This window comes from Phaethon aethereus (assembly GCF_964289735.1).
Source record: "Phaethon aethereus genome assembly, chromosome: 8".
NCBI lineage: Eukaryota > Metazoa > Chordata > Aves > Phaethontiformes > Phaethontidae > Phaethon > Phaethon aethereus.
The window spans coordinates 8258526-8363582 of record NC_138584.1 but is presented as its reverse complement, the minus strand read 5'-3'; the positions used below and the strand labels follow the sequence as shown (position 1 = coordinate 8363582).

The 105057-nt window shown below is 45.0% G+C and overlaps 2 protein-coding genes across 3 annotated transcripts in view; both read right to left on the bottom strand.

Moving 5' to 3' along the window:
• CRIP2 (cysteine rich protein 2) overlaps positions 1-1297 on the bottom strand; it is a gene marked incomplete at both ends in the record, with an annotated part of 12705 nt that extends 11408 nt beyond the window's left edge. For both annotated transcript variants that reach the window (XM_082003196.1, XM_082003197.1), the window contains one exon: positions 1255-1297. In XM_082003196.1, coding sequence (XP_081859322.1) covers positions 1255-1297 — 43 coding nt within the window. The remainder of the gene's footprint in view (positions 1-1254) is intronic.
• A 10007-nt stretch (positions 1298-11304) lies between these two features.
• MTA1 (metastasis associated 1) lies at positions 11305-97343 on the bottom strand. The gene is made up of 20 exons (XM_082003174.1): positions 97193-97343; positions 78033-78100; positions 75470-75563; positions 67612-67738; positions 67374-67437; positions 61461-61578; positions 59755-59857; positions 56239-56338; positions 54606-54794; positions 53435-53509; positions 45289-45347; positions 38243-38358; positions 37251-37402; positions 34765-34954; positions 34283-34372; positions 32246-32398; positions 31144-31179; positions 19739-19770; positions 16741-16892; positions 11305-12399 (listed from the first exon to the last, which is right to left on the bottom strand). Exons 1-20 carry the CDS (start codon positions 97218-97220, stop codon positions 12261-12263), a joined length of 2085 nt encoding a protein of 694 aa, XP_081859300.1. The 5' UTR covers positions 97221-97343; the 3' UTR covers positions 11305-12260.
• Between the last annotated feature and the right edge of the window lie 7714 nt (positions 97344-105057).

Below are 105057 nucleotides of genomic sequence, written 5' to 3'. Positions count from 1 at the left end.
GTTTACTTGGAGATGGCCGGAAAGGAATGAAAGCACCAATGCCTCTAACGCTCAGGCACCATCAGGGCCCTTTGGTATTTATCCACCAAACAAACATGCTGAGGCAGCAGGGGCTGGAGTGCTCGGTCCGTCCCCAGAGCCACCCTGAGCCTGCAGTGCAGCCCCGAGGATGCCCACCGCGAGGATGCCCACCGCGGGGCCAGGGGGTCAGGTTGCCCCCCGGGAGGCTGCCGGCTGGGCACCGCCACGCGTGGGTGAAGCGGGCTGAGGCAGGCTCCTCGGGGAGCAGCCCTCGCTCCCACCTCCGCCCCCGGCATTTTCTGCAACCTGGGTGGCGGTGCTCACCCCGGGATGCCCGATGGGAGACACCCCAGCCCCGGTTCCCAGGGATCCTGACCAGCCACAACCCCAAGCAGGGCCCTTGGAGACCTGCAGGGACTCGCTGCTGCCCAAAGCCAGCCCGGGCACGCCGAGATGGACCTTCGAGCCCAGGCGCTGCCTTTGAAAAAGTCCCGTCAAAACCCCAAACCCTTCATTAGCTCACCCACCCGGGAGCGGCCCGCAGAGGGCTGGGTGAGAGGCGGGATGGGGAGGGCTGCAGGGCACCCCTGGAGCACCCCTGGTGCAGGGCATGGGAGCAAACTGGCTGGGAGGAGGTTTTGTTTGCACCTGCCACCGCCTGCTCCCCCGCACCAAGGGACCCCCCGGCTGCTGGGAGCCCCCTGCCCGGCACCCCGTGGCAGACGGGCTGGGTTCCCCTGTGACCCAAACCAGTGGGTGCACGGGGACATGAGCCCCCCCAGCACCAAAGCAGGCTGCGGGCACACACCCCGACCAAGGGCTCCTCACCTCCCCAGCCCAGGGGGCAGAGGAGGGTGCCCGGGACCCCCCTGCCCACGCCCCAGGGCCGGCCGGCAGCATCCCCCGGCACAGCCCGAGGATGGGGTCCCGGGGGGGTGGGCAGAGCAGGGGGGCCGCGGCCGCTGCCGGGGGCCCGGGGAGAAGCAGCTGGTGCCGGGCGGGTCTCCGGGCGCCCCCCCCCCCCGGTCCGGGGGCCCGGGGATGCGCCGAGCTTGAGGAGGGAGGAGCGGGGGACACACCCCGGCGCCGGGGGGGAGAAGAGGACCCGGGGATGCACCGGGGTTTGGGGAAGGGAGAGGCAGGGATAGGGGACCGGGGACAGAGCGGGGGGACCGGGGATGCGCCCCGGCGCGGGGAGGGGGATGCGGGGCCGGGCCCTGGGGATGCGCTCACCGAAGTACACGGTCTTGTCGCACTTGGGGCACTTGGATGCCATGGCGGGAGAGAGGAGAGGACCGGAGCCGTGCCGAGCCGTGCCGTGCCGAGCCGTGCGCCCCGCTCCGCCCGGCCCCCGCCCACCGGCTCCGCCGCCGCCCGGGGGGGGCCGGGGCGGGGCTGCCCGCGGAGCGTCTGCCCGGCTCGGCACGGCACGGCTCGGCACGGCCCCTCGCGCGGCAGGTGCACGGTCCCTTCCGCGGGAGCCCCCGCCCGGGGCAAACCCGCCCAGCCCCGTTCCCCACCCCCGAAAGCCCAAGGGGTGCGAGTGCTCGCGGGTCCCCTTTCCTGGGCAAAAAATTTAAAAAGCTGCCACGAAGCAAGGCCAGTGGTGGGTTTTTACCACCTCGCCTGCCCCTGGGTGAGCCCGGCACCCTGCCTCCCGGCCGGCTGGCACCCACCCACCGCGCCCAGCCCCACAGCCCGTGCGAGAAATGGAGCAAGCACAGGAGCCATCTTGCCCCCTCCTTTAGGGCCAGCTGAGTGTAGCCCTCTCTTTTAGGGACAGGGTGCGTTCAAACTCTCGGAGCACACGCGCGGCCCTGCACAGTTGGGCTGGGGGAAGAGATGGCCTGTCTGGCCGCAGAGTGGTGAACAGCCGGTTGCTGTGGCCCTTCGGGGTGGCAGGTCGGCGTCTGAGGAAGCCCAGCGCCAAATGCACTGGCCAAGAGACCACTGGCTGCCTCCTGGCATCAGCCGCCCTCAGAGAGCCCGGCCCCAGCGCCGGAGCGTCACAGCCGCGGCTGTGCCGGGGCTGGCTTGGTGGGACGGTGCCCGGGTGGGGCGGAGGGTGCAGGGGCCGGCAGCATGCGCAGAGGGGGCAGGCGGCAGCCCCCCGCCCCGGGAAGCGCCATCCCTGTGCTGGGTATTCTTAGCCACATTTTTTCCGGATGGGGTAACTGAGAAACCCAGATTAAGTAGCTGGGACGACAGGCCTGATACGGGAGACCTTGGCGGGGGGACGAGGGCGAGAGGCCCTGGGGGAGCAGAGATAGCGGTGGTGGCAGGCGGGCGAGGGGAGGGAGGAAGGCACGTCTCCTGGCGGCCTTGCTAGCACGCCATGGCATGGCGTGGCACGGCACAGCATGGCATCACGGGGCAGCGCTGCCCATCACAGGCACGCCGCGGCCTCGGGGCACGAGCTGAGGGTGCTGGTGCAGGGGCCACCCCCCGCAGAGGGGTGCAGGTGTCTCCCATCCCATCTGCGGGGTGAGCAGACATGCTCGCTGCCCCGGCACCATCGGCCCTTCCCCGCCATAACCCTGCTCCGGCAGCGCAGGCTGCCTTGCCACGGCGCCCAGCAGCCCCTGGATCCTGGCGCCATTTTGCTCCGTTGCTATGGAAACGCCCATGTCAAAAATCCCTCCAGCTGCTGCCGCTGAAAAGGGATGCTCAGGGAGCCATGAAGCAACGCCGAGGCGGGAGTGCCAGCTTCGCCCACTCTGAAACATGCCCCACGGTGGGGCGCAGACCCCCTGCACCAGGGGAAGCCCCTCCGTGCCCGGATGGCCGGATCCTGCACCACGGGGCTGCCGTGGGCAGCGGCTGCACGGGAGGGGGTATTCAGGGGAGGTGAGCGGGGCGGCAGGACCCTTGGCTGGGGTGCTCCGGGGGCTGCACCCCTGCACCACCACCCCACAGGCTCGGGCCGGGTGTTGGTAAACAGGAAATCTGCCGCTCCCGAAGGCGAAGCCGTTGCATTATTCATCAGCCAGCAGCCTGGTTCTCCTCCGCCGCCATTGTCACATAATTCCTCCTTTCTCTGCCAGCAGCTGGTGCGGCTGCCAAGCGCCCGCCGGCCCCAGGCGCGGAGACAGCCCTGGGAAGGGAACCCAGGGCTCCGGGATGGGACGGGGTGACCCCGGCCCGCGAGTGCCCGGGGCCGGACGGGACGGGGATGCTTGACAGCAGGTTTCTCACCGCACACCCCGCCGAGTCGGGAGGACCCAGGCGTCCCCGTCACTCCGCGCCCAGCTGCTGTCACAACAATGTGGGGCTTTGTGGCCCACGGGGTCCCCACGCAGGGGCAGGTGGTGGTGGTGGCCCTGGGTCGCCCCAGCCCCACGCGGCCCCAGGGAGGCTGAGCCCCAGCCCCAGGATGGAGCCGGCGCACCCAGGCCCCAGCCGGCAGCCACCCCCGGTGCCGGCAGCCACCCCCCGTGCCGGCAGCCACCAGGACAAGGCAGGAGCCGGGGATTTGTGGAGCTGTTGATTTCTGGGAGGCCAGCTGCCTCCACCCGCACGGCCCCACGGGCACTTGTGTGGGTCCCTCTGCAGTGCCCTAAAGCACCCCACGGCAGCAGCAGCATCCCCACGCCTGCAGCGGCTCCTCTCCCACGCTGCGAGGGACAACCCAAAAAGAGCCTTCTGTCTAAAGCCTCTGGATCTGTAGGAAATCTCAGCTGGTGTCCCAGCCCTGGGGGCTGGGGAGGCAGGAGAAGGAGGAAGACGAGGGGGAGGGAGGCTGCACCCACCTGACAGCATGTGTGGGGCAGCCACAGGTGAAACCCCAGGCTCAGCCGCGCTGCAGAACCAGCACCCAGCCAGGCTCTCACCCACCAAGGGCTTTTCACACATAGAGGCTGGAGGGAATTAAGACAAATCACCTAAAGGTGTGAATCCCCCCCTGCAAATGCGCTAAATCCCAAGCAGATACGCTCCTTCAGGAGCAAAGTGGCTTTAGCTGGTCGTGTCTTAATCTGCCCTGGCTTAGGCTTGGCATGCTCCCACACCGACGGCAGGGCTGTCCCGGGGCCACGGGGACAGCGGGACAGGTGACTCGAGCAGCACTGGCTGAGCAAGCAGGGACAGCACAGCCTCTCTGGGGCCAGCACGCCCGGTGCCAGGCATGGGAGCGCACCTGTGGGACAACCAGGTCCGGGGGGGGACGCAGGGCGCGTGCAGGGGCATGGTGGCAGGCAGGGGACGTCCCTGACCCCGCTGTGCCATGCTCCCGGACAGCTGCCTTAATGCCCAGGCTGGGGACACATCTGCCATCACCCCAAGAGCAGGAGGAGCAGGCTGGGGACCAGCCTGGGGTGCTGTCAGCCTGGTGTCACCTTCGGCAAGTGATCCATTTCACACCAGAAATCTGGGTGCTCCATCCCTGCCCGAGGGCTGAGCTGGGGTTTCCCTGGCAGCGGGTGACAAACCTGCTTTTTCAGCAGCCAGGGGAGGTTTCCGGGGCGGTCACACACCCTGCAGCAATGCCGAGGGGACCGTCCCCCCGGCCGGCCCTCGCCCCGCAGCGGTGAGTGACCCGTTTTCCTCCAGCGGCACCCGGCCCCACACAGCCTTGGGCTTTCCTGAGCCGCTGCGGCCAGCTGGCTCCGCCGGCCCAGCCCCTCGCATCGGGGCGCTGACGTTTGGTCATCGCTGACCTGGCCGTGCCTGCGCTCACCCGCTCAGCGGGCATGGCTGGGCTTTCCTCCACGGAGCGCCCGGCAGCCCAGCATCCCCCTCCGTGGTACAGCGGGGGTTTTTAACCCAGCCCCGTCCTGCAAGGACACTGCGTGGAGCGGAGCAGGAGCCGCATCCCTGCAGCATCCCCCTTCCCGTGTGGGACTGAGATCGAAGCAAGCCCAGATCCTAAAGCTGGTGCCAGAACATGTGGCCACCCCCGGGCATCAGCAACCGCCCCCGGGCCCACGGGGAGCTGTGGAACATGGGGGGCTTTTTGCTGACCTGGCAGGGAAGCAGATCTCGCCTCCACCGAGAGCCTTCAAAAGGCACGAGGCTGTTCGGGACTTCACCCTAGGGCAGGTCAACCAGAGCGCTTTGCAGGGAGATTAAGGGAAAGAAAGAAATAAATAAGGAATAACTCTCCCCGGGCTGCCTCTCCTTTGGCTCACCTCTCCCCCTCCCCGTGCTGACTCCCCTCGGCTCTTTCTTCTTCCTTCAGACGCAAATACCGCAAAAAAACTCATGCACCGAGACAAAGCCGCTTGTACAGGGAGCCAGGGCTGGAAAGCCTTTCTCTGCTCGTGCGCCTCACGTTTTCTGGCACCCAGGATCAGTTGGATTTGTTACAGGGCAAGAAGAAACTGGGGGGAAACTATCCAATAAAAAAAGGTTAAGAAAAAAACCCCACTGCTGGCTGGGTTCGCCCAGAGGACAGTCACCCGTGCGCGGCCCGCAGACCCTCGGCTGGCGCATCATGTGCACCCACGCACCCGGCTTCCTCCATCTCCCGTGTCAGGGTCCCCCCAGGGTGACGCGCTGGGTCTTTCTGTCGCCCCTAAAGCTCCTGCATCCCCCGGCACAGCCTGCGCCCCGGTGCTCACGGTGGCAAATGGCTGAGCAGCCAGCTGCTGCTGCGGCGAGCAACGGCCACTGACCACCAGCCGCCCCAGCTCTGCCCGCGTTTTGCCACGGTTCTCGCCGCTTGGCAGCAGCTTCATGGCAAAACTGGTCGGGCTCCCATCTGTGGCCTGGAAGCAGTTCCCAGCAGATGCTCAGCGATGCGACAGAGGAACCTTTCACAAAGCCAGGCAAAACATTTCTTTTTTATTTTTTCTGCATGGCCCTCCTGGACGCGCAGTCCCTGCCAGCCGGGATCCGGCCATCCCTTGTCCCTGTGGCCACCCAAGGTTGGGCTGCGAGGGAGGGTGAGCAGGGCAGCACCCTGCCTGCAGTGGGGCAAACCTGCTCCCCAGCACCAGGACCGCCGGCCTGGCTGGGATGGGGACGCAGCCGCACGCACGGGGAACGCAGCCCACACATGCCAAGTACCCAGCCGCGCTGCTGACAGGCAGCCGGGGGATAAGCACAGGGCTCAGGAAGAGGCTTAAGAAGGATTAGCAAGAGATGGGAAGATGGAGGATCAGAGCAAGAGCATGCGGAGGGGCTGGCAGGAGCTGGGTCTCGTCAGGCAGCACATGCCACCGGCCGGGGCTCGGCACGTCACCACGTGGCCCCGGCACCAGCTATCTGGAGCTCTGACTATCCACTTGTCACTTCTCTCCTTTAAAAGGCATCCGAGCCCCCACCGTTATCAGGCAGGGCAGATAGTGCTGTCACGCCTGCGATAAACAGGTTTACAGACATGCCACTTGTCCTTGCCAGCAGGAATGGATGTCGCCATCGGCCCTGCGTCCCCTTCCCACGGGGCTGTAGCTGCCAGCCCACCCAGGGCCAGTGAGCATCCCAGCAGGCGGCACGCGGATGCCGGGGATGCAGACACTGGTGTGGAGCACGCGAAGCCCCAGCAAGCAGGCGTGACACCTCCGTGAGGCGGGATGCAGGCGCCTGAAAAGCAGTGCTCTAACCAAAAATGGCAGCGGAGCGGCTGGAGAGGTGCGAGCATGGCTCTCAAACCCCCGGCGGAGCTGGGTGCCGTGGCGGGGCTGCAGCGGGGGGGGCCGCGCGGAGGGCGGCCAGGCACCGGCAGCTCTCCCCCGGCTTTTCCGGGGGAAGGAAAGGGTGTTCTCGGGGACAGGCCGTGCTCACAGCCGGGCTTCAGTGGCAAAGTTCAGCTCCTGCCGGGAGCGGTTTGTCCTCAAGCTCTGCCAGGCCGGCTGCGGTGCAGCGTGGTGCTGGGGTCTGGCGTGGCGGCCGGGCAAGCGTGCAGAGCGGCTGCCCAGTTTTCACTGTGCCCCACCTGCCACTGCCCCCGGGACACAGCTGTTGGTGAGCCGCTGGGGCAGGGACAGAGCTGGTCACACCTAACCCGGGGCCACGCAGGCGCTGCGATGTCCCTACGTTCCTGTCCAGCACCATCATCTCCTTCGGCAGCGCGAGGGGGAAGCCATCAGGATGCATTTGCCCCCGGCCCCGTTAGAGATTACAAGCATCTTCCCAGGACGTGGGACAAACAAAGGTGCAAACACACGCAGCCCGGCTCCATGTCCGCACGCTCCCCTCCCGCAGGTCCTGCACAGGGGCAGCCGAGGCGCAGGCTGCGGGGAACAAGCCCACCCGCGCGGGAACTACTCGGGTGGAAAATGCCCAAACAAGCACAACCTGGCTGAAACCCTCGGGCCAGGACCTGTAAAGCTGCTCGCTGTGACGCTGCCAGCGTCCCGCAGAGCACTGCGTCCAGGTGGAGAGTCAGTCCCCTTGCAGGCGGGAGGGGAGGAAGCTGGCTGCAGAAAGATGCTCAATTTATGTTACTGGCACTCGCTCCGGGAACGCGGTCGATGATCTCGCACAGCCCAGGGCAGGAATCAAGCGTGCTTCAGCCCTGACCTTGCCTGACTTTCTTGCAGGCTGCAGAGGGGATGGGGACATGCCCCCGGCCCCACAGCCCATCTGAATTTACTGTGGGCCTTGTCTTGCGATGGCTTCTCGTTCCCGTGAGCCTGCATGGACGAAATGTGATCATCAGAGGCCGAGCCCGTCACCGGGTTTCAGAGGCAGCCGTGCAGGGCAAAACCCTCCTGTTCAGCCCCCGGGAAGGAAGGGGAGGGCCGCGGGGACGCGGGCGACACGCCAGCCGCCTCCCTCGGGGAAGGCAGTGAAGACCCCACGTGCTCAAGACGTGTTCCTATCCTGAAGATGAGGATCACAGCAGATCCCATCACTGTTGGCTCTTGCAGGCTCTCCTAGAAAAGTATTGGACAAAAAGCGCATTTACAGGAAACAAACCAACGAAACGCGCACCCGCCAGCTAGAGAGGGCTGTCATGCCGCGGCTTGCCTTTCTGCAGCCATCTCTCCTTTCTCCCTCTAATGCTGTTGCCGATGTTTATTTTAAGCTAAAGGTGTTTTGAAGCCTGTGCCCTCATGCTGGATTAAGCAAAACAGAAGGGATGCAGGGTCCAAGTTCTGTAACTGTATCAAAACTCTTCCTCCTCCTCCCAGTCAAAATCTGCTAGTTTTTATTCTCGGTCTTCCCAGAAATCCCCCAGGCTTGCACACCTTCCATTCCACTACGCTGCCCACCCGCACAGCAGTGCCCATGTCGTCATTTGGGCAGCTTAAATGCCCTCCCCCATCCTCGCCGGCCCCACCTCGGTGGTGGGAAGCGGCTCCACCATGACGCAAACTGACCTTCCGAAAGAGACTCGCGGGTTTCCCAAGGTCTGGCTTGTGTAACACTCGCACCGAGAGCCAGAACCCGCAGCAGAGCTGGCACGGGCTCCAAATTACCATTTCAAAGGAAATTTCAGCGTGTGTTTTGCTTTACAATTCTCCAGGAGCGTCCCGGTTACAGCCCACCTCCCACAGCAGGAATGCCAAGTTCGGAATTGTTAGTTTTGGTCACGCTTTTGCTTTTTTTCCACACTATTTCACAGTGCTGTTACAGACAGCACGCTGCCTTCATGTTACAGCATGAAGAGCAGAGATCACAGGGAGCTGCTACTGGTAAGCTGGTAAAATGCAAAATGCAAAGTAAAACACCCCAAAATTCCAAAGTTGAAGTACAAAAAAATAAAAGTCCGTAACAAAAACATTTTGTTATAAAGTATTGTAAGAACATTTAGATTTTTGTTTTGTTTTTAAAAGACTTCCTCGACCAGCTCCCTGCTACTTTTAAACCTGTAAAATCCTAAGCGTCGTGGCGAGTCTGGAGGCCAGCACACTCCATCCGCCCGAGCATGAAGCACAGCCTTCCCCAAGGGATCAGAGCTGAGCATCTTCTTCCCAAGCAGAAGAGCGAGGGAAGGATGGGGATGCCAGGGACCCACAGCTAAGGGAAAACACCCAAATGCACATGGCATAACTTACCATGGCCTGCAGACGTGTGGTAGAAATGACCCGCTGCGGGCGGGCGCTTCCAAACGCCCGGCTCTGCACGGCGGAGCTAATGTGCCCAAACGCCAGCCCCACGCCTCCCACTGAAAATGGGACACTGCCACAGCTGCATCAACCTTTTCTTACTTTTATTTACCCTCCTGCTCCAGAGCCTTGTAATCAAAGGCAATTCCTGCAGCAACAGCACATCAGCCTCTGAATGTGAATAGGGAAGAAAGGTTGGTACGGGACAGGCTTAGTGACAGCAGCTGGTTCAAGAGAGCAACAGCTCGGGTTGGGATAGGCGAAGTGGTGGGATAGGTGTGGTGGGACCTGCCGTTCCCTCTGCACTTCCCAAGAGCCGACATTTTTCTTTGGTTGCGAGAGGCATCTTCCAGCCCCTCCTCCAAAGCTGGTATAAGGATAAGCCAGTGAAACACAAGGGAGTGACATCTGCTACCGCACACCAAAAAACGGCGTACATACTGAAGGACATGCAAGGGATCCTTCAAAGTCAGGGCAGCACAGGATTTTGTCTCTCCTTGCCTGGACTCATTCCCAGAGTAATCTCTGGAGCTGCTCCAAGAAAACTCTGAAGTTGCTGGAAACTGCAGGGCTGGCACCCCCAGGCGGTTACCCGAGCTCCTCCTGCAGCCCGAACGGCTCCTCCCAGGTCTCCTCCGTAGCTCACCCCCCGATAACCGAAGAGCATTGTCCCCTGCACACAGGGATTTCAGAGCTCCTCCAACACCGTGGCGGAGTACGGCCTGCTGCTACAGCTGAGGCATCGGCTCCGAATCCCACCGCAGAGGGGCTGAAGCCAGTATGAGGACAGGTTTTTCCACAAAGTGATATCTTCAGATTTCATTTTGCAACAGGAAGGAATCCCTAGGAGACCTTTCCCTCACAGAGAAAAATCAAGCATGACAAAACCTTCCTGCAGTCAGCAATATTTCTTATGTATGCAGGGTTAATCCTACGGATTGATGGAGGCAAAGTGAAGCTGCTAGTGGTCTTTGGTGCAGTCCTGCACCATTGCAGGCAGCCTGGAGACTTTCCTTCTAGTAAGCTTGGTGCCCTTCATACGTTGTATATCCTTCAGGAATGGCTGTCCCCTCCTGCTTTTAAGTTACAGCTAGGAAAAGTTATGACTAGATACAGCTTTACCCTATATCTCGTTCAGGATAAACTCACATCATCTGCTATGTTGCACAGCTACCCACAGCCACAGAGCATCTTACTACTGCCAAGCAGCAAACGAAACCAAACGCTGAGCCCGCTTTGCTCACCCCAGAAATGAGCAAACGCAGAAGTGAAGTAGTACTTAAACATCAGCGGGTTCGGTTGCTGACCCCCAGGGATTTCACTCTGCCACATGCCAGAGTCACGCCACAGATCAGCAAGACGCATGAGCCACCACGGACAAAAGGCTCATTCAGAGCTCCAGCGCTGCATCTGCTGCTGCATTTAAAAGGAGGAGGGAGGGAGTCACAGTCCGAAGCGTTAGAAATATTGAAACTGCGTATGAGGGGAATCGAACCGTGAATGACTCTTGCCCCGCACAACGTAACGGCACGGGCAGCACGGGGACGCGCTGCAGTTACGTGAACACTCGAGAGCAGAACGCAACTCGGGGCGGCGAAGGAAGGAGCGCAGCGGCGCGCGCGCCAGCCAGATGGCACCCTGAGCAAGGGTCTTGGCAGCTATTTCAGAAGAGGCAAAAAGCAGATGTTTCACAAAAGCTCACTTTCCAGGTTTATTAAGTAAAGTTAATTGAATTGTTTTCATTTTGTGGGGATTCCTTTCCGTCTAACCTGATGGGTTAGCAGAGTTGCACAGAATCACGGTTGGACTGTGATAACCCAAATACAACTTTGGCTCATCTCACCGCTGACACATATGGAATGACTTGGGGGCTATTACATGCTGTGTCTGCTTGAGGCAGGTACATGTACAGATCAGCACAAGTTGCAAATGATAGTTTACATCCTTTCAAAACAGAGCAGGGCATTCAGCAAATGCACTGCAATGAGAAGACATATGAAAAAGAAACTATACAGACTTGCAAATACATAAGAAGTTCAAGAGATGCAAGAAACCTCAAACACAAGAAATGTCAAGGGAGGAAAAAACCACTTAATTTCAGACACAATGTGTTCATCAAATGAAAACCCAGCTGTAATTTAAATTCCCTTCAAAATGGGAAACATACAGTAACGCAATTAATGAGAAACCAGGTCTCATCCTGGGAGAGATGCGTCCAAAAACACTGATGCACAAACAGGTTCAGAGTTCTAAGCAAAATGTCCCTGGGCATTGGTGTACTTGACTCTTGGAGCCAGAGCAAAGCAATTCATTACACTTGCTGGACTGCTGGGCCTACTGCTGGGTCGTGGTGGTGTAACAGCACGTAGGATTCCAGGTGTCAGAGAGAAGGCAGCACGCAAACTGCTGGTTACTGGGAGAAATGCCACGGGCCAGATCTCCCAGGGATTGACTAGAGTAAGGACACCTAATTCTGGTAGCCTGGCCTCCACTGCACACAACATTAGTGTAATGTTCTGCAACGTTCTTCAGTTCTTAGCTCACTCCTTTCTCAGCCTGAGTTGTTTCTGTCTTGTGCATGAGCACAACTGGCCGTGCAAAATGATCCAAAAAACATAAGGGACAGGACCAAAGAAAACTGGCTGAACCTGGGGCTGGCTTTCAGCTCCTATTTCCAAATATCAGTTAAAGGTTGGAAATTTATCTACAAAAGAAATATTATAAGTGAAATAAAAAATGGCACCGTCCACAAAATTAAAAAAAAAAAAAAGGAAAAAAAGAGAAAAATCTTACAACACAGCCTTGTAAAAACAGCTTTGCAACGAGAGCTCAGTCACAAAATGAAGGGTTCTAGCTCTTCGTACATCAGAAGAGGAAACAAAGCTAAAAAGTACTAGTCCACATTCTCTTAATAAGTTAAACTTACTTTCCCTCCCCCCGTCTACAAAAGGGGTAGAAGCAAAGGGGAAAAGAGGCTACTGAAAATAAAAAAAAAAAAAAAAGGAAAAAAAAAAAGAAAGGAGAGAGAAGGAGAGCGCGCGCGAGAGAGAGAGAGCAGTCTGTGGTCAGAGGCTCAGAGCAGGGCCAAGTTCCTTTTAAGGGTTTAAAAGATGCAAAACAGTTCCTCAAAAGTTCCCTCTCTTCAACAGTTAGTTCAATGCTGTAGCCATAGAAACTCAAGTATATATTGGAGGAGAGATTCTTTCAGGCAGATCCACCGCCATCTGGAGAGCTGCTCAGCGTGTGTTAATCCTCAATGATTATGGGTTCATCATTCATGGGCTGGCGTAGCTGCACTGCCTGGATGGGCCGGAGGATAATAGGCTTGTAAGGGCGTCTGGCGGCTCGCTTGGCTTCAGAGGAGGAAAGCAGCTTGCGGATTTTCCTGCAGACAGTAAGGAAGAAAGGAACCGATTACAGAGACCAGAGGCTAAGGCGTTGGATGTTTCTCGATTTCTTCAAGTGAAACCAGGCCTGCACAGGCAGAGGCTGCTCTCTGATGGGATGGGCTGACGCTGTTTATTTCAGCAATATCTTCCCTGGGGAACTTTTGTTTTCTGATTTATAAACCCACCAATGAAGAGGAAATTGCATTCTCTGTTCCAGAATCCTTCCTGCTGAGCAGAGGGCATTCTGGCCCAGCCTCATATAGGAGCAGGGTCTACTGCTGTAAATATAACATGTGAAATAGTTATCACAGCCAGTTTCCATACCACTAATATATTTTGATGCATGCAGACACATCGGTTGAACGTGCTGCAGGCAGCTTTGTGGGAATTGACAAAGCCAAGTTACAATCAAACCTCTTCTGACAAGGTTGGTCCCTTTCCCGCCCGCTAATCCACCTCTCTCGGAGCTCTCCGACATTCCCCAGCCCCAAGCAGGTGCACACAGCTGCCTCTTCAAAAGAAACTCGTCACCGCACAAGCCAGCACCACTTGGTCTCCCATGGAGCTACGCCTCAAGGCTGAGCTGCTGCAGGGGAGCTCCGCGACAGCCGCCGACCAGCGAACCGATACTGGAGCCTTCCCCTCTCCACTGGGAACGCTAACGGGATGTCTCCCCCTCTTATTTCTCCTACACTGCATGTACACAACCTAGAAACAGGTAATATTCACATCTATTCACATTTGTTAAGAGCTTCCCTATGTGTTACAAGACTAGCAACCAGTCTTATCAGACGCAGGAAGCTGTTTTCCATACGGGGAGAAAGTAAGAGAGAGAATGGAGACAGGACACACTGAAATTTTAAAATTAGCAAAACAAGGCAGAAAGAGACAATACAGTGTCAATACCAGGCCTAGAGCTAAAGGAAGTATCCTGGGGGGGGAAGCAACAATGCAAAATGTGCTATGTAATTAAAACACGGAATTCATTTTCAGAGGATGTTGTGGTGGTCAAAGGCATGTAGAGATTAGAAAGGCAAGTGATAAATATTCACATGAGTAGTCTACCAGTACCCATTACACACAGCCTTCAGATCAGGAAGTGGGGCGACAAGGAGGAATAAGGAAGCGCTGCCTACCCTTATAGGCTCCTACCTTAACGATTTTTTGACTTACCCCGAGACACAATCCTGCGCTAGAGGAAGGGCAGCCATGTGGCTTTTACAGTCCGCAACTCAACCGTCTATTTCCCAAAGATAATTTTTACATTGTTGGGGCCAAATTTTCCATTTAAAAAAAGAAGGGGGGGAAAAAAAAAAGAAAAAAGGTAAAAGACACAACACATTCATACAAGAAACTTGTCAAAATACTGCCCCCCAAATTTACTGTCCCCACCACCAGTACTTTCAGCTTACAACTTCAGCTGAAGGTTTTGAATCAGCTCTGGTGAGATTTGGTCACCTTTTCACTTGATTTTTTTTTTCCCCACTGAGCAGAGCAAGTCTGTGACATAGAGCTCATGCACACGGACACATTTTTTGTTTGCTCAGTGCCTGCATTTCTCCAGTGCCTTCTAAAGTTGGAAGGCCGTAGGGTGGGGAGAGGAGAGAACAGGGTGGAAAAGTGATAGTGGGGAGAGAAAAAAAATCAAAATCTTGATGTGTTGTTTTTCCCAAGACTTGCTGAGCTGAAGTTGATCTACTTTTTAGCCAGTAAAGCTGCTCCTGGTTTCCACATGTGCTGAGACACGCTGCCATCAGAAACACATCTCGTAGCAGTTCTAGATTCTGATCAGGTCACCGCTACCTCCACTTGCATAAATTATAAATGGTGAATTCCTTACTGTGAGGCTTGAATTCAGAAACTTATTCCTTTCAATCGACCAACTTTTCAAACGGCTCCCTCAAAGCTATCCAGTTTTCTAGCACTATTCTCAACAGTGCCACACAAAAGGGGGAGGAGAGGGGGTGTAAAACTTTAGGAAAACCTACTTTCTGTGACTGAAAACACAGCATGACTCTCAGCTGGAGGATGATATGCAGATATTGCTGCTAGATTGATTGCCATGGAGCCAACACAAAGCTCAAATTGTTTCAGAGCTCACAAACAAGTCTTACATTCTTGACACTGGAATGCAGCAGATGGTTCAGGGAACGGTTGGAGGTGAAATGCCCGACAGAAAACCCGTGCCACTTACAATGCTGCATCGCTCAGGCTTCCCTGCTTTTCAGCAGGCTGCCAAACATCTCTTTTCAGCACTCATCAGTCAGCTAAGCAGCAAGGCTGTCAGACAAAGCAGCCCATTATTTATTTATTTATTTATTTTTAAAGTGGAAGAGATAAGGTCTTACTGAGCTGATGTCTATCACTGCGCTACGATTTGCTATCACTGCGCTACGATCCACACAAGAGATGTGCTGGTTGCTGTGGGACTGATCTTTCCTGCCTCAGTCAGCGGTTCTGCATGAGCAGATGATTCTGTGTGCCTACCGTAAAGCTGTTCTCATGACCAACACTGCACTTGATGAATATTCTCAGTGTTCTCTACAGATCAAAGGGCAGGACCTTATAGTAGTACTGAGACATTACTACCACAGACCTGCAGTATTTCTTGTGGCTTGGACAATAAAGATGTCAAGTGTTTTGTAGATGCAGGATTACAAAATAAGCCTTCAGCATCTAAGGACAGAAACAGTGGCTGTATACCTGCATTTGCAGCGGCACATGAATTTGCCAGAGCCGAAGGTCTGTAATAGGATCCCAGTACCTCTTTACTGCTTCCCTTGAAAATTAGATACTTCTCTCACTTTAGTTTCAATTATATAAGGTATCCCATGGCTTACTTTCACAGCATCTTGCAGGAACCGAAAAGGAGAAGGGAAAGACAAGGTAAAGATGTAACCTGGTGTGAAATGCACAGTTGCCTCAAAGGTGTCCATAGGAAAATGTCTGGCAAGAAAATTAATTGCATGTTTCTTTTGAGGGTGGAGGTGGGGGCACAGTTCCTGCACTGAAATCTGATGATTCAATAGATCAGTGATTAATAACTTGAACATTGCCAGTCCCGGCTTGCCTATGAAGCCCACCTTTGATACTAGGCCCATTTGAAATGCTTTGCAGGCTAAGGAGGAGGTTGTGAATGTCAGGACTCTGACTATGCTGAACAAATGAATACTCAGAGTAGCACCAAATTTAGTAGTAGCAGAAGGGATGAAGTACTCAAAACTCCTGGCCTCCTTGGTCACTTGTAAGGGCTCAAGACATCCAGTAATTTCCATGTCCACCTCTACTAGGTACTGGAGGGAAAGACGAGTGCTTCTCTGCCTGTTGGGGCACTGATATGGAAAGTCTTGGTAACTCCAGGCTTCAGACACAGACAAAAGCCAGAGAGCACCTCTGCTTGCAGAGAGGGCTGGCAAGCAGGGTTGCTGCTTTGCTCCGACCTTCTTTGAGGTTACCCAGGAGAGAGGCATAACTTCTTGGGAGGAAACCACACCAGCATATGCCTCTATCTTTCTGAGCACAACCAGGAGCAGCCCTCCCTTCCTAGGATTAGCACAGTACTGGCAACATGAACGCAAAAGCTTTGCTTTAGTGATCAGGCCACATAGCTTCTATCTTTCTGTCAGCAGCCTGTAAACAGAGTTTAAAGTGAAATTCATGCAAGGAAAGTTTCTTCTACTATTTTTATCCTGTGGGCAGACTAACAAGAAGGACTAGCAGCAGCAGTGCCACCAATGGAGGAAGATGGACACTGCAGGGCTAAATCTCACCACTACTGGTGGCAAATACAAACCACCAAAGAAACTAGGCAACGCAGCCCCCAGAAACCCTCTGTGTCACTTGCAAATTTCAGTGCTCAGACATACAAGGAGACATTCTGACAGTTAATACAAGAGACTTCAGCAGGCAAGAGGGAATGCAGAACTCTATGCATAGGAGGCTCTGTTCCTCAGCATCACCCGTGCGCCAGAAGGCCCTTATCCTGTTACTGAGATGGCTAGGGTGGGACCTCCAAAGGCAATTATGGGTCTGAACCAGGTAAACTTGCCACTTCAGTAGTAGTCTTCCCCTTATTGCCCATCCCTTACAGGAACTGCTCTGGAAGAAGAAGAATCTGCTTTTTCTGGAATGCAAGTGCATGATTAGGCACATCAGACACGATTAGGTATATCGCAGCCTTCATCCAACCTCAACACTCCCAGTGGTGTCTGCATGCAGTTTGTAGCAACAGATCTGCTGAAGAGATCCCGGTCTAATCACAAATCTGTTGCAGGACCCACAAGGAACACAAACGGAAAGACCTCCCCTTAAATCCTCTGAAAAACCAAGTTTCCTACCTGGTTTCTTCAGTGGCCATGTAAAAAACATCATCTGGTGCATCAATCCAGTTCATCCTCCTCCTTTTCACTGGAGGCATGGATCCACCACGAATTAATCGGACTTTTGTTGGGTATGATTTCCCATTGAGCAGCAAGTTTCGGCTTGGTCCCTAACGTGATACATAAAAAAGTACAATTATGGACTGCAACAAACCTGCAGTAGCACGTGATAAGCACTCAAAGGAAAAGAGAATTAAAGTTTTCACATCAGTTATTGAGAGTTTATGGTAAATATTTCCCCTCTTGCCCATGACTGAACACAGAATTCACATAAAAGCAGTTGTCCACAAGCAGTAGAAGTTAAGCACCTTCAATATACAACAGGACAGCAATACTCCAGCGACAGGACAAATAATAAATAGAAGGCATTACCAATAATCTGTTGCTTGTGTCTGAAAGATGACATCAAGTTCACAAGATTGAGCATAAGACCTAGATTTCAGTTACTATCATAAATCTAGAACAACTCTATTGACTTCAGGGAAGAAATTCTAGCTACCCGGCAAATCAAATATAAAAATCAGAATTTACAGTTGTTCTGATGTACCAAACTTACCCATATCCTTTTTGTTCTAGGAAGGTTAATATTTATTGATATATTAAATATGTTGTTGAAAACAAACCTAGAACTACAAAGCTTAGCAGCTTTCATCATAAAAGCCTTTTAGCGTTTAACACCACAGATTTCCCATATATCATACATTTGCTTTGCAAATCAACACAGATATTTTCCAGACCCACAGTAGTCCCCTTCCACTAAACAGGAAAAATATGAGCTGTTAAGAGAGGTGCAGATGCAAGGGAGCAAAGGGTTAAACTTCTGAAATGCAGCTGTCCTTGATCATTTGAAGTCCAGTTCTGCTGCCCCTCTTCTTGCTGATTAGCACACTGAGAATGCCACTGAAATCAGTAACACCGGACAGTCAGGAAAGATGCAAAGTAAGGGCGCAGAAAATTCAATATGCATCAATTAAAGCTGGTCAGAAAATACCCCAGTAGAAATTTTATTCTGGTATTTCACAGGACATCTTCTGAGGTCAGACCATCTCCTCAGATGCACCCAGGCTTCCCCTTCTGCCCACAAAATGGGAAACTGAGCGTGCACATGAGGGATGTGTGGCCTGGGAGATCCACCTCAAAAGGAAAGGTGGGGACATGAGGTACTCAAGTCCTTAAGTGTCAGGTTACGACAAAAGCTCAATGAAATTTTAATGCTTTGACTTAGAAAGGGAAGACTTCAGTCTGTCAACCAAGGAAAAAACACAACAAAACCCTGCGTCTATCTCATTTTTTTCTGAGGAGAAAACAAAAAATGATCGATGACTTTTTTTTTGACCAGCCTTAATCAACTGTGCCACCAAGATCTGCTTCTTGTAGAAAATTAGGGCTTTAGAGCTAAACAAACAAAATGCCACCTTTTAAAATCCCCAGCTCTTTAAAGTTGTTATATACAATTGCAGTAACGGTTTAATTTCTTAGTTGCCTAGCTCCATGTTATAAAAGACAACTTCGGCACCACAGCAGACCACTGAAATACTGCAAGAATTGCTTTTATATTTGAGGTTTATTAAGGAAAAGGTTTCAAATAAAACGCTTTTCTGTTGGTTTTTTGACCCCCTCCAGATTTCTCCAAGAAAATCTTTTCATTAATTTTGCGAAGATATTTTCTCCGCACATGCTACATATACAGAACAACTCCGGAGGAAGTTGTTGGAAATACCTAGAAGGGGCAACCTGTGCTTCCAGGTTGCTTCTTCTCTACCTGCACAGAGTAATCGTTTCAAATGCTACATCCTGAAAGGTGAATCTTTAATTTTCAGTTCAGTAGCATGCTTTATCAAACAACCAGAAATCAAGGCAGTTCAAGGGGTTTCACCCTGAAACACCTAAAAAGTGTTAGGTCATCACAGATTTCTCCCACTGCACTGAGTTGGTTTATTCAGCAGACACAAACAAGTAGCCAGTCTCCTCAGTGACAAGAAATGAAGCTGGATTCAAGGAGGAATACAATTTATCACTTCATATCAGATGCTCAAGTAACAAACCAAATGAATGCTTCGTTATTACAAGCAGACTAACATGCTCAAGTTATAGCCTACCCTCATGATACTGCACACTATCCGAGAGCATTATTAGATTTAATAATGCTTCTGATCACCATTCAGTGACCATCAGTCATACCTGCTGCTGACTGACCCATGTCAGAGTGACTCTACTGACACCAATATGTCATGGCAGTTCACCTAATGAGGAAAGCTCCACTTTATTAACACCGGAAGATCATTTTCGGGGGAAAAAAAAAAAATTACTTATGCATGAAGTTCTCTCCCATAAGCCATGTGTAAGGGGGGGAAAGTGATGTGATGCACAGCCTTTGCGCTGGCCCCTTCACACCAAGGTGAATTTCATGAGAAAGCATTTTGCCAGAGACGCATCAATCAGACTGGCTATTTGCTTCTGTCCTTTGATAAAACTCAGCATAATGGATGAAAGGCTAGGAATCATTTTTACTTTAAAAAAAAAAAAAAAAAAAGCATTCTCAGCAGACAACTTGCACACCAACTTCCTAAAAGAAGAGACACTGTTTTCCAAAAAAACCCTTCCATCAGTTAAGCCTTCCTCCTTCAGTCAAACACATTCCACCTAGAAACACATCCCAGAACTTTGCTATAAACAGCCACTCAGTTTCTGTATGAGCAGAAACAAAATGTTCCATTCAAAACAATCTCATTTATATATGTAGATAGATTTGAGGTTTAAATTGTATTTAACCACTTCAACATTTTATATGCCCCAAATACTTTTTTTTTTTTAAACTTTTCGATTAATTGGGAAGTATGACCAGCTGCAAACAGCAAAGACGGAAGTGAAACACTAGGGTTTAATGGGGTGTTCTATCTAGCGCGGGTTAATAATTCTTCTTTTCCCTGTTTTGGTTAAATGAACATTCTCTTACCATTTGTCTGGTTTGTCCGTGGTTAGGCAGACCTAACAAACAGGAAAGAGAATAGAGCTGGTAAGACCATTGCTTTTCCAAGACAGAAAAAAAGTACAAAATCAAAACACACGCAGCTATGATTGCAACTGTGTTGTTTTGCTAAAACAAGAGTTGTCTACCAAACTAACTTCTCCCCTCCATGAAAGGTAACTGAGAAAAGAGCTTCCTTAACAATATGGTTTGAAGAGCAGAGCCCCCAAGTTAAAAACATGTTCCATTCGCTCAGTCTTTTCTCCATTTACTCACACCTTTCTTCAAACTACCACTAAAAGCACACCTGCTCTTTCAGATCTGAGGTTTTCCTCAAGCCATGGGAGTTTTAGTTTCGGAAGAATTTGCTGACATCAAGAAGAAAAGTGGAAGGTATTATACACTGTCAAGACAGCAACAAATATCTTTCCTATGATCCCTGGATCGCCAGGGAACTCTTCAGCTCAGATGTTAGCTACAAGCTGTTAGCAAACAGATTGTACCTTCTGAACCTCCCACAAGTAAATACTTCCATAGGCGTAGCTCCATCAGTCACAGCGACTCTAGCTATCACACAAAGCCCTTCCCCAGCAACACAAACAGCACTGTAAAGCACAGAGCACAGTAGCTTCATTTTACTAGCTTATTTGCTATACTGTCCAATACCCTATGGATGCTGCCATAGTGAACTGTACATATATCAGATCCTGCAGAACACACAAAGGTCTTGGTATACAAAGAGAATGATGTGTTGCTATACGGCAGCAGGGTATGGCACAGAATAGACTGGGAGTCCTAATAAACCTTTATGTTAGCACCATTTAGTTTTCTAAGATGCTCCCAGAAAACACCATTTCATCAACATCAGTGCACCAGAACATCTTTCTCAGCCCCTTCTGGCTGAGAACCAAAAAGTCAGTACATCAAATCCAACACGTACTACAGGACAGGCATCAGCAAATGCTGTTGCTGGCTGCAGAAGTTATCAGTACAAGTTCTGCTTTCATATTTACAGCCAAGCTGCCCAGGCTCCCAGCTTGACTTTTGAAACTTCCCAGCGCTAATGAGTTAAGCTGTGACAAAACAGCAAAGCTTTTTAAAGAATCCAGCAAAATGAACTTTTACAGCTCATGGTCTCTACTCCCAACAGATTCCTTGAGATTCTCCTTGGTAAAACCAAACACAATGTATTCATAGCAAGTATGCCAGGAAACACAGGGCACAGCAACGTATTGGGAGGGAGGAAGGCGGAACAGGGGACATTTGCTGAGCATTGAGTATCACGATGCTACATTAAAATCAACAGTTTATATCAAGTGTATTTTCCATTCTGTGTAGACGTATGCTGTCAGCTACTTCAAACAAGACTACACACAGTTTCAATTTTTGCCGCATTTTTGTGCCTAAGTATCCACAGAGATTAAGAAATAGCTGCCAGAAGGATTTCCATCAAATCTATAGAACAGATATACCAGGCACCAAGCAAGAAGACCAGTAACAACCTTTGGATGTTGACAAAGGCAATGTAGGCGCCAGATAATCACTCCTTTTTACATGGGAGCTGCAATTGCATCCAAAACACAGCTGTGAGCAGCCATTTGAGATGGATTGACAAAGAGCTCCGCGGATGCTGGGAAACAGCACAGCCAGCAGGATGTAACCTGAATTTGTTGGCTTCAGAGCCAAGCTCTAGCACTTGTTTTTTCTTCCCCCTTCCGTAACAGAACAATAACATTTTCTCCATTCACAGGAGCTCTGAGAGACATAAATCAACTCATGCTAGTCCCTGGATTGAAGCCACACATCTTATTTTGACCACACTCCTGTTCAGCTCTTTTCTTGTACTAAGAACGTGCTTGATGCCAGAAAAGACCGGCCTACAGGAGCAGCTGATTTGCGGCTGCTGCGATGACTATTGCTGGATGTACAACAGACAGCAAACAGTGCTATTCCCAAGCACCAGAATATACCCAGAATATTCCACGGTGAGAAGAGATGTTGAGACTGACACAAACTGAGCCAAGGCTGAGCAGAACTGCTACTTACTCTGAGCCTCAAACCTTCAGAGCCCTCAACAGCAAAGCAGCAGTGGTTACACCAGGGACACACCTCACCCCTAAGCTGCAATTTCTAGGACAAAGCTGCCCATGACAACTTTTTGCTCCAGTAATATAGGACACAAAACAAAGTTACAGTTTCAATGCAATTTATACTCTTGCTATCACATTAATAAAGATCAATTAGCATATTAATCTTATCTGTGAGTTTTCCCTTTAGTCACACTTTAACTGGTATTTGAAAGACTAACTATAAAAACAGAGACTAAAAAGACTAGCTTCAGTTTGCAATTAAAAAAAAAAAAAAATCACACTAAAAGCATATGCAGCTGAAGCACTGCTATTAAATGAGCAACTTTTACCCGCAGTGGTCACCAGAGAGATGCAGAGAGACAGCATAACATTTGTAATCCATTGCAGAACAGCTGTCAAGTCAATAGGATGCATCTGTCCTGGAAACAATGGATTCTCACCCAAAAGTTTTTGGTGGCTTCTGTGTGAGGGATGAGGTCTGCAAGACAGGCACCTCTAACAACTAAACCAATCCTCGGTCCCTGGGTGAGGAGTGGTACAGACAGGTAACTCACCACACGAAACAGTCCTCCCTGAGGTGCTGCTTCCATTTTCAAAGATCAAGGTTTGACAGAGACTTCTCACATACATGCATCCACAAGCAGATTAAAAAAGTAGGACAACATATAAACCAGGAGCAAAATCCAAGAGGGTTCTGGCAGCTCCTCTACAGGAAAAAAACCTTGTCTTTATTTTATGGAGGGATGTCTAGAGAAGCCACAGGGTAGATAGAAAGTGTGAATATTCCTTTCAATGATATCTAAGGTCCAACTGCTTGAATTTACATAGCTCCACATGAGAAACACTGAGCTCCTTCAAATAAGGAAAAAAAAAAAACCCTCAACAAACAAAAAGGTGACTAAACATTTAAAACCACAAAGTGTAAAGGTTTACAATGATGAAGCTAAGAAGATCTTCCACTCTTCTGCAGCCAAAGAAATTGAAACATATTCTGAAAACTCAAGGTTAAATGTTTTTTTTTCCATAGCACTGAAAAAAACAAAAGCCCTACAATACCTTCTCCCATTCAATTCCTCCTGCCAAGGTCTCCTCTATAGATTGAAAAAAATAGGAAGTCCCAGAGGATAAAATGTAGACAAGGTAAACTGAAGGTATGTCCGCAGATAAGCATAGATCTCCTTTGCCACAGACGATTCCAACATTGTTTTATCGCCATTTCAGTAACAGTTAATCATACTACAGAGATTAACTGACACCCTCAAAGCATGCCTCCACTGCCCACAACTTAGTGACAAAGACCTCCAAACTGTTCCTCCAGCCTAAGCACAATTACTGAGATTTTGGCTCAAAACCAGGCACAGCAGGTTACTATGCCCTAATGATTCTTTCATTCTTCAAGTATCAAAGCATATACTTTCATGCAAAAAAAGGCAGGTGGGGAAGGACTATCACAAACAGCAAAGCAAGTCTGTTACTACTGTTACTTTACAGCTTTATCTGTTGGGGATGGGGGAACGACCTCTTAGTCAACCAACTTGTTCCTTTCCCAACAATCTCATATCGTTTGAATCTAATGCTTTCAGATTTGTTACATTTAAAATGAGAGAAGACCCAAACTTCCTGCAGCAGCTAGAGACCACCCCAAGAGCATGCTGCAGGAGTAGGGAATAGCTGGCGCCTGATAACACAGAGTGGAGTGGGGGAATCGGATTTCCCCATGGGGAGCAAGCCAGCACGTCCGGTCCCACCGGAAGCCTGAGCGTAGATGTGCACTCTCTTTGCTGACCCAGTCCTGTTCCCTGTGAGTCCGGCGAGAGGACCTCAGCATCTGAACAGCAGCATTCAAAAATTACTCCCACTGCACAAATTCAGCCTGCTTTTTTGCCAACTCCACACAACACACAACTGCCATTTCAAGAAGGGGGAGAGCCTAAACCCTCAGCAGCGTGCCCAGCTTGGACTGGACTGCAGGGATATTTTCATGAAGTAACCACAGCAAGCATGAAGAAGCTGCAGAGTAAGCACAAATCGTGGCCACTTTTCTACTTGGGTAGAAATCTTCCAGTGCTTTTCTACACCTGAACATACACACCATTGCCTGTCTATTTACAGACCATTTCACAGTTTGGCACAAGAAGTCTGTACAGAGCTGACCCTAGTACCTAGGAAGAAGCCCAGCTTTCCAGTCACTGGGTTAAACTTATATTCCCTCGAGCTTACGAACTCCAATCTTCAGCATATCCACCACACACAAAAATACGGGTCCTTCATCTCATGTTAACATAATTGATCTTATTTTTTTAAAGCCAATCAGGACACCAACCAATTAGTCACAGATGGTACTTTGTTTTTAACTTCTGTTTACCAAGGAGAGGTATCATAAAGAACATGCAATATGCAGTAACATTCATAAGCACGTGTTCAGTCACAATGAATGTAGAGGATTTAACACACACTTTCATATCCAGTAAGTTTACTATACTTTCAAAAATCCATACACTCTTCATACGCATTTTCCTTTTCCAAAAGTAATCCTCCTCCTGGGATTCCATCCTTCCCAGCAGTAACAAAAACATCAACAGTACCACATTTGTGAGCAAGCTAGAAAAAAAATATAAAAATTCATGCATGAATGAGGCTGGATGAACAAGTATTTCACTTTAAAGTTACTGGTTCACTTGAAGTAGTCTCTGTGTGTTGACATATACACGCATACAACTTTTGCAAGTGTATACGAAGGCTTTAGTACCCCTCTCTCAAACTGCCAAGAGTATGTTACCACTGCGAGTGGATTGAGCGTCCACCTTCGAACAATCAAAGGCTATAACTTTCAGGAATGCAAGTGCAACAAGCAGAACAGAGCATAAACTGTACCAAACACCACCTAGACTAACATTTTCTGAAAATTCTGTTGTACATAAAAACAATGTTAAAATTGCAATTTACTTACCTAAGTAAGTTCCTACCAAGATTGGCAAAGGAAAGGGAAAAAAAGAGATTTAAGGTTAAAAAAAGGAAAGATTCACATAGTTCAGAACACAGTAGCCCAGCCCCATGCAACAAATACAGAAACACAGGCTGTTTTGGTTACAGTGAAACACAGAAGTGATCACAGTTCTCTGTTGGACAGATAAACCCAGGACAACATTAAACAAACAGTAACTCCAAATGCGAGATTCCACAATGAAAAGTTATTTAAGTTATAAAAGTTCAATTTTGTATGAGTAAGTAGCGGTTTGTTACCAACCTCCTTCCACTAGCCCCTGCACATTAACCTCATTGGATTTGGACAGTACTTCCTAAAATGCTTGGTCTAATAGTTCACATTAATTTGCTTCACAGTACCTCACAGATGATGTGTTTGTTCGTGCAAAGCTGTACCTTCTGCTAAAAGTACTTTCAAGGACCCTACTAGTACTTTCTGGGCCATGACATCCAACTACAATGAATCAGTAGCTAGCTACCCTTGGACAACTGTTGGAATGCAGAGCTGCTATCCATCTTGGTGTTGAGTCAACGAACACTATCCACTTGCATTCCTAAAAGAGCATCACGGTATATTCTGGTCTGGCTGTAACACATGAAGTGGTTAAAAAGAAGAGGCAACAAAACTATGCACCGGACTACTTTAGAATTTGCTGATCCAAGCTATGTAAACTAGAAACCACTGAATTATTCACTGTTCCACTCACAATTGGGAGTATTACACATAATATACATGTGTATGTGCACATATATATATGCATCACATGTAGATTCTACTTAATTACAAGTTCAGGTTTTGTACTGTCAGGGGCATTTGCAATTCTGCCCTTGCATTGCTATGCATTCATTTCCTCTCATTAATTACACCTGTTCCCTACCACTGCCTTGGGATATGCACTCTCCACTCACTGAATCAACATTCACATCCTAATCCATGCCATGCCCCATATACGAAATGGTTTTCACCAGTTGATCCACAGAGCATAATGCCCATCTCCTGATTTCACTTCCAGATATTTCTGCGTAACACTAAAAGAAACTAATCACTGAATCACAGCTAAGCTGAAGGCAAGTGGAAGAAAGTTTCACTTAACATCTGAATACAAAATCCTAAGTACGATTCTCAAAAATAATCTGTACTTTTGGCACATAATCTAAATTTGGGGTCTCCAGAAAGCATTTCAAGCAACTTGTCATTCTTTCCAGCTGTGCTGCTGCTGGCAAGAAACAGTCATTCCTTTAAGCAGCACTGAACATTTTCTTTCTTGACTCTAGTCAGAATTACACTGGTCCAGATATCAAGAGCTAAAGCCAGGATTTTTCCCCAGTACCCCATGTATCATATTATTCATTAAAGGACCAATACTCCCTGCTGTTTACAGTCATTCCTGGATGGGCAGATTTCGTTTGGCTGGTTATCCTCAACTTTGGAAGTGCAGTCAGGGCCACCGCTGATAAAAGCAGAATTTTAATGCAACTTGTACGTACAGGAAACTCCAAATTTTCTGCAAGGTCCAAGTCAGCCAGAACAAAAAACTCTGAGGTAAATCTGGTCACCTACATAGTTGATGCTAGAGAATGCTCTTATTCCCACCTCGGTAGCTGGTTTTGATCAAGAACAGTATTTACACTTTCATGCTCATCTCTTGATAATTAAACTAATACCATGCTAGGCTGATGAATGCTTCCAGTTCTAGGAGTTCATTCATGTTTCCCCAAAAGGAAGTGAGAAACAATGAACCAAAACATGTTAAATTAGATTGACATTCCATTTTGGTTTAGAAATCCCCAGTAGCAGAAGCAAGGTATTCCAACAGTTAATTAACCTCATTCAAAAATCTGCAGCTTTTTTCCAGCCAAAGTTTTTCTACTGTACCTTCTGGCTACTGCAGCTCATTATTCCTTTCCTGGCTAGACTAAAAAGCCCTCTATTATTACACTTCTGCTGCTCCTGTCAGCTGAGACAAACATCTACAACTTCCACTTTGATAAAAGCATTTTCCATTATACAGTGTGTTTTCCAGTCCCTTCACCGTTTTCATGGCTCTTCTATAAACCCTCTCCAATTTTCAGCATTCGATCCGCTACCATTTTATCAATGCAAGTTTGTTGCTGGGAAAAGCCTTCCCTTTATTTCAGCTACTCATTCATGTTCTCTCTTTCTGCCAATTTTAGAGTGCATGTGATGACCCTGAAAAACAAATTTGATTAGATGAAAGCTAACATGGTATAAAAGAGAGGGGAAAAAAATAAAAATCTAACAATGCTCCCTCCCTCAGTAGGAATTTGCACAGACAAGTATCCCATAGACCCCATGCTGGATAGCTGTGATGAAAAAAGTAAACAGGGTCCAGAACATAAAACATCCTCTCTCTCTCTCAGAAGTTTCATGGCAAATATTGTCAGTTAAGCTCCAGAACACTAATGAAAAAGCAATAAACTAGTATTTTTTTAACATCTCACTGTACCCGACAGCTTATGAGACTCCATGTACTTTTCATACTCCAAAAATAGGATTCTGCAGCAATTTGTCCATGCTAATCTAGTATTGAAGGAGAGCTGGGAAGGGCACTGTATGCTTAATGATGCTTCCAATGCGACTTAAAGAAGATGAAAACGAAGCAGCTGGAAGAACTACACCCTTCTTATAAAAAAGAGTGGAGAGAGTGAGAAGAGATGAAACTAAGACTATCTTCCTGTTCTTGGAATTCAAGCACCAGTCAAAATGCTAGATGCCTGGCCAGACAAATCACATGCAAAGCATGTCGAGTTCAGCTCTCTAGGGTTAAGCAGGGATGAGTCAGAAAATGAAAAGTTAAAAGGTACTTAGCTGGAGTTACAGTAGCAAGAGAAAAAACAAACAAAATTCCAGAGGAAAGTACTCTTCTAAGTTCAGCAATTTCCAACATTACCATAATTAGTTTTAACTAGTTCTGGCTGCAGCCCACTAACAACAGTCTCCTTTCCTTTTCCTCCTTGATCTCTCACTGCCAAGGTTTCCCCTTTCCCAGCCTTTCCTTATTTCCCATTACAACCTCTCTCCACACAGAGTTCAACCTGACCAACTGGCATCTGCCCTTAGACTAGGTGGCTTTCCATCTCCAACCCCTCCACCCTCAGTCATCATTCAGACACATTTGGGAACGGCGTTTCCATTTACACAGGAACGTTCATCAAGACACTTCACTGCTTAATTTTTCTGAGGGATGAACTCTGACCACTGACCACCCATCGTCCTAAATACCAAGGGGTGGTAGAGCCTCAGATGAAAATCTTCCAGCAGTGCTGCCTGAGGGAACACCCAAAGCCCTACATGAACAGTTCAATATTCAGCAGTGTTAAACAGCCTAATTCTAAACGAAGGCAGCAGGTGCCAGGGGAATTTAAATGCCTTAGAAACCTGGCCACCAATATATACATATAAACATGGATCTTAATGCTTTACACTAGGCAAAAATACAAGCTGTTACATGGCTCATTCCCTGCAAAGCCATCTGTTGATTTTATATTGCTCTATGATCTGTCCATGAGGAAAACCCTACTAACTCATCACATGCAATCAACTCAGCAACCAGCCATAATTTACAGTATACATACTTCAACCATGAGTTTGGAATTAATAGCCCAGAACCAAAAGGCTTGTATCACCAGCAAAGAGACTTCAGCTAAAGCCCACCCTGTTATAGTTGTTCACTGTCACATGTCAGAGACTTTGACAGTGACCTGTCCAAACCATATCTTCCAGGTGCCACCAACACAGCACATCAGCAGGAAGCAGAAAAAACCCTGGATAATTCATATAACACTGCAGTAGGTTAACATCTCCTTGAAAACTATTTCAACATAAGTGGACAAAGTGTCCTCCTGCACCTAAATTTGTGCACAAAGAATATTTTCAGCCTCTCCATGCAGTCATCTTAACACCAGCTTTTCTTTGCAGTACACTCTTACAATGACCCAAAGCAGACAGTATGCTACCACGTGTCACTAAGGGAAGAGGGAAAACCATAAAAGCAACACCCCCCCCCCCAATTTCCTGTAGTATTTATAGGAGCTATGTACATGAAGAATCTGACCGCTTATAATAATTAATTTTTACTCTCATTATTCTTTTTCTTCTATTTTAGGTCACTTATAATCCAAAAATCAGCCATTCTGGATAGATAGATTTATTTCAGTCCTTTTACACTAACTCACTGGCTCCTAAATTCTGGTCACGAGGCTTCCTCACTCTCGCTGCCATTCACCCCTTCTTCACAACAGTTCCAACTTGTGCTTTTCTTCTCCTCTGACCTCCTCCTCTCCCTTCCCACCAGCAGCCTCCCAGACTAGAAAGCCTGTATGACTCCATCCAGAGCCAAGGAGAAGTCTCAGCACCATGTTCCCAGTTCCAGCGCAGCAAAGGAAACCGGCATTAGCCATGCCCAGAGCCAGAAAAGCTTACCAGCTCACATGCAAGGCAACTGGGAACCAGTGCTAAGCGGCACCGGCACACAAACTGGCTCCAGGCCAGAAATAGCTCCACCAAACTTCCACCATCTGTTTTCCGATGCCCAGCAGATCCTCAATCCAAGTTCTTTAAATCTGGTTTCCTTGCAGGTGGTTCCCTTCCCTCTGTTTCAGCAAAGCTTCCAGCAACGCTGGGTCAAAAAATATTCCAGATGTTGAAATTCCAGCATGACAAACATTTTCCATTCACAAATAAATCTCAGCCAACAAGTTTTAAGCTGAACTGCTCACAAGAATATCCAGTTAACACTCACTACCCCAGCAGGTAAACAGATTCTGGGACTGAACTGTACTCCACTACCTAACGGTTGTAGGAACAAATACTACAAGTATTTCAGTGGCTGGCTGAGAACAAACGGAGCAGATAAAGGATCAGGCTCTTGGTGAGAGCCTGCCCCTGCACAACTACACACGTGTGCTTCAGAGAAACATGTATTCTGAGCAGCCTGAACAGGTACTTCACCAAAATCTTTTTGCAAACTGCTCCAGCAGCAGTTATGACTGAAATGTATCTGACCAAACATGTATAACAGCAGACAGATGTTTTAAAACGCTAAAACAAGAATCCTCCATTTCCAGCAAGTAAATGGTCAGATTATCAAATCCAGTGCTTTACACAGAGAGAGCCTGAGGGAAGGATCAGGTCTTCTTCCACCTCCCTCCTTTGGCCCACATCATCTCAGAGCTTCAGAACTGTGTCATCTGCTGAGTGACTCAGCAGTCCCCTTGCTGATGAGGACATTTAGCAGGGAGCAGCAGTCATGCCCATAAGCAGGTAGTCGCTAGGAGCTGTGGAAATTCAGTGAGCTGCTCCTCACCTACATCCCTCATTATTGGACAAAGCTTCCGAGGAAGCCAAACTGACCAAGGCAGGACGGTTTTGTTATTCTTCCCAAAATACAGAAGTTAAAAAGTGCATTAAGAACTCAGCAATACAATATAAATTCCCAAAGAGAGCAAGACAGTAGAATGATCACTGTCCTCATTCTTATAGTATTCTCTGCATGCACTTATATATGCATGCATGTAAATACTGGTAACAGCCATCCACTGTCTCAGCCATTAAACACAAAGCTTAACATGCAGTGTGGACCATTTCATGGTAACATGTAAGCTTTAGTTTTTGCGTTTGCCTGTCTCACAATGACATTTGTATATCTTAACCGTTCAAAATCGTCTGTTCTACTGAATTTGATTAAGTGCCATCATATGTACAATTTCCTGCATTATCACAAACTAAAGCTTCTGAGGTCTATTCAGTAGTCAGAACAGATTAATTTTTAACCTGTGGAAATTCTGAAAACCATTATCTACATCAGGTAGAGAACACAGTCTCTCACCAGCGAGACTGTCCACTCACAGTGGAAAATAGAGGCTTGAACTTGGGACTCAATGTGAATACTGTCTTCTACTTCTTTTGGTCAATGTGAATTTGAAGTAGTTCAGGACGCATGAAACTCTGGTTTCTTAAAAGTCAAACAGTGAAACACCACCTCGTTTCAAACCATCACTGCTTTCAGCAGTTTCACAAAACTGCTAGAAAACTGTTCTGTCAACTTGAGGAATTAGTAATCAATTCTGAACATAGCACTTCATGTCTTCAGTACAGTTGTGTGACTTGTCATCTGCATGTGAAAAGCCTGGAAGGTGAACAGCATAACCATGGGTGGAAATAGTTACCCAAGGAACACTTAGACATCAACACAGAAGGTGCACACAGACTCATTAGCCACAAAGCACAGACAAGCCAGCAGATGAAACTAAAAATCACTCTCCTAGCATAAGCTGAGCGCAGCTTCAAGGTCTTACCCCTGCTAGGCATCAACAGGCGCTTCTTCATGTTGCCTGATAGAGCACAAGTGAACAGAAAAGAGAAAAACATCACATCAGCAACCTGAACAGCAGCAGTTTAAAAAGTTCTTAATGTTAAAAGACAAACAATAAGATATCAAATGTTTGTAATTATATTTTAGATAAGCCACATACAAAGTTAAAATTAAAGGTAAAAAATGATAAAGATTCTCTGTACCTCCCTCCCTGCTCAGAGTCACCATTAAACCAACTGTTCCTTTCCCTTGTTACGGAGAGCTACCTTCCATGTTCTCACTCCAGCTAAGAACATTTGAACAGACCTTTTTGTACTCATCTGAGAAAAAGACTGCACCTTCTCTTCCCTGACACTCTCAGGCAAGAGCAACTCTTCAGAACAGAGCCCTGGAGTCTGTGCCAGGAACATCCTGTGCCTATCTCCCACTTCAAACACCTTCCCCATGCCTTTTATTCTTGAGGAGATGAAGCCCAAACTCCACTGCACAGAGTGCTCACTGACAGGGCCAACAAAAGCAAATGCTCTGGTTCTGTGCAAGGCAGGAGCAAGTTTATTCCATACCAGATCTGGCATGTCTGCCTCCCTCAGCTAAGCAGCAGCCTGCCTTTCTCAATGGCATGCAGCCTCTGGTAGCTTTGCTGAAAGCCAGGTGATCCACATGTTACAAAGCCACCTGGGAACTGCACAGGTACTACCTACAGGTTAAAAAGCTGTAAACCTCGAAAGACAAAGGAAACATCACTGGAAAAAGCTATTAAGGTTTTCTTCGTACTATTAATTTAAAAACTGAAAGGAAGTTTCTCCTTCACTATCCGATTTGTAAGGTTGGTAAAGCTAGGCAGAGTTCCACTAGCACAGTAGCTTTATGTGCATGCACCACCCAGGCAGCACACATCATGTGTCCCACCCAGAAGGAGAAATGGGACAAGTGACTTTTACAAAAGGAAAATATTAAGCTCTCTCAAGAATAAGAAACTCGGAATTTATATAAAGGACTACAGTTTTAAATAATCTCCTTCTACACCGAAAGGACAAAAGAAAAGGTCTATGTAGACAATATACATTTTGCAGAAAAATATTTACCATCCATTCCATTGTGTTGTTCGTAACTTCTTTTTCCCAGGATAGTTGGGGACCCATTATTAATGACAGGCGTAAACTTAGCAGGAGTCAGATTGTTGAGAGAACTGGACAAGCTCTTTGCAGGATCTGGTTTCGGAGGACATGGATGAGACTCTGTTGTAAAACACCAAGGTGGGTTTTTTTTTATTAGTGAAGATACTGGAATTATAAATCTGAAAACAGATTTATATAGAACCTGCAAACTTCCAAGAAACCGAGTATACCTCCCCTTACACACAAACTAATCTCAGGCAATAATTTTGACTGGATTGCTTTTTATATAAGGCATTTTAAGTATATTTAGGAATTCACCTCTACTGAAGATGTTAAAGCCAATGTCATAGTATTATCCTGTAATAAGAGTTAGATACAAAGTGCTTTTGTTATTATTTCCAACACGGTATTCTTCTACAATTTGGGATCATTTTGGGGGTGCTCTATATTAAAAGCCATCTTTGGGCAGTCATACAACACCCCTAAACTCTGGTGAAAATTACAACTTTGACAGTTTTGCAAGGTTTGTAAAAAATACAATTTCTAAACTGACCAAACAAGCGAGGATTCACAGCACTACCATAAAACACACACAGAATCTGAGTTCAAACTTTTGGCCAAGGCAGAGATCAAGCACACGCTGCTCAACTGAAAAGATTTTGAGAAAGTTACACGCAACAGCAAATGGAAGCTTCAACCAAGTTTTTCTCTCACAGCCCCAACGGCTGAGTAACATATAACTTAAAGCACACTGAGCACACCCCCTCCAAAAATACGTTCTTGCCGGTCCACCAGCCTCCCTCCGTTTCTTTCACTCCCTTCTCTCAGCTCAACAGTCAAATGGACATCCTGACACAGCGTTAATGAAATCTCAAAATCTACTGCTACAATCTGTACAACTATTAAAAGCAGGATTTTACCCAACAGCAAAACTTCTTCATTTATTGGCTTTATTTGGTAATTAGCATTACCAAATATCTTATTTGGTTGTACCACACATGTCCAAAGGTTTCTCAATCTGTGTATCTCATTACTATACTGTAGAAGTACAACACTCAGAGAAGCAGTAAATATTTAATGAACCCTGAGCCTTACAACATTTCATGAATAAAAATGTTCAAAGAAACATAAAGTCAACTCCAGTGTTTCAAATCAAGAGTAAAAAGGCCATCAATTTCCTTGTTAATCTGGAAGTCTTCGAAGTACCACTATCCAAGCTAGCTCTCTGGGGTTAGACTTAACGTTAAGACTGCTGTAACAACCTGACACATGTCTTCAGGGTGCCTCTAGCAATTGACAACACTAGGGAAAATGATTTTGCATTCATTTGGGGTCAGAGCTGGCATGTCACATAGCTGGCCTCTTCCAGCTCCTAAAACTTACATAAAGGTCCTGGACAGAGCCACTCAGTACTCCCCGACAGATCAGCTGATGAGGCCCAAGTTCTCATGAAAACCATAAAAACAAACCCCCCAAACCCCAAGAATTAATGAATGTAAATATAGTCCCCTTGTCTAGCTGCAGCACAGAACAGCCAGCAACCGATTCACAAGCTGTGAGACATGGTTCTGTCCTAAACCCAACAGGCTTATTGGAGGACTCAACTGCAGGAACTACCTCCAGACAGCTCAAAAATTGGAGCAATAGGACTGATCAATTGTTCCCAAAACAGTATATTCATGACTCCATTAGCAGATGGTAACTCGTCCCCCACATATATTGGGGGCCACAGAAAACACATCCCTCCCTTCATTTGAGAAAGTTTCTGATACAGCTCCAGAGTGAGCCCAGAGAGGAATACTGAGCCACTAGTCTGTCAAATTCAGTAGGAAAAGGAAAAAGGACAAGCTCGTGGGAAGGTTGTCATGTGTTTTTTTTTTAATCCAGAACCAGCATCTAAATCCAGAACCAAATGTAAAAAGAAATAGTTAGCAGAATTAGCTAGTAGGGGTTTTTGTTTGGTTGGGAGTTTTTGCATTTGGTGGTGTTTGGGTTTTTTAATACCTAAATACCGGAGTACTGCTTCTAAAGGCTTTCGAACCACTTGTTTTAATAGCAATGGGTTTTCTGACGCCTCAGGTAAACGTGCTGTGCCTGTAAAATAAAGAAAAATAATTAGAGGGTAGGTAAAGACATTTAGATATTATCGCAAAACTAAATGAACAACTCAAATGTCCTGAAAGAGCTTTCAAATCAAAAGGAATTTTACAGGTTGCAAGCATATCTTGGCAACAGGGCACAAATGCAGAATGCTAAATGTAATAGCAAACATCATTATTTTAAAACAAACAACTCATGAATTTTCAAAGTTATTTGTCTAGCCTACAATCAGTTAGAACGCTCTGCAAGTACATCTAGATTTTGTGAAACCACAGCAAGCTGCATGCAAGAGAGCATCTCAAGAAGTTGCAACTTAAATTTTATAGGAAATGAATCTCAGAGGGCTCCTTTGCAAGTAGGTCCCAGCTGCATCCATCACCACTCACATTCTGCTTTGATTGCTGCACTGTTAATAGGCAGATAGGGATGTCTTGCAGCATGCCAAGGGCGCAAGATATCTCGACATAAGCGTCTGGCAATTCTTGTCAGTTTTGTTGTATGGAGATAGAAAGCTTGTCGTGTCTTCATAGCAAACTTGGGACTTCCACTGTTTCGTACAGGCACACCATGAGGACTCTAAAAAGAAAGAAAAAGAAATAGTTTCTAAAAAATAATGTTTAGAAAGTATGGTTTTAAAGAAGAGAAAGAATATCATATAAAATCACTTTCAACTACTGATTCACAGACTTAACAGATACATTATTAAAGATGAAAATATTTTCAGCCCAGCTATTCCCCATTTCCCAAATCTTACTATCAACATTTGGAATTTTCTTCCAAAATATCTCAAAGGATAAAAGGAAGGTAAACGTTTTCTCTTCACAGGGAAGTGTTTATTTCTGTGCTGTCCCAAGTTTTAAAGTGAGGATCCAAAAGCCAGACCCAAAGAAGTTATCTGATGCTATCACATGAGTCAATGTTTACAAAGCCAACAGAAAAACTCTCAAACTTTGGGTGCTTAGAGCTGTTCCAATGTGCTGGTTTTGCCTGGGAGAGAATTAGTTTTCTCCATAGCAGCTAGTAAGAAGCTGTGTTTGGATTTGTGCTGGAAACAATGTTGATAACACAGGGATGTTTTAGCTATTGCTGAGCAGTGCTTACTTAGAGCCAAGGTCTTTTCAGCTTCTCACCCCACCCCACCAGCAAGAAGGCTGGGGGGGCACCAGAAGTTGGGATGGGACACAGCCAGGACAGTCGACCCCAGCTGACCAGAGGGACATTCCAGACCATACGGCATCATGCTCAGCATATAAAGCTGGGGGAAGCAGGAGGAAGGGAGGGATGTTCTGAGTTTTGTCTTCCCAATTCACCGTTACTTGTGATGGAGCCCGCTTTCCCAGAGATGGCTGAACACCTGCCAGCTGGTGGGAAGTGGTGAGTGAACTCCTTGTCTCGCTTTGCTTGTGTGTGTGCCTTTTGCTTTACCTATTAAACTGTCTTTATCTCAACCCATGAGTTTTCTCACTTTTTACTCTTCTGATTCGCTCCCGCATCTCACCGGTGGGGGGAGTGAGCAAGCATCTGGGTGGGGCTTAGTTCCCAGCTGGGGTTAAACCACGACATCTGAATATACAATGCAAGCTCCTTATAAAAAAGCATTTGTAAGAGGGAAAGGAAAATCAGAAAGCTGTGTGGCTAAAATATACACCACAAACTCACTTCCCAAAGCAAACTTACAGCATGCAGGAATGTTTTTGTCTCAAAGTTGCCAGAATTTCTGTTTTAATTCTTAACCTGAACTCAATGAATGCATTTAAAGAGTTGTCAAATATTCACTGCATGTCATAGAGAATAATACTGAAAGACATTTATCTACTACAGAGAGCAAAAGCAGTATCTTCTTCATGAAAAGCAACTAAGTCAACCAACAAAATAATGAAAGTAGTATCTTGTTATCTCAAACCTGCCCATGGTTGGAAAACAGGAGGAAATTTCAGTTTGGGGAGAACAAGGCTTTCCCTTATCTGACTATTTACATACTTTTTAATTAACAAACAAGAAGTGTAAGTTTGATAAAACCTGGCAGTTATCTCAGCAGTTAGGTAGCTTCAGAGGGCAAACAGAAGCTTGGAAAGGACAGAGGTTAAATGAAAAAAATAGAACAGGAAGGGAATGATAGCAAAGACTAGGAGAGAGGACAGAAATTAATCTAAGATCAGAGTTCAGTGTGCACTATCCTTCTGTCCATGTGATGCAGCTACTTTTTCCAATCAGCTCAATGTATGATGCTTCCAGACAGAACTTCCACCAAAATCAGAAAAATTTTGAGAATTTATATTTTTAACTAAAAGGGGGAAAAATTAAACAGAAGACACTCATACAATGCTTACTCAAACCTATCCAAAAGGAAGGAGGATTAATTAAAAAAATGGGATGAAGTAGAAAAACAAGATAAGGAATCTCTAAAAAGCCACTACCTATTTCTATTTTGGGTACCTAATGTTGAATGTGCCTTGGGAAAGGGAACAGGTTTCAGGAAATAATGAATTTCTTTAGGGGGGAAAAAAAAAAAAAGGAAGACTTCTTCCCCCTACAGCAAAAATCATGGAAATCTAATACCAGAAACACTGGCTGGCATTTCAGTTTTTCCTATCTTCATTAAGTTCTCCCATGCATTTGATGGCTAGTTTGCTAAACAAATGATTTTAATTCCCCCCTCCCGCAGGGCAGTACTTGGCAACAGATTACTTATAGCTGAAGTTAACATGCCAGCTTTTGCAAGACATGAAATACCAAACCCAAGGACAACAATGGAGGCTGAAGGCATTCTTTTTGTTGTTAAATATTTAAGAACAGTGAACAATTAGTTAGATATCATGGCACCTAGCTTTCAAGGCAAGAGCACCGAGCAGACTGCTTTGCAGATACCTACCAAATTATTGCGGTTTGGTCCTGGTCTCTCCCCATCTAACCGTGTTGGCATTTTCAAGCCACCGTATTTCTTCCAGTACGTCCAACAGGATGCACAGAGGCGACACTGCATGTTAGGGGGACCCCAAGAATACCACTGGTAAGACTGTGTGGCTAGAGATAACAAAGGTGGAAATTATATATATCCTTAAACAGGATCAGTTTTCAGAGCTTATTCTCTTTAGAACCATCACAAAAGAAAACCCACAAAAAGACAGCGCAAAGCTCAAATAGACCTTAAAAACCTGATGATCACTTCACTGTCATCACCACTGTTAAATGTACTTGTGATTTCAGCAGAATTAATTACACATATAAACCCCTTTTAAAAACATGAACAGAAAAAAAAAAAACCCAAACAACTAGTAGGATGGGAAAATCTCCTGCCGATGAAACTGAAAGCTCTCATTTTGCAAGACTGGTAGACAACAATTTCTGCAGAGCATGGGAGAGAGAGGCTTCAGGAACTCCCCCTACATTAATTTTATGCCTAAAGAACATAAGAAATCTGTGACTTGACTTCTCATATAGTCCCTACATTCCAGCATCTCTAAAGGCTCCCCATGAAGGAGCACAATCATTAGAACTCAGTATATTCGTATCAGGCGGCAGACCAAATACGACGATATCACATATTTTGAAATCTACTAAAGAATTATGAAAAAATTGTCAAGTTCACACCTTACTGGTTTAAGTTGTTGCTCAACAGCTACCTGCAATTATGTAGGACATTTACCAACTCGCCCTTTAGTACTTCACAATTTTATTTACAAATGTAACAACAGTAACACCCCCTCCCAACTTTGCTTAAATGCTGCTATGTCAAATTCTGTCCCCGCTGCCCTTCCAAAGCCTTCTCTCCCACCCCGCTGCACCACACCGCTTTTATTTTACCGTTTGTAACACAGCATTCACGCTCTCTACGCACAACTGCTGTACTGGCGGGTCACTTACTATAACAGCTCTCACAGGCCCGTCCTGCTCCCGTGTTCTGTGCCTGTACTCCAGTACCATTTACCACTCCTGGTTTGACATTATTTACATTGATCTGGTTGGGGTTTGGCTTGTTACTTAAAACACAAAGCAAAAAGGAGGACAAATATTAATTAAGGCATGCAATTTCCTACTTGGCTTTCAAAAGTATGGCCCAAAACGTTTGAAGATTTAAATTTCGTTCACTGCGTGGCTTCCAGGAACAAGCTGTACTTACCAGCAACCTGACTTCCATGAACACACCATCTCCGATAGTATTTAAGTAACACCAATGATAAAAATAACCACAATAATAGTTAGATGCCATTTTCAAGAGTCCAAAACTATTTAAAAACAATAAACCAGTGAGGTCAGGTAGGTATCTTAATCACTATCCCAGACACTTTAATCTACGTGACAAAAAGATCTCACCTACAGATCTCTCTGTCCTCAGCATCAGGGACATTTTACTTATATCTCCAAAAAGAAGACTGGGGGACAGAGCAGGAGAGGTAGACAGAGAAAGGGCAACCCCTGCCTTATTCAGGTAAATATAATCCTAAAGTGCAGTCACAAACATTTCCACATTGTCTTACTGGTTTGCATCATGCAGCCACTACTCACACAAGCACATCCAACACACTGAACACCATCTTTGGACACAGCATATACACAGAGATTTTCATGAATATGAACCTTCTGACACATCTTAAACTATGGTCTGTGCTTCTAACAGAAAGCATTTAGGGTCCTACTAAATGGAAGAAGTCTGAAAGCCTAACATCTGTAGAGCAAGAAATGCACTGATGGCAGCCACTAATACATTCTACTATAACATCTGAATGACCTCAGCTCATACTTATACTCTCTTAAAAATGTTGACTCAGGGGGGAAAAAAAAAAAAAAAAAAAAAAAGAAAAAAGCTACTGGCAGGAGCTGAGAATGAAAGGGCAAACAAACTCCTGGCATAGAGAGCAGCATGGAATAGTACAAAATCTCTGCAGAGGAAGAGGTGTCTGAGGGGGGAAAATGAAGCATTAAAAATCCTTGGCATGGGACGGAACAAGGAGGACAGAGAATCAAGACTGCAGGGACAGGACTTCTGGGGAATGGAGGAAGATGGGAGAAGTCACAGAAGAAGTTTCAGACAAAAATACACAAGGAGCTTATAAAACACACATGGACTTCCAGGAGCTCATCTTATAAAATCAACAAAAAGCAGGCAGCCTTTGGTGCCAACTCCGAATGTAAGCCCAAATTGTAGTACCGATTACATTTCCCTCATATTCTCTTACCTGAAGACTGAAGGGAGGGGGCATATTCTTTTTATTTCCAACTAATAAACCCATTATTCGGAATCCACTTATTCAAGCAGAAGTATCTTAAAAAGGCTTTCTGAACACACATTTTCTTACATATCAGTTGCACACTGACACAGGAGTCACAAGTGATTTCAGTGACCCAGAACACTTACTACTTCTCACCCTGGCTAGTGCTGCAAAGACAGCATTGTCGGAATATGGCCAAATTCTAATGGGGCATCAGTATTAGGTTTCACATTCTCAGCAATTACCCCTGAAAGCAAAGGAGTTCCAAGTGACTGAATTCTGAAGACAACTGTCCCTCCCAGCTCCAGAACAAACCCAAACGCCACTGGAAAGCTTACACTGCCCCTGAAGCCAGAAGGTCATTCCTCTCCTCATCTGAGAATGTCCGATCAGGCACTGAGATAGAGAGCTCAATAAAGCTCCATTTCTATCGAGACAAAATAGATTTGGCTGTGAATGACCTACAAGGACCACACACACATCGCATAAGGAGGTAAGAGAGTATTTGCCCAGTCTCAGAAAAACTTCAGACAGCATTCCAATGGTGCTCCTTGCTGTAAAGTTCAGGGCCTTTCTGCAGAAGAGAAAGTTTAGGTGGCACAGAAACTCTAAAGTAGTTTGTTCCTTCAGTACACTGAGCAGCCCATATACAGCCCAAAAGCAAAAGCAGCAGCAGAGAAGAGAAAAAACAAAAGGCAATTAGATTAACAAGCCTGATTAGGTTTTCTTTCCTTTTGGTTATTAATTGCCCGGCTCTTACAAGGATTAAACTGTTTCGGGGTGCTTATCAGAATGGCATGAAGTTCTGACACCACAGATGGCAGGAGATCTGCAGACACATTTAACAAAGGGAAAGTTGAAAGAAGGTACATTCATGCTACCCAGCATTTTACTCTGGGATGTCACTATAGTAACGTGCTGCAAAAGAACTTTTGCCAATGATTCACTAGCAAACTCCATGTGCAAACATTACCAAGATGCTGTAAAACAAACAGTCCACACAGATGCACGCTGTTACAAGCAGTGCGGCTCAACAGACAGAGCAAAAGACTGAGGTAAAGAAAACTAAGCCTCCACTCCAATTCTTACAACTCAACATGAGGCATGTTGCTTCCCTTCTACACATTGGTTTATCCTCTGAAAAACGCGGTAGAGGAGTCTAAAATCCACGAGTAAAGCACACAAAAAGGTTTTGGTTCTTTTGAGCAGCATGCCGGGAAGCCCCGACGCGTCTGGTTGTAAACAGTTAGTCGAGAACAAGACTGCACACGTTGGGACACGCATCCAAAGTACCAAGGCTCTGACTGTTGTCCTCTCTACAACCCTTATCGAACTTGTATTTCAAACAGAAGTGAAAGGGATGCACAGGGTGAGAGCTGATCAGCAAATCACGCTGATCACAAAATTGTCACACTGTAGTCGTGGCAATAACTTCACTTTAGGATTTTGGAACAGTACAATTAATGTAGCTGCAACAAGCACCAGAAAGTGTGCTGCTCCAAAGCGAAGGTCAAGTTTCACAGGAACAGTAACAATAAAATTTAGGCAGCTAATGTCTTCATCACATGAGAAGCAAAAAGCTCTTAATTGTTGATGATATGTTAATTAAACTTGTTTCATATCACCAAAGCCTGCTACAGCTATGAACAAGAGAATTAGATGAATAACTGGATGAATCATTAGGCAATTAATGAAGTGGAAGTGAAAGATGCAAATAAGGTAGGGAGAATACTGATGTTGTGGTAAACTATCATTTCCAGTTCTTACATCAAGAATGGAAGTCTTAAATGGGTTTCAATTGTGTTGGAGCAGTCAGACTAGAACAGGGATCATGAAGTACAGATTTCTGGGCTGTATTCTGCACATCAGTCTCAACTAAAGGGATTGAGGTGATAAAGCACATACAGAAAGGCGGCACTGGAAGCCAGCCATCGTGGACTGAAGCCCCTGCCCAAAAAAAACCCAACTTGAAGATAACCCTGAGCCACATAGAACACTGAAGTCCCTTTACTACACGACTGACTAGCATTTGACTCACAGCACTGTGATATAATTTTAGTTGTTAAAAATAACTATAAACTTAACAGTAAATGTTTCCTGTTGTTTAAGAAACCATAGTGGTGCTAGATATAAGAACAATTTTTAATCCTTTTTAAAGGAACATTTATGTCATCTGACTCTAGGCATCTAATTCAGGTGTCTGGATTTCTTATCCAGACAACAGAGGTGAGCAACTCTCAGGCTACTGTAAACACCCACTTCTAAGAACAGGTCTAATGACTGCTAAACAATGCTTTCTGAAAAGGAGAGACTTACTCCAAGGAAATGTTGGAGATCACCCATTTTAACTACCACACCCACAAAAAACCAAACAGCACTACACCTTTAAGTTTTCCATGCTGCAATGGACCTCTGCACAACTCAACAGGGAAGGAAAAAAAGTCTTGCTCCTCAGGCAGAGGACAATCAAGAAACAGATACAGGAATGATCTTCAGCTTGTTAAGGAGTCACCCCTGGTAGTCAACCAATGCTTTGACCTATTCCTCTGGTTTCCCTATTAGCTTAAAAAAAAAAAAAAAAGAGGTAGGGTAGGGAGAATAATATTTCCCTACTTTACAAGTGTTTGCAAGGCAACGTTTGCAGCTTGTCAGAGTGCTTTGAGATTGTCAGATAAAATATTGTAAGTAGAATGTATTAATTTACATTTACAGATGTAAATTTAAAATTTACATTTTACATCAATACATTTTGGAGACTGGGGATTGTATGGAGCACTTCGTTCTTCCTTTTCTGTTCTTACTCTTTTTGATATCACTTAGATCAAAGCAAAAGAGAGAAAAATCACACAAAATTGTATGTCTCAGCCGTCATGATTTGCATATGTCCTGATCCCAAAAAGCATGAGCTACACAACCAGAGTGTCATCAAAAAGAAGCAAGCAACTAGTACGTAATGATGCCCGTAAGATTAGTAAAGCCAGAATATGACTTCCATGAAAGCCTGAAGAGTATGTTTGGGTACACAACAGAAGGAGAAAGAGACTGAGACTACATCTGCAACAAGGGTTTCTGAACCCTGTGCTCACACTGGCGGATGGCAGGATGAACCGTGTAAGAACATGGAATCTCTTTGTGCACTCAGGATTCTGCTACTGCTGTATTTAATACCACTCCCACCGATAAGAGAAATTGCTACAGAAAACGAAAATATTTTTTTCAGTATTCCCTGAATGCAGAATTCAACTGATTTCACACTTCTTCCTTTCACCAGGAAAGCGCATTAGTGCTTTTCAACCTAAGGGATGTATTACAAACCCATGCATGCAAACATTGGGTTCAGTCACATCAACTACACGTGCTTGTCCCAAAACCAGCGTTGTTCTTCGAAGCAGCACAAAAATGTTTCCCCAATACCTAGGATGTTGGTTTAGGACTTGATAACCTCACATCAGTTACTTGCATCACCCTGTGCAGGGTACCTAGTCTCTCCATGCTTCAGTTCCCCACGTTATAAATTTGGGGCACACTCTCAGGTTGAAAAAATATCAACTATAAAGCTTCACGTAGAGCTGTTATTTTTTACTCTGTAGTATGTATGTGACATGATAACTAACCTTTGAAGACTGCTTCTATTCTTTTTCTTATTATTTTCCTCCCCTCTCCCTAGATTTTCCTATTAACATCACTGGAACAAACAAGAGTCCTATCAGTGGAAGACAGCCAGAGACAAAGAAAAATAAAATTGTTTGAGTCTGCTTTCCTCCTGGGTCTCTCTTTGCAAACAATTTTACACCAGTTATTGTTAGAATAGGTTTCACTCAATCAGCTGATATGCTTCTGCATAGGTCTTGTGACAGCCTACATCATGTAATTTATTTTCGAGGTGACAAGCAGATCATTATGGTTCAAGCCTCGAAACAGGAATGGGCTCAGTAACATAATAAGGACAAATCAATAACATTGATATTTAGATCCCTACACCATGTATTGCTTTTATAAGACAAGAATGTAATCTTCTTCCAGGTCACAAGATAACGTAGATGCAATACGCTCCCTATGTGCCAGACCTTGTACTGAAACGAGTAGAAATAATAAAAAAAAATCTTAGAAATACTTAATTGTTGCTGCATTTGGAGATATTAAGAGCAAAAAAGCAGCAGCAGCATTCATGTTGGATTAAATACGTCATGTATGCACCTGCTACTTTTCCTGATAAACATGAAAAGATATTGAAGGAAGAGGAAAATTTAACACCCATTTTACCAATTAAACAATATGTACATTAAGGTAGAACACTTACAAATTCAATCATGACTGGAAATCAAAGCCAGAGACAAAAATAGCAACCACATAGGTAGAGACAGAAGTCTTCCTGAATTAGAGAGGTAAGCTGCTGATTTGATTATATTCTCTAGATAGCAACAAGAATTATCTTGCTGAGATACAGCGTTGAGGGGTAAGATACGACTCCAGACAGCCATTATCAAATGAGCACTATAACCTTTCAAATACAAAGCCCTACCTACATACATTGTAATCCAAGAGCAACAGCAAGACTACCAGGCTCTCATCTGCAATATACTTCTGCATCTGAAGTCTAAATTACATTGGCTTTTGCTTTACAAGCTTATCACATTGTGAATTCATGTTTAATTTGATGTACAGTGTCCCCCTGCAGAGTAACACCATCCACAAAAAGCAATACCATTGAAAAATTGCATGATAAGAAATCTGGCTTCACTCTGAACATTACACCTAATTTTTAATAAGTTCACCTGAGAGATAGCGACATATTTCAAAGCAGAAAAAACCAGGGATCCTCTATTTTCACAAGAAATAAAGGACTGTCTTGCAAACTAAATATGTAAAACTCATAGAAGTTCATAAATATTTGAAAGGAGATAGCATAACAATTGTTGACTGGGTTATGCAGAGGAAATGTAATAGAAGGAACGCTTTTTACTAAGAATTCATATATAGTCCTATACCAATCTATATTATTTTAATATATTTCTATATAAAATTTTATATATAAATGACAGGAAATAACCATGCACTGGTGATCAAAAAAAAAAAAGAAAAACAGATATATTATTGAGCAGTTAATTAGCTACCCTTTTGTTCATGACCATGCTGACCTGCTAGCAAGTCCCCAACTCCTGGTCCACACAAAAGTAAAAATCAGAAGATAAGTAATGGTCACTTCAGGATGGGAACATTATATAGGATGAAGGAAATGAGCAACATGACAGCACAGCATCCTACCCAGGAAAGCCCCAAAGGAAAAGCCCTTGGCTGCCCATGGAGGAAATACCCTGTGTTCCAGAAGTGGAAGGTCAGCGTGTGGGAACAGTTTTGTCTTTTACGCACTCATAAGCGGCAGCGTAAGCATACTGGGAGGAGCGCTGTTTTGTTCTAGCCAGCTTTGAACTACTAAAGCTATCGTGTTTTCTTCCACAGGTCCCCTATTAGCATCAGGGTGGTTAGCATTAACTCAGCTAAATTACAAAGGAATTCCAGCCTATTCAAGCATCAACAGAAGGTTCGTTATATTGGCAACCTAATTTAATAGTTCTCTGACATGTTTGTTCAATTATGTCTCTCATTATGTAATTAAAGCAAATACATAACACTACCAGGCCATGGAAACTGCTACACCAGACCCTCTACGAAAACAAAATAATACAAAAAGATACTTACTAGTTGGGTATATACACTTGTTTTAGCTTGCTTTCTGCTTCTGCTGCTTTCAAACGTTTCTTTAAAAAGAAAAGAAAAAAGAAAAAAGTTAGAATAAAAAGAAAATAAGGACTATTTCACCTGGGAGTCAAGTAATATACCTGTAAAAACTTTAGTGCTTATTAACAAACAATGAAGTTTTCCTTTCACTGAGCAGCTACCACAAAATCCTTTTCCAACAGGAAAATATCCACTGAAAACAATTGCGGGCATCAAATGACTATGTACACAGCTTTTCAAAAAAGTCAGAGATGACAATCAGCTGCTTGTAAGGACAAACTTTTCATTCCCATTCACTTCAATACCAACTCATGCATTGTTCCTCCCACAATCTCTTCTTCCCCCCTGCCCCGGCCTTCCCCTGCTGCAGAGTAAGGTCTGACATACCAGTCTGTGTTTGCTCTCCACGATAATATTCCCCAACTGGACAATAACAGGTACAGTAATGCACCCTCTCCATCGTATTTCCTCAACAGCTCAACCAATTCAAAGAGTTTGAACGAAGACTTTTTTGTTATAGTCCTCACTTTTGAAGACTGCGTGACACAGAAGATCTTTAAAAGTTAAGGCTGCCAAGAGCTCAAGTCAAAACCGATGCAGAATTACCCAAGACATTTTTTAATTATGGTATGTCATCAATTCTGACTAAACATCAGCCATGGGCAATATGTACATTTGCACTTTCTAAAGGTGACCAGCTCTAGGTACATAAGCACTACGCATTTACCCCGCTTTGAGAAAAAAAGGAAATAAACTCCAGGCACATATGCCAATCTCAGGGGAAAGGTAGCAAAGATCATCAAGGGGGGTAAAAAGGGGAGAACCTAGCTATAGCAAACAACCAGTCCCTAATGAAAAACACCACTGCCAGGAGATATTAAGGAACATAACAGAGATATGTTTAAATGAAAACACATACAAGCAGCAGATTGTCAGAGCATGGGGATGCATGTTCAGAAGTAGACAACATTTTGTCTCTTTACGTGGCCCTACTCCAGTAAAACCATCCATTAACTTCTGTCCACATTTCTGGATTAAGTGGACTACCGAATTCTTTCAATGGGATGAATGGAGTAAATTCCCCCAGAACAGCACTGCTTTTTTTCTTCAGCTACAGCTGTGAACTTGCTGATAGCCCACAAGAACATGGCAGAGGTAGGCAACTAGCACGAGCTTTACTAACTAGCCAAGAATTCCTTTTATAACGCAAACCTTCACACCATTTAAAAAGTAAGAGACATTCTGAAGTTCAGGTTTTCTCTTTATTACATAACCAACCTCTGGAGGCCCCTAGTCCAACTTCCTGCTCAAAGCTGGGCCCATGCCAACATCCATGTTGGTAACAGTGGTCTGCAGAAAGCCACAACGATTTCTTTTTTTTCCAGACAAACCAGCAGCATGGTGATATTGTAGACAAACATACTAGCTTAACATTTTCTGTGCAGCAGCCTCAAGGCATAGCCCAGGAAAATAATTGTAAATCTAAAGTCAGTATCTTCATAGACACAGGAAGCACTAGGAAATGTAATAAAATTAAGGAGTGTGTCACTGAGGAACTGGACAAGCATAAGAATCTTTTCTACAGGGACATGATGGACACACATACATGTCCACATGATAGAAACAATTAAGTAAGTTTCCTCTAAGCATAAAGCTTGCTTTGATCAGAGAGACAGTTTTCAGCAACAGTTTTCCATTTCACAGCCTGATAGTTCCTTGCCAATGCTCTCTAGACTCCTAAAGAATTCCCCTCTTACCTTTTCCTGCAAATAAAAGTCAACCTATCTTAGAAATCAAAGAATGAAGTCAGACAAGAGAACAAGGGTTGAGAAAACAGAGCTTCTGAAAGACATCCAGAGACTACAGGTACATCTTCAGAGAGCTGCATCCAAAAGCTGACTTCTTTCTGCTGGTGTAGGCAAGTTTCCCAGATTGCTTCCATTAAATCTCGCCTAGTACAAGGACAGCGACCTGAAAACTGTCCTCAAGAAAACCTAAATGAAGACATCATGGAGACAATCCTTATCAATCCCACAGACTTGGAGGAATCAATAATATACATTGTACAGGCAGTCGGTAATGGAACTAGAGAGGTTCTTTCCTCTGAATACAAACCACAAATTCAAAGCTGAATTATTCTAAAACCACCCTGCCAAGTCATTTTATGTAAGAAACCAAAGCATCCAACGATTGGCCTCAAAAAGTGCTGTGACAACAGTTCTCCAACAGCATCAGACACCCTCCTCTACCTTCCAGAGAGACACTACCCACCCCCCCCCCCAAAAAATATCCTTCAACAAAATGCATGCTCTCAGGTGCATTTCTGCTCACGAACTGAAGGCTGTTCCATCCACAGCTGGGACTGAAAAATAGGTCTTCTTTCCCCAGGCACAGACTACCATAGGCAGCTATGTCAGCGGATGAACATTCACAGAGCTCGTACTCTCCCCAGGAATTATAAGGAAGTCCAACATCAGATACTAATAAACAGCTTAAAATACTGCTTGATGAACTTTGTACAAGAATCATATTTCCTTGAGACCTAAGCAGGAAATTCAGGGAACTTCCACTGATGGAGAACTAGTTCGTCTTGCTGTTTTTGTTTTTTGTTTAATTTCCACTAGATTCCTAGTGGGGGGAAAAAGCTGCAGTTTTCTTGACAAAAGCTCCCAAGGGGCCTATCTAGAGTCATTATGTTATGACAGTTTTGGAAATCTATGAATGGAAGGAAAAAGCTTCATGCAAGCATAACGCATTACCAGCAGCTGAAATATTCTACTACCCACAATGTAAAGTCATTTGCCTTGGAGACATGGTTAATTTAGGGTATTAAGCAACATTTTAGTAAACTGGTGATGAATGTTAACCTCGTACCACAGATTTGCTTTGTGACTGATGACCATGGCACGAGCTCTGAGCTGACAACTGCCCTAAGTCACCTGGATCTAGCAACACGCCCCTCTCCTACAGCCAGCTGCCTGGGGATCAGCACAGAGCACGACATGCAGCACACGTCTTTATTACAAACTGGCATACCAGGAAAACTGAAGCTTTTCAGAAGGTACCACAATGTACTGGATAAGAAGAGGTTGGTTTTGCACTAAGTACTTGCGGCTGTGGACAACCAATAGACCAGATATGATGAGTTTCCTTTTTTCTGACAGTGCTCGATACCAAAAGGTGCAAAAGAAAGGTGCCTGAAATGTAGTCATGCACAATTTCAGAGTAATTCCTTCACAGAGAGAAGTGTTTTGCTAGGTCCTTTGCCAGTTATTAACTGATTTGTACCTGAAGTGTATTTACACTATAAATCCTTAACGTTGTCTGATGTAGTTATGAAAGTCCTCATCCACAAAAAAAACCCTGAACATTTGTAACTTTTTCTGGTAGTTTGGCCTAAATAAACTCTTTTGTCTTTGAGTTATTTATATATGCACATCTTATGTATATCCTCTTATTTACCTCACCATATTCTCCCCAGCTATAAAAGGGAGGTATTACCAACTTGTCTATCCCACAGGGACCAAGGGATTAAAATACTACACACTGTACATTAGAGTTGGTGCAAACATCTGTCCTTTATATATCCTCTCCCTAGATTTGACATCTTTCATTCTACCCATGGAGCCTGAAAGAGTGATCTAACAGAGCAAACGTTTATGGTCATTTTCTAAATAGTGAACATTTATAAAGAGGAAGTAACAGAAGAAATCCAGGAATGCAGGGGATATTTCAAGGTCCACAATGCAAGAGCTGGGTTGGTAGACAGCACGGGGACACCTCAAACACCCCCAAATATTAAGCCTTTATTAGTTGATAAGGAAGATAAATAGTATTTTCTGGATTTAGAGAAGAACTTCAATGCTGTCTGTTCTTTTTCAAAACTCTGAACATACAAGTGCTGCTGGAAGATGGGGGAGGTGCGACACAAAAGGTAATTAGTCCATGATGCATTTGGAAATGTTTCCAGCTGCTTGTGCTCCAGCAACATGTCTCAGCACCAATGTGTGGTACCTACGGTCTCTGTCACTTGCTTGCCAAAACTGCCATAGTTCCATGTTACTGTAGGCTAAACAGGAGGTGTTTGGGGATAAAACGTCCTATGCATGCAGAAAAACATTTCTTTGATGTTATTTCTACTTTGCTAGTACACAGCACTTTATGAAGGCTAGTACATTAAGATGTCACTCACAGCTCTTGGCTAGGTACAAAGAAAGTTTGCTTCCCTTAATAAAGATGTTTACCCAGAGGTCGCTACTTTAAGCTGCCCACCTCATGTAGTCAAATATAATGGCACTTCCACTTTCTCCAACATCTTCTCAACACTATGCATACCATAGAACCGATTCTCTGTGTATTCCTCCTACACTTTTCTAATGGCACTTCCACATAAGAAATAGAACAGTAGAAATTCATAATATTTGATCTTCCTCTTGAAGTTACATGCTCCTCAAGTAAAGTAAAAATGCAAAAAGTAAATTAAAGCCTTCAACTCTCAGAAAGTACATGACTAATTCAAACAGTCATCTGCCACTGTCATGTCCCGAGCTCTTCTCAACTGCATCTCAACAGTTGGAAAGCACTGTGTTTGAAGTTTTTAGAACCTCCCCTCAAGATATGTAAAACCGTAGAAGCATTTAAAGAACTTTTTAGAAAAAAAAATCACCTTGGAATTCACAATTACCTAAGACCTCAGCCTTTACTTTGAATGAAAGTGTAGGCATACCCAAACATGACATCAACTCTTAAAGAGTTTTCAAATCACTGGGGGAAGCGACTGAACAGCAATTACTCAGTGGATGCCATTGCAAACCTTTCTGAATCAGAAATATATGGTCTTGCAGGTTGACACCGGAAATCTGTCTCAGGAAAAGGATGCATTCAAACGAGTCATGGGATAATGAATTGGGAATGCATCTCCCTCATTTGCTTCAGGGTAACTCTGAAAGGGTGTTTTTGACAGGACAACTCTTGGGATCACTTTGACAGACGTTCAGGAGCCTACATCAGACCACAAATTCTGAGTTGACATTGCAGTAGAATTACTCCTTATAGCAGTTCTGTTCTGGAAGGGTTAAGTCCTTCTCTTGAGATGACTGAACTCCTAATTACACTGGTAACCTCCAAAAGCATAGTACAGCTGAAGCCAAATAAAAATTACTGGATAAGAGATCCAAGTGCATGCTCCAAAACAAGTCAATTTGCATGTATTTCAATCAGTGTCCTACTCACAAGACAAGGAAGTGCTGTATTAAGTCTTTTGATCTTAGGTATACCAAGCATAAGTAAACCTTATTGTTCAGTTCTGAGAAAGGATCTTCTGTTGAAGTCAACTCAAAATTTAGCTTCCTCAATGGCAAGAAGCAGATGGGTTCTGCTTCAGGATTATGACAGTGTTTTGTCGCTTCAAGAAAATCTCAAAGGAAATACAGAAGGATGTAAACAGTTCCCAACTAACTGTTTTTCATCAAAGCAGGCAACTGGCTGATGGCAGAAAACTTCATTACTACGTTGTGTAACTCACAAAAATGGACAGTTTAAATAGTCGTTTTTACGTTCATTCAGCCGAAGACTCTACAAGAATGAGCAAGTTATTAATATTTTTAAAGACAATAGCATACAGCCTTGGAATATAATTTAATTGTCCTCTTAAAAGGAGGGCAAGTGAAAGTGAAACAACTCCGGATACACACTTTCATATCCTTACTTAGCACATTTTCAATATCTTATGTACAAAAATGCTATTAGCCCCAGAACCATTTTGCTGTATTAGACTAAGGAAAGAATCTACACAGACAAAACACTATGAGGAAAGAGATGGAAAAAGTGGTGAGGGATGTGCTTTGCCACAGACTTTGCACACATCAAGTAAAATATAAATGTAATACACCATTATTTCAACTACAACGTCCTATGCTTTCTTTGTGGTTCTATACAGATAGCTCTTCCAGGCGTTTTATAAATGTTTAATAGTATTAATTGCTTGGTACAAGCTTGGAATTTGAGATGAGGTCTTCAGCTCGGTTCAGATTTAATTGATGTGATATCTCTGTCCTGCAATTTCTACCTGTTCGGCTTATACTCATACTGTTTCCTAAGTGCAGAGCCCCTAACTGGAAGTTTTCCCCAAATCGCACTCCGTGGTACACTGCTGGGCAGCACATGTACGGTTCAGTATAACCGTGATAGAAAACCCACTGCATAGGAATACAGCAAAACAGTATGAGAAACTGTAGGTTTGCTGAGTTTTTTAATTGCTGCAAGAACAAATAATCGAAGTCTTTCACGCAACTATCCCCTATGCAACTTTGTCTATGAAGTAAGAAAGATCTAAGAAGTGGAAAAGGCAAAAGAATTTAACCATTTCCTAATCAGGGCACAGTTTCTCCCCTTGCTTTGCCTTCCCAGCACATAGGCCTGGAAGCCAACAGCTGGGACAGTATTCCACAATCTGTCTCCTGGGGTATGCAAGAGTGACCACCAAAGAAACCTATTCTTTATTCCCACCACCACCGTTGTTACTACCTCAAGATGGGCAGAAACAGAACTTCACCATTGCCAATGTATCGTGGCCTTTGAGCAGTATAGAGATGCTTTTTGGTTTAATCTTTCCCAAGAATTCTTACTATTGTTTGCTGTTCTGACTGCACAGAGATGACATTTTCATGCAACAGTCTAAGAATCTAGTTTTCACTGACTGATAAAATAACTTTCCTCACTTTTTCTGATACCTACAATATTGCTAGATGGACTTTTATCACTAAAAGAACTGAGGTGAGATAAAAGATGCAGGGAAGAAGATAAATGGATTCCTCTCAGTGCAAATACTGAGCGTAGTACAATTTCCTCTCAGTGCAAATATAGGCTGAGTACACTCGACTATCATCTCCTAAACAGCTGTAGTCAGACAGTATATAGCAGCATTCACTGTATCAACAATACACACAGCTCAACGGAGAAGGAAAGATCATGACCTCATTTCTCCAGCACCTTTTCTCCCCACCATGCCAGCTTCCATCACCATCCCACTTCCCTAATACCCATTTCCTTACCGGACAGAAAAGTTTAAATCAAAGAATGAATTTGGGGAAATACTGGAATGAGGGTGAAGTTAATATTTTTTTTAAAAAAGTAATGCAGAATTGATGCAAAAAAGAGTTCTTACTTGTCCTAAGGATCCCTCTAATTTAAACAGTGTTCCAATCAGAAAGAAAATGGTAAAAATCACATTACAGACCAAGGTGCCCAAATATAGCACATTCCAAGTATTGGTCAATGCCTCAGGCATCTAGTCTTTATTCCAGGCTGAATTTCCAATGAAGCAAGTTAAGGCAGGACATTTTTATAACTCCACTTTTTCTAATACTTCAAATAGATGCCTAAAGATAGTACCGATAATTATAATAAAAATCTATTATATATTTCTCCCTTCTTTTAATTAATTTTCCCATTAAGTATTATAAGTAGTTTTCAGCAATTGATACTCTGCAACATTTTGCATGCTGCTTGCGTTGTGCTTGCTTTATTTAAGGGACCAAGCAGCCTTCATATTTAAACAAATAGAGATAAAAATTATTGTAATAGTCGAAGTTGATTCAAGTCTAATGAGTCTGGGAATTCAAGCCATCAACACTTCCCAGACAAACCCTTTACTCGCAGTGCTTACATGGGGGAGCCTCTGTGCATCTGCAAAGTCATGGGCAGGCAGGGGCGGAGAATTAGCATGGGTGCCTGTTGTACAGCAACTGCCCAACCCCCATAAAAAGGTAATACTGAAGTTAAAGTTGACCTTGAACTCTACAAGCAGAAGTTAACTGTACTCCCTTCCTCAAACTACTGAACTCCAAAACAGACATTTGAAAGCTCCAAACAAATCAAGTAGCAGCAAACATGAAAAGAAAGCACAAATGCCAACGCTACGTGTTTGTACCTACAGAATGGCTGATGAGTTTAGTGAGAAGAGATTGTTCGGTGGTTCAGATCATTATAGAATCCACCTCTTGGAAAAGCTGAACCCCAACAGGGAGAATAAAGCAACAACGCTTGGTTTCAAAGGCAAGAAAAACATCTTCTGTTAGAATGAAAGAGGTGATTCTGACTCTCTTACCTGCTGAACGTATCTGTCTGTAGTTTTCCACATATAGTAATATTCTATTATGCTCGTTAAGGACTTCCATGGGAGCTAAGGACATAAAGGAAAAGCAGCAGTCATTGCAGGGCACTGGCACACAGTTTCACAGGATTCCTTAGACAGTTTATAGCAGAGTCTTGCAACTAGTAACCCAACAAAAAGGCAGCGTCTGAATCTCCTAAGGGCATTAGATGCACATGGGACCCAGGTTAAATTAAATGCCCTTTCAAAAAATAGTGCTCTCAGTGTAGAAGTAGCACAGGTTACAGGTAAATCTTCATGCTGCGTTGGCTCCACAGTAAACCATTCAAGAGAGGCACAATGTGGAAGGGAGCCCACTAGCTCAGACTGTCTCTGCTTGAGCAGCACTGACTCAAGCAAAAGCCACAACTGCAGTATCACGGTTCTGATTTGCCCGGCTTCTATGGAGCTGGCCCATTTAAAAGAAAACATAATAACTACTAACAGAATTGTGCCCTGCCAGCTCTGTTCTCTGTGTGAGAAGCACGAGGATTTCAGCAGGACCACAGAGAGTGTTGTGCTGTTTCCAAATCCCTCTGTCTAGCAGATTAGAGCACGGGACAAGCAACACTGAAACTACTTGTTTTGTTCCAGAGGACTCGAACAGCAATACAATGAAACTTCGCTCTCTTTACACTGCTCCATTCAATCTGCAGGCTGAGCACCTAGGGTGGAGCTTTGGCCAAACTACAGGACACCTCCCTTGGATGCCCAAGATTCCTTTCTAAAACTTTCAAAAGGCCCTTTCTGAAATCGCATTATAAAAGTGACTAAATTTTCATGTTTCAGAAGGCCCAGTACTTATTCTCCTTCAAACACAAATTAATCTACAGCAGCTAGGCTGTCACAACACTCTCCTGAATCCTCCCTCAGCTGTAGTGGAGCGGATGATTTTAAATTAACGTCTCTAAAGGAAAAGCTATCATCTGTAATTTAAAATTCTGACTGTACAACAGGCTGTCATCAGTATGAGGTCTGACTTTCCCCAATTTACAGCAAGACACATGCTCCAGTTCAAAGCCCTCTTCTCTAACAAAGGAAAACAACACAGTTTAGACAAGCTGTAAACCAGCTCTGTCACTGATCAGAACTGATAACCATGTGGGCCCTCATTTTATATACTTACAAAATCTTGCTGAATGTCAGTGAAATCTTTTCCATATTTTTCTAGTGCTTCCTCAAAAAGGTTTGCCTCTGAAGCAGACCACTCCTCCATCTCATCCCTGCACAGGACTGGCCCACCTTGTGGCACAAGCGCAGAGATTGCCTTGGAAATGTCATAGACATTTTTGTGCAAAGTGTCCATAGCATGGAACTACATGGTTGTAAAAGAGAAAGATAAATGTAAGGATAAGCACCTAAAGGGAAAAAATGCTTAACAGTAAAACAGCAATAACAAAAATTCTGCACCAAGATTTGAGGGCGCAGTATTCTATACCTAACACAGAGTCAGTAAAAACTTGTTCCAACCTCAGACTCACTGTAATTGCCAGCGTACTAGTCTAACATTCACTAACAATAGTGGAATTTCTGGAACACAAGCCCCTGCATATCAATAATTTCCACTTAGTTACTCACCAGCACCACCACCGTAGCACTACTGTTAAGAAAACGCACAGGATGGAGACCCACTCACCCCAGGACTGAGCAGCCCTGTTAGGCACCATCCACAGACAGGGCATGAAGATAGAGATCCACGGTCAAATTTTCTAATAAACTTAGCCATGTACTTTCTTTGTCAAATAATCCACAAAAACTGCATATAAGAAATTTAAGAGTAGCCATACACACATACAGTCCCCTCTAAGGCCAGAAATTCCAAAAGATTCAAGTCAAGTCACACATCATAGCTGAGTAGGAAAAAAGAATTACTCCCTGGAGCAATTACTCCTCAAAAAGCTGAGCTACAACTGTCTGCAATTTGTGATTTACAAGGGCTGAGAACATGTTGCGAGGGAGGGATTGGTATTAGTAAATGAAAGTTTGGCTTTATTTCCTGATTTCTGTAGTTTTAATCATGATGTTATTTGCCTTTCATCATACCAGTTTTGTGCACGTGCATAATTAATCTACAGTTTTATAGCCTAGAATTTGTTTTATATATGATTTCACATTATTCCAGTTATGAGGTGAGGCTTTGCTAACAGTTCTCTGGAGACTTCATAAATTTTATTAAAATTTTCATTAAACTTTCTCTAGCCTAGAAGTTCAAGTATTCCCTTTCCTCTGTCTATTCAGAATCATTTATGGTTATAAAATATTAACAATGTCACCACTCTTCAGGTACTCTAAAATGGAGCTTGTCAAAAGGAAGAACTGGATCAACTGAAACTTCTTATCTGACCACAAGCTTTTCCCCCTAGACAATCTTGCCCAAGGATGCCAGTGACATTCTGGTGTTGGGGAAGTGATGAGGAGTGGCATTCTGGTATTCCAACGTTGCAGACAGGCAGATAATCATTTGCATTCTTCTCAAGACAGTTACTAAGCCCATGCAAGAGATGGGCTGTAAAGCAAAACAAAACAAAAAATTCTCTCACAGAATTATCCATGATGGATCATAGGAGGCACAAGGCCAGAAAAAGTTACTTCATATGTAAATAAAGGGATCCTTTACAAAGACAGGATCTGCTTCACAGCAGGCCACAATTACAATCCATCTGCCCTTCTCTCTTTGTCAACTGTTATTGCCGAGGTGAGTATTTTGCATCTCTCAAAAACTTAAAGTCCTCTTAAAAAAAAAAAAAAAAAAATCTTACCAGCGTGATGTCCCTAGAGGCTGCTGCAGCACTCATGTGCAAACTTGGCTGTCTGACAGAACTACTGCAATCTAGTGCTCGGGCAAACGTACCAACAGACCTGAGAGAGATTAAACAGAGCATTAACTTCACCTGCAAAACAAGCATAAATATAAACACCCAACCAACACTTTTTGAGATCAGTAGACTCCATTTCTCAGTAACAAGATTACATGGTTTGGCGCTAGTTCTGAGCCAGAGACTGTTCTCTTCAGATGTGGTTTGTTATTATGAACACTTTACTCTACTTAGTTCATATCACCAAAGAGGCTTAGGCGTAGGAGGGGAAAACAGTGAAAGACTCACGGATCACAAACGGGGAGTTTTGAACTACTCTGTTATCCCTTATCTCTCACAGACTTAAGCTTTAACAGAAACTGAGCACAGGCAAGCTTTATGAATGGCAAAAGTCTCTCCCACACTGGCATGAGCTGTGCTGCATTGTCCAAAGGTAGAGACAGATGCCAAGACCAGAGAGAAAAAAAAGCAGTAACACAAGTATTTTCCTAAAAGTTTCAGTAAAATTAAAACCAATCTTCATTTTACAACTCAATATTGTGTAATACATATATATTATATTGCCTGCATAAGAATACAGCAATTCTCAAATACTTCCCAATGACAGCCATTCCTCCATCCGAGGCCACAGTGCCCATGCTCTTCATTTTATTCCTAAAGAAATTAGTCGGATAAACCTTTAACAGAAACATCGGTTGCAGCAATTCCCACTCCTCTCACTGCTTGCTACACCGCATGGGTGAAACACTTGCACTTCTGCACAGTGAACTGGAGCCGAACTCCTCTGAGCAACTACTACAACAAAAAAACGGTGGGTGGGGTTTTTTTCCCCTCCACTCAGATCACTTCCCCAACCTAGCTGAACGCACAGAGGAACAAACTAGTGCCAAGCAGTGCAGGAGTAGGAAAGGTAAATGCTTAAGCAGTTGTCATCAAATTTCTAATTTTGGCCAAAATCCAAAACAGCCTCCTCCACCCAAGTTCCTGTAGCAATTCACACTTCCGTCCTCTCCATCCCCATCCCTTCACAACTCCCCCATCCACAGCTTTAGATGAACTGCTTCTTTGTGTGTGTGTGTTATCTAATTATAAACTGGATCACTTTGCTGATTCCGGACAGAAGCAATTTTTATACTGATCTTTTCAGTGATTCTCGTTACAGCATGCACCTTCAAGCCGCTGTCATCAGCAAAGCCAGTGGGCAGCAGTGAAGAGCCAGAAAGAGCTACTAAAAACAGCTTCGCCACCTAAAAACAGCTTCGCCACCAAAAGCCTACACAAGGTGGAAACCCCCATCACAAAACAGCTCTACGGTCACTCTAAACCACCAACCCATGTGAAAACCCCCGTCTGCCGGGGCACTTCTACCCCCTGGCTTCCTGCTGGGTCTTACTGACACCAACACCGGAAAACTGTGTGGCTGAGTGACAATTTGAATCAATCCTGATGAAGGTTAACCCGGAAAAAGTTCCTAGCTTTTCGGTTGTGTCCTGTACTTCACTTCATTAGAAGCAACTATGAAATCACAGCCTTGTCAAGAAGGGTCCCTGAAGAAGCAGGAATACCCTTTGCTGGAGATATCCCAGCTCTCCCCATCACTACTTCATCTGTGTGTTCCGCATCGCTGGTGGAGATTATCCTCTCCCCACTTTCATCCACTTCCCTATGTCCATCTGATGAAGTAGAATTAATCTTGCACATAAATCACTTAGTTAAGCCAGTTTGACTTTACTGTTGGCACAGGTCAAGAGAAACAGCAATATATCGTGCAAGTAGCACAGTGAAACTTCCAAGAGCCTGAATTTTATGGTGATTCTTTAGTGTAGCCAGAACACTATGAGCTTTATGAACCTTAAAAAAGTATGTACAGCAAAAAGCACATGTTTAACCAAAGGCAAAAATGGATTCTGAACTATGATATTTTCTTCACTCTAGACTGTGGTTAACATTTTTAACCAACCTAGTTTCACTCTTGGCTTCCTGTTACTGGACTCGCACACAAGGCCTAAGAAGCCATACAAAGATTTTTAAGTGCTGCAATTCAGATTAGCCATCTTTAAAGATTTTTGCCAAAGTTCATAATAGCAAGTTTATTCTTCAAAGTACATAGAAAAACAGATTTGGGTGTACTTCTGAGTATACACACTTCTTACCTTGGGTACCTGAAACATCACGCTTCACCATCTCCCTCATTTTCCTCAACTTTTTCACCAGTTATTTCCCTGGACTTGAATCATTCAGCATGTTGAATGATGTTTGACAAATGCACTCTCATTGCATCATCCAAGAGCTTCAATTCAGAACTGGAGGGCCCTGTCCAGGCAGATTCTTACACACAAGCTCTAGCGTTGCCTCTCTGGGGAGCATCCCATGAATTTACCCCACAACGGGCACAGCAATGCCACACTCAGTAACGTGCAGGAGGAAATACAAAGCATGATAACTCAAGAGGGAAAAACCCAAGAACAAAAAGGCTGACAGAACCAGGGCCCATTTCAACAGAGTATCTGAAACATCGGCGTAACTCAGTTTTCCAGGGCTAAAGCCCATGGCTGAAGGAGGCAGTCCATGTCTATCAGATACCATGACCAATAAGCAGAACTTTCAAGACTAGCAAACCAGATATTACTATCAGCTTGTAACTTTACACACCCAATTCCTAACCATATCCAATGATATTTTGCTCCACTGACTAAAAACATCAAGAGGTCCAACTATCCATCCACTCATACCACTTTCCTCCCACAGTCCTACAAACTTACCCGAGACACAGAATTTGGAGAGTATTACCTTTTTTTTTTTTTTTTAATTATTCAGTCACCAGTTGCCATCACAGCCTAAAATTTAGTATAGGCTTCTGTTCATATAAATGGGTATCAATGACAAAGTTCAAGAGCATTTTAAAAAGCAAAAGTTGATCAACAAATATTGCTTTGGGCTTAAATAAAAGCACACATTTCACCACCTGTACAGATTTGCAGAGTTTTACTTTACTGTGCCTACCTATTGTAATCTAGGCATTAGAAAGCATCCACACTCCATCAAAAACACCTTACCAAACTTCTTAGAAAAGTATTAATGGATGTTAAAATGTCACTGTATTTGAAAAAGGGAGAAAATGGACAGAATAATGAACTGTCAAGAACTTAGTTCATTCACTAAGCCTTCTGCATGCTGGCCAAAGTATTTGAAAAACCTCACCAATTACAGGAGAGTTTTTAACACGCCATTTACTTTTCTTTCATGAAAGTGATTAACTAAGTTGTAAATCCGAGTAGCTGTTCCTAAAGTCATGCATTTCCCAGGAAGGCATGTAAAATGTCCATCATTTCAAAATGGAGCAAGTGAATCAAGCAACCAAAACCAGCATTAACACTAGCAAAGAAAAAAAGAGCATAAAAAGTGCTTGGAAGAGTTACTAACATTTACTTATTAAAAGGAGAGGTAAAATGCTCTTACCGTGCTACCACAAGGAACTGGTCTATCTGCTTGTCTACTAGCGGGTTAAAGGCTTCCCAAACTTTTGTTTCAAGTTTTGACTGGTCTCTTCCATCATCCTCACCTGATTGAAAAAAACAAATTAGAAATGCTTGGTATGGCTGCTTTAAAATAAAAGTACTTCCCAGATTTTTCTGATCGCACAATAATGTAACTGCTAACCCATCTCAGTTATGCTAACAGGACACTGTGAAAATTCCATTCACCCATTTGGCTGTGACAGTTTCAGCTTGACAGACACAGCAACACAGCTCATCTGAATCAGGCAATCAGATTTTGAAGTGCCTTTAAAGGACACATGTAATGAGAAACAGAGCACATCCTTCTCCCAGCTAGATAATCTCTCTTCAGTCCCTCTCCCCAGCTTCTCTTTCTCTCTTATCTTCCAGCAGTTCCAGAAAAACAGACACAATCCCAGCTGCTCCGAGCAGGCAAAAAGTAGCTGGTTCAACTTCTGTCAGCTGCTTTCTAAGGGGGAAATCATGGCATCGGACTTTCTTGCTTCCATTTTCCTGACTCTACACAAACCAAAACACCTTGGAAAAATATAGGAGCTACTAAGCCTTTTTTTCTTTTCTGCTCCCTTTAAAACATCTGGAGATTATCCTTCTCTGAAGCCCCGTGTTGGCCCACTGAGGGAAGAGAATGCTTTTCAAATTAGTTCATCCTCGCTTAGGAGGCTTGCCCAGCTGCTGAATACATACCAGTTTCATAGACAAACCAAACAAGAGTCCTGAACAACTCGTTTGTCTGTTCTAACATGAGGCTAACAATATCAGCAAAGCTCCTAAGCAAAGAGCAGAGTGCCTCATTGCTTTCACAACTCTGCCCGTACAGTCTGGAGAAGGTCCTCCCAACATGCGTCACAACCCCTGCTCTCTTAGGAGGAGCATACAGACAGACCTTTCCCCATGCCACTACGAGGGTCTCAGAAAGGAGCAATTAGATGCCAATATTCCCCATCTCTCTCAGTTTTTCCATTCACTTCTGTATCTATACAGTAGTGCAAAGATAAATCTGAAGTTAGTTATTATTTGGTAACCAGCAACAGTTACTACTACCACCCCTTTTTCCTTGGGCCAGGGTCCTCCTGGTCCTACCGCTCCGTGATACAGTGGAGGCAGGCTGAGGTCTCACATCACGTTCAGGCCAGCAAATCCTTCCTCCTGCCTGTTCTGCAGGTGAGAGGTCTAGGCTGGCGGCCAACGCTGCAGATGGGGAGAGGGCTCCGAGGAAAAGGCACCCAGCAATAATGGGCAAATTGATGAGGGGAGACAGCGTTTAATTGGCAGTAATCTGGGAGGGGCTCTTATAGGGAAGTGAGGCTTGATTAAAAACACAAAAGGCTTTACAGACACGATGGAAATTTGTGCTTCCCATGGAAATTCTGAAATCTCTTAATAAAAAGAGTGCAAGCTCTGAGAGAGCCAATTAATTCAATTTGTTTCAACAACTTTTACGATTTGGACAAATGCCCACTTGAAGACTGGTTTGAGACATAACTAATCATGTTCAGTGGGCAACAGCTTTAGCCACTCACAAACCAGGCCATCGTTGTATGCATGGCCTGACAGTGGAAACCTCCATCTCCCACACCTATGCAGGCCACACACAAAAGCAGCCACATTCGACATGGCCTATTAATTTCAATAAATCATGGAAATTACCCTCTTTTAATAAGTCTGTTATATCTGCCTGGTATCTGTTTCCAACTCGAATCTCTCCTTTATCAGCAAGTAGAGTCTTTTGTTGAGGATCATATACTAGCGAATAAAAGAAGAAATCCTAAAAATAAAACAAAAGCAAAAAAGTAAACAGTATTATTAGCCTTCACTTTCAGCTTTGCACACATACCAGCAAGCTTTTACATTTTAAGTTTGGTTTTACTACCTACATAGAGATTTTAAAATTGGGTGAACAAACAATACATGAGACCACCAGTTTTAAAACCCTATATTAAACACTGCCACTTTCTTCTATATCATAAGGGTAAGAGGCCTCCTCAAGAACATCCATTACCTGAATATACAGCCTTTGCAGTTGATATGAACACAGCTCCTCTTGCAGAGACAGGGCTCAGAAGAGCCAGAAGATAATTCTTAGTAACATCAACCATTTCAGAACACAAAATTGCACTTTCCCATATATCAAAATACCAGTAACTAGATGCCAGTGATTTATCTGCACAAAAATATTGTTACAAACTAAAGCATAACTTCAGAGCATTACAGCTATACCAACGAATCACCCCACTGAGACATAAAGCCCCAGACCGCCTCTGTGGCTTCTGCTGGACTTGCTCCAGTATATCAATGTGTCTCTTGTGCTGGGAGGCCCAAAGTTGGGCACAGCACTCCAAGAAATGGTCTTGCAATTGATGGACAGAGGGCATGAATCCCTTCCTCCACCTGCTCGCTACACTCCTGCTAATATAGACCAGGATGTGGGTGGCTTTCCTTCTCACAGGGATGCGCTGCTGACCAACTTCTTGTCTGCTACTGTCTAAGCTTAAACAGCCATGTTTCCTTCTGCTCGTTATTGGGAGAGGGGTAGCAGATTTGGCAGCAGCAATAATTAGCTGCAGGTGGCAATACACCAATTTGTTGCTTTTGTTCAAGCAGATGAGAAAAAAGCTAAAAAACCTGCTTGGCTTCTGTCACCTAAGTGTGTAAAATTAAAGCAAGAAGTCATACGAGAATGAGAATGTCCTGCCCAGGTGGAGAAAAGAAAAGAACCAAAATTTTAGCTACTTAAAACTGCACAGTCTAAGTAGTTAAACTTTTCTGCATGGGTAAGTACTTAGCTATAGCTATTGAGTGACACATCGGAGACCAGGTAAGCTCCATCAAGGTGTAATATGGGATATGGGGCAGGAAGAAGGCTCTGGGAGGATATATGAAATAACAGACCTCTCGTAACCTCCACCCACAGCAACACTGTCACCAGGAAAGAGAAGTGCTTCTGAACAGAAACACAGGATGTGCCATTTTTCACATCTCAGTTTTCTGGCTCATTTTCCCTTTCCACATATTTCTGTGTCAATAGCAGGCCCTGTTGTTTAAATACATCTCATTTCATGCTCACCTCACTTTCCCTTTCCCTATATTTGTATGTGTCAACAGCATGCAACAAAAAATAGGACAAAACCAGCACCAGTTTCAAGCCCTGTTCATCTTCATGAAGAGGTGACGGGGGAAGAGTCCCCCAATCTGTCACACAAAGCCTGAAAAAGGAGTTTTCTGCGAGTTTCTCCAGTCACATGGCAAAAGGTCTGTGGGCGAAGGCTTCAAAGATACATACTAGTTCTGTTCCCCAGCCCTACACATATTAATCTAAGACTGATGCGATAGAGGTAAGGTCTCCCATGTTTTCTTTACATGTATACGGCATCCAGCATCCACTTACAGAATTTAAGAGTGTTAAACATGGTAGCTCTTTATTTTCTGCTCCAATTTTAACAAAAATCAGCAATTTTCTGGGAAGACATCAACATTTATGGAAGGGAAGAAAAAAGATAGAATAGCGGCAAGCAAGCCAGCCAAACTTCCTTCGCTATCTGAGAAAGCTACTGCACAAAAAGGTCTCACCTATGCAGCACAGTGCAAGAGGCAAGACAGGAATTCACACCAATCTCCTCCAGCAGAAAACATGCCATTTCCCCACCGTGAAAGCATTAACTCCAAGGGCAGGAATAATCTCATGCTATGTCACAATAACAGGATAAAAGTCATAGCTAACACTTGGCAAAATGCTGTTCTAACATCCAGTCAAGTCAACTGGAAGAGTTGTCTGTGGTTGGGTTTGGGGTGGGGGGGATTTGGTTGCATCCTAAATGAATGACATTCCTGACAGAATTGATTCCTACTCCCACAGGCACCAGGGCCAATTTAGAACAACCCACTGACAGAAGGGAGCTTCACAGTAGATGAAAACTCATTTATATTAGAGCTGCGTAAAGAAATCTGGGTCTCTTGCTCCCTGACATACACAAGTTGAAGATACTACAATATTTCGAGGATGTATTGTTGCATAATTAAAACACAGGAAAAGTTTTTGTCTTGCAAACTTCCATGTTACAAATATAGCAAGTGTTTCATTTGTTCCAGCTCCAAAACACTTAACTGTAGGACACAATATATGCAGTGCACCATTAATGCTTTTCAGGCACATTGCCCAGTAAATACACATAGCAAACACTGTAGTATAATACCACAGTGGGCCCCCAAGGAAGGCCATTCTACAGGTGATTTCTTAACACAGCCTTTCTTGGCCAGGGAAGGTCATTCATTGTGGAGGAGTTTTCTCCCATGGTATTTGACAGCAAGATGCCTTATTGCTTCCCTTTTACTAATTATCCCTATGAATTTTTCCTACATAATAAACCCTATCCTTCTTTACCCGTCTCAGGTCATCTTCTTATATCTTGTCCAGTTTTGTCTCAAATCAAACAGATTCAATGAAAAAATGAAAAGCCTCTGGGCTCTCCTCCCCAACTGAGCCTCCTCAACAGGGAAGAGATAGAAGTTCAGGGGCTCAAGTGTGAGTATAGGACAGACTGTAATCCCCAGAGGTAATCAATACCACTACCATCTTCCCCCATAGAAATATGAAATTGAGCTCATGCAAACTGAGTGGGACTTCTGAAAATACTAATAAATGTCAGTTTAGTGCCAATGCAAATTACAGTCTAAGGAACAAAGTAGATCCTTGTATACTCTAAAGCACATGTGAACTCTTCATCACCACTATGCGATAAGAACAATTTTTCAGAAGGGTTTCCACAAGAAGAGTGATGTTCACAATAAATAACACTCAAAATCCTCCATGCTCACTTTAGCTTTCAAAACTGTGTATGCTGAGTTTGCAGCAGAGAAGAAAAAGAAGGGTTTTCTCTTTTAATTTCAGATCATAGAAAACATCCAACATGTTTGGAAAAATTAAAATGACCTGCCAAGAGTTAAAATTAAACCATGACTTTCTACTTCTCCAAAGTGTTACAGACACATACGCTCAGAGCTTCCCTACCCAAGCCCCTAAACTACCCGTAGTTATATCCAAGAACCAAAGCCACTGAGATACTGCAGAAGAACTGGTAAAATAAAACAGGCTTCAAGTGAAAGTACATTCAGTAGTTCATTACAGCTTGCAAACTTACTTTCATGAAGTCAGTTCGGGTGAAGGAAGGGAAATATATTTTTAACTATATAGCATTTTATTTTTAACAAAAGATACCAAAATGCCAGACATCTATGCAGCAGGCAAAATTCACACAAGCCTCTGGATATATCCTAGCAGAGCAGTAAAACAGATAGCACATATAAAATAGTTTCCTGCAGAATAGGGAAATCTCACGCTTTTGCCATAACTGGCTATGTCCTTCTCTTGATCTCCCTGGCAATTCAGTAGTCACAGGAAATTCAGGTTTTCCAGTTGCTTTTCTTCTTTTTCTAATAATTCCTCACTCCTGATACAAACCCAATTTTGCCAGGCATAGTGAAAAAGTCCATGCCAGTCCTCCTTCAGGCCTGCTCTTCGAATGTAACAGAGCAATCTTCCTGAGGAAGATGACAGAGAGAGGGTGGAAGGCGGAAAACAGAGATAACACAAATGTATTTTTGCTATGCTTACTATCTCCCTAAAAATTTCTGTCTGCACGTTTAACCTCCTTCAAGGTAGACAGCCTTGGGCTGAAAACCTACTTTTAGTGGTCATAATGGACAAGAAACCAAATGACAGAATCCCTAAAATTGCTTAGGTTTTATTGACAGATGCCATGTTAAAAAAATATCCAAAACATTTTGAAAGCAAAGAATGGATTGAGAACGGTGGAGAAGAAACAGTTCAAAACAATACCATCCAGTGCTAGGAATACACCAGGCAACATCTATCTGTCTCCTTTTCTTAATCTCTTTACCCTCACCCAAGCACATTTCTGTTCCTAGGCTTTTAATTTCTTTACCATCTGTCCAAGTTAGTTTGCACCACAGCAAAATACCGTGTTAAGTGACAGGACACATTCAGGGAACTCTCTCACTCTGTGAAATCTCAACGTGCCTGCTCAGTTTCAAAAATAACCTGCATCGTTCATCTTGCATCTTGAGAGTTCAAAAGGATGAAAAAAAGAACCTCTTTCTTCCTACATCTGCAACTGAGCAGTTGCATGACTAGAGGAAGGCAGCTCCCTTCTCTGTCTCAAAGTACCTACCTGTAACGTTAGTGATAATAAAAATGTGTTGGGAGCAATTGAGAACAAACACTACTTAAAAGCTGGGTACTAGTAAATCTAAAATAACTTCAGTTTTATTAACTTTTGCTTTCAAATTGGCATATCCTAGGCTACTAGCTGGTTACAAGCATTTCTGAATACAACAGCCCTTGTTTGATGCGCTGCCATTTGGCAGCCCTGAGCAGGCTCGACATGTTTTTGGTTTCACATTCCAAAGAGAAACCCGACCATTCAATCCCTGTGCTTTGTTTAAAATTCTCTTAAACCAGAGTATCAGATTAAAATTAATCTTATGCTTAAATAAATACTAATGAAAGCTAAAAAAGCATTTAAAAAGAAAGGCCAACTATGAGGCAGACTACAGCATGCTCCTTGCAAAAAGAAGACCTCTTTTCTCCTTGTTTCTTAAAGGCTGGTAATGACCATTACCCTACTGTTTTTAACCACAAGATTTCCTCCCCTGTATAACATTTTAATGTTTTCGAACGCAAATGTAATGCTTGCAGATGTATTCAAATAATAATATACTGAAATTCTTTGCTAATCTCCCAAAGTAAAGCTCCCAGATTGTCAAATTCCAAGACCATCTAACCCAGCTGGCAGCCAGAGGCCCAGCCACAATTAAAGGCATATAAATACATTTAAAAGACTTACAATAGCAATTTTTAAAATCCCAAAATACCTGAATAAGTAAAACCCAAGATTTATATTCTGAAGAGTGATTAACAGTGCAAGACAATTCAGTTTCAAGTCTTTGGTTTGAGGTACCTTTACAGAGCCAGGTTGGGCAAATTTCTGCAGGACTCAGAAGTCAGCTGACAAGTAGTTTTTCAAGGATCTAAGTGTCTGTGGTGGCATATGAATGACTACAGGCATTTTGAACAGTCAACTCAAAACCCAGGGAACTAAGCTCCTCAGAAATCTGAGACAAGATCAAGCTTAAACCATATTAACATAAATCTGTAAGATTTCAGGATAAAACAAATACATAGAAATACAGCTTGCTGGTTTGCTCCCTCTTCTAGTTACTGCATCTCCCGCTCTGTCTTGTCTGGGGCATGAGCCTACAGGTTTGAATATTCAGACTGCCAGGCTAATGAGCAAGTAGGGTGCTCTTTACAGAAGGAGAGACAGCTTACTGTCCCAAGGACGTAAACAACATGTCTGGCCTCTAGATCCACAAAGTTTTATATCAAAACGAAAACTGTACGGAGCCTGAAGCTTCCCACTGTCGATGCCCAGGACATGTAGAAATGAAAGAACCACCTTCTTCGAAATCTTGCAGAAAGCCACCAATCCTAAATTGTGCCAGAATAAACTGTTCAAGCTTGACAATTCACAAAATGGTTCATACCTCCCGTTCCAGATATGATTTAAGGGATTCTGTCTCATTTAACAGAGTAACGCTGCATTTGCCTCTAAAAAAAGAGAGAAACACATTTTATGAACAAATATCTTAAATGCGCATGTGATTCACAAGATGGTTTTACTGAAGTTGTACACAGAATTTAATCTTACATTGAAGAATACTTGACTAATAATAACGCCATTTGGTTTTTGAATAAAAAGCACTGGAAGAAAATAGTCATTACCTAATATGTGTAGCTGGCAGAGATTCCAGCTGCCGTGAGAGAAACAACTCACGATGTCGTAGCTGATGCTTCTGTTTTTCTGGTAAGTCAACCATTTCTGGATTTTCCATCTCTTCTTCCATTTCTCCTAGTTATAAAGAGAAAAAATTGATCATCAAGAACAGTGCAAGTATTGATTCTGAGCCAATCAGGATGAGCTGCTCCAAAACCTTTGCTAAATAATACACATTATTTAGATTAAATCTAATTTTATCTGAATCCTCACATTTCAGCCAACTGAACAATTAGATAATTAGTATAGCTCCTTTAAATGATGCCTGTGAAGAACTATATTTATTCACCACTGGGATCAAAGCATTCCAGGTACAGACAGGTCACACTGGCTCACCAAGCTCAAAGTCACACAAATCTGCTACTACCAGACAAGCTCTGAAGAGAACTGCTCTGCGAGACCATCACTGCACCGTCACATTCATAAGGAAGCAGCTGACACACAACAAATGAGGCAGTAAAAGCAAAGTCTTTCCTCTTTGCCAGGCATCAGCTATCTTAGACCCTACTCCTCTTTCCGGATATTACAGACTGTCCCATCCCAACTTTAACAGCTTTTGCAGGAAATGCCCACTGAAAAGGTTAGTTTATTTATTTAGTGTACTTGAGTCACAAGATTAACTGGAAAGTAACCAAGTGCCTAAGGCCAGTCTTGCAACCCACCCTACCCTACCACACTACATTTGACTGCAATGCTCCCACATTTCAAAAACGTGCTTTATTCTGCAGTCGGGATCCACCATCTCTGGCTTTGAGCTATCCAATCTCCATCCAACCAGTTTTTAAATGAATGCCAACATAAATATATGGAATCACATCCACACCAATACACAACTGAGCCAAAACATCTCTAGGCACCTTTCTTGTAAGAAATAAATTATTAGTATGTTTTGAGTTCATTAGCAAGTATCCTGTCAATTATGCGAGATGCTATAAAAGGCAAAATACTCTGAAAAAAGCTGCCAAGTTTCTTCATGATGAAGGACTGCGAAAGAATACATCAGACTTCTTCCTTCCCTAAGAAATTGAGGCAGTTACTGTATTTTCCAAAACCAAAAGTTTCCCAGGCTGTAGTAGAATGAGCTGTAAAGTCTCATACATGAATCGTAAAACTCCTAATTTTACAGCAGCAGTACTCTCACAGAGCAGACTTATGTCTGTGGCTTAATTCAACAGTTGTTGCCAAGAAACACTTCTAGTCAGAAACGCATACAGGCATAGTTATGATTTATATACCCTTAAGATTAGTTAACCATAATCCTCACAGTTATCCCAAAATAAAGCAAACAGAAAGGAGATCTCCATTTTATAAAACACTAAAATGGCATTGTTTTAAACAGGCAACCATTATGCCAAAGGAGTTGACCTCAAAAATTATGTACCCTTCAGGTTCCCCACGATTTATCACTCTTTTACTGTCCTGGAAAAAGACCCGTGGTTTATACGCCCCTCAGGTAAGCTGCTCCAGCAAAGAAGGGAAAAAATAGTAGCATAATTAAACCAGACTGCAACATACAATAGCTCTTATACCACATGAGCTGTTAAGCAAACAGCAGCATGCACTTACATTTTAATATTTTCCTAGGAACTAGAACACCAAATTTACATTTGTGCCACAGTTTCATGGTTCTGCAATTTATTTACTGAAGTGGATTCTGGTTTAGTTGAAAATTAATATTGTGGCTGCTGAGCTACACTATAAATATACCAGCAGCAATCCACAAAGAAGTCAGCAAGTTCCAAGCTAGCTTGCCTAAAAACTGAAGGATGTACAAACGAAAAGGCATTCATGCCTGTGCTTACAACAGCTTTTGGAGAATGAGAGTAGTGCACGGTGTAATGCAGGAAAAATACTATAAGGTGCAACCTAAAATACTTAATATCTTCAGTATGTTTAATAGCCTAAAGTTTTTTAAAGTTACATTTTAAAAAATTATTTATCAACCACTATCTGCCAATCCAATCTACAAATAAAATGAAACCACCCAGCACAACCAAGCTAATCTCAGGAACTGCTTCACTTAGGTAGGCTCACCTTCCAACTACTGTTTTATTTATGTTTAGCTTTGTAATAAAATAAGGAAGGTGGGAAGCACACATTTTCTTCTTATGAAAAGCAGAATACTTTTTTTTCCTTAAAAAAAGGCAGACATTTCGACAGGTCACAAACAACTCCACACACACAGAGGTAAAATTGACATAGTTCCCAAAGACAGAGGTAGAAGTATTCCAAGAAATAACAAACCAACCAACCTACACAAGCATCTTCCCTCCTTTTTCACAGCCATGATTTAGTACTGAAGAGAATGAACCTGGCAAATGCATTCGGAACCAAGAGAAGAAGGGGAGAACAGGAACCAGCACAGGAACCTCTCTGCCTCACTGAAGTCACACAAAAGTGGCTTTGACAAAAACTGTAACTAACACCACCTCACCGCCCCTGCGCAGACAGCAAAGGCTTAAGTCAGACTATAAACCACAACAGGGGCTGGCCCAGCCTCAGGTTCCAGGACAAGCCTGTCTGACACATCTGCACTGCACCCTCCCATAGCTCAAGCACTCAAGCTCTAAGTGAAGTAGACTTCATCCTTGAGAATGGTGGCCCCTGAGAAATAAGGACCGTAGTCTTAAAAAAATATAATGGTATGTATAAAATATATAAGAAGTCTTTTCAGAAAGACTTGCCTGCATTTTTTTAAAGTACTGCAGAATAAGTGGTATGGGAATACAGTAGGTGCAGTATATTGGGACTTCAATGTTCTCATAAAGCCTTGCTTCAAAATTAATCTCTCTGCTTAATAGATTTGCTCATGCAGATTTAAAACTAAACATTTAGTCTCAATACAAACAGCAATATATCAGCTATGCAGAAGTAGCCAGTGGAATGCTGCGAGGAGCATATTAGATTAAGTATTATTTGATATTTGATGACAGAATCATTAATAGTACATTAACAAAGCTTGAAGACAACTTATATTGGGAACAAGAGACAAGCAGATTGGACACAAACAGCAAGACTCATGTGAAAGCTAACATATACGGGGAAAAATAATTAGAAAGAGTAAACTTTGGGTTGGCAGGAGAAACCCAAGAGGCTGCAACTGTAATTTAAAATGCCTGGGTGTGTGAGATGAGAAATTAAACATCAATGTTTGCTAGACACTAGAAGGAACAGCAATTTGCTACAGATCAGATTGAGCTCTCTACAACATCAGAGGTAGGGAGCACCATCCCTTTCTCTGCATTCTGGGTGTCATACAAGTAGCTACATGGCAGAATTCAGAAATGCACAAAGGCAAGCAAGATACAGAAATTAGGTTTAGGGAGCAGACTAGGTTGTCCAGCTTGAGAGACAGTCTGTAACAACAGAATTAGTTAGCATGGTTATCACTAACAAAAAAAATGTGAAGAAAAAAGAAAAAAGTATTAAAAACACTGGGAAACACAGTAAAGCCAGAGCTAGTGACCTGCACAACAGCTCCTTCAGTAGTGAAGGAAGCTTAAACTCTTGGTGCTTTAACAGCTCAACTAAGCAGATTGGAAGGACATTACAGAAGTGTTGCATTTAAAGAAATGAACAATACAACACCACATTCCTTCTCCCAGGTCCAGTTTCAAACGGCCTATATTAAGCCTCAGTCTTATTGGTTTTCTCTCTACCAAAAACCAGATATTGATTCATGGCTATAGAAAATATGGTGAGAGTTTTAACAAACAGAAATCCTTGTAACTTGATACTTCAGAAGGAGTTTGCCACATTATCAAGACATCCCACTACATACCATCCAAAAACATCTTGTGATCATCTTTTGCAGCCCTGGCCACTATTACAGGTAGCATACAAAGCAAACAGACACTATTTTGGACATTTAGCACATCTTTCTTCACTTCATGACCTCCCAAAGAGAAAAACCACGGTTTCCTCCTCTCAGTAACAACAGAGCCAAAGTGTCATTAGTGGATTAATAAATTTGACTCCTCTTGAATCTGTATGTGTAGTGTTGGGCCAAAATGGAGGAGAAGGGGAATAAAATGAAAGAAATAAATAAAACCAAAAAGAACTCATTTGTAAAGCTACTGTCAAACTGCATTTAGACTAGTGTTATCTAGAACTAAAAAAAAAAAACCCTAAACCCCGTACCTGTTTAGGCACACAGGTCTCATGCAACTCATGGACTGATTGAGCAATGACACCTCATCACTGCAAGACATTTATTTTTAGAAGCTTTGGCACTTACAAAACCATGCTGCCATGTGTGCCTGGCACCCAAACATCAGCTACTGAAAACTAACCATAAACCTGCCAAACCTGCCGGCACCAACTACTCAGTTTTCCAGCCACTACCAACTAGTCATTCATTGTTTTACAAATCAGGATAAACATCTTTCATGAAGCAAAAACGTGGTCATAAGACAGATCACAAGTATCTGGAGATAGCTGGGGCTTGATCGCTAGAAGGGAGGATAGGAGGTTGTATTCCTGCTGTTGGAAATATTTACTTAATTACAGAAGAAACTGTATGACATTATCTAGAATCTATATATAGAGAAAATATATAGTCACAGCATCCAAGAGTATCTTGAGTAAACTATCTTTCTTACTTCTCTTCCATCAAGTTCTGCCTGCAATCTTGTTTGCATAGAATATCTATCTTAAATCACTACAAAGTCTCTGGGCAAGAACATTAAATAGTCTCCTACTAGCAAAGCAGGTTTATTTCAGAACAGGTAGAGAAATTCTCTAGAATAATTTGTGAGGTGATTAAAGAGGCTTATGAATAAAAAGTGCTAACAATGTGTGGGAGCCTTTATAAGGCTGAAAGATTTATAGGACAGCCAAGACAAGCTTTATATCATATGATGAAAATAGTAAGATCACAGATCAAATCCAAGAATCAGGGTGCATACATCAGGTACTAATTTACAGTCACCAACTACAGAATAAGGTGCTTCCAACTCATTTCTCTTTATAAAGAGTTATGAGAAAAGACAACATATCTCAGACTTGTCCGTTTCAGATGCCTGATGGATGATACAAGCTAAAGCCTAAGCGGTTTTTTATAATTTTATTTTTAAACTTTGCAACATCCATTTCACAATCACATCTTTTTCCTTCATTTATTGGAAAAGGAAAAAAAAATTAAAAATATACATATACTTTTTCAATTCATGTTCTGGGCATATCCTCCCATTACTTGGCTCTCTCACTGCATTCATCTCAACAGTAGGTCTAAAATAAAGGCATCTTAAACGGAAGACTCTGTGAATCCAGAAATGTCTGCAGTCAGAAAGCTCCATTAATCAGCTGAACAAAGGCAGTTAAAAGATCAGCGATGCAGATACGTACATCTACTGCAAATGCATCAAAATGAGGCAACAGGAGACTTTATGGAAATGAACTCAAAGTCAGTGACAGTGTTGAATATCTGTACTAGAATCTTAACATCCACAAAAATAAATTTCATTATATCATGCAGGATGTAGATATTGTTACTTTTTTTCTGAATAAAGAACTAATGGCTGTCCAAAAGCTTTATTTTATAATTTTACTCTCTTCTCCCTCCTTAAGAAGAATGGAAGCCCCACAACAGCAGATATATCTAAATAAATGGAAGTCATTTAGTAGCAATTTTATTCTGCACCAGAAAGAAACACACTGGAAAAAAGTTAGTTACTACTGAAATTTACACTAACAAACAGCCCCAGTTGTCTCTGGTGGCTGTGGACAGGATTGTGCTAGAGAAGAATTTTCCTGCCTTTCAAGCACATATGAATATGAACAATGAATTACTTGTTCGCATAAAAAACCCTTAAATTTCTTATCACAAAAAGAAAACAGCCATTGCAGGTTCAAAGAGCATTTATATGGGTTCAAATACTTTTAATTTCCAGCCTCAGACCTGCGTTTCTTTGAATCATTCCTACCTGCTTCCTTTAGTAAATCTAGTGAAGTGAGACACAGATGAAGGAATCAATAGTCATGTTGTTTATGCCGAAGCTCCTTTTAAGCTTCAGTATTCCCAGATATAAAATGAGTACTGCTGCACTGAAGAGATATCAAAAAAGCTTTGCTTGCTACCACAATTCTGCAACACAGCCAAATTTCATCTCAATGCCACATGACTTTTTTTCCAAGATACAGTTGCAATGAGGGGACGTAATTTTAATATTTAAGTTTTATATTTATGGTTATATTATATATGACATATTTATAAATATATAATTATAATTATATAAAATAAATATAAATATAAATAATATTATAATTATATAAAATTATAATATTTTAAAGTTTTAATATTTTCTGTTGTAGATTCAAATCCACATAAGGGGTTAGTTTTGCTGCATGTTTTCTCCAACGGCACTACAACACTGAGAACACAGCAAGACATTATATTCATTGTTAAAAGTGAATATCTGATTTAATCAATGCCCATGCAGCACAACTACGTAGCTCTGTACTACACATACATCACAGTCTATTCATATATACACCAAGCAGCACGTTAAAAGACAATGATGCTTGGCAGCCAAATCATAATTTTGACGCGCCCAGATCTGATTGCTTCTCTTTCATTTATGTATGTGCCTACTGGAAAGCCTTGAATTACAAGGCTTGATATGGCTCTGTCCACGCTTTTTTGCTAGATTTTAAGCAATCTGAACAGCTACATCTCACATACTCCGTTGTTTATAAGTAAACAGTTTAGTAACTCCACCTGCTTACTCTTCTTCTCCCTTTCAACATGTCTATTTTGGTAACTGTTTTGTTAGTACTGTGTCCACCACCTCGCAAGGATGGGATGAGAGGGATGCTGAACTGGCAGAGGAAGGTGTAATGAACCTAAATCTAATCCTCACTGGCAACTATAATTGAGAGAGAATTGTAACACTACATTTTTGTTTAGAAATAAGCTTTCATCTCCACTCAGCTAGGTATCTCACATGCCTCTGACCTCCTTGGCAGAGGAGTACATGCCAACATAAGTTCACACAACATTCTGTAAAACAATGAAAATCAAGAAATCAGTTATGCAGCACATACATGCAAAGGAGGAAGTAAGGTAGCATGAACAACCCTCTAAATTTTATCATAGCTTAGCATCATGTTTTGTTTGTTTTCAAATCAGAAAGTATGGTACTCCAGAAAGTTAGTTTTCGAGTCTCCTCTCAGCCTAGACAATATTTTTTATCCTAGCAGAAGGACTTTATGTATTCAAAATAATGACAGTATGTCCTAAAATTCAATGCTTTTAAAATGTATTCAGTGAGCATGTTCAGACAAAAACTATGTCACTACGAAAGATATCACTAATACTGAAATGTAAACTGAATTCCTGTTAGCCAAGTTTCAAGATGGCCACGTTTCAAGTTGGTTTCCTATGATCAGCCTATTTGATTTACTCATAAAGCTTGAGGGTTTTTTTTATCTAGCCAAACCGAATCATTCATGAGAAGTAACATATGAGACAGGGAGAATACCTTCCCTCATCCCCAAAATTAAGAAATTCACTTCTATGAAGCAAATAAGACGCCTTTATTCAGCCCTAACTGAAAACTTCTGTCCTGTCCCTACCACGATAACCAAACCACACACCAATGAGATCTTACAAGATTTAAGTGGTGAGCAAGAGAGAGAAAGAGAGAGGGAGAAAAGTCAGCCAAACAAGTAATGCAATTTGCTGAAGATAAGTACAGGAAAAGGCCGTTTAAAAACATTAATATTGATATTTGTAACTGCAATAGCAAAGTTCTATCCAAGTTTGGCAACTTTGCACAGAAGCAATTTCAATACAAACAAGCTTACTTGCATGTTTGTCTGCCAATACAATAAGTGTACTTGATATGTCTCTTCTTCTGTAGAAACATACCACTTTTGCTTCCACATTTCCATTGGCAGTCTGAAACAGGAAAAAAGAAAAAAGATTGATCACAAATCAAGAACTGCACTGTACACACCAAACTAGAAAACTTCAGAAATAATTTGGAATTTTGCACAAGAGCCACATAGCATCACCTTTCAGCACCCTCCAGCTGCACACACATGATCTAACACACAAATGCCAGTGAGATCCATCCCAGGGTAGGAAAACAGAGTTTGGCCCTTCCCTCCTAATTGTTTCTGCGGGATCACCATTTTTAGCAGTTACAGGATGTTTCAAGGGGTAGGAAAAACACGTGCAGTTACAATATATTAACAAGCCACTTTGCTACTTTTCACGTAATGTCTACATTTAGCAGAATTCAAAAGCATCTTTAAAGTCCTAATAAAAAGAACTATGAAATATAACAAGCGAATTCAGGTTTAGGCTGTTCTCCAAATTCTGTAGGACAGCAGGAAAGCAAGAAAGAACCCAGCCATTATTACTTTCACAAAAGAAATCAGGTTCTTTCTCTGACAGCAGTGGTGAGCTAAACAATAGCTAACACACACGCAAAAAAAAAATCATTCCAAAAGGAGAACCAAGGAAGCTGCACCACGCAATGAACTCTACATCAGTGACAACATACAAAAAAGTCAGGATTTTTGAAAGGTTTGGGATTTTTTTTTTTTCTTAAAACTCGTAAGATGAGGCAGGTGATGAATCTCTTGTAAGATGGCATCTGCCAAATTGTGAAATTGGCTTTATACAAACTCTAGGGGAAATACACCTACTGGTTTGTAATAGTCCCAGCCAATCTACTGTCTCTAAAATAAATCAACTAATAATGAAAATGTAACCGAAAAGAGTTGTATCCTACTACTGAAGAGTCCTTGAAAACCATAATGATGGCACACAGATTAAGAAACTAGAAGACTAAGATACAAATTCCCCTCCAGGAAGTCTGCAAAAAAAGGCAGTGGACCAGCAATCTCTCCACAAGGAATAAAAAAAAAAAACCCACCAAAACCAACAAAAAACAAAACAAAAGAAAAACCCAAACAAAACCCCACCAAACACAAACTGATATACATGCTTGTTGCTAAGATGTGAATGGAGGAAAAGTTTCATCTTTAATAATACCAGTTTTCCTAACACAAAGAAAAAAAACAGTTGACAATATATACATGCACAAATATTTCCCCTTGCAGCCTACCAGTTTTTGCTACAGGGCTTGCAGAATTTCTATCACTTTCTGTTAAGTAATTCAGAAGTTTTAAATTTTGAGGAACTAAAGCACAAAAGCAGGAGCCATCTTGTTCAAACGCAGAGGGCTACAATGTAGAATTATCTATTTCATTTGATCGCCCAGGTTTCATTTACACTTAGTGAAAAGAAAAAAAAAAAAGGGCAACATAGGATTCATTTCAACTGAAAAGACCCATTTCAAAGAATGGGTAAGAGAAATGATGGCTGAGGCAAGATTTCCACTAAAATGAGAGATCCAGGCTGAAAGTTCTTTTTTCAAAGCAGGGGAAGAATGAAGAGGGAAAAGAACACTTCCCTAGAAAGTGCTAAACGCAACTGCACCCTGTAACTGATGGCATACAGCTATTGATACCTCATGGCTATGGACCCACTGGGAGCATTTTAGGAACTCGCTCTTGGTTCCTTAGTGAAAGGGAGACAAAGTATTTCTGCACTAGACCACCACTAAAAAGGTGTTAAAAGGATGTTCTAGCCCTCAGATTCTTTATTTGTTGTTATATTGATACATTTTCTCTTCCAGACATGTTTCACCATTGCTGAAGAAAAGAAACTAACTGTAGTCAGTTCATTTCAATTCAAATCCAAAACAGCGATGTTGCATTCCTTGTGTATGGGCTGCAATGGACACACTGGTATTAAACCTGAGAAAGTGGCATGTTTAGGACACAGCTAGCTGCTTCAGAACAGTCTTCCCTTCTTAACTAGGTAAAATTTCAGCATCGAGGAATTCAGCTGGCTTCCCACATACAAGCTATCACGCTTCCCTTTTAGTTCCAATGTAAGGGAAATTTAGCAGATGAAATAATACACTTTGCTGGTTGCCCAAAGGACAACAACCAGCAAAGACAAAGTCCAAGGAAGCAGATAATGGTTCCAAACCTTCCTGTTGAGCAAGAGTCTCCCCCAAGAAAGATCAAATTACAAAGCTCTCCATCCTCTAGGCAAACTATTATTTTGCATGGAGTGATCCTGGCACGGAACTGAAGAACTGCAGAAATCTCCTGCCCTACAGGTGGGCATAATCACCTTGAGAATGACCTACCGTTGACACTCAGTCCTTTCAATACCAAAGGAGAACAATCTAGCAGGTCTCAAAGCATTCCAAAAAAGTATCAGAACAAAAGTATTTTTAAGATTCTAATTACCAGAGAACTGCTAGAGAATTGTTTTGATTCTAATCAAATCAAACAGATCATAAATTCAATTAACTTCCAAGACTTGATGGAAAAATTTGTTTACCTTATTGAGCTCCTCTATTCTTCGTATCAAATATGGGTTACTTGAAGAATTTTCAAAGTAGACATAATCTGGCAAAAACAGAAAAAAACTTTAAAAGATGAACTGCTAAAAATTTCATCAAAACCTCACATGTATACCTGTTAAAGACACCATCCCAAATTCATCTCTTGGCACAAGCAGTATTTCAAATGTTCCTACTAAATCCAGGATTTTAAGCGAGGAAATAGAAAATCCATGCCAGTATAAGGAACATATATCAGTGCAATCTGAAGGCCATCAACTCATTTTCGACAAAAAAAAAAAAGAACGAACTCTACTGTCAGCCTGGAAAGCAAAGCATGTGATGTTCCTTCTCTCTCTGATCAGATTAATTCCACTTTGATCACACTGTTTTCTTTATTTGCTTCCTCTTCTTTCTTATCAAAATCCAGCCACTCCTCACCAGCAATATGCGATCTTCCCTCTTCCCCTCCAGCTCAGTTTCAACATACTGCCCATTTACTTAGAATACAAATCGTTTCATTCTTTTTTTCCTCTCTTATCTTTTTCTCTACTTTCAGGTCTTTTATACCGGTATTATCCTAGAATAGCCTCAACAAAACTCCATATACTAAGCCAAACAGGTCAGTAATATTCCTATTTCCAAGCAGGATAAACATTGTAAACTACAGGAAAAAAGTTCCTTGCCCAAGGTAACACCTTCAAAAAACAAAAATCATCAGAGAAGCATCAAGAAGTGCCATGTAAATAATTTGGTATTACTGAGCTCCAAGCTTAAAATACTCTTTTTTGCAGTTAAGGAAACAGAAGCTCAAGAGTCTTGAATGGACTTGGCCTTTACCTCCCAATAGCCCAGAAGCCAAATCCCAGACTTTAAGTGAGGCAAAAAGAGGGCTGAATTCACACCCTGCTGCCGCAGCCACCCACCCTCAGGTGCTGACCTTGCACATTACAGATTTCTCTTCCGCCCCGATCTAACAAGGATTCCTTCCAAGACTATCTACTAAATTTAAAAACGATTTCCCAGCTCATTTGTGTTTGGAACAAAACATCCATAGCCCTTGGGCATGACTCAGGTAATCTGCAGTGAACATTAGCATGATGCTCCACCACTGAATGGGTCTTCAGTGGTGCTAGCCTGTTGTAAATAGGGACAACTGCTGAACCTGTTAGCCTCAATCTCCCCGAGATGCTCGTTAAAAAGGCAGTCAGTATCAGAAATACTGTTACCTCCTCCCCAGCGCAGAAGAAGGAAGACAACCCCCAGGGCCTCTGCTCCTCCAAAGCCACACCATGAGGGTTAACGATTCCACTGTTATCTCCAGGGTGGCCAGGGAGACACCAAAGCATTCATCCATCACGTCCTACAGCAGCCCTTCCACAAATCCCCGTGTAACACTACTACAGCTCCAGACACAGATTTTCTCAGACTGCTTACAGCTCACGTTCTCCGTAGGTCTCCCTGGAGCTTAACAGACCAAGCTACTTGCTACATAAGACGCAAGAGCACAGCAGCGAGCGCTGGGCAGATGACCCAGCAGGTCTTGCAGTCCTCACTAACTGCAAACAGCTCAAGTGCCTTCATGTCCCTTCAACAGGGCTAGTTGCCTTATGAGAGAAGTCACAAGTCAAGAATCCCAGGGACTGGGGAGCCTCCCAATCCCAAGAGTGGAAGTTTACCAAGCTGTTATCCTTCAAAAAAAGTGTCACATGCCATGAGTTGCAAAGACACCTTGACAACAAAGGCAAACATGGCCTTGGTTGAAGTGATGAGTGACAAGGTTGCAACGCCAACATGCAAACAGTGCACATCTTGGGTTACCTAATATATAGTGTAACCAGAGCTAATAAAGCAAATAAATAGCACACCAAATTTTTTATATTTTTGTGCCTTCTCTGCTCCAGACCTCTCAGATTGATCATCAGCTATCTTCACACACACTAACACGCATTTGAGTGACTCCAAAACTTCCTAACTGCAAGAGTCAGTTCCTCTTAAATGTCACTTCCCTGCAGGCTTTAGATGAGATCATTCTTCAATCTAAGGAATTCAGACTGGACATCTGGTTTGTAGAAAAACACAGTTCCCAGAAATGGTTAAAACACCCAAGTAATCAGATCCTCAATTTCCACTCCCAAGCACCCGCTCTGTGCAGCACACCAAGCGGGAAACAACAGGCTCAACATTACTATGACCAACTCTACCAGAAGTCACAAAACCAAACAGATTATTTGGCAGCTTCAGCAATAACAACTGCTGACTGAAATAACAATGACAGGCATTAAGCAATTTACAGATCAGCAGAGTAAAGAGAAATCTTTTCTCCCACAGCAGAACCACCCATGCCCTACAAGGGCACTGCAGTGAAGGACGTGGAAACTTCGAGTTGCCTCCAAGCCCACCAGCCACCTCTCAACGCAAGGCTCCATCACCTGAAGAATGGACGAGTTCTTTCCCTCCGCCCCTCTCATTCCTCCTAAGACAACGAGCTACACCTCACTTTAGGTACCTTGGCTGAGGCCGATGCAAAAATCTTACATTTGTGAACACTATGACTGAAAATTAAAAATGAAAGCTAAGGGAAATGTCAATCTCTGTCTTTAAAATATAACCTTGTCTTTAATTCCATGGGTTTCAGGTGACCATTCCAAATCTTCCTAGTTCACATAATTTTTCTAACAGCTTTTTTGTGTGCATATATGTGCATATATTCTCAGAGACAGGTTTTCTACCTTAAGTGAACATTAACTCGATTTTTCCTGTAACTACAGTTTATTGATTGTAAAATCTGGCATGGATTTAAATAAAGTTTATCACAGATGAATAGTTTATTAAAGAACAGCTCATGGTGATAGCCAACAGCTTTGAATAATAAAACCCCAAAACCATTGTTTTGCTCTGCAGAAGGAACACGCCCAAGCCCACACTCCATGATCAGTAACTGCAAATGAACCTCACACAAAACAGCCAGCTGCACACCGCTTGCAGAACGGCAGAACCAAAGCTGTCCCATGGGATGCTTTAAGAGCTGACACATGACAGAGCGTAGAGGTGCGTACTTAGATCGGTGCTTGATGACTTCATCACATCACAAATGCACAGCCCAGTACGGCTCATCCATGTTTTAGACTAATCCCACAACTATGTTAAGCATTTCACCAGTAGCTATGCAACTAATGGAGACCTATTTCCCATTACTCAAATTACCTGGAAAAGGGTTTCTTCCTCTCTGCAAGTAATGCAGAGCGCACTGCAAATCACATAAAACAGAACGTGAGCAGATCAGAGGGGAGTAATTTGAATTTTTCATACAGATTTTAAATACTTAACTAAAATTAAAATGCTATCCTGCACAGAGAAATACTCAAGTTACTCACTGTTCCACATGTACTACAGAAATTTTAAGTTCAAACTACTCTCCAAACTGATGCTTTAGCAGCTGAGAGCATTCCTTTTAAATTGTTCCATACGCAACAAAACCAGTGAAGGCTGGTTTCCTACACTGGGTTTAAAGGAGGTACAGCACCATGCTCCATTGATCCCTACACTCCAAAACACCTCCTTGCCCCTTGAGCAGCACTTCCCCTTCATCTCCAGCTTCTTCCCATGAGAAATGCATCCTTTCATACTGCCTACCCATTAATGCTATTCCCATTTTGCTTTCAGGACAGTAGCTACAACTGCACACGCACACACACACTGAAGAACAGAAACCCTCTACAGGCTCCCAACAATGCAGTCGTCAATGGGAGACAATGTGCACAACCTGTATGTGCACAACTTGCCACAGTCTCTGTGCCCTGGGCTGAAAGAGAGGATGGAGGAAGAGACAAAACTAACAAACCTCTAAAGAACAGGAAGATAGGCACCTCGGCTCCTACCAAGTCAGACTCTTCAAGCACAACAGACTGTCTATGCTTGCTAATTTATTGTCTTTCCTACTTACATGACTGAAGAAAAAGACCAGCCTATGTGCTCTGCACAGCACAAGCACCACGTCTCCTCACCAACAGCAACTGCCGCAAACACTCAAAGCTCACCCCTTACCACTCTGAACAAAGGTTGGAGACTCAATCCCATACATTCACAACAGCTTGCAGCTTAAACTCATAATCCCTAAATTAACCAGTCATGCATCCCCATCACGATCATAATTAACAGCATCACTCGTGTGCACTACGGAATTCCCTATCATCAGGCTAAAGCAACAACTGAGGAGTGTGGCAATACCACAAGATGGTAAGGGCTGCCGTGCATATCACCACCTTCTGACACAAACTCAAGATTTATTTCTTCCTCTTGCCTGTACTGCTACAGACCAGAAGTACCCGCATACGTGAATCTACCCAAAAAGCCTTTCTATCCCTCTAATGTTTTTTTTCCTTAAGCTGAGAATATACACAACTTACTAGAAAGCAATGCTACATTACACAGGTGGTGAGCTGCTGTAAAACACAAGCATACTTGCAACAGCATCTGAAACTAGAATGACAGCCTACAGACCACAGAAGATGAAAATTTTCCATGAAGGCAGTAAAATAATTGTTCTCTATTAGCAATAAACATAACAGACTTTCCTTTTGCTCTCATATACTTTTAAGACATTACTGCAAAATAGCTTTCCCCTCTGCCCTCTTCATGTCAACTGTTGATTAAGTCTACATAGGTCCATGCAAAAGAAAATCACGAGGAGGTACCACAATTGAAAGAACACGCATTGTCTAGAGGTCATATATTTATAAGATTAGACATGTCTGAGCTACCTAATAACCTTATGGGCTTTTAGGTAATCAAGTTGCAAAAATGCCCAAAAGCATTTTTATCCTTCCCAACCTACATCTGCCTTTCAGGCTACAAGCGCTTCCAGGACTGACCTCGCGGAATGCTCCATCCCTTACCACCAGAAAGTGTTACACACTGTGTAGTGCATTAGCCTACAAGTGTACTCAGGACAGGAGGGAGGCTGAAGCCTTCCTCTTCTCACACTCACTACCGCTGTTGGGTACAACGTGCACTTCCAGACATGTGATAAGGAAGTAACTTCACAGTTCCAAGTATCTTCCCTGCCCAATCCACAAAGCTGCTGCCCTGAATTAAAGATGAGCGTCAAGAGAGAGCATAGACTTATGATGACCTGCTTACTTTATGACTTATCTTATGGGAAATACATGCCGCCTCATACTTTGGATTTCCAATTCAATTTTGGGCCAGTTTCTTTTGGTAAGCTCCAGTTTTCAAATTATTCAGCAGCTTGGTCCTGATACTGTCAGTCACTTTACATTCTGCATAATACAATCCCTCCAGGTCTACATTCTCATGAAAGAGGAGGCGGGAGAGGCTAACTGCTTTCAGCCTACAAAGTCAAGCAATCTCACCTGGCAGAGCCCAGGTTGCATTGCCTTCTGGCTGTTCAAAAAACAGCATCACTCACAGCAGCTGTGACCTGATGAAATGTTTAGTAACAGAACAGACAGAGTTTCAACAGAGGAAGCCTTACCAGCACAGTATTTTCATTACCAGAAAAGCAAAATTGAAACAGTTGTTTCTGTTGCTAAAAGAATTATGAGGTCAAATACACCTAGCAGTATATATGAGCCAGGTATTTAGAGTTAATGTCTTTCACACATCAACAAAGATATTAAAGATGTACTGTCAGCACAAGTTCAATTCATATTTACTGGACAGTGGTATTTGTGGCTACTGCATGCACAGGATAGGTGCTGCCCCATCCTCAGCTTGCTGCACTATAGGCAACACCACTACTACCACCTAACTCCTCAAAAAAGGAGTGGAAATGGAGCAACAACCCAAGCACAAAAGCATCTGAAATACCTATAGTCATTTATCGAGGGACATGGCAAAAGCAAGCACCATCTCCTGCAGAAATCTCCACTCCGTACAGTTAACAGTAAACCATCACTAAATTTAGTAAGGACAGGTTGAGGCACCCCTCAGTTAAATCACGCTAACTTAGCTCGTTAAATCAAGCTAACTTTGCTCTTCTGAACAAAGCGAAGAAGTCAAAAGACTTATGAGGACAGAGATCAAAACAAATAACCCTTGACTGAAATCTTTAAGCAAGATACAAATCTCAAAAGGGACCATGCGTGTGTCCACTGCTCACACAACATGCTCCCAAGATTACCTGCCTGGTCTCAGTAAAAAGGCTCAGCCACAGCAAAACAGGGAAAGAATACCTAAGCGACAAGTTCTCACTGCTAAAGCAGAAAGCTTGGTGTTCACCAACGGATCAAGATTAACACACCACTGCACCATTTCCTTAAGCCCAAAGCCTGCAATAAACTTCCTAGATATAAATTAGCAATGACAGCTCAACTCTGTGCCTGCACGTCCATCCAGAACAGTGACTCCCCTGTCTCCAAATACGCAGTGGAAACAGTCCCAAGTCGGGTAAAAACAGACAAGGCTTCCTTCAGCAAGAAAGACTGCCATCCTCAAGAGCCATCAGTCACAGGACCCAGCAGTCTCTTGCGGTCGGTCAAATGTTTTAGGTCACCATCAGGTCTACAGACATTGCAAACTCCGTTCAATCAGGGTGTGATGGCTCCACGCACAAGCAAAGGGATCCACAGCCAAATTCTCCTGATGTACTTGCAGCTTCTCAGCCTGGAGCCAGAAAACACTCTTAAAAGGAACTGTTGCAGCCCTACCCTTCCCGTTATGATTTCCTACTTCAGCCTGGGAGTTAATAGGCTTCACTTGGGAGTTTCTACAGCATGACTCCTCTGCTAGTTCCCAGAGCTTTCCAGGTTCAGTAGATGTTGAGAGCTTGCCTACACAGGGAGTTATAAGAGCACACTTCCTCCAAAAGAGCAGTTATGTCTAGTTAATTACACACTGAAATTATATGTATAGAAAAATCTTAATTCACAATGCTTGTTTTGTAATTATGTAAAATATTTCTCCTATGAAACCAGCCCTTACAATGGAAAGTTGCTTTTACCCTCCTGGAGGGTGTGCAGGCAGCGTAACAAGGGTGCCTGTACAATCCTGAGCCTATAGGGATGTACTGGGAAGACAACATCCCAGATATTAAACAACAAATACATCATAATACCCATGTGCCAAGCACTTCAGTGGTGAGCAAGCATACAGCCTCTCCAGATTCTATCAGCTCACATAACATGCTGTAAAACCTCTAAAAACATGAATTTATAGATGTACCTACACAAGGTCATACAGTTTGTTCAGTTCAACTTCCTCTTTCCATCCTTTCTCCATGAAGAACAACATTACTTGAAAGAACCCTGGAGCTGTAGACTAAAGAGTCCGGATACGTGCAGGGAAAGGACAACTCAGTTTCATTTAATGAACTAAAGCTTCTACAACGGCAGTTAAATTCCAAGCATGCATCTACACACATACGCATGCAGAAGCACCGCTCAAGATTGCTTTGTACTGAAGGAAGTTCAGCCTCATGTATTCAAAACGCATGGCAGAAGTCCATATTCTCGGTTTCATACCAGCTTCTACTCTTATTTTCAATAATAAAACATAGAAGACGACGGCATTCCAACCCCCAGCAGCGAGAAGGAAAAAAAGCATCAAATTCATAAATATACAAGTGAGAAACCCATGTAACTTTCGCCAAGTCCCCATGAAACATGCACCTGTACCGAAAAGGCTAGAAGCTGATAATCAGTGCAAATATCAATACCTTATTTGAATCATACTTTAATATCATACTTTAACTCAGAGTCAGCATGCTTGTAAGAAACAGGTAGTTGATTTTCTTGAGTTTGTTGATTCCTCTCTTTTTCTAATGGCTAAACTCTTATTTCCAAAGGTGGGTTGCCTTAGAGAATATGATCAAAGCCATGAAGCAGGAATAGTCTTTTATCCCGTCACCTTAAAAATCTCCAAACTATAAAATGCTCAAGAAACAAGGATTATCTACACATTCATATGGTAAACAAAATGTTCACATTACATTTTCTTCCAAATGTGCAGAACTTGTATCTAGAAAGAAACAGCCAAAATAACTTGGCTGTTTTGAGATGAAAACTATGTATTAGTTTTTCTGACTTGCCTCCAAAAGTCCAGGTTCAATACTCCCCAAATCATAATCCTGAAGTAGAAGCAATTCATGGCAAGATCTGTGTAACAGGACTACAGATCATGCGCAAATCTATGATACAAACATTTATCAGTGCAAGCTCTTCTCAAGTAGTAACAGATACTACAAAAAAAACCCCAAACAGACCAAAAACCCAAACTCTGAAGGACCTGTAGTGGTTGCAAAAAAACCCTCAAATATCTATCACACAGAACTCTATTCAAGCTAAGAAATATTCTCTACCTTTTTCGAGAAAAAAAACCCCTCTAAGTTAACGACATGCAACTCGCTTGGACAAACTGACAGTTGCTTGATCCAGTTTAAACTCTGAAACACTTTAAGGGATTTGGAACTTCCCAAAGGTCTTCAGTTCTTTGTTTTCTGGCATGTCAAAGGGGAGAAGAAGAATTCCTGTCCAACTACCTCATATCATATTTTTGCCTGATTCTTGGTGAAACAAGGTTTATGCAACTCCATTATCCATGCATTAGTTCTTCCCTATTAACTGCCAAACCCTTTGTCTGATTTAAAACATTTCACAGAGGGACAGAAGTCTCAAAGATAATTAAGTTCTGATCACTGTTCCCCATCTTAAAAACACAGATACTGAAACTACAAGAGAGAGTGAGAAAGGTAAGACAGACAATTAGAGATATGAAATGGTTCCCATTTCAGAAACAATTAATAGACTAGGTTTTAAAGTAAATCACTGGAGATTCCACAGTGTTTGAGGGAATTATCAAAAGTGCTTGCTTTCTTACCCACCTCCCAACACCTCTAGTCAGTGCTGTTCGAGGCAGGTCCTGGGCTCGATTAACTTCTGATCTGACTCATTATGACCAAGGGTGTTGCCAAACGTTTACCCTCTCTGCCAGCGAAGGCAGCAGGTATTCTGCCTCACAGCAACAATCTAGAGACTCAACATCTCAGCTTTGACCGAGGCACAGAGTTCATACGTACAGTACCTTGCCCAGTAAAAGTGCAATATTACAAAGAAGTGGGAGGAGGAGAAGGGGAAGAACCACCTCACAGAAGAACAAACATGAATTTTAGATAAAAGTCAACATCCTTATTTCTGTTCCTCACAGCACCATTGGCTGTTTTCAGTTGCAGAAGATCCGTGGAAAAAAAACAAAGGACAGCTGGTACTTGCAAAAAAAAGGTTATGGGTGACAAGAGTACTTCACAGGTCACTCTTCTTAGGTAAGAACTATGCCACACTGAAAAAAATAGGGATGCCAGCTTAAAGGTAAAGGTAAGGAGACTGTGTACAAACAGACTGGAAAAGAGAATTTGTGAGAATCCTGGAAATAAAATTAAGCTTCCAAAGTACTACCCTGAGGATAAAGAAGCAATTCTGCTCCTAGAAATCAATTATATGGCAGTACAAGGAAACCTATTTCAATTAATCAACTCCCAATATCCCAGCTATAACTGAGGCATATTTGCATGCATCACTGACCCTTTAGGTTCACTAAGTCATCTCCCTCCAGTTTCCTGCAGGACAAGCATACACTAAATATTCCTGGAGAATCGCTTTTTCTTCTCTGCTTTACAGAGAAGCATGTTTCAAAGTCCTCTGGACAAAAAGCCTGTTCTGTATTACTCTTCTGCCACTTCAGTTCCCAAGGATGTAGCTATACAAACATTTCCTGCAGTAGCAAAGTTGTGAGCCAACGTCATTTCAGCTGCACCAGTACAACTCTTTGCGGGGCAATACCATGAACCAGTTCATGGAAATAGTCCAGGCTTAAAAAAGGAAAAACCTTTCCCCAAAGGTGGGTTGTAAGGGAAGACCAGGATGGTCTAATTTACAGAAGAGCCACAGAAACACTTGAGCAGATGGAGAAACTAGTAAGAGAACTCCTTAAATCACTTGGGAGGGAGGGGAAAGAATGTATTTTGGAGGGGTGGGCACAGGGGAGAGTATCCTCAAACTGCACCCTAACAGTCGTCTTTTCTAGCAACCAAGAGAACAGCCTGTTCCATTGCATTCATTGCTAAGGACAGATAAAAACATTATTTTCCAAAAGATTCTTAGGCAGCACAGAGGAGGACAAGAAATCAGCTTCATATTCCCTGCAAGTATCCCAAGAGTTGCGAAACAAGAACCTCTGAAGCACTCGGACATCAAGTTTGGTATCACCCTCAAGAAGCAAACAAAACAACAAAAAAAGTTGTGCTTTTTTAAGAGCAATGCTTGACTTCAGTTAGTCAATGTGAATTAACTGCTTAGGCCACAGTATGACTGTGTATTAAGTCTGGGAGTAGAGGTTTCAGTGCCAGATCAAAAACATCATGGCTTCACAATGTAAAACATGGATGAAGAATAAACTCCTGCCATAGTTTCGCAGACGTTTCTTCAAACAAGAATGCCAGTGAAGCTGATTCATCCCCCACCCTCCCATACCACCCCCTCAAGTTGTGACAGCTTCTCCTCGGATGGGAGGAGGCAGGCACGCACGTGGTAAACCTGATTAGGAACTCACCCAGGTCAAAAAAACTGTCTCCCAACCAAATCAATTCCCTGACCTGCTTCGTTGCACAGGCACACCAAGCTGTGTAAGCCCAGCTAAGGAAGCAACGTGAGGACAGTAACAAGTGTCTGCGAGCAGGCGCTGCTTAAATCAACACCACTACCAAAAGAAACATCCACACAACTGTCTCACTTGGCTGGTTCAAATTTGCTCAGATGTTGGCAACTGAACTCTGTAAGTACAAGCTCTGTGCTATATCAGGAATCATCTGCTCACACCACACTAACTTTATGCTTGGTCAAGTATCATCTGTCCTCCTACATCTTGCATAAAAAGCACAAAGTCCCTGAATTAACCAGAGCACATCACGTGCAATTTAACAGAAACATTACCACGGGCCACATCTGCCACAGTTCACAACTGGTGATCTGGCAATGCACAGAAGCTGAGCTGTGAAATCCCAGGCGCCACGAAGACCAAACAGCTTGCGAGTAACACGTGTAAAAGACTGGAGAAGCCTAAACTTTTTCTTTAGCTTGCAAACTCACTTTAAAGCTGCCAACTAACTTCTCCGCCTTACTTCATTGATCAATGTCAAGTAAAAATTATCTCAGGAACACTCCCCCTTCCTAAAGGCGATCCAGCCAAAGAGCTGGAAAAGGAGAATGTGTGCATGCCTCCTTCTGGGCTGGGTTATGCAGCCTGCAAGCCTTGCAGCTGCTTCACAGGTCCTTCCCCTGAAGGTGATTCATCTGCCTCCTCACTTACTTCTGCAAGCAGAAACTGACGTTTAGTTAGGAGTGATATACCAAAAACAAACAGATGTTTAATTCTGCACGAGACCACAAAGAAAGCCTCCTCATTCTTCACGACTTAAGCCTTCCCTTACAGCTTAAGCGGGTAACAAATTGAGGAAGCCTTCACATTTCTCACAAGACACACTACTCATGGTCACATCCTACTGCCAGTCCCCACACCAGCAGTAAACTGATCACCCAAGATATGGGTCAGGAGTTTTGCTTCAGGGGACCCGTCTTCAGTCAGGCCTAGGTCACATCCAACCATCAGAGCTTTGGTAAATAAACACAAACATTTTTCATGGAGGTCAAGCTGAAATTTCAAGGTTTTTTTGTGAAGCAAACAAGTAAATCAGAAGTGGCTGATTTACACAGGCTATTGCCTTCACAGGCTGAATTCTTCGCTGAGATAAGAATGATTTCCATGAGTCTTGAGGCACCAAATACTGTTTAATCCACTAAGAATCTTCCAAAACAGACTGGTGTGCAGGAGCAGCACAGGGGAGAAAACAAGGTGTTTCCTAAAGTTTCCAAAAAGCACACTTACTTCCTTAAATTAATCTTAGGCTTTATTGTATATTTAAAGGTTTGTGACATATATGAACATAAAAAGGTTACCAGATAGATTTAAAGCTTAAATTTTGTTATGTTTGAATAGCCAGCACCAACTCTGAGGACCTTGCAATGTATTAACCTCCAGAAATGGCTGTATCCCATATCCTACTGGACATAAGAGTCTTGCCATCTGCAATGGAGAATAAATTAAATTATTCATCTAAGCACCAGGGTTCAACCGCCTTTGAACTGTAGCATAACAAAGTTCCTTTTAAAAGAAGGTTGTGCCTTTTTTAATGTGAAAAATTCCTCGATGTCTTTCCCTACTGAAAATGCTTTCTTACACATTAAATAATTACAGCAGAAACTCATTAGTCCTTGTTAACAACAGATGGTCCAACAGACCAAATTTGGTTTTACAAGTAAAGAGCAGAGGAGGAATCATACAAGACTTTAAAAAACACTTTGAAGCAGGGCCTCTTTGTATATGAGATCTACAGCAGTGAGTTCTGAGATACTAAAGTCCTAGAACTGTAATACCTTACAAGAGCACCTTTCCCAACAGTTCTAGTTATCTAAATCTCATGGGAAACTCAGGTAAAGCAGCTGAAGGGCTTGGTCAGGTACCTATTTGGGGATTTTAAAAAATAATGATCTTGCAAAGCAATAAGATACCATGTAAAAACTCCTTACTTGGTGCAGAAGTAACACTGACCTAACAGATTACTTGTAGCCAGAAACGTGCAGAACTACAAGGAGGCAACCTCCAACAGTTTATACCCACACTTCCAAGTGACCCCAAACCGCTCAGGAGTAGTTTATACATTTAAGTAAAAACAGTAACACCAACCACCTTATTCTCTTTCTGGGGAGAGATTAAGTACTCTATTTATTTAAAGTTTAGGATGTTTAAACATCAAGAGTTGCTTGAAAAAAACCTAGATGCAAGCGAAAGGAAAATCTCTTACATTCACGGAAAATCTCACTACTTAAAAAACAGGAGATGCTTACAGAGTTTAAAAGTCCCTTTTCCACAATTTCTTATCAATTGTCTTTTATTCACCGTCACTGAAAGGCAAAACACACAGACAAGACCACGGGCTCCGAGGGCCGCCAAGGAGCAAAGCAGCATGCAGGCACTGCCGAGATGTGGCTCGGCTGCCCACCACACCGCTGCCAGCCCATGCCGCGCGCAGGAGGTGTCCCCCCACCCCAGCCCTCCACCCACCAGCCCGGGAACAGCTTAAACTCACTAACCCAGCAGAAATGGCCTCGGTCACAGTGCTGAGTTTCTAAAGGGCCAGTGACACCAACCTGGCCAAAGAGGCAGCCAAGAAAAATGAGAAGAGGCAGTGGGTGAGCACCACCCTGCCAGGGACAAGGAGAGGGAAGCCACGTTCCCCTCCTTTGGCAGAAGCACGCTTACTGCTTTCGCTCCATTTTGCCAGCTGCAAACGGCTTTACAGCTATTACAAATCCCCGGATTATGTATCGACACAATCATTACAGGTCTAGCCCCCAAACACACCTGAGTCGGCTGACACCACACTTCCCACCATGCAGTGTTTCTCAATTAAAGGCTAATGAACACTGAAGCAGTCCGACATGGGGGAGACAGGGAAGGGAAGGAAGACTGTAAAATGCAAGAAGATAAATTTGTACAGCTAGAAACAATGAAAGGAAAAGATGAAGAAATCCACTGCCTGGCTGTTGCTGAAACATGATAAGCTAGAAGCTGTTGTATATTTTTTAGGGCAAATGACCACAGAAACCTATGTAGTAAGTTGCAACAACAAACTCATTTTTATTATCTTTACTAGTTATTTAATACCCTTCTCCATTAAACCCACTCTCAGCTCAAGTTACTTTCAAACACTCCAGCTAAAAGTTACTAAAGAAAACCAAAACCAAAACAAAACACATCAAACCCCAAAACAAAAAACCCCACTCTAACTCGTCCTGCAACCCAAAATATATACACACTGGTAAGAAAGCAAGGGGACAGGAGAGGGTTTACACACATCCCTACAGTTAAATTGTCTGAATTACATGCTCCAGATCTGGACTTGACAACATGTTTCTGTGCAAGCTTCCTCAATAGCTCTGCACCTCAGTTTACCAGGAAAAGCACAGAAAATTATTATTGACGTCACTGTGATGTCAAGAGGACCAATGCACCCATCCACTCACAGCACTCTGGCAGCAGCACGGATATTGGGATTCATACGCTGCCAGGAGAGTCTGGATGCCAAACAGGAGTATGTAACAGGATGGGGGGGCAGGTCAAACTGTGGTCCCCAGCCACGCATTAATAACACCCTATAATAACAGGGAGATGATGTCATGCTGCCATTCTTAAAAACCTTGGGGATGGCTACGCTGAAATGAGAAGTATGAATGCAGCACAGACAGGTGCACCAATACCAGGTTTAATGTCGCAAGTGAGAATAATGCCACTGAGTTGTGGAGCTTCAGTCTCCAGCACACTGGAATAAAGATGCTGGGAATCTTAGGTGCCCACGCCAGGTGCTGTGGGGTCATAATTTCACTTACTTTACATGTGTTAGATACAGCTAGCACATACATGCTTGACTGACCTGTGATCGTATCTTCCAATGCCATTTAAACACACCTGAAATGTACCATAGACTCAAAAGCAGTGACAATTTTGTAGCCTAGTACGCTCGCAAACAAGAGGGTAACCCTTAGAAGTCAAGAATGCATAAAAGAGCTTTTAATCTAAAAGCATAAACTGACATTTGTCTCAGCAAAAGTGTTGGCTTCAGTAGTTCTTCCTCCATCCTTCCTCTCCTTTCTTCCCCACCCCGTTGTTCCCAGCCCTCCCACTAAGTCCATTCAGCTGTTCACACAGTCCCACAGTGAACCAGATCGGGTAGCTGATGCAGATTAAAAATAATCCAGGAAAAAACAAAGAGTGAGGAGGAGGCAAGGTGGAAAAATTTAAGATCCTCAAATCAGTGCAAGATGGAAATGCAAAAATCACTGTTTCACTGCCTTAAAGGAATGCCACAGGGGCATAAACCTGCAGTGGGGCTCTATCAATTACCACCACTAAAGAAACACTTGTCCTACTACAGCTAAACTCTCCCAGAGAAGGTGGAGACAGAATAGCTGTTGGAAAGTCTCTTGATACTGAGATGACCTGTTCTCTTCCAGGCAGCTGATACAGCACTCTCCTGAAAGCAGAGCCTGGCACTAGCCAGAACAATGAACATCTCTCTCCCACGTACATTTTTTTCATCAGAGGCCGCAAATTCCAGCTCAGAGGTCCCAAGCTTCTCAGATCTGGTGTTTATCCAACATTCCCATACGGTCTGTGATCGTGCAGACTGCCAGTCCACTCCATGAAGCGGCAGGCCAGCCCACCACAACTCCTTCCAAGCAAAAGCAGCCTACTCTCATCATGCTGCCATTTATTTCATGGCTGTACAGCAGCTGTTAAGAAAATCTTCACTTCTGCTATACCGGAGGCAGGCAATTCCAGGATTTCCTTCTGGACAATGAGTAAGATCCCATATTTCATTTTGGGATTTGATACCCTGGCATCTTCCCTACACATTTCAAAAGTTTCACAGCCCCTGTGAATCGTGCTAGCTTATAAAGAGTCCCACTTGGATTTGCCAGCGACCCCCAGCTCCATCAGAAATGTACCAGTAGAAACTTGGCAGGAACCAGGAGAACCAGTTACTTTCTCTAAGCAACTCAACGCCAGCGGTCAACTTACCCACAGAGACTTAGAACCACTCAAGTGGCAGCTCCTAATCCCCTCAGCACGCTCACTCTGCTACACCACACCAAGGAGAAGACTTGCATGCCACCTTTGGCCCCCACAGTGCAAGCTGCTCAGCTCCCCTGTAAGGGAACTACAGTATGTCAATGTTAAAAGACAGCAAGACGCTTCACATCCTCTGGAAGAGCTGTCAACTACGCGTTTAAAATCAGTCTTTATCAGAGAAGTGTGATCCACCTACCGGTTACTGAAAACAAAAATTCATGGTGTTTCATGATTAGGCCAAAAGCGATCACCATCCTTTCTGAAACAACGTACACTTCTAGGAGCATTATTGATCATAGCAAGCAAGCTGCTTTTGGCAGCTGTTAGGTCTGGAGTTGATACAACACAATTCGATAGCCACAAGAATAATAACAGATTATCTGTTGAACGTTTTTCTTCCAGTGGGAAGTGTATGAAATGACTATGCACAAATCCCATTCAGGATTTAATCCTGCCCTGGAGTTGACACACAACTTCAGTGCACAAAACCATTAATGGGAGATACCAGCACCAGAGGTCAGAAACAATTCAATAATACAGACTCCTCCGGCTCAGGCTGAACGGAGCACTCGTACAGAAACAGCTGCATCCATCCGTATGTTGATCTTGGTAATATGTCAAATCAAGACTTCATCCATATGTACAATAGTGGAGCACTGTAACCTGGGCTATCAGCCAGCTGCCTTGCCATCCACATGAGAAAGGTTACAGAGCAAATACTGGACACCATTTCCAAGTACAGGAAGGTCAAGAAGGTGACAGCCAAAATGGATGTACCAGAGGCAAATCGCACTTGACTAACCTAACACCCCCCTGGAATGTAAAGACTCTCCCCCTCTGCGGCTGAAGGGAGAGCGGGGGGTGTTGTACACCTCGACTTCACGTCCCAGGCCATGCTCCCACAGCATCCTTTGAACCAAAGTACTGAGGTGTGGCCTGGATAACTGGACAATAAAGGTAGGAGAAATCTGGCTGGAGCGCCAGGCTCAAAAGATTGTGAGGCACCTTCACTTGGCTGACGGTACTTAATGGCATCCCTCGAGGATCAACACTGGGGCCAGCCTTGCTTAGAAGTTTTTTAAATGACCTGGATAGGAACTAGAATACACTCCCTAAAGAAAGTTTGGGGACTTGTGAAAAGCACGGCACATGCCCAAGGGCAGAGGTGCTATTCAGAGGGACTTCAACAAGCTGGAAAATAGGTTGAAAAGAACCTCAGGGAGTTCAACTACAGCTAGAGCAAAGCCCCACATCTGGGGTGGGATAACTCCCTGCAGCAGTACAGGCTGTCGGCATAGCACCTCTGTAGAAAGGCACCTGGTAAAAAAACAAATTGCCAGAAGCCAGCGGCACACCCTTGCAGCAAACATCACCATGTTAGCAGGACTGCAGCCAGCAGCGCAAGGGGACAGATCCTGCCCCTCTGCTAAACATTCGTGAGACATCTGAAGAGCTCTGTCCAACTTGGGGTCCCCAGTACAAGTGACATACAGGAGCAAGTCCAGCAGAGACCACTGAGGTAGTCAGTGCTGGAGCATGGGATGTGCAAAGAAAGGCAGAGAGAGGTGGGTAGGTCCAGCCCAGGAAGGAGAACGCTCAGGGGAGATGTTACTGCTCTCTACAACGACCAAATGGGAGGTGTTGTGCAGACGGGCCAGGCTCTTCCCAGAGATGCACAGGAATAGGACGAGGGATGATGTTTCTCTGGAACACGAGAAAATCCAACCAGGCACAAGGAAACAAATACTTGCCATAAGCATGGTCAAACAGCGGACAGGGCCCAAGGAATAGGCAGCATTGCCATCCTTAGAGATACTCAGAACCAGGCTGGACAGAGCCCTGAGCACCCTGCTCTAACAGGACAGCTTCTAGCAGGTCAGCCTAGAGATCTCCAGAAGTCCCTTCCCACCACCTGTGGGGTGCACAGTACAGACTTTGCCACACAAAATACTAGAGACTATGTTCCACACAAGACTAGTGCCTATAACATTAAATGCCAAACAATAATTTCCAGGAAACAATTCCTTTCGCAAGTCACACCAGGAACCGAGCTGTAAATTTCCACAGCTCATCTTTGCCCTTCGTCTTTCTACTCTCAGCATCTCCACACCGACATAATGCTACACACACAGAGTCAGCTTGTAGCAACCCAAGAAACAAAGCCAGGACAGCTGAGAGGCACACCTCATCTCCCTATGAAACCAAGTACAACCAGGAAAAAAGTACGAACGTGACAAAAGAAGTGACATCTTCCAGAGCACAAAGTAAGGGTAGGCCAGAAAAGCGGAAAGAACAGAAAGTAGTTGTTGATGGAGAGCAGCCAGACAGGATGGCTTGGCCACCTTCGCTGTATTTTTTCCCTTGTTTACTTTACTCTGGTATTACAGAACTCCACAAGAAATGAGGCGTTTTGAAAAGGAGGAAACCCCACAAAATCATCTTCCTGCACATCCTATGGTCCTGGGGGGAAGGAAGCTCCACAGAACAGCTTTTCTGAAGGAAAATGGCCGAGCACAAATTCATGCCAGACCACCCTCGGTTTATATTCCATAAAATGCAATCCCAAACTCTGTTACCTCTCCTCTCTCTTCACGCGAGTCAAAACAAAGGACAATCAGAGAGGAGTGCAACCCTGAACACAAGACTAATGGGAAACCATACAACGCAACAGCAAGAGTGGAAGGGGAGGCCAAGACCAGCGGGACGTGCCTCCGGCAAGTCCCCCCCACCTACCAGCAGCCTCTGCCCATCTTTGTGCTCCTTCTTATCTCAGCAGTTCCCCACCCCTACAGCCCCGCACGAGCCCCATCTCAGCATCCGCCCGCCGTCCCCTCCACCCCAGGCCCCATCTCGGCGCCGCTCGGTTCCCCGTGAACCCCAGCCCCGCTGACCCACCTCCCCTGCCCCATCCCGGGCCTGCCCCCGGCTTCCCTCTGCCCCAAGCACCGCGGCACCCCCGTCCCCGCGCCTCACGCATGCCCCACCACCCTGTCACCTCCAGCCCCATACAGCCCCACACGGCTGCTCTGCACCCCCCTCCTCCCAACCTAAGCCCTCTCTGCTGCGCCTCACACAACCCCGTCGCGCCCCAGACCCGCAAAAGGGCTCCCCCGCGGCAGCCCTTCACCCCGTTTAACCCCACGCCAGGCCTCCCCTGGCCCCGCACCGCCCCCTCCCCGCGGCTCAGCAGGCCCCGGCCCCGCTCCCGCCCCACACGCCTCACCCGCCGCCCGCCTCTGCGGAGCCCCCCAGGCCCCGCTCCCCGCCAGCCTGTCCCCTGGGCTGCCCCTCGGCCCTCCGCCCGCCCCGGGCTCTGCCCGCTCCCCGGCCCGGCCCCGGGCCCCCTCCCCGGGCCTGCCCCGCCGCCGCGGCCCGCCGGGCCCCTGAGGCGCCGCTCGCACGCGGGAGGGAGCGAGGGGCGGGAGGCGCGGCGGGGCCGGGCCCCGGGGGCGCTTACCTCCGACCCGGTACATGTTGGCGGCCATGCCCGGGACGGGGCCGGGAGCGGGGTGCGGGCCGCTCCCGCCGCCGCCGCCGCCTCCAGGTGCCGGATCCGCTGGAAAATGGAGGCTGGGGCGGCCGGGCGGGGGAGGGGAGCGGGGGAATTAAAGGGGCCGCGCCGGCTGCCGCCCGGCCGACAGTAAGGGAGGGAGGCGGGAGGCGGAGGGCGGGGCGGCGGCGGGCCGGGGGCGGCGGCGGGCCCGGGCGGAGAGGGGCCCGCGGCGGCTACAGCGAGGGGGACGGAGCCGGCGCCGCCGCCCTGCTCGCAGCGTGTGAGGGCGGCGCTCGGCGGCCTGCGCCCGGCGGGAGGGGAGCGGGCGGACGGCGGGCAGCGCCTCTGCTCACACACACAGGGACACACAGGCACTGTGCCGCTCCGCGCGCGCACGCAGATTGTGCCTCTCGCACACGCACGGGGACACACACACACACACTGTGCCTCCTCGCGCGCGCGCACACACACACCCTCCTCACACGCAGACACACACACACAGAGTGCCTCCTCACACGCAGACACACACGCACACACCCACAGTGCCTCCTCACACGCAGACACGCACACACCCACAGTGCCTCCTCACACGCAGACACGCACACACACAGTGCCTCCTCACACGCAGACACACACCCCCCCACACACACAGTGCCTCCTCACACGCAGACACACACCCCCCCACACACACACAGTGCCTCCTCACACGCAGACACACACCCCCCCACACACACACAGTGCCTCCTCACACGCAGACACACACACACCCACACACACAGTGCCTCCTTGCACGCAGACACACACGCACACACACAGTGCCTCCTCGCACGCACACACACACACGCACACAGTGCCTCCTCACACGCAGACACACACGCACACACACACAGTGCCTCCTCGCACGCAGACACCCCCCCCACACACACACAGTGCCTCCTCACACGCAGACACACACACACACTCTGTGCCTCCTCACACGCGCGCACACACACACAGTGCCTCCTCACACGCAGACACACACCCCCCCCACACACACAGTGCCTCCTCACACGCAGACACACACCCCCGCACACACACACAGTGCCTCCTCACACGCAGACACACACCCCCGCACACACACACAGTGCCTCCTCACACGCAGACACACACCCACCCACACACAGTGCCTCCTCACACGCAGACACACACCCACCCACACAGTGCCTCCTCACACGCAGACACACACCCCCCCCCACACACACAGTGCCTCCTCACACGCGCGCACACACACACAGTGCCTCCTCGCACGCAGACACACACGCACACACACAGTGCCTCCTCGCACGCACACACACGCACGCACACAGTGCCTCCTCACACGCAGACACACACGCACACACACAGTGCCTCCTCACACGCAGACACACACGCGCACACACACAGTGCCTCCTCGCACGCAGACACCCCCCCCCACACACACACAGTGCCTCCTCACACGCAGACACACACACACACACTCTGTGCCTCCTCACACGCGCGCACACACACACAGTGCCTCCTCACACGCAGACACACACCCACACACAGTGCCTCCTCACACGCAGACACACACACACAGTGCCTCCTCACACGCAGACACACACACACACAGTGCTTCCTCACACGCAGACACACACACACACAGTGCTTCCTCACACGCAGATACACACACACACTGTGCCTCCTCCCACACGCACACACACACAGACTGGGCCTGCTGGCTGGCAGCACCTCACCTCACACACACTACCTCTCCACACCCACACCCAGTGCCTCCTCACATACACACTCTGTGCCTCTTCTCTCACACGCACCCCAACACTCAGCCTCTCCTCACACACACACCGTGCCATGCCTCTTCTGTCTCTCTCACACCCCCCCCGCCTGTCCTCACACAGGCCTCCTCGCAGAGCCTGCCCGCCACCCCGCAGGCTCAGCCCTCCTCACACACCCCGCTTGTCCTGGCATGGGCAGCCCACAGACACACACACAGACAGCCTGTCTTCACGTACAGCCCAAAACACACGCGCTCAGAGGCCACCTGTGCTTGCAGACAGCCCTCCTCAAGCACACAGCCACTTGTACGTGAGTACACACCTCCTTACACACGCACAGGGTATACTCACAACCCTCCTCACACACACCAAGCCTTCTCACAACCACACTACCTGTATTCTCACACAGCCTCCACATAGACAGCTCCTGTTCTTGCAGACAGCCCCCACACTGCCTGTCCTCACACACACAGCCCTCCTTACACCATGCGACACCCCCCCACGCCTGTACCTACATCCATACGCTGCCTGCTCGCCATGTGCACCCCTCCAGCCCTACACACGCAGGTGGGATTCCCACGCCCTACGCACACCTCCCGCTCACACACTATGCCTCCTACACGGTCTCCTCTCTCCCCGCGATAGCGAGGGGCTGCCTGGCCTGGCCCCGCTGCTTGTGTCCCTCGCTGCCCCCAAGACACTGTCACGCTGGGATTTCACCCCTCCTTGGGTGTCAGCCCGAGGTGAAATGTAGACGACCACCTTAGCCTTCCCTTGCTCGCTGACCTGGGGGTGTCAGCCATGCACGGCTCCTCTCCAGGCATCTCCTCGGCAGCCGTGCAGCAGTTACGGGGTTGTTGAACAGTCGCCAGCTCCCGATCGCTCTGCAAAACTTGCATGTTGCCGCTGCCATTTCCTCTCCTACGGGAACAGACAGGCTGACACCAAAAAACACCCCAAGAAACCACCAGTCTTTGGTACATAACACCTTGCCAGCCCTGGCTGGGGGACCTGCTGTAAAAGTACAGCAGAGGAGGTGACCGGCCATCCACCCAGGACTACTTCTCCATGTGCACGGCCAAGGCCAGATGGTGAACTCCAACGAGGAGCTACACATCCAGCGGTCCGCACAGGCAGAGGCGGGGTGCCGCTGGCCTCTTGGGCATGGCAGGACATCCATACTCGCTCCTCAGCTCCAGCGCAGAGCTGGAGAATCACCTGGTGCTGCCTGAGCCGGGTGCCAGCCCAGGACCCCTCCTCACAGTCAGACAGGTCAGGGCAGACAAAAAATATCTGCCCTGAAACTCTTTGCTGGAATAAGTGGTCAACAGCGCAAACTGTCATATGCTTTACCAGGGCTGGGCATGGCCACTGCCTGCGCTCGCAACCCCGGTCGTCATAAGGTCCTGGAACGGCTACACAAGACCACCCAAAACCTTGACATCTGCCAAAAATCTATTTGAAAAAGAACAGGGCTTTTGTTAAAATTCGCTTTCCATGTCAGGAAAAAAATCCCAAGTCTCTGACAGTTCTCGGTTCCCAGTAGGGCACAGGGCTCTGCTTTCATGTTTCCAATGTGTGCAAGGAGCACGGCTGAGTGAGCAAAGCACTTCAGGGGCTGAAAATCCATCAGCCAAAAAAGCTCCATGGGCCGGGGGGCCACCACCACGGTATTTCCTCCTTTTGGAGCCGGCCGGGGGACAGCACTTGCTGGCACAGCCATCGGGGACACCGCAGGATGTGAGGGCCGGCTCTCTCCAGGCTGCTTCTGCAACTGTTCTGCAGAGCAGAAGATAATTCAGTAAGACACAGAAAAAATTATCCAGAATAAATATTTACAAATCGCATCATGGGGCACTTGGTAGTTGCACACAAAGACGTGGCTGGTCACGTGGCCCTGACTGCTCTTTCCAGATGCTAAACTGTTTTTTAAATGATAGTACCAAAACCACGTCGCAACTTCCCTGCTGTTCCTCTTCCAGGTTAAGCAACAGCTGTGGCCACCGCTGGGGTGTTGTGCATCAGGAGGGAGGGAAGCCGGCTCCGGTGGCCGCAGCCTGGGAAGAGGCAGCAGGCTCTTGCAACACCCAATCTCCCACCACCAAACCCCACTCCCACGGATGCCACTGACTCCCACCGTGGCAAACCCGGTCCTTCCAGAAGGCTTTTGGTGCATTCTGACAGGGCATCGCTTGCATTCGATGCCTCTCCATTGGTAGTGGGGGTGGCACCTCCGCTGGGAAAGGCCAAGACCTGCGGAAGGAAGATGCCGAGGCTTTGGGAGCCCAGTCCGAGGTTGCCTGGCAGAAATCGGCTTGTCCCAGCATGCATGGGCGAGGGAGGCTCTCTAGGCCCATCACATGGGACCTGGCACACCCCAGCCCTGACCCCTACTTGCTCTATCCAGCTCTGTTTTCCTTCTCTTCCCTTCCAGGAGACAGGGCCCAAGGCCCCACCAGGGCTCTTGGCTTGGCATGGAGAGCTCCCACAGTGATGTGGGGAGCAGCCTCCAAACTCTCAAGCCTTCCCACCGCCCCAGTCCCCTCCGCTCACACCCTCCTTCCCGTGCTGAGACGAGCTCCTCCATGGGCTCTAAAAGGTAAGGCTCAGGCTGACATCTCTTCCACGCAGCTGGACCCTTGGTGCAGATTTACAGGTTTGCACAGGTTTACCTGTACAAAAAAAAAAATATATATAGCCAAAAACACAGCCTTGACCCACTTGTGTCCCCTAGCTGTCCCATGGTGCTCCCCCCGCCTGGCCCTCTCCATGGCTTTTGGTGCTGTCTCTGCACTCAAAGAGTTCAGAATTTGCCCCCTCCCCGGCTACATGCCTTCCTCGTGCCTGAAGTTACCCGGGCCCTGCTCCGTGCCACCCGGGTGCGTCCCCTCCTCCAGCAAAGGGCTCAGGCCATAAATGCACCTGCAAGCCTGGCCAGGCCGTGCGGAGGAGCTGGGACGTCCATCAGGACCTGCGTGCTTTGAGAGTCAGCCGGCCCGCCACGGGGAGCTGCCTTCACCCCCAGCTTCTTGCTCCATCAGCAGCCACCCCTCCTGCCCACCCTCGGCCAGGGGAGTGCAGGGACGCAGGCTGCTCCAGCTCGGCATTCCCACTGCTGCCGCCAATGTCCTGTATCCTGGGGACCACAGCCATCGGCCCATTTCCCAAAATTCCTTCACCTTTCTGCCTCAGAAGAGCTGCTTTAGCTCTTCTCTTCCCTCCTTCTCTCTACCTTCTGACTCCCCAGCACCAAGCCCAGGTGCGTGCCACCCCACACATCGCAGTCGTCCTCCCACCGCTCTCCCAGGAGCACACCCACCTTCAGGCTACCGCAGCCTCAGCTGTCCCCTACTGAGCCCCGCCTCAGTTCCCGAACACCAGCTGTGTCCCTCCAATGCGGTCCCCAGACCAGAAATGGGCCCCAGCCTGGCCCCTGCCTGCTGCCAGGGGCTGAGGAACCGGGTACTTGAGAGGGCTGTCACATCCAGGAGAGCTGCCCGAGGCGAGAGGGTCCCTCTGGCAGCAGGGCTTTAAAAACCACAGGAGGGCTCGGTGCCGGGGAGGACGTGCAGGTCCACCAGCTCTGCCCTGGACGTGCCAGGAAGCCATGCTGCTGTCTCCTGCTGGAGACAACCACCCCAGTCATGCCAGAGCAGCCCCTGCTGAGAGACGACTCAAGGGACGGATGTGTGCTTTCATGTCCAGTTTTATTAGTGTTGCATTAGTACCATAAAATAGTTGACGAGGTCGAGCACGTTGCAGTTTGTTCCAAAAAAGGCTATTTACATTTAATCTGTCTTCATAAAACAACCGAAAAACAACCAAAAAAACCCCAAACAACCAACCTAGAGCTCAAATAATAGAACAATGAAACAGATGGACAACTCAAGAATCCAAAGTGGTAACGTCCCCTCATACACCACAGTCCAGACAAGGCTGGCGGCACGCAGCCCCAGTACCCACGCTCGCAAGGCGCTGCCCCGCAGCCACGGCACGTACACAACCAGGCAGGCAACGCTCTAGCAACCTTCCAGCCAAGGCGCAAAGCGGGAGCCGACTGGATATGGCCCCATACTGGTGCTCTTCCTTAAGGAAACCAGTCACCTGCTGTTTTCCAAGTTGGCACATGCCCTTCTCCCCCAATCTGTGCCCAAAGCAGCCAAGTGACCCTGCAGGAGCCGGCCCTGCCGGGAGCATCTCCCACAAGAACCCTGCTGAAGAGGCTCTGGGAAATCTCTGGGAAATGCTGCTGCTCATTTCTGGCGTCCCTGCCAGAGAAGCCCAGAGAGAGTGTCACACTAAATGCCACCACACAGCTGTCCACTGAGATTGAGACCCCCTGCACGAAGGGGACAGAAGCACTGCAGCCAGCCTAGCTTCAAGAAAGCTCCAGGGCCCCCAGCCCTTCACCACAGCACCGTGGGACTGCCCTGATCCCAGTTTTCCCAATGCCTCGGCACATCTGGCAGCAGAAGGCCACTGGCTCCGCTGCCTCTCACCAGGATTTTCTTCTTAAACTTGGAGGTGCCAGGTGCAATGCCCTTCACCCCAGCTCTCCAGTGCTCCCTCCAGCACGCACTGCTGGTGAGAAACACGACGGGGCATTTGCTGCAACCGTAGGTTAAGCACTGGGCAGCGCAGTTCACAGCCAAGTCTGAAGAGGGAAAGGAAATGGGTACATCTCCTCCAGCCCCAGAAACCTCCCAGCCACCTGCCCTCTCTGCAGGATAGAGCCGCAAGCGTGTGCCAATTAAAGCAGCAAAACACAGCCAAGGAGTTGCTGCCTCTCCCCAAACTCGTGTGTAACTTAAGGAGGACTCTGCAGTTACCACTGAGATGTAACCAGTAACAGCTGAACTGGACAGAAACTGCAGCACCAAGCTAAAACAGCCACCCAAGACGCCCACAAAGTCGCCAGCACTGCAGCAGAGCCAGCGGCCCATCGAGCACTGGCAGGGCCGAGGCCAAGCCTTTGTCTGCAGGAAACTCAACCTGGGGGACCAGGAAGCACTGAAGGTGCAACGCGACGCCACAAACACCTTTCATCATTCATCTGCTCACCAGCGCTGCTAAACGAGGTCAGCGTCGCAGAGCCCAGCGCAGCAACGAGCCCTTTCCTGAGATCTCACCTCTGAGCGAGGTGGGGGCCCTTTGCCCAAGACCCGCTGGAAAAGAAACCGGCTGCTTTGAGAAGCCACAGCCAGGGGAGCAAGAGAGACGAGCTCTGCAGGGAGCTGGGGGCAAGCCCTGGGACATGGAGGGACAGGGAGCCCGGCGGACACTGCCTTCAAAGTGGCTCCCAGCCAGAGATCAGCTCAGACGCTGCCTGCTCCAGCCCCTGCCTCTGCTGTCAGACCACATGGCTCCATAGCAAGCCCCGTAACGCAGGTGGGCGAGATAACGCCACTGCATTTCTTCATTCAAGTTGCACCTTCCTTGCCAAAACCCTCCAGAGCCGAAGGCAGGGCTGCGCTGTCTCCGCTCTAAGCCATCCTTTTGTATTCACTAGCTTGCGTGCCACCGCCTAACGCTGCCAGGCTGGTGCAGCTCTGCCGGCACAGGCCCATGGCTGCCCGGCGTCTCTCCCTGGCCCCGCAGCGGGGAACCCTCCAGCCGGCAGTGCTTGCTTGCTGGAAGGTTCCCCAGGAAGCTGTTGGGGAAGCTAGGAGGGGGAGAGACCCAAGATCAGCCACTCTTATGTGTCACCAGGTGCAAAACCTCTTCCCAAAACGTGGCCTGAGCCACATGCATGCTTTGACACTCATTTACCTTAGAGACAGAAACCTATTTCTCCTCCAGTCAGGGACAGAACCAGCTGCACAAAGCAGCTCCACACAATACAGGAAGAACAAGAGAGGCACGACAGCCTGACTGGAGCAGCACCACCAAACTCACGTGCCAGCTCTCGCCTCCAAGTCTGGGAAACACCACAGCCACCCCCTGGGCTCACAGCCGCCCACGGGCAGGCCCAGCCTGCTGCTGCCGGGCTCCGGGAGGAGGAGGCTGACAAGCCAGGCTGTTTCCTTGTGTGGAACA

Bases quoted from the DNA above. Each gene is read 5' to 3' on its own strand.
- MTA1 (XM_082003174.1), bottom strand. From the start codon at position 97,220: ATGGCCGCCAACATGTACCGGGTCGGAG. The intron at 59,858-61,460 runs GTAATTTCCATG...TTTTTCAATCAG, and splicing joins AACAGACTTATTAAAAGAGG to GTGAGGATGATGGAAGAGAC. The intron at 56,339-59,754 runs GTAAGAGCATTT...AATCTCTCTCAG, and splicing joins CAGTTCCTTGTGGTAGCACG to GTCTGTTGGTACGTTTGCCC.